The sequence below is a fragment of the Dunckerocampus dactyliophorus genome, chromosome 6 (genome assembly GCF_027744805.1).
Source record: "Dunckerocampus dactyliophorus isolate RoL2022-P2 chromosome 6, RoL_Ddac_1.1, whole genome shotgun sequence".
Taxonomy (NCBI): domain Eukaryota; kingdom Metazoa; phylum Chordata; class Actinopteri; order Syngnathiformes; family Syngnathidae; genus Dunckerocampus; species Dunckerocampus dactyliophorus.
In genome coordinates, this window is record NC_072824.1 from 11314339 (window position 1) to 11429682 (window position 115344).

At 41.5% G+C, this 115344-nt stretch overlaps 4 protein-coding genes and 19 non-coding genes across 25 annotated transcripts; 3 read left to right on the plus strand and 20 right to left on the minus strand.

The window, feature by feature from the left end:
• Nucleotides 1–494: 494 nt before the first annotated feature.
• On the minus strand, nt 495–8542 carry cbx6a (chromobox homolog 6a). Its single transcript, XM_054780296.1, has 5 exons — nt 8309–8542; nt 6967–7010; nt 6772–6837; nt 6569–6635; nt 495–5359 (listed from the first exon to the last, which is right to left on the minus strand). Exons 1-5 carry the CDS (start codon nt 8375–8377, stop codon nt 4265–4267), a joined length of 1341 nt encoding a protein of 446 aa, XP_054636271.1. The 5' UTR covers nt 8378–8542; the 3' UTR covers nt 495–4264.
• A 784-nt stretch (nt 8543–9326) lies between these two features.
• On the plus strand, nt 9327–22737 carry pla2g6 (phospholipase A2, group VI (cytosolic, calcium-independent)). The gene is made up of 18 exons (XM_054780330.1): nt 9327–9370; nt 9825–10045; nt 10315–10527; nt 10595–10775; nt 11831–12018; nt 13232–13328; nt 13409–13591; nt 14703–14811; nt 15862–15978; nt 16206–16290; nt 17282–17445; nt 17525–17675; nt 17953–18089; nt 18342–18496; nt 18564–18615; nt 18992–19107; nt 19187–19260; nt 20529–22737. Exons 2-18 carry the CDS (start codon nt 9831–9833, stop codon nt 20674–20676), a joined length of 2385 nt encoding a protein of 794 aa, XP_054636305.1. The 5' UTR covers nt 9327–9370; nt 9825–9830; the 3' UTR covers nt 20677–22737.
• Nucleotides 22738–23455: 718 nt separating this feature from the next.
• Nucleotides 23456–23527, minus strand: trnac-gca (transfer RNA cysteine (anticodon GCA)). The gene has a single exon. It is a non-coding gene; the product is annotated as a tRNA-Cys (tRNA).
• A 2828-nt stretch (nt 23528–26355) lies between these two features.
• trnac-gca (transfer RNA cysteine (anticodon GCA)) lies at nt 26356–26427 on the minus strand. The gene has a single exon. It is a non-coding gene; the product is annotated as a tRNA-Cys (tRNA).
• A 283-nt stretch (nt 26428–26710) lies between these two features.
• On the minus strand, nt 26711–26782 carry trnac-gca (transfer RNA cysteine (anticodon GCA)). The gene has a single exon. It is a non-coding gene; the product is annotated as a tRNA-Cys (tRNA).
• A 1044-nt stretch (nt 26783–27826) lies between these two features.
• trnac-gca (transfer RNA cysteine (anticodon GCA)) lies at nt 27827–27898 on the minus strand. Its single transcript has one exon. It is a non-coding gene; the product is annotated as a tRNA-Cys (tRNA).
• Nucleotides 27899–28730: 832 nt separating this feature from the next.
• Nucleotides 28731–28802, minus strand: trnac-gca (transfer RNA cysteine (anticodon GCA)). The gene has a single exon. It is a non-coding gene; the product is annotated as a tRNA-Cys (tRNA).
• Nucleotides 28803–29098: 296 nt separating this feature from the next.
• trnac-gca (transfer RNA cysteine (anticodon GCA)) lies at nt 29099–29170 on the minus strand. Its single transcript has one exon. It is a non-coding gene; the product is annotated as a tRNA-Cys (tRNA).
• A 282-nt stretch (nt 29171–29452) lies between these two features.
• trnac-gca (transfer RNA cysteine (anticodon GCA)) lies at nt 29453–29524 on the minus strand. The gene has a single exon. It is a non-coding gene; the product is annotated as a tRNA-Cys (tRNA).
• Nucleotides 29525–30738: 1214 nt separating this feature from the next.
• On the minus strand, nt 30739–30810 carry trnac-gca (transfer RNA cysteine (anticodon GCA)). Its single transcript has one exon. It is a non-coding gene; the product is annotated as a tRNA-Cys (tRNA).
• A 282-nt stretch (nt 30811–31092) lies between these two features.
• On the minus strand, nt 31093–31164 carry trnac-gca (transfer RNA cysteine (anticodon GCA)). Its single transcript has one exon. It is a non-coding gene; the product is annotated as a tRNA-Cys (tRNA).
• Nucleotides 31165–32175: 1011 nt separating this feature from the next.
• On the minus strand, nt 32176–32247 carry trnac-gca (transfer RNA cysteine (anticodon GCA)). Its single transcript has one exon. It is a non-coding gene; the product is annotated as a tRNA-Cys (tRNA).
• Nucleotides 32248–36102: 3855 nt separating this feature from the next.
• Nucleotides 36103–36174, minus strand: trnac-gca (transfer RNA cysteine (anticodon GCA)). Its single transcript has one exon. It is a non-coding gene; the product is annotated as a tRNA-Cys (tRNA).
• A 282-nt stretch (nt 36175–36456) lies between these two features.
• Nucleotides 36457–36528, minus strand: trnac-gca (transfer RNA cysteine (anticodon GCA)). The gene has a single exon. It is a non-coding gene; the product is annotated as a tRNA-Cys (tRNA).
• Nucleotides 36529–37005: 477 nt separating this feature from the next.
• On the minus strand, nt 37006–37077 carry trnac-gca (transfer RNA cysteine (anticodon GCA)). Its single transcript has one exon. It is a non-coding gene; the product is annotated as a tRNA-Cys (tRNA).
• A 654-nt stretch (nt 37078–37731) lies between these two features.
• On the minus strand, nt 37732–37803 carry trnac-gca (transfer RNA cysteine (anticodon GCA)). The gene has a single exon. It is a non-coding gene; the product is annotated as a tRNA-Cys (tRNA).
• Nucleotides 37804–38295: 492 nt separating this feature from the next.
• Nucleotides 38296–38367, minus strand: trnac-gca (transfer RNA cysteine (anticodon GCA)). The gene has a single exon. It is a non-coding gene; the product is annotated as a tRNA-Cys (tRNA).
• Nucleotides 38368–38859: 492 nt separating this feature from the next.
• On the minus strand, nt 38860–38931 carry trnac-gca (transfer RNA cysteine (anticodon GCA)). The gene has a single exon. It is a non-coding gene; the product is annotated as a tRNA-Cys (tRNA).
• A 270-nt stretch (nt 38932–39201) lies between these two features.
• Nucleotides 39202–39273, minus strand: trnac-gca (transfer RNA cysteine (anticodon GCA)). Its single transcript has one exon. It is a non-coding gene; the product is annotated as a tRNA-Cys (tRNA).
• Nucleotides 39274–39752: 479 nt separating this feature from the next.
• trnac-gca (transfer RNA cysteine (anticodon GCA)) lies at nt 39753–39824 on the minus strand. The gene has a single exon. It is a non-coding gene; the product is annotated as a tRNA-Cys (tRNA).
• Nucleotides 39825–40819: 995 nt separating this feature from the next.
• Nucleotides 40820–40891, minus strand: trnac-gca (transfer RNA cysteine (anticodon GCA)). The gene has a single exon. It is a non-coding gene; the product is annotated as a tRNA-Cys (tRNA).
• Nucleotides 40892–50629: 9738 nt separating this feature from the next.
• LOC129182710 (platelet-derived growth factor subunit A-like) lies at nt 50630–56898 on the plus strand. Its single transcript, XM_054779149.1, has 6 exons — nt 50630–51483; nt 51692–51788; nt 54934–55041; nt 55787–55980; nt 56043–56169; nt 56418–56898. Exons 1-6 carry the CDS (start codon nt 51421–51423, stop codon nt 56426–56428), a joined length of 600 nt encoding a protein of 199 aa, XP_054635124.1. The 5' UTR covers nt 50630–51420; the 3' UTR covers nt 56429–56898.
• A 14291-nt stretch (nt 56899–71189) lies between these two features.
• On the plus strand, nt 71190–77139 carry LOC129182690 (dnaJ homolog subfamily A member 3, mitochondrial-like). Of its 3 annotated transcripts, none has more exons than XM_054779104.1 (12): nt 71190–71344; nt 71715–71851; nt 71929–72012; nt 72098–72295; nt 73178–73330; nt 73411–73558; nt 73654–73718; nt 73800–73928; nt 74044–74159; nt 74543–74637; nt 75742–75877; nt 76219–77139. In XM_054779104.1, the coding sequence occupies exons 1-11, from the start codon at nt 71197–71199 to the stop codon at nt 75861–75863; spliced, it is 1395 nt and encodes a 464-aa protein (XP_054635079.1). In that variant the 5' UTR covers nt 71190–71196; the 3' UTR covers nt 75864–75877; nt 76219–77139. The 3 variants fall into 3 exon arrangements, with proteins under 3 accessions (XP_054635079.1, XP_054635078.1, XP_054635080.1); XM_054779103.1 differs by having other exon boundaries at nt 71190–71401; nt 76219–77137; XM_054779105.1 differs by lacking the exon at nt 75742–75877 and having other exon boundaries at nt 71190–71401.
• Nucleotides 77140–115344: the final 38205 nt, after the last annotated feature.

Genomic DNA, 115344 nt, shown 5'->3' on the forward strand with positions numbered 1-115344 from the left:
GCACAGAAGTGGGCCACTGCTACTATGGCACCACAGGGACTACTGTAATTCCGTCTGACCTTTGAACACAGGGCATATGGTGCCTGGGAGGGGCCACCACTGTTGAGTAGGCAGGGCGCCTCTGGTGTATTCTGTATTGAATTCAGCACAGCAGAAATAATGGTAAATGGAATACCTTGATGTTGATATATAAAAACACACCCAGGCTTCATGATCCCAGCATCCCTGAAATGCCACGTTCCGCCCCTTCTCAGCAGCTAAACAGTGCCACTCTGTGAAATATTTGAGAACTGCAGTGGTTAGCAGAGATAAGCGCTGATCCAAAACAAGCAAGTCATGCTTGAAAAGTTTAGCGCAAATAAAGAAACGCACCCCGAGTTGGATGATGTACCCCAGATAATATAAATTGTTATCCATGGGAAAAATGTAAAAAAGTAGAACCCACCTTCACGAAACTGTGTTCTCCACAGTTGCTGAATGAGACCGTTACCTGCTTCTTAACAGCTTTTTAATTTAAAGCCTTGTAAAATAAAACACAGACGTAAAGCAACAAGGAGCCTAACAAATAACACATGACAGTGAATATATAATCTGTACAATAAGGGTTTGTAAAACATGCTTCAGAAAGATACATTACAATGTCACCCTCCCTGGCACTAATACAATGTACATAATTCGTACAAGTAATAAAAACTGACTTCTAGTCATACTGAATTGCATCACATTAACACAATTATGCATATGTCCAAAATATTGTAATTCAATACATATAGGAGGAACAAAAAAGGATTAAAAAGCACAACTTTCAATGCATTAAACAAGGATCCTTCCTAGTGGTGCTAAATATAGCACTGGAAATTATACAACAATGTTTAAAAACATTGGAAAATGTGGCTAATAAAAAATAAAAAAAAATCACAAGCCCTATTTGGTCAAAGATAGGCCACTAAGTTGAGTTGTGCTAACCCTTTATGCGGAAAAAAAAGACAATAGCAGCCTAACACCACTTCTAGATACTTCTACCCACAACTTAGCAGAGATACAGTCCATTGGAAGAGTCTATTCCAAAGATCATTTCACTTCAAACAAGTGTAGTTTCTTCATGTGATATTTTGGGAATAAACTCCTTCAAGTGTAACCTGTGAGTATTGAAACAGTACTGACAACAAATAGAACCATCCAGTATGCAGAAGAGGAAACATTGTAACATTGTGTTCAAAACAGAAGGCATTCACATTTTATTACAGCTTGCTAATGATGCAGTCTTCATATTCATGCTTAAGTTGTGGCAGGCTCATGGAAGTGTGTTTATTTGGGAGTGCGGGGATAGGGGTGAACGGAGCAGCGGTAGGTAAGGCAACATATGCAGACGTTTTGTAATTCAGTTGTGTCAAGTTCTAAGAAGGTCAAGACATCGCAGAGTGTCACAAAGTTATATTTCTTCGAATAGCGGCCTCCATTCTAGTAGACATCATGCCTCACTTAAATGCACGGTCCAATTAGATGGCTCTGCTTGTGTAGACACAGAAGCTATTACTGTACATTTCCTCAAATAGTGGTCTCTACTCTAGTATACACCTGAATTACATGGTCCACTTAAAGCAGGGATGTCCAAACTTTTTCCACTGAGGGCTGCATACTGAAAATCAAAGGATGCAGTGGGCCACTTTGATATTTGTATGTATTTTTTGATATTGTAAAAAGGTTAAAAATTTTTTTCCATTTTTAGCAGGGGTTTTTGGTTTAATTTTATTTATCCAATGTGCCGCGGGCCAATAAAAAAACAAGCTGCAGGCTGCACTTTGGATACGCCTGACTTAATTTTAAATAGAGGCACAAACATCCGTATTTCCTCAAATAAAGCCCTTCTCTCTAATAGACATCATACCTTGACTTCATGTCCGCTTAATAAACATCTGACCCTAAATAGATGCAGAAACCACTATTTCTCCAACAGTCGCCTTATTGTAGTTATGCCATGCCTCAATTAATGGCTCTCAAAGGGACTCTACTCTATTAGATGCCATGTCTCAATTTCTGGGTGCATTCTGCACTTGGATAAAAGCCTCAAATTGATCTACAAATTATCATATTTCTTCAAATAGTGGTCTCTATTAGGCACCATACCTCAATTACATGGTCCACTTAAAGGGTTCATTTTAAATGGAGGCACAAACAACCGGATTCCCTCAAATAAAGGCCTACGCTCTATAAGACACCATACCTCGATTTCCTGTCTGCTTGATAAACATGACCTAAACAGACCTTAACAGATGCAAACAGATCCTCAATTAATTGCATTGACACTTAAATGGCTCTGCTTGTACAGACGCACAAGCTACAGTATTTCCTCATATAAGGGCCTCTACTCTATCAGATGCCATGTCTAAATTTCCGAGTACATTTGGCACTTGAATAAACGCCTCATATTAATCCACGAACAACCACACTTCTTCAAATAGTGGTCTCTGCTCTAGTAGACACCAGGCCTAGATCTCATGTCCGCTTTATGACAAACATCTAATCTTAAATAGATGGAGAAACTATATCTCCTCAAAAAGTCAACTCCATTCTAGTTGACGCCATTCCTCAACTAATTGCATGGTCCATTTAAGTGGCTCTGCTTGAATAGACACACAAGCTAACATATTTCTCAATTTAGGGTCTCTGCTCTAGTAGTTCCCAAATCTCCATTACATAGTCCACTTAAAGGTTTTAGCACAAACTACAGTATTTCCTCAAATAGTGGCCTCCGCTCGACTAGACGCCATGTCCACTTGAATAAGTATCTGACTTTAATCAGTTGCACAGTACATGTACAGTATATTCCCTCAAGCAGCAGCCTTTACTCTAGCAGACACCAAGCCTCAACTGATTTCAGGGTATACTGTCCACTTGAATAAACGACCCACATTAACTAGACGCCACCAGCCCAGGGAAAAAATAACCATTAGGTAGCTATAATTACTTCTATTATAGCCTTAATAGCGTGACATCATAGCAGAGAAACCACAATATCCAGGATGTAACAAAATCGCATAATCAAAACACCCAAATATGGGAAAATACATACCAGCATTGTTTCACAACTGTGCAGCAAGAGACAGATCGAATAATTACACTACAGCTACAATACTATAATGCTTGGCCTCGATACGTAAAGAACAATCAGCCTCCAAAACACCTGGTACTTTCTGTAGTTGAGTAAACTGTCTGCCACAATTTGAGGAAATAAAGTAGAGTTACATTAACGCTTTGAAGGATCATCATGAACCTTCCAGAACTTGACACACGAGTAGTGACCCACAGCACTAATGTGGCATACAGTGTGTACAGGTATATACTGTAGAAAAGAAAAGATCAACTTCAGGCCCAGTTTAAGAGTCTGGGCGTGACGTTGCAGATTCACGAAGAGTGTTGGAGTAAAACTGACAAGAGGCAAATGGCGACAAGGATAACTTACAAAGTCTACCGCGGCTCACAATGGTGTGCGTGCATATAAATACTAGCTTGTTGCGTGTGTGTATGTGTACATATACTGTACTGTACGTGTTCAAGGGAATAGAAATAGAAAGGCATTAATCAACTACATAGAATACTGTTTAGATGCAGTCAAGTGCAGTGATTATTTACCTCGCTGTAAATTGTTGCAATGTGAGAGTCCAAGTGCAAGAACATGTAAAATCATATATCGCAACAATGTTAATTCAAAATTGCTGTGGCAGCAAAAGCGTGATCTAAAGGGCATTCTTCTCTTTCACAAATTACGGTATAGCTTGTCCGAGCGTGCCTGAAGGCATCAGTGCTGTGCAAGTGGACAAGAAGGACCTACTAGCTGCCCAGTTTAAATGTATACACTTAAAAATACACCTTTTGTTACGATTCAGTGGCTGGGCGGAGTTGTTTTTATAGCTATGTACACTCACTGGCCTCTTTATTAGGTACACCTGCTGTATCGTAGTAGATAATGCTCACTTTCGTCAGCGAGGTAAAAATTCAACAATGTCATTCTTGTGATTGCAACACTACAGTACACTTTCAATGTTTCTATTTTATATTATATTAAACAAAATAGTAGAAAGAGCTCTCAGTGATGCAGCAACCACTATACTACATAAGACAGATTTTTTTGACTGTACAGGTGTACCTACTGCGGCCAGTGCGTACATGTGGACGCACCTTTAAGGAAAAGGTGGGAGGGGCCTCAAATGGCAAAAAGGGCACATTTTTTTTTTAAACACCAGTGGTGTTATGAAGCAATTTACTATGGCTTGGGCATGTTGGGCTCCTCAGGAGCACAGTTTTCTGCGCTGATGGAAGCCGGGGAGGCGGGGCCTGAGGCAGGAGAAGGGAACTCCTTGATGGTGACAGTGACGAGGTTGGTGGTGACGTCGGTGACCACCACATCTTTGCAGCTAGGTCCCATCTCTGGGTGCCAGTCGGGGTCCCCCTCAACGGGTACCCTCGCGGGTTGGGGTTGGCCTCCCGCATCTTGGGGCAGTGAGGGGTTTGGGATCTCTTCATCCCCTCCCACACAAGACGGGGAGGTTGCTGGGGTAGGTGAGACTGAAGGGGTGGCAGACGGCGGGGTATTCTGGGGTTCTGCAGGACCTTTACTGGCTTCTGGAGCCTCACTGGACTGGGAGACTTCAACTGCAGCAGCAGTGGGCAGAGATTTTCCTTCCGAGGCACTGGAGCTAGAAGGAGAAGCCTGATAGCGGGAGGGGGCTGGGCGCGTGTTCCTGGTGTTGTAGGACCCAGGCTGAGGTTGGAAGGCCAGAGGACCTCCGCACTGCAGCCCAAATGGCTTCCCATACATGGGGAAGCCAAGCATCTTCAGCGGGGGCTGGAAAGGTCTGTAGGGAGCCTCTCCTTTCTTCCCGATGATGCGATTACGGGAGGGGATGTTGTGGCGCCCCCCTGGAAGATTCCTGGCTCCACTGCTCGAGCCGCCGCGTCCCGGCTTGTCGATCACCTTCAAATTGAGGATGATACGACCCCTCTTCACCTCGCGAGGCTTGACCCTGCGGTTGAGGATCCGGACGGTCTCGGAGAAGGGGGAGACATGAGGGCGGGACGGGAAGCCGCCAGGGCTGGAGAAGGACATTGGGTCCATGCGGGGCAGAGGGCGGCGGGACATGCGGTGGCAACGATGGATGTCCTTCTTCAGCTTGTGGGTGGCGGCCAGTGAATTGAGCTTAGGGGAGGGGGCCACACTTGAGGAAGAGGATGGTGAAGGATGAGGCAAGGCAGAGGAGGAGGAAGGGGCCGTTCGACTGGGAGCAGAGGAAAAGGAGCGCAATGTCGTCTGGTGGGACTTTGTGGATCTGCTGCTTGGTTCTCCTTTCGCCGCCCGTGCCTGGGGGGAAATTTTTTTTAATGCTTTTTTCTACTCCATCATTTTTCTCATACAAGTACATATCCATAGGTATACATCTGTATATGAAGAGGTATGACATCTATTAGACGGGAGGCAACGATTTGAGGAAGTACGGTAATTAATGGCCCCTTTCACACAGACTATAAAAGGCTTTTTTTTTTTTTTTTAGGTGGTATCAATTTCAGGCAGCTTATTAGGGATGTCCGATATTATCGGCCACTGATCATCATCATCAGGCTGATACTGGCATAAAAACGTGATATCCAAAAGCTGATACAGAACTTTTGGCGCCAAGGTTGCAAACTTGCAACACTGCTGAACTTCCTGCATCATGAAGTCAACACTGTGCTGCTCACACATGAGAATAAGGTAACGCAAGCAGAGTAACAACAAAACTCACAATGAATTTACCAGCTCCTTAAAAATCTCAATGGGGTTACCATTCCACACACTAGTCTTACTCATGGTATTTTTTTTAAGAACGAGCTTAAAAAAAACATCACACAGCAACGTAATGGTTAAATAGACAAGACACTAACAGACAAGACACTAACCAACGAATAATGCAGAATAACCGACAACTATGTGAGCTCTAAACATGTAACTTAGCAGCGACAGTACAGCAAAGCATGCTGGGAAACAGGAAGCTCTGCTGTCAAAACCATATACGCAGACGCCGCTTCGCTGAGTAGTTTTAGTGCAATAAAATAGGAATATAAAATAAGAACATGAACGTTAACAATCAAAATAATGATCAGCAAATTCACGTATTTTAAACGATACCCCTTTAACTAAAAATAAATTAAATCTTTCCAAAAATAACAAATCAAAGAACCACAAATGTATTCTTATATAAAATATGTAAAGACATTAATTATCTACTCAGAGGTGGGTGGAGTAGCCAACTGTACTCATTTAAGAGTATTGTTACTATAGAACAGTTTTACTCAAGAAAAAGATATATGATGTTACACATATCGGTATCGGTTGATATCGCAATCGGAAATTGAGAGTTGTACAATATCGGCATATCGGTTTTCGGAAATAAAGCCAATACCGGACATCACTAGCGATTATATTTATTTATGTGGCACGGCAATTAATTGGGAACAGCGGAAGCCACTATTTAATGAAATACGGCAAATAATAGCCCCTTTCACGCTGAGGTTCAATAGCTCATCTTCAAACCTTTGTGGCGAGGTTTTTGGGTTTTGGCCCCCGTTTTTTCGGACCGCTACGCTCCCTCTCTCGTTCCCTGTAACGAGAGAAAACAGTAACATATTAGTTTATTTTGAAAAACAGAACAACCTAGACAAACAATCAGCTTTTTCAAATAATTATTATTTAGGCCAAACAACCCAGATGAACAGAAAATAAACACATTGTCTCACTTTTGCTCAAAGCCGAGGATGAGCCTGTCATCCAGAATATTCTCCTCTGGCTCCCAGGTGCTGTGCCTAAATGAGGATGGAAGAAAAAAAGATGACACATATTATTACCACATTAAAAAAAGAAGGGGGTTCTATTTTAAGACATTAAAACTAGCTTCACAGTGCATGTGTGACCATCAAAAAGCCATCACTTACTTCATTGCCCATCCCTTCCATTTCACCAGGTATTCAAGTCTTCCCTGCAATTATAAAAAAATCACTTTAGACTAAAAACATACATACATATGTATTTATTTATGTATTTATTTTATCTTGGTCTCATTTCCTCCTCCTCTTGTTTTATTGTCATTTCTTTCATCTCATCAGTGACTCTTTCAACAAGGTCTAGACAATTCCTAATCACCTGGCAGCCCATGGGCCAAATCTGGCCCTTAAATGACTTGATTCGGGAGTATCTAATCTCGTTGACTAGTGTTTTTTGCATTAGATCCTGAATTAAAAACAGCAGAGCACTCCTGTCCTATTGAGGACCTATGGCTACCATTTTTGCAGCAGATTACTTAAAATCTGCTGTCAGACAGAGGATCTTTGAACGACAAGCGTTTTTTGCAGTAAGTCCTTGAAAACAGCAAAGTGACCCTACTTCTGATCTTCTGATCTTTGACCTGTACTCTTGGAGTACAGTAGATATACAGTAAAACAGCAGTGTTGTGTCACATATAGGATCTTTGACTAGCATTTCTGCAGCAGATTCCAAAAAATGGTCGCTCACATGTTATAAAAATACAGAGATTATTTGTCGTACTTTATGACTTTATTCTGGAGCACTATTTTATTAGGTTTTGAAGATGTTTTTATTTATTTTAATCAAGCTGCCGAGAAAAGGTCTTCTGGTGTGCCTCGAACTTTAAAGTGTCCTATTGTAGCAGAAGCCGTTTTTTAAGACATGAAAGTAAAAGGACCGAGTTGAGGCCATTCAGGGGTCATGGGAGGCATTTGGTGTGAGTGTGTGTGTGGGGCGGGGGGCTACTGGTTCACTGCATGGACATGACACTTGACCTTTGCACCCCACCATTGTTTACAAGCTTTTGATTTATGCTAGTGACCTTATGGTAGTCCCAAAGTTTGAGGATCTAATAGAAATCCAGAGAGAACAACTGAAATTTTAAAAGTCCGTGTTTAGTACGTTTGAATCTTGTAAAAGAAAGCAAAAATGTGCGAGGCAATCTGCTGTATATACCCACAGTGCAAACGTGCAGCTTTCGTTAGCATTAGCCGCTAGATAAATAAGGCCCCAGCATTCGAGGATAGAACTCCCCTCACTCTTTAGCAGCCACACTCCTTTTGTGCCACTTCTACTGCCCTGAAAACGTCCCAAAGACCAGAAATTCGAACTTACAGCTCCGTAGGTTATCAAGTAACCTAGCCTAGCATAAGGCCTCCACCGCTCAGCACGACAGAGCTCCGCCAGAGCTGGTGTACTTCCCGCGACCAACATCTGTCAAAACACGCGGGTCGGGCGGCGGAGGAGACTCACCTTTCGGACGCGGCGCTTCAATATGGCTTCCGCGGCAAATACGCGGTCGCCCATGGCGGAGAGCTCCATCGTTTTTCGTCTCAGTTCTTTGATCTCCCAGGCGAGGAGTTTGTCTCTGCTCGGTTCGACCGCGGCCGAACTGTCCAAAAGAGAGAGAGAGAGACACACACACACACACCTACTGGGTTCTGCAGCGCGGCAAAGACAGCCTGTTGTGTGTCACATGGTCAAGGCCAGCCCCCTTGGTCGTCATGGCAACCAGGAAGAGAACGCACACATGAAGCGCGCGCTCCTTTTTAAGATGACGTCATCACGACCGAAAAGCAGAAAAAAGTGTGACAAAATGCTAAAGTTTCAAATTTATCTATCCATGCCCAACCAAAGTTTTTCTACAAAGATTCAAGAAATGTATTGATTTTGAATGTTCACATTCATATTTAGTTATGTTTTCATTACTATATACTAAAATAATGCTCCAAATGTGTATATATTGTAAAATCCAGGTTTTAAAAACTATATTTTTATTTTATTTGTATGATAAAACCATATTTATATTGCCCTAGTCGTTAGTTTATTCATCAGCATATTTGTATTTTATTTCTTTATATTATTTTATATCCTGTGCTTTATACCCCAATATATTTTGTTATATTTTATTTTTTATTCTTCTAATATTGTATTTGTGTTGTGGTATTTCTTAACGTTATTAACTTTTTATTTGCAAAAAGAATGCCCATGATTGATTTGTATATGCATAAAGAATTAATGTTAATTTGTTAATATTTGCATTTATGTAAAAAAATATGCCAATTTTAGTAAAATTTACATTTGTAAAATAATTTAAATAGTCAATATTTATGTGTCCATCCCGTATACGCCAATTTGTGTGTTAAAGTATGAATGAAATAGAAATTTGTGGCTTCCCTTTCGCGTCTTATGTCCCTCCTACTTTCTCTCTATCGATTGCGGTGATTGGTTCGCGCATGATTCCTACAAGCTTGGTTGCAGTGCGGCGGGGGTTGGTGTGTATCTACTGTCAGAAGTCAGACATCACAGCTCCCTGTAAGTAGATGCTAACCTCTTGCTTGTACGCCATTTAATGCGATTAGCTAGGCTTGTCAGGCAACTCTTTTCACTAAATATAACGGTAAATTATTCAGTTATTGTTTAGATGGCATGAACCGGCGTTAATGACATTTCACTGACTGTTCGCACCGCCTATCGGGAATGACGCTGTTCCTGATATGTAATTGAAGCCGGGTGACCAAAAACTTGCCAACAGAACGAATGGAGTCTCTTGTTTATCAGTAATGCTTAAATTACATTATTACTCCATTGCTTTTTAATAGGAAGTGTTAAGCATTATACGGAACAACAACACAGTTTTTATATGGAAAAACAAACGCTACATATCAGGAAAACTACTATACTCTGCATTTATTACATCACTGGTCTCTATCAAATGCACAGACATCACCTAATTGAGAGCTGCCACCGTTTCTGTGATTCATGCCAGGTTGCAATGCAGTTCCTGGGGCGTCTTTTGGACACGGTCTCCTCTGTATCAACTCTCTTCACCAACCCTTATCGGGTGAGGGATGTGCAGCTGTCTGACTACGGTGGAGGAGGAAAGGTCAAGCTGCAACAAGACGGACGTCTGGTTCTGTACAAGAATGGCCAATGTCAATCATGGGACTGTGTGCTTATGTGCCCCGACACACCTACGGTTGCTCTGAGGTCAGTTTGTTGCATTATTTGTGACATGATGGCTCAGAAATGTTGATTTAGTTGACTGTCCTTTAAATCCTCCCAGATTGATTTACAGTGATGATTTATTGACATTCAAGGTCCACTCACAAACGGAATCAACAGCTCATCAGTTTAACTTGAATGAATTGATTGGGACACTCATTGGTCCAATTGAGCCATGTGTCACAGCATTCCTTCTTGTGCTTTGCTTTGTATGAGTATATGGTATGTAAATATTGAGGAATTTTTGTCACCAGACTTTTTCAGGTGGCGTCAGAGGAGGATGCCATGAACTGGTTCCCACAGTACGCTCTGAAGCTCCCGCCCTTCTATGAGACACTCCCGCCAATGAAGGCTGAGACGGCGCAGATGATCGTGGACTGCCTCCGCAACCACCCGGATTGGAGCGCTGCTCACATCGCGGTGGATACGGGGCTCAGGGAGTGCCTCAAGCATAACTATGTCCAAAGGTGAGACAGGTTATTTATGGTTTTGATTTATGTGGACTTTTCTAAATGGGCCAATTTGTGTTTGCAGTCAGATCAACACTCGGGATGTGCAGGGTCAGACGCCGTTGCACCTGGCGTGCGAGCGAAGCGACTCGGCGTGTGTGAAGGAGCTGTTGGAGGAGAGCCAGGCTCGCACGGACATCAGAGACCACCATGGGGAGACGGCCATGCACTTTGCCGCCAAGCATGACTCCCCTGTCATCATCCAGGTAAACCTCTGGTTACATTCAGACAGTTTGAAAAGCAAGAAATCACTAAGTTCAAGGAGCCCTGTCCCGCTCATTTCAGAGGCTTTTAAAAATATATTATCCCATTGGGGCACTAATAAAATACTCCATAAATCTCAAGGTGTGCAGAGGGTCTGCAAATCTGCATTCTTCTCCTCTTGGCTGACACTCTTGTATTGTGGAGCTTCCTCCCCAGACCACGCCTACTTTGTTGTAATTGCTTAGGGGTCGACGGTTGACTCCAGCCCCCCACATCCCACCACCGTTCAGGGGTGCATAGCAACAAGCCACTTAGTATTAGTATGGTCTTATAGCCATGCTGCAAGAGCAAACCTGAAAAGACACTACTTTGCTAAAAGCCCTCAGGCTTTACTGTTTGAGTTCCAGTGTTCAGGAATGTGTATCAGTGTTAAGTGACATAAGGAAACAAATGGGGATAGATTAATTCAACCTCTAACGACACAACTTTTTTTTTTGGATAGGAACCAAAACTAAAAAGGACTAACTCCACCCTAATATAAGCATTTTTACAAAGAGAGGCCTCTTTAATGGATACCTCCTTCCAGTACATGCCTTCACTGTATGCAGAAATATGGTGTATTCTAAAGCTTCTTTAAACAATTAAACATGACTTGCCTTGTGTAAATGAGAAAAAACTTCCCAATCACCTGAATTATTTGCGAGCTGTTTTTTTTTTAACAACAGGGAACCTCATTCTATTTACTATCTACCAATCTGTTTCGTAGGTATATACTATACAGCAAACTTTGTTCTTGTTTTTAACTTCAAATTTGAGCCACTTTGAACTCTGCCCTCTTCATGTTTACTTCCCGTTTCAGTTTCTACTGTAGCAGATTTAGGCAGCAAACTAATTGCCTGAATTAATTGCTGCCACATAGTGAAATCCATTAGGATTAAGCATCTGCACAGTATAACCTCAGTCCATCTGATTCCACATCATTGACTAAAGAAATACTTTCCTTTGAAAAATCAATACATCAGTTTATGGCTCACAACACTTCTGCTCCTTCACTTAGGTCCTGTGCTCGCGGTTGTGCTCCGGCGTGGATGAGCTCAACAACAACGGGGAGACGCCGCTCCACGTGGCTTGCCGCCTGGGCAGGGTGGAGGCCATCAAAGCCCTCCTGGGGGGCGGGGCCAAGTGCAACATCCTGGGCGGAGTTGGCTACCCGATCCACACCGCCATGAAGTACAGCGAGAAGGGGTGAGACAAAGACTAAAGATGATTACGTTTATAAAACTCAGCAGCCAGTAAACTGTGAGGTCAAACACAATCCACTTCCACGTTCTCACGCCATCAGCCTTTACAGCCTTTAGTAACTCTACAAGCAATGTTTCAAGTCACAGTTTAACCTTTTCTTAATTGGCATTCAAGTGTAAAAATAAGTGAGCCACTGTATAGTAAACTCTAACTTGTGCACTCCTCATTAACTGTGGTGGTGAGTGATGGATGCCTTGTGTTTAGGGAAGTGGAACATTGCCATTTTTACCTTTCTGAACTGCTATGCAAGTGTAAAAAGAAGTAAATGCTGTATATTGCAGCTTAAAAATAATAAATGGTGTGCGACAGACACGTAGCAGGCTTCATGCATTGCACTTTTTAACATTTCCATCCATCCATCCATTTTCTATACCGCTTCATCCTCATTAGGGTCGCGGGGGCATGCTGGAGCCTATCCCAGCTGACTTCAGGCGACAGGCGGGGTACACCCTGGACTGGTCGCCAGCCAATCGCAGGGCACATATAGACAAACAACCATTCACACTTACATTCATACCTATGGACAATTTAGAGTCGCCAATTAACCTCACCTGCATGTTTTTGGGAATGTGGGAGGAAGCCGGAGTACCCGGAGAAAACCCACGCGCACACGGGGAGAACATGCAAACTCCACACAGAAATGCCCAGGGGAGAATCGAACCCAGGTCTTCCCGATCTCCAGGCTGTTCCTGTATTGGCCAATGTGCTAACCACTAGACCACCGTGCAGCCCCTTTTTAACATTTCATGTCATCCAAGTGTAAAAAGTTAACCACTGAATTTTAAAACTTGAAAAGAGTAAACTGTGCAGCCGATGCTTTGTAACATGCACGAGAACTTTGGACTGAGCAGCCAAGAGATGCATATGCTATATATACTGTTTCAAATTAATGTCCATTTCTGATTCTGTGGTTATAATTACATTTTTCGTTTCTTTTTTTTGCCATTGATGGCACGCTTCCATTTTGGCATCATAACAACGCCAACCAAAAAAGCACATACTTCAGATACCAGATATGCCGTTTGAATTACGGCATTTTTGTGCAATTTAAGAGGAATGTTTTCCAGACATTACTCAGAATTTTACAAATTCTGGGTTGACTAAATGCAATCGTTGTTTTAAGATGTATCTATCTTTGCATGTGTATCTCTGTCAGCTGTGCAGAGGAGGTCTTAAATGCGGACCCTGACCAGGTGCATGCTGAAGACTCGCTGTATGGAGGGACGCCCCTCCACTGGGCGAAAACAGCCGAGGTGAGGAACATCGCACCTTCAGTATGGTGGTTATCACCTAAACAGCTTGACTTTCATACACTTGATAAACTCTCTTACAGATGTGTCGTATGCTGCTGGAGAAGGACTGCGCCATCAACTACCTCAGCAAGACTGGCGAGACCGCCCTCCACATTTTGACCAAGAAGGGTCGCTTCGAAGCGGCCATGGTTCTGCTCACCCATGGCGCCAACGCCAACCTGAAGGGGCAGGATGGCAACACGGCGTTACACCTAGCCATGAAGGTATTTGTTTATCTGCTTGTCCCCAAATCCTAAGGTAAAACTAACAAGAACAGGGGCGGCAACGCGCAGCTCCGGAGCCGCATGCAGCTCTTCAGCCTCCTTGTTGCATCTCACTTCGCCAAGCTCTGTGATTTTTTTTTTTTTTTTACACCGAAGTCAAGGAAATGTGCATTTTCAAAAGAGTTTGTAATATCTGACTCACCGCAAGTGGGGGGGAGCAGTGCGTGCAGTGAGACACAAATAAGACGTCTTGTTTAGTCAAGTGTGCTACCCCTGTGGTAAGCTATCTACAACCATGAATACGTCCCTAAAAACAAAAATCTCAGAAGAAAATAGACTTTAATTGTTTGCATTTGCCTTCACTGCCAGTGATGCTGGCTCATCTGCTTAATATGTAGCGAGAAATTAGTAAACAACAAAAAAATATAACGTTGAAACGTATTTTCAAAACAAGCACTCAGCTTTTTCTGAAAAGTACCGAACTGCAGGTGGACGTAAGAGATTCCGGAACTATGCTGTACTACGGAAGGTTGAGCAGAGCAAACTCAACTACATCTGCTAGAGATCGTAAGGAGGAGGAAGTCTTTAACAGATGGCAAATGCATGAAATAATCGTTCATAAAAATATCAGAGCGTCTATTCTCCAAATTAAAAAATAAACAGGAATTTCAGAAAATGCAAGAAATGCCTCTCTCTGCAAAGACAGTCAAGAACAGGACCAATAGAATGGCAACAAACATCACATCAAATTGCCTGTGATGTAAACAATATTGATCAGATTGCAGTCATATGCAGATGTGTGAACTCTGATGGGCTTTTCTATGTTAAAGTTGGCTACGCTTTGTTTTAATTTTACGCAAACAGGGGAACGACTTAAAAAGGTCTACATAGTTCAGTGTTCAAATTATTTCAAAGTAGGCCTACACATGCACTCTGCACTTCTGTTCTGAATTATGTTGTTGTAACAGGTAAAATTTCGAAAAGATTGCACCTTTTAAAAGTTTTAAACGTTTTGCGGCTCCAGACTATTTTTCTTTACTGGACGAGCAAAATGGCTCTTTTGATGGTAAAGGTTGCTGACCTCTGAACTAGAATGTTCATGTTGGAATAGATGGATCACATGGAGTTGATCAAAGCTCTGATTGTGTTCGGGGCCGATGTGGAGATCCACAACGACTTGGGAGAGACGCCAGGACTGATCGCTGCTCGCACCAGCAAAGGTACAACCACTGAGTTATAAACAATTAGACGTACAGTCCATTCATAGTAACACATATACTGTGTACTAACAATCATGATTTTACCACATTGTCCTGTTTGGAAGCATGTTTTATTTATGAGAAAACTCAGAACAAGTTTATCAAACTGTCCGAAATCGCAGGAGGTCATTACTCAATATAACAGTCTGACTCAGGGTGTCATCTTAGATTGTAAGGCTAAAATTATCACACAGCAACTTAACACTCAAAAGGTAGCTAAAAATATACAAGACAAGTTTCAATATGACTTTAAAATAAAAAAACAACTATTTTAACTTTTTCCCATAATGCAGTTCTTCCCGGCAGAGCAGTTCATTGGCCATAGCTGTCTGGGCACTTGAATAATTCATTCAGCTGCCTGTGTCCACCAGAGGGAGCCCATGAGGTCAGCTCCACAGATAGCTCATGAAGGGAGCCAATGAATTGCTCTGCTGGGAAGAAATCCATTATGGGAAAAAGTTAAATAGTTGTTTTTTTTATTTTAAACTTGTATTGGTACTTGTCTTGTATATTTCTTCGCTACCTTTTTGTGAGTGTTAAGTGTGTTAAGCGTTAAGTGAGTGTTAAGTTGCTGTGTGATAGCCTTCGATCTAAGATGCCACCGTGAGTCAGGCTGTTATATTGAGCAATGACGTCCTGCGATTTCTGATGGGTTGATAAGCTTGTTCTGAGTTTTACTCATAGCTCATGATTGGCATATGTCATTTTATTGCAGACGTGTGCTTTAATAGACTGGTGTGCCTTATTTATGTGCAAGTCTGTTTTTCTCTCTAAGTTTAGTGGGTGCAGCTTAAACACCGGTGCATCTTATACACCGGAAATTACAGTATGTATGAGTTAATGTCATAACTTGAAGGCTTTAAAAGTATGTGGTTCCTTTCCGATGTGCCGATGCTGAAATGTAACTTACTTACTTTGCAGTGTTTCTGCAAAATGCATGATCTTTCTGTATTTCTGCTTTTTGTGGTCTGTGTGCATGTCTACCTATAACTGCATGCTACTTTAACAAAGGTCCCAATAGGAAGATACTGCTGGACATGCTGTGTAGTGTAGGTGTGCAACGCTGCCTGCCTCCCTCCCCTGGCAGCCTTCCCCCGCTCTCCAACAAGGCCGTAGCGCCAGGCATAGGTAACACCATCACCCCACTCAGTCTTCTTCTACCCCTTCATGACATCATTTCATTGTATTTGGCCATTGTATATTTCCTGGTGATAGCTTTTGGAATGTTAAATGAATCAACAAGTGCAAACCATTTTGGCTAAATCAAAAGGGGGATTGTGGTGTTACACTCCCTTTCCTATTTCCTGTCTTTGTTCCTTGGCACCCCACTAACATCTGCTCCGATTGGCTCACAGGCTTTGAGGACATTATGCACATGGGAGCTGCCATCACTGCAATGAGCGGAGGCACATCACAAGTGGACGGTAACAAGAAACGGAGGTGCGTGTTCCATTATTAAGTAATAACCAACATTAATAAGTACAGTGGAACCTCTAACAATGAACATTATACAGTATAGAGATTTATTTTTGTTCACAGGAAATAGAAATACACTAGGTCCCCAACTTACGAACACCCGACTAGCGAACACTCGCGGATACGAACACAAGCCGACTGGTCTATATTTTATTTTATTTTATCTTGCCTTGTAGTCAATCGCTCAATCAGTATTTATACTGCTACTGTACATGCTTGACCAGTAGAGGGCACTGTGACACTGCTAATGCAGCTTTAGAGCTAATGAGAGCAACAGAGTGTAAAGCTAAATGGAAAGCTAAATTGTACAACCCGGACAGAGCGTGTGATTAAAGTTTATGAAGAGTTAATACACCACCCATAGAACACTACCTCTTTTAGAAGAGTCCAACGACGACGACTTGTCCTTTTTTTCCAATATCTCTTCCTCCAACTCCTCCACAACGACATATGCTCGACCACTCCTCTTCAAAGGTAAATAACATTTATCATTACGTATTATTCTATCACTTTTATTATTGTTTTTTTTCATTAATTATCCTCGTTTAATATTACTACTGCATCCAAACTCATATTTACATACATACGCATATACTGTATATGTATACACGTACATGTAGTACCTATATCATTGGTAATATTACCTTTTCCCCTACTTAAGAACGATTCAACATAAGAACGGTCGTCTGGAACCAATTGTGTTCGTTAGTTGGGGACTTAGTGTAATCTGTTCCAGGGTCAAGCTGTAGCCATAATAAAAACCTTTATAACTGTACAGGGCAGTTTTAAGTAACTTAATACTGTATTTAAAATGTAAAAACAATAAAACATTCAATGAATTGACTTTTTTTCTATTATTGTCACACAAGTGTAAAAAGAAGTTCAACAGATTGTGGCTTCCTGTAAAAAGGCACACCTTTTCCTGTGAATATGAGCTCTCTCCTCTCCTTTACAGGATGGACAGACTGTTGTGTCTGGATGGAGGAGGCATCAAAGGCCTGGTTCTGATCCAGATGCTTATTGCCTTGGAGAAAGAAGCCGGCCAGCCCACAAGAGAACTCTTTGACTGGGTGGCTGGCACCAGTACCGGCGGAATCCTGGCCCTGGCTATAATCCATGGTTTGTGATTTCACTTTGTACCTCAATTTCTCTCATAATTAAACATGAAGATGATGACAACTGTGCTCCAAACGTGCAGGAAAGTCCATGGAGTATCTCCGCTGCTTGTACTTCAGGATGAAGGAGCAGGTGTTCAAAGGGTCTCGCCCCTACGAGTCTGCCCCGCTGGAGGACTTCCTGAAGAAAGAATTTGGGGAGAACACCAAAATGACAGATGTCCAGTATCCCAGGTATTCTTCCAGCAGAGTAGCATAGTGTTTATTGTCTTTATTACACAACATTAGTTTGAGGGAAGACCAGATGCTGGTATAGGTAATGAAGTGCTGGACAATATCAGATATCGGTAAGAGCCAATATCGAGCATCTCTACTCACGAGATTTACTGACCTCACACGTGGGAATGGTTTGAACTCCATGTTCTGTTTGACTTTTGAGGCATCCTTTTGCAAACAACTTTGACTTCAGAGTCCAGATGTTTGCATCGCTGCCCCTCTACTTCTTCCACAGGGTGATGGTGACCAGTGTTCTAGCAGACCGCCACCCGGGAGAGCTCCACATCTTCAGGAACTACGACCCGCCCTCCGTCCAAAGAGAACCCCCCTACGCCACCACGGCCACTTTCAAACCTCTCACCATCCCGCAAGGTAGGAAGCCTGCTCCCATGCTGCCCGTTCTACCTGTGTCTCGCACGTGCACGTGTGTGTGTGTGTGTGTGTTGTGTGCTAGCAGTGTTGTTGTTGCAGGATGGGAGAATGAGGATGTGTTGCTAGTAGGATACACAGTGAAGCCAGCAAGTAAGCGTAGGAAGGTGACGGATGAAGGTGTGTGTGTGTCTGCTTGACCGCCAAGCGCATGACAGACTATTATTGTGTTTTTCTGTTTTCTCTTTAAATAAGAGCAACTTGTGTGGCGAGCTGCCCGGTCCAGTGGTGCCGCCCCCACCTACTTCCGCCCAATGGGACGCTTCCTGGATGGTGGGCTGTTGGCCAACAACCCCACGCTAGATGCCATGTCAGAGATACATCAGTATTACAAAGTTCTAAAAGCAGAGGTGATGCACCTTTCTTTAAAAGCACATTTGAGTGTAGAGATACAATCTCACATCTCCTGCTTCTCAGGGCCACGGAGTTGAAATCAAGAAACTTGGTCTCGTTGTTTCCCTTGGCACTGGTAAGACCCTCACTTAAGATGCAATACAAGCGCTATCAAATATCAAGTATCAAATATGTATTTTACACAGATAACTAGAAATCCATGGGTGAAGATAACCTCATTGTATCCCTCCAGACATCTTCTGGGTATATGGTGCAACACGATACCTTCTGGGACGCTGATGAACCTCAAACGTTTTCCCTATAGGAATTAATGGAAATAGAAAAACACATGTCCCATCATAAAACCTTGTTTAACTGTACCAAAGCATTTTAAAGCATTTTTACCAATGCATAATTTGGACCACTCTTCTACTGGATTGCATTAGGTTAGGTAATGTTGTAACTGGTGAGTGTATTTCTCGCTAAAATAAATTTGTCCCCTATCTTGCTAGGTAAACCTCCCCAGGTGGCGGTGAGTTCCGTGGATGTTTTCCGACCCTCCAACCCTCTGGAGCTGGCCAAGAGCATCGTGGGAGCGAAGGAGCTGGGCAAGATGCTGGTGGACTGTGTGGGTATCAGGACTCAATCACAAGCGTAAACACTTAGTCTGTATCATCAACTACCATCATCTCTATCTGCTTGGACAGTGTACTGACTCAGATGGCTGTGCAGTGGACAGAGCCAAAGCCTGGTGTGAAATGATTGACACAGTCTACCACAGGTATGTTACACTCAGTCTACCCGGTCCAGGTAAGTCTCATTGACACATCAGTAACCACCATTTTTGCAGTCCATGTCAAGTTACGAGACTACAACCAGTCAGTCACATTCAAGTACTGTTCTTCAAGATGTCAGCTAATTTTGGTCAATTTATTTTTAAGAGTAGTGTCCTGAAAAAGGAGTGAATTCTAGGTTTATTGTAATAGTGAATTGTAATAGACACTATATACTGTGTATTGTTTTTATATTGAATCATTAATTATATGCCGCTAAATTATTTAAAATATATCCATCCATCCATTTTCTATGCCGCTTAGGGGGTATGCTGGAGCCTATCCCAGCTGACTTCGGGCGACAGGCGGGGTACACCCTGGACTGGTCGCCAGGGCACATACAATATAGACAAACAACCATTCACACTCACATTCATACCTATGGACAATTTAGAGTCGCCAATTAACCTAACATGCATGTTTTTGGAATGTGGGAGGAAACCGGAGTACCCGGAGAAAACCCACCCCCGGGAGACTCCACACAGAAATGCCCAAGGGCGAATCGACCCAGGGCTTCCCGATCTCCAGACTGTGACTGTGTGGCCAACATGCTAACCACTAGACCACCGTGCGGCCCATTTTAAAATATATATTTAAAATTATTAGAATAGCAATGTGTATAAATGCAATTTAAAAAATGGATAAATGAAGGCCACACCCCTGATAAGCATCTAACCCTGATTAGACACCTGCTGCTCTGTTAGGCTCGGCTAGTGCCGGAGACTGGATCCCATGATGCGTGAGCCGATGAGAGGTTAGGAAAGGTATTTATTCCAATCCAGTAAAGGCGGTGGCACAACACAGGATACAAGGAAGAAGGGCAAGAAAGAGGACAGTATCGCAGCACACAGCACACCACATGCTCTCTGCAGTTGAGTAAATAAACACCACCACCCACAGCCACTATTTGAAGACTACAGTATATGCATATATATACGTGTTCCCCTTTTATTATTAAGGATATTTAACCCAATGTATACTGTAAATTGTTAATAGCTGGGGTCAAGTACATACATTTTAACATTTGGTCCAACTTGCTTCTTCTAGCTGGGGCTTAAAGTTCATATTGTCAAGTTTTTTTTTTGCCACTACTAAGATGGCACATGGATCTCGCTATTTCCTCCACTGTGCCTGCAATCATAACAATGAATGCAATACAGGAGTTACCCCTGTATTTTTGTGAGGGATTTTGTGTTAATTATAACCTCTCCTGCAGACTGAGCCCGCAGCTTTCTCAGGAAGTGATGCTGGATGAAGTCAGTGACGTCGTTCTGGTGGACATGCTGTGGGAAACTCAGATGTACCTGTATGAGAAGAGGGACGTGCTGCAGTCCCTCGCCAAAGCGCTACTCTTGGAGAACTAAAAAAAAAACAAAAATGACGCAGACACACTCATGAGCTGATGCTTACAGCATGATGAAATTATGACAGGGATCACTGATAGATGACAGGAGTGTTCTGAAGGGCTTCACTCTGAAAGTTCAGCTTCTGCAGATACGTGACTGATTATACTGGCGTAGCACCAAACCTCTGAAGAACAAGCAAGCTTAACAACAGGTCACACGTTCCATTCTTGATAGTTTTGTGTGTGCATTTTTTTTATATTTAACTCATTGATATTACTCTTATCTCTTGTGATGCATTGTTGACAAAATGTGATGCTGCTTGCATGATGAGGAGGAGGACGAAGCAGCCTTTTTTTCCACATGATCTCCACACGTTATCATTTACCGACTTAAAGTTCAACCTCTTCATGACTTTTGTACCACTACGTACCTCATTTTACCTTACATGTTATCTGAAGGAAAATGTACATGACCTAGGTACACCTGCTCCTATGAGAGCCAGTGCAAGACCTTTATCACATTAGCAGGCAATGATCACGTTGATTGACTACATGTTTATTATTCTGGTTGTAGTTTACACTGCATCATACTGAGAGCTGCTTCAAACATTTTGGTGACCCTTAGTTACCGAGAGAAGAAAAAATGTTTAAACTAATTCTTGGTATCTTCAGTTTATTTGCAGAGTGTTAATACCTCACTGACGGTGTAAATCCAATCTGTAAAGACAGATGTTTTAATGTAGTTTTTGGTAATTGATTTCTTTAGATTTTATAGATGTACAAAAAAAGGATACTACAGTTACCAACTTACTTGAAATTCAAGCAGAAGATCAACTGGACACAAGCTACTTTATTGTCCCATTTTGTATACGTATATATTTAAAAAGCACATATTCATAGTCATTACATTTTAATGTTGAATATCCAATAAAAATATTTTTATGTCATACAGAAAATATGCGGTTTATTGATTATGGTCTGGCATTACCTGAGTAGGTGTTCACATTTCATGTTTTTGTTTACTACACACATTTTTGTTTAGTTGTAATCAAGCCATAGACAAGTAAAGGTATGTGTAGGTAACCAATGTAAAAAATGTTTTTAATGTGGTACTAACCTAATAATGTACTGCAAAATATCAAACTTGAATGGCAAAATGTGATTGTAATAAAAACAGAAAGAAATTGGGATACACTAAATACAGTAAGTATAATACTTTAAACAAAGCTTGCTTAAGTAAAAGCACTGTTACAGAATTTAGAGACCACATTAAAACGTGTCTCAGAATGTTTTGTGATGTCATACTTGGAGCAGAAAGTTTGTTGTCATGCTTTCTCCCCTGCAGATGGCACCCGTGATCAATGTTCTGAGTCCTGTCCAGAGTGAAAGAACACCTCGTGGACGTGTGCTACTGTGGATCTCTGTAGATCATTTGTCAGAAAAGGCTTGGAGGCATAACAGGTGCTGCATGTACTGAATGCGCGTGTGACATAAGATAGTGGTAGTCTTGATAAGTAGTCTTGCTCTACAGTCAAATTACCCCAAAATATCATACTTTTCTACAAGAGAGGAGAAATATGATCTTAGGGAAAAACTTAAAAAATCATATGCGACAACAACGCTAAAAACCCACAGCATTTCAGTATGTGGAATCAAATTATGGAACAGACTGAGGAAGGAACTCAAACAAAACACCAAGATCAGCGAATTCAAGAAACAATACAAGCAATTGACATTTGCAAAATACAAGGAAGAGTCTTGAAATTGTTTTGTTATGTTTGTCTCAATTCATTATTTATTTATTATTACACTGATTATTATATATGATTTCTACAGTATTGTGAAAAAATCTTAATTACATCATCATATTGACACATTACCTTCTCATTCTTCTATGTATTAAAAAATCACATGGAATACAGGAAGTTAAATAAATGTGCTGCAATAGATGTGGAACGGATGGGGGGTACGATAAAATAAGATTTGTGTCTTCCTACTCCTTTTGGGCACGTGGACCTGTGAATTGAGTGATGTGATGTATTCTATTGTAGCTTGTATTCATGTTCAAATAAAATTTAAAACACTACCATTACCAAATGCTGTACCACTGAGCGACACCCCATTTTTATATTTGTAGATTTATTGTACAAAACAATTTGGTGGTTTCGAATGTACCTCCAGAAAATTGTCAACATTGGACTAACCCCCAAATGGCAATACTGAAAAGATAGTACGCAGATTGGAATTGGGGACAAGGGATAAGGAAGTGGCTGGATTTGAAGTGGGGGCCTCTTGATCTGCAGTCAAACTCTCTGCCACTGAGCTACACCGCCATGGAAGATTCCAGGAAATGCACACACACGACTTACCTAAGAGACGCAGGTAGCCTCGTTTGAGTTCGGCTATCCTTTTAAAGGCATCAGAAGGGGGCACGCAGAGTTGAACTGGGGACCTCTTGATCTGCAGTCAAATGCTCTTCCACTGAGATATACCCCCACATCACATGGGTGGATTCATTCATTGTGCATTAATTGTATGGGGACTCACACATTCCTCCAGAGAATTTAAAAAATTTGATTATCCCTCAAAAAGTGAATTGGGACTACAGATAAGTGAGTTCCCAGACTTGAAGTGGGGTCCTCTCGATCTGCAGCCAAATTCTCTGCGACTGAGCTACCCTGCCATGCAAGATCTGAGGAAATGCACACACATTTCACCAAACGACTTACCTAAGAGCTACCAAAGGTAGCCTCGTTTGACTTCGATTATCCCTTATAAGTCACGTTACAAACGTCAAAAGGGGGCACCCAGAGTTGAACTGGGGACCTCTTGATCTGCAGTTAAATACTCTTCCACTGAGCTACACCCCCACATAATACATAGGGATTCGTTGTGCATAAATTATGTGCGTAATTTGAGGGAAATTACATTATCCCTCAAAAAGGGATCTGGAACAAGAGAAAAGGGAGTGCCCAGATTTAAAATCAGTGCCTCTTGATCTGCAGTCAAATTCTCTGCCACTGAGCTACACCGCCATGTAAGACTTCAGGAAATGCGCACACATTTCCCCAAACAACTTACCTAAGAGACGCAAGTAACCTCATTTAAGTTAGAATATCCTTGAAAGGCACAGCACAAAGGTCAGAAGGGGGCACCCAGAGTTGAACTGGGGACTTCTTGATATGCAGTAAAATGGTCTTTCACTGAGCTATACCCCCACATAATGAATAGGGATTCATTGCGCATAAATTGTGTGGGCACGCGAACATTCCGCCAGAAAATTTTAGAAATTAGATTATCCCTCAAAAAGGGATTTGGAACAAGAGAGAAGGGAGTACCCAGATTTGAAGTGGGGGACTCTTGATCTGCAGTCAAAATCTTTGCCACTGAGATACACCGCCATGTAAGAGTTGAGGATTCATTGTGCGAGAATTTTTTGTGCATTCAAACATTTCCCCAAAAGACATACCTCAAAGATCCAGGTAACCTCATTTGAGCTCGACTATCCCTTAAAAGACACTGGAGAAAACTAAGAAGGGGGCACCCAGAGTTGAACGGGGGACCTTTTGATGTGCAGTCAAATGCTCTTCCACTGAGCGATAACCCCCCATCACATGGGTGGATTCATTGTGCATTAATTGTGTGGGGACTCAACAACACGTGGACCTGTGAATTGAGTGATGTGATGTATTCTATTGTAGCTTGTATTCATGTTCAAATAAAATTTAAAACACTACCATTACCAAATGCTGTACCACTGAGCGACACCCCATTTTTATATTTGTAGATTTATTGTACAAAACAATTTGGTGGTTTCGAATGTACCTCCAGAAAATTGTCAACATTGGACTAACCCCCAAATGGCAATACTGAAAAGATAGTACGCAGATTGGAATTGGGGACAACAGATAAGTGAGTGCCCAGATTTGAAGTGGGGTCCTCTTGACCTGCAGTCAAATTTTCTGCTACTGAGCTACACCGCCATGTAAGATTTCAGGAAATGCACACACATTTCCCCAAACGACTTACCGAAGAGACGAAGGCAGCCTCATTTGAGTTCGACTATCCTTTAAAAGTCACAATACAAAGGTCAGAAGGGGGCACCCAGAGTTGAACTGGGGACCTCTTGATCTGCAGTCAAATGCTCTTCCACCGAGTCACTGTTTGTCTGACATGGTGCTCTGCAGCACAGGTGCCCCTCAGGGTACGGTGCTCTCCCCTTTCCTCTTCACCCTCTACACCTTGGACTTCACACACAACTCCACACAGTGTCACATCCAGAAGTTCTCCGATGACACAGCCATCGTTGGTTGTGTTTCAGAGGGGAATAATCTGGAATACAGGACGGTCATCAGGGACTTTGTCAGCTGGAGTGAGCTTAACCAGCTCCAACTCAACACCAGCAAGACAAAGGAGATGATCATTAACTTCCAGAGGAAAACGTCCCATTTCACACCGGTGAACATCCAGGGAGCAGACATTGAGTTGGTAGACAGCTACAAATTCCTGAGTGTTCACCTTAACAACAAACTGGACTGGTCCGTCAACACCCACGCCCTCTACAAGAAGGGCCAGAGTCGCCTCCACCTGCTGAGGAGACTGAGGTCCTTTGGTGTGTGCAGGACTCTCTTACGGACCTTTCATGACTCTGTGGTGGCCTCAGCCATCTTCTATGCTGTGGGCTGCTGGAGAGGAGGCAGCACGGACAGGGACAGGAGCAGGATCAATAGACTGATCAGGAGAGCGAGCTCTGTCCTGGACGGTCCTCTGGACTCCGTGGAGGAAGTGGGGGAGAGAAGGATGTTGGCTAAGCTGACATCCATCATGGACAACACCTCTCACCCGCTACATGACACTGTGGGTTCCCTTAGCAGCTCCTTCAGCAGCAGACTGTTACACCCACGGTGTAAGAAGGAGAGGTTCCGCAGGTCCTTCATACCGACCGCTGTCAGGCTCTACAACACCTGCACCACCTGAACCATGTTGTAGTCACTATGCATTCTTTACTTGCGTATCTTGCTTGCTGCTGTAACAAGTGAATTTCCCTGCTGTGGGATAAATAAAGTACAATACAATACAATACAATACAATACAATACAATACAATACAATACAATACAATACAATACAATACAATACAATACAATACAATACAATACAATACAATACAATACAATACAATACAATACAAAACAAAACAAAACGGGCCGCACGGTGGTCTAGTGGTTAGCATGTTGGCCATCACAGTAACAGCCTGGCGATCGGGAAGACCTCGGTTCGATTCTCCCTTGGGCATTTCTGTGTGGAGTTTGCATGTTCTCCCCGTGTGCGCGTGGGTTTTCTCTGGGTACTCTGGTTTCCTCCCACATTCCCAAAACATGCAGATGAGTTTAATTGGTGACTCTAAATTGCCCATAGGGTATGAATGTGAGTGTGAATGATTGTTTGTCTATATGCGCCCTGCGATTGGCTAGCAACCAGTCCAGGGTGTACCCCACCTGTTGCCCGAAGTCAGCTGGGATAGGCTCCAGCATGCCCCCGCGACCCAAATGAGGAGAAATGGTCTAGAAAATGATTGGATGGACAATACAATATACCACCACATAACATGGGTGGATTAATGGTGTGGAGACTCAAACATTCCTCCAGAGAATTTTATAATTAGATTATCCCGCAAAACGGATTTGGAACACAAGAGAAGGGGGCACCCAGAGTTGAACTGGGGACCTCTTGATCTGCAGTCAAATGCTCTTCCACTGAGCAATACCCCACCCATCACATGGGTGGATTCATTGTGCATTAATTGTGTGGGGACACACACATTCCTTCAGAGAATTTTAAAAATTTGATTATCCCTCAAAAAGGGATTTGGGACAACAGATAAGTGTGTGCCCAGACTTGAAGTGGGGTCCTCTCGATCTGCAGTCAAATTCTCTGCCACTGAGCTTCACCGCCATGTAAGATTTCAGGAAATGCACAAACATTTCCCCAAACGACGCAGCTCGCCTTGTTTGAGCTCGACTATCCCCTAAAAGGCACGTTACAAACATCAAAAGGGGGTACCCAGAGTTGAACTGGGGACCTCTTGATCTGCAGTCAAACGCTCTTCCGCTGAGCTATACCCCCACATAATATATATATGGATTCATTCTGCACAAATTGTGTGAGCACACCAACATTCCGTCAGAAAATTTTAGAAATTACATTATCCCTCAAAAAGTGATTTGGAACAAGAGAGAATGGAGTAGCCAGCTTTGAAGTGGGGGCCTCTTGATCTGCAGTCAAACTCTCTGCCAGTGAGCTATAACCCCATGTTACATGGGTAGATTGATTTAGCATTTATTGTGTGGGGACTCAATAGTTCCTCCAGAGAATTTTATAAATTAGATTATCCCTCAAAAAGGGATTTGGAACAAGATAGAAGGGGGCACCCAGAGTTGAACTGGGGACCTCTTGATCTGCAGTTAAATGCACTTCCACTGAGCTATACCCCCACATAATACATAGGGATTCATTGTGCATGAATTGTGTGCGCACGTGAACATTTCGCCAGAAAATTTTCGAAATTAGATTATCCCTCAAAAAGGGATTTGGAACAAGAGAGAAGGGAGTACCCAGATTTGAAGTGGGGGCCTCTTGATCTGCAGTCAAACTCTCAGCCACTGAGCTACACCACCATGTAAGATTTCAGCATTCACTGTGCATGAATTTGGCGTGCATTCAAACATTTCCCCAAAAGACAAAGATGCAGGTAGCCTTGTTTGAGCTCGACTATCCTTTAAAAGACACTGGAGAAAACAAAGAAGGGGTCACCCAGAGTTGAACTGGGGATTTCTTCATCTGCAGTAAATTGCTCTTCCACTAAGCTATACCCCCACATCACAGGGTGGATTCATTGTGCATTAATTGTGTGGGGACTCAAACATTCCTCCAGAGCATTTTATAAATTAGATTATCCCTCAAAAAGGGATTCGGAACAAGATAGAAGGGGGCACCCAGAGTTGAACTGGGGACCTCTTGATCTGCAGTCAAACTCTCTGCCACTGAGCTACACCGCCATGTAAAATTTCAAGAAAGGCACACACATTTCCCCAAACGACTTACCTAATAGACGCAGGTAGCCTCGTTTGAGTTCGACTATCCTTGAAAAGGCACGGTACAAACGTCAGAAGGGGGCACCCAGAGTTGAACTAGGGACCTCTTGATCTGCAGTCAAATGCTCTTCCACTGAGCTATACCCCCACATAATGAAGAGGGATTCATTCTGCATAAATTGTGTGGGCACGCGAACATTCTGTCAGAAAATTTTAGAAATTACATTATCTCTCAAAAAGGGATTTGGAACAAGAGAGAATAGAGTACCCAGATTTGAAGTGGGGGCCTGTTGATCTGCAGTCAAATTCTCTGCCACTGAGCTACACCGCCATGTAAGATTTCAGGAAACGCATAAACATTTCCCCAAACAACGCAGCCAGCCTCGTTTGAACTCGACTATCCCTTAAAAGGCTTGTTAGAAACATCAGAAGTGGGTACCCAGAGTTGAACTGGGGACCTCTTGAGCAGCAGTCAAATGCTCTTACGCTGAGCTATACCCCCCCTTAAGATGTATGGATTCATTCTGAACAAATTGTGTGAGCACACCAACATTCCGTCAGAAAATTTTAGAAATTACATTATCCCTCAAAAAGTGATTTGGAACAAGACAGAATGGAGTACCCAGATTTGAAGTGGAGTTCTCTTGATCTGCAGTCAAACTCTCTGCCACTGAGCTACACCGCCATGTAAAATTTCAGGAAAGGCACACACATTTCCCCAAACGACTTACCTAAGAGACGCAGGTAGCCTCGTTTGAGTTTGACTATCCTTGAAAAGGCACGATACAAACGTCAGAAGGAGGCACCCAAAATTGAACTGGGGACCTCTTGATCTGCAGTAAAATGGTCTTTCACTGTGCTATAACCCGACATCACATGGGTGGATTGATTTTGCATTAATTGTGTGGGGACTCAAAAGTTCCTCCAGAGAATTTTATAAATTAGATTATCCCTCAAAAAGGGATGTGGAACAACATAGAAGGGGGCACCCAGAGTTGAACTGGGGACCTCTTGATCTGCAGTCAAACGCTCTTCCGCTGAGCTATACCCCCACATAATATATATATGGATTCATTCTGCACAAATTGTGTGAGCACACCAACATTCCGTCAGAAAATTTTAGAAATTACATTATCCCTCAAAAAGTGATTTGGAACAGGAGAGAATGGAGTACCCAGATTTGAAGTGGGGGCCTCTTGATCTGCAGTCAAACTCTCTACCACTGAGCTATAACCCCACGTTACATGAGTGGATTGATTTTGCATTTATTGTCTGGGGACTCAATAGTTCCTCCAGAAAATTTTATAAATTAGATTATCCCTCAAAAAGGGATTTGGAACAAGATAGAAGGGGGCACCCAGAGTTGAAGTGGGGACCTCTTGATCTGCAGTCAAATGCTCTTCCACTGAGCTATACCCCCACATAATACATAGGGATTCATTGTGCATGAATTGTGTGCGCACGCGAACATTCCGCCAGAAAATTTCAGAAATTAGATTATCCCTCAAAAAGGGATTTGGAATCAGAGAGAAGGGAGTTCCCAGATTTGAAGTGGGGTCCTCTCAATCTGCAGTCAAATTCTCTGCCACTGAGCTACACCGCCATGTAAGATTTCAGGAAATGCATAAACATTTCCCCAAACAACGCAGCCAGCCTTGTTTGAACTCAACTATCCCTTAAAAGGCTTATTAGAAACATCAGAAGGGGGCACCCACAGTTGAACTAGGGACCTCTTGATCTGCAGTCAAATGCTCTTCCGCTGAGCTATACCCCCACCTAATATGTATGGATTCATTCTGCACAAATTGTGTGAGCACTACAACATTCCATCAGAAAATTTCAGAAATTAGATTATCCCTCAAAAAGGGATTTGGAATCAGAGAGAAGGGAGTTCCCAGATTTGAAGTGGGGTCCTCTCAATCTGCAGTCAAATTCTCTGCCACTGAGCTACACCGCCATGTAAGATTTCAGGATTCATTGTGCATGAATTTTTCGTGCATTCAAACATTTCCCCAAAAGACATAGATGCAGGTAGCCTCCTTTGAGCTCGACTATGCCTTAAAAGACACTGTGCAACCATCACAAGGGGGCACCCAGGATGGAAGTGGGGACTTCTTGATCTGCAGTCAAATGCTCTTTCACTGAGCTATACCCCCACATAATGAAGAGGGATTCATTCTGCATAAATTGTGTGGGCACGCGAACATTCTGTCAGAAAATTTTAGAAATTACATTATCTCTCAAAAAGGGATTTGGAACAAGAGAGAATAGAGTACCCAGATTTGAAGTGGGGGCCTGTTGATCTGCAGTCAAATTCTCTGCCACTGAGCTACACCGCCATGTAAGATTTCAGGAAACGCATAAACATTTCCCCAAACAACGCAGCCAGCCTCGTTTGAACTCGACTATCCCTTAAAAGGCTTGTTAGAAACATCAGAAGTGGGTACCCAGAGTTGAACTGGGGACCTCTTGAGCAGCAGTCAAACGCTCTTACGCTGAGCTATACCCCCCCTTAAGATGTATGGATTCATTCTGAACAAATTGTGTGAGCACACCAACATTCCGTCAGAAAATTTTAGAAATTACATTATCCCTCAAAAAGTGATTTGGAACAAGACAGAATGGAGTACCCAGATTTGAAGTGGAGTCCTCTTGATCTGCAGTCAAACTCTCTGCCACTGAGCTACACCGCCATGTAAAATTTCAGGAAAGGCACACACATTTCCCCAAACGACTTACCTAAGAGACGCAGGTAGCCTCGTTTGAGTTTGACTATCCTTGAAAAGGCACGATACAAACGTCAGAAGGGGGCACCCAAAATTGAACTGGGGACCTCTTGATCTGCAGTAAAATGGTCTTTCACTGTGCTATAACCCGACATCACATGGGTGGATTGATTTTGCATTTATTGTCTGGGGACTCAATAGTTCCTCCAGAGAATTTTATAAATTAGATTATCCCTCAAAAAGGGATGTGGAACAACATAGAAGGGGGCACCCAGAGTTGAACTGGGGACCTCTTGATCTGCAGTCAAATGCTCTTCCGCTGAGCTATACCCCCACCTAATATGCATGGATTCATTCTGCACAAATTGTGTGAGCACACCAACATTCCGTCAGAAAATTTTAGAAATTACATTATCCCTCAAAAAGTGATTTGGAACAGGAGAGAATGGAGTTCCCAGATTTGAAGTGGGGTCCTCTCAATCTGCAGTCAAATTCTCTGCCACTGAGCTACACCGCCATGTAAGATTTCAGGAAATGCATAAACATTTCCCCAAACAACGCAGCCAGCCTTGTTTGAACTCAACTATCCCTTAAAAGGCTTATTAGAAACATCAGAAGGGGGCACCCAGAGTTGAACTAGGGACCTCTTGATCTGCAGTCAAATGCTCTTCCGCTGAGCTATACCCCCACCTAATATGTATGGATTCATTCTGCACAAATTGTGTGAGCACTACAACATTCCATCAGAAAATTTCAGAAATTACATTATCCCTCAAAAAGGGATTTGGAGCAAGAGAGAATGGAGTACCTAGATTTGAAGTGGGGGCCTCCTTATCTGCAGTCAAACTCTGCCACTTAGCTACACCGCCATGTAAGATTTCAGGATTCATTGTGCATGAATTTTTCGTGCATTCAAACATTTCCCCAAAAGACATAGATGCAGGTAGCCTCCTTTGAGCTCGACTATGCCTTAAAAGACACTGTGCAACCATCACAAGGGGGCACCCAGGATGGAAGTGGGGACTTCTTGATCTGCAGTCAAATGCTCTTTCACTGAGGTATACCCCCACGTCACATGGGTGGATTCATTGTGCATTAATTGTATGGGGACTCACACATTCCTCCAGAGAATTTCAAAAATTTGATTATCCCTCAAAAAGGGATTTGGGACAACAGATAAGTGAGTGCCCAGACTTGAAGTGGGGTACTCTCAAATTATCTGCCCCTGAGCTCCACCGCCATGTAAGATTTCAGGAAATGCACAAACATTTCCCCAAACGACGCAGGTAGCCTCGTTTGAGCTCGACTATCCCTTAAAAGGCATGTTACAAACATCAGAAAGGGGTACCCAGAGTTGAACTGGGGACCTCTTGATCTGCCGTCAAATGCTCTTCCGCTATACCCCCATGTAATATGTATGGTTTCATTCTGCACAAATTGTGTTAGCACACCAACATTCCGTCAGAAAATTTTAGAAATTACATTATCCTTCAAAAAGTGATTTGGAACAAGAGAGAATGGAGTCCTCAGATTTGAAGTGGGGGCCTCTTGATCTGCAGTCAAACTCTATACCACTGAGCTATAACCCCACGTTACATGGGTGGATTGATTTAGCATTTATTGTCTGGGGACTCAATAATTCCTCCAGAGAATTTATAAATTAGATTATCCCTCAAAAAGGGATTTGGAACAAGATAGAAGGGGGCACCCAGAGTTGAACTGGGGACCTCTTGATCTGCAGTCAAATGCTCTTCCACTGAGCTATACCCCCACATAACACATAGGGATTCATTGTGCATAAATTGTGTGCGCATGCAAACATTCCGCCAGAAAATTTTAGAAATTAGATTATCCCTCAAAAAGGGATTTGGAACAAGATAGAAGGGGGCACCCAGAGTTGAACTGGGGACCTCATGATCTCCATTCAAATGCTCTTCCTCTGAGCTATACCCCACATAATACATAGGGATTCATTGTGCATAAATTGTGTGCGCATGCAAACATTCTGCCAGAAAATTTTATAAATTAGATTATCCCTCAAAAAGGGATTTGGAACAAGAGAGAAGGGAGTACCCAGATTTGAAGTGGGGGCCTCTTCATCTGCAGTCAAACTCTGCCACTGAGCTACACCACCATGTAAGATTTCAGGAGTCATTGTGCATAAATTTTCAAGATTTAAGAGATTCAAGAGAGTTTTATTGTCATGTGCATGGTAAAACAGCAGTTATACTATGCAATGAAAATCTTATTCTGTTCATTCTCCCAAGAAAAGAAAGAAAACACAAGAAAGAATAAGAACATAAGAAACATGAATACCAATAAATTAAGCAACAACAACAGAAGAGACATAAATACAAATAAATAAATAAATAAATAAAGTGCTATGAGTGTGTGCGTGTGTTGCGTGCGGCGTGTGTGAGTGCTTCGTTGAGAAGCCTGATGGCCTGTGGGTAAAAGCTGTTTGCCAGCCTTGTGGTCCTGACTTCAAACTCCTGTAGCGTCTGCCTGACGGTAGGAGTATGAATAATGAGTGTTGTGGATGTGTGCTGTCCTTGATGAGGTTGTGTGTTCTGCGTAGGACTCTAGTTTTATAAATGTCTTGCAGTGAGGGGAGGTCTGCCCCAACAATGTTCTGTGAGGTCTTGATCACCCGCTGGAGTGCCTTCCTATCACGTGTTGTACAGTTACCGTACCAAACAGTGATGGAGGCGGTAAGGACACTTAGTGCATCTGTACAAGCAACTCAGGATTGTGGTGGACATGCCAAATTTCCTCAGTCTTCTCAGGAAGTACAGTCTCCTTTGGGACTTCTTCATAATTTGTTGGGTGTTGTGAGACCAGGCGAGGTCCTCGCTGATGTGTGTGCCAAAGAACTTGAAGGTTTTCACCCTCTCCACCTCAGTCTCATCAATAAACAGGGGTCTATGCGGCTCCTTTTCCCTTGTTCTTGGGTCAATGATCATCTCTTTAGTCTTATCTGTATTGAGAAGGAGATTGTTATCACGACGCCAAGCTATGAGGTCTGCCACCTCTCTTCTGTATGATGTTTCAACACCACTAATGATCAGTCCGATGACTGTAGTGTCATCCGCAAATTTAATGATGCTGGTGTTGTTCTGGGAGGCCACGCAATCGTAGGTGAAGAGCGTGTAGAGGAGCGGACTCAGCACACACCCCTGTGGGGTCCCAGTGCTCACAATTCTTGAGCTGGATGTGCGATTGTGGACTCTGACTGACTGGGGCCTGCCTGTTAGAAAGTTAAACACCCAGTTACAGAGGGAGGGTGACAGGCCAAGTGTGAGGAGCTTATTTGTGAGTTTGTGGGGGCTGACTGTGTTAAAAGCAGAGCTATAGTCTATAAATAGCATTGTGACATATGTGTCCTGGCTCTGTAGGTGAGAAAGGGCTGTGTGGATGGCAGTGTTGACTGCAACATCCGTGGACCGGTTCTGGCGATATGCAAACTGTGGAGGGTCCACAGTTGCCGGGATGCTCTTTTTGATGTGGGTCATGACTATTCTTGCCCATGACAAATGCAGTCGAACAAGCACGTAGCTTAGCCCTTACATCACAATTCATCCACTGTTTTTGGTTAGGGTATTTTCTGTAATACTTGGTGGTGCTAACAGTCTCTATGCATGTGCTAATGTAGCCAGTAACAGCAGAAGCATATTCATCCAAATCAACAGTACAATCTTCCCTCCACGCTGCAGTTTTAAACACATCCCAGTTTGTGCAGCCAAAGCAGTCCTGAAGTACTTGATCAGTTTCTTCATTCCACACTTTAACTGCTATACTTACAGGGGGAGCTTGTTTAAGAAGTTGTCTGTATGTTGGATAAAGGAATACAGAGATGTGGTCGGCCTTTCCAAAGTGGGGTCTTGGAACAGCCTTCAAAGCACCTTTCATGTTGCTGTAGACTTGGTCCAGGATGTTATTTTCCCTTGTGGGAAAGCTCACATGCTGGTAATATTTGGGGAGGACAGTCCTGAGGTTACAGTGGTTGAAATCGCCAGATATAATGAATACAGCGTCTGGGTGTTTGGTCTCGTGTTTATCAATGATGTCATGCAGGAGGGCTCGTGCGTTAGCGGTGTTAGCTCGTGGTGGGATGTAAACAGCAGTTAAATACACAGCGCTGAACTCACGAGGCAAATAAAAAGGTCTGCATTTCACCATCAGCAGCTCAATGTCCTGCGAGCAGTGCTTTTCCATCGTCTGTACGTCTATGCACCACCGTTTGTTTACGTAAACACAGACGCCGCCACCTCTGTGTTTACCAGACGCTAAAGTCCGATCTCCCCGGTAAGCAGCAAATGTTTCCAACTGGATCGCAGAGTCCGGTATATCCTCCGTCAGCCAGGTTTCTGTGAAGGTGAGGACACAGCATTCCCTGATCTCACGATGAGCTGTAATCCTTGCTCTTAGTTCGTCCGTCTTGTTTTCGAGGGAGTGGACGTTGGCTAGCAGCAGGCTTGGTAGCGGTGGCCTAGTCGCTCTAGCTTTTAGCCTTGCATGCAGGCCGGCCCGCTTGCCTCGTTTACGCTTCGGATGCTCTGCTCGCCGGGTATTCAGCTCACCAGGCCCGCAGGCTGCTGCGTTCTCCCAGCGCAGAAGAAAGGCAAAGTCTGAGAGGCTAAATGAAAGTTCATGGTGAACCCTGCCGATGTTCAAAAGTGTCTCTCTGTTGTAATGTACTGCGTGAGTGTGTTGAATGTCCAAAATGAACAATAAAATAGCAAAAAATAGAAAAAAACGGGAGAGTGTCACAGAGACGTCTGCCACGGAGGGCACCATCTTTGATCTTTGATTTTTCGTGCATTCAAACATTTCCCCAAAAGACATAGATGCAGGTAGCCTCGTTTGAGCTCGACTATGCCTTAAAAGACACCGTGCAACCATCACAAGGGGGCACCCAGGATGGAAGTGGGGACTTCTTGATCTGCAGTCAAATGCTCTTCCACTGAGGTATACCCCCACGTCACATGGGTGGATTCATTGTGCATTAATTGTATGGGGACTCACACATTCCTCCAGAGAATTTCAAAAATTTGATTATCCCTCAAAAAGGGATTTGGGACAACAGATAAGTGAGTGCCCAGACTTGAAGTGGGGTCCTCTCAATCTGCAGTCAAATTCTCTGCCACTGAGCTCCACCGCCATGTAAGATTTCAGGAAATGCACAAACATTTCCCCAAACGACGCAGGTAGCCTCGTGTGAGCTCGACTATCCCTTAAAATGCATGTTACAAACATCAGAAGGGGGTAGCCAGCGTTGAACTGGGGACCTCTTGATCTGCAGTCAAATGCTCTTCCGCTGAACTATACCCCCACATAACATGCATGGATTCATTCTGCACAAATTGTGTGAGCACACCAACATTCCGTCAGAAAATTTTAGAAATTACATTATCCCTCAAAAAGTGATTTGGAACAAGAGAGAATAGAGTACCCAGATTTGAAGTAGGGGCCTCTTGAGCTGCAGTCAAACTCTCTACCACTGAGCTATAACCCCACGTTACATGGGTGGATTGATTTAGCATTTATTGGGTGGGGACTCAATAGTTCCTCCAGAGAATTTTATAAATTAGATTATCCCTCAAAAAGGGATTCGGAACAAGATAGAAGGGGGCACCCAGAGTTGAACTGGGGACCTCTTGATCTGCAGTCAAATGCTCTTCCACTGAGCTATACCCCCACATAATACATGGGGATTCATTCTGCATAAATTGTGTGGGCACGTGAACATTCTGTCAGAAAATTTTAAAAATTACATTATCCCTAAAAAAGGGATTTGGAACCAGAGAGAAGGGAGTTCCCAGATTTGAAGTGGGGTCCTCTCAATCTGCAGTCAAATTCTCTGCCACTGAGCTACACCGCCATGTAAGATTTCAGAAAATGCATAAACATTTCCCCAAACGACGCAGCCAGCCTCGTTTGAACTCGAGTATCCCTTAAAAGGCTTGTTAGAAACATCAGAAGGGGGCACCCAGAGTTGAACTAGGGACCTCTTGATCTGCAGTCAAATGCTCTTCCGCTGAGCTATACCCCCACCTAATATGTATGGATTCATTCTGCACAAATTGTGTGAGCACTACAACATTCCGTCAGAAAATTTTAGAAATTACATTATCCCTCAAAAAGGGATTTGGAACAAGAGAGAATGGAGTACACAGATTTGAAGTGGGGGGCCTCTTGATCTGCAGTCAAACTCTGCCACTGAGCTACATCGCCATGTCAAATTTCAGGAAAGGCACACACATTTCCCCAAACGACTTACATAAGAGACGCAGGTAGCCTCGTTTGAGTTCGACTATCCGTTAAAAGGCACGGTACAAACGTCAGAAGGGGGCACCCAAAATTGAACCGGGGACCTCTTGATATGCAGTAAAATGGTCTTTCACTGCGCTATAACCTCACATTACATGGGTGGATTGATTTTGCATTAATTGCGTGGGGACTCAAAGGTTCCTCCAGAGAATTTTATAAATTAGATTATCCCTCAAAAAGGGATGTGCAACAACATAGAAGGGGGCACCCAGAGTTGAACTGGGGACCTCTTGATCTGCAGTCAAATGCTCTTCCACTGAGCTATACCCCCACATAACACATAGGGATTCATTCTGCATAAATTGTGTGCGCATGCAAACATTCTGCCAGAAATTTTTAGAAATTAGATTATCCCTCAAAAAGGGATTTGGAACAAGAGAGAAGGGAGTACCCAGATTTGAAGTGGGGGGCCTCTTCATCTGCAGTCAAACTCTGCCACTGAGCTACACCGCCATGTAAGATTTCAGGATTCATTGTGCATGAATTTTTCGTGCATTCAAACATTTCCCCAAAAGACATAGATACAGGTAGCCTCGTTTGAGCTCGACTATGCCTTAAAAGACACCATGCAACCATCACAAGGGGGCACCCAGGATGGAGGTGGGGGCCTCTTGATCTGCAGTCAAACTTTCTACCACTGAGCTATAACCCCACGTTACATGGGTGGACCGATTTAGCATTTATTGTCTGGGGACTCAATAGTTCCTCCAGAGAATTTTATAAATTAGATTATCCCTCAAAAAGGGATTTGGAACAAGATAGAAGGGGGCACCCAGATCTGCAGTCAAATGCTCTTCCACTGAGCTATACCCCCACATAATACATAGGGATTCATTGTGCATAAATTGTGTGCGCATGCGAACATTCCGCCAGAAAATTTTAGAAATTAGATTATCCCTCAAAAAGGGATTTGGAACAAGATAGAAGGGGGCACCCAGAGTTGAACTGGGGACCTCTTGATCTGCAGTCAAATGCTCTTCCACTGAGCTATACCCCCACATAGTCTATACGGATTCATTGTGCATGAATTGTGTGCGCACGCGAACATTTCACCAGAAAAGTTTCGAAATTAGATTATCCCTCAAAAAGGGATTTGGAACAAGAGAGAAGAGAGTACCCAGATTTTAAGTGGGGGCCTCTAGATCTGCAGTCAAACTCTCTGCCACTGAGCTACACCACAATGTAAGATTTCAGCATTCACTGTGCATGAATTTTTCGTGCATTCAAACATTTCCCCAAAAGACAAAGATGCAGGTAGCCTCGTTTGAGCTCGACTATCCCTTAAAAGACAATGGAGAAAACAAAGAAGGGGGCACCCAGAGTTGAACTGGGGATTTCTTGATCTGCAGTAAAATGTTCTTCCACTGAGCTATACCCCCACATCACAGGGTGGTTTCATTGTGCATTAATTGTGTGGGGACTCAAACATTCCTCCAGAGAATTTTACAAATTAGATTATCCCTCAAAAAGGGATTTGGAACAAGATAGAAGGGGGCACCCAGAGTTGAACTGGGGACCTCTTGATCTGCAGTCAAATGCTCTTCCACTGAGCTATACCCCCACATAATACATAGGGATTCATTGTGCATGAATTGTGTGCGCACGCGAACATTTCGCCAGAAAAGTTTTGAAATTAGATTATCCCTCAAAAAGGGATTTGGAACAAGAGAGAAGAGAGTACCCAGATTTTAAGTGGGGGCCTCTTGATCTGCAGTCAAACTCTCTGCCACTGAGCTACACCACAATGTAAGATTTCAGCATTCACTGTGTATCAATTTTTCGTGCATTCAAACATTTCCCCAAAAGACAAAGATGCAGGTAGCCTCGTTTGAGCTCGACTATCCCTTAAAAGACAATGGAGAAAACAAAGAAGGGGGCACCCAGAGTTGAACTGGGGATTTCTTGATCTGCAATAAAATGTTCTTCCACTGAGCTATACCCCCACATCACAGGGTGGTTTCATTGTGCATTAACTGCGTGGGGACTCAAACATTCCTCCAGAGAATTTTATAAATTAGATTATCCCTCAAAAAGGGATTTGGAACAAGATAGAAGGGGGCACCCAGAGTTGAACTGGGGACCTCTTGATCTGCAGTCAAATGCTCTTCCGCTGAGCTATACCCCCACATAATACATAGGGATTCATTCTGCATAAATTGTGTGGGCACGCAAACATTCTGTCAGAAAATTTTAGAAATTACATTAGCCCTCAAAAAGGGATTTGGAACCAGAGAGAAGGGAGTTCCCAGATTTGAAGTGGGGTCCTCTTGATCTGCAGTCAAATTCTTTGCCAGATTTAGAAGATTTCAGGAAATGCATAAACATTTCACCAAATGACGCAGCCAGCCTTGTTTGAACTTGACTGTCCCTTAAAAGGCACAGTAGAAACATCAGAAGGGGGCACCCAGAGTTGAACTAGGGACCTCTTGATCTGCAGTCAAATGCTCTTCCACTGAGCTATACCCCCACCTAATATGTATGGATTCATTCTGCACAAATTGTGTGAGCACTACAACATTCCGTCAGAAAATTTTAGAAATTACATTATCCCTCAAAAAGGGATTTGGAACAAGAGAGAATGGAGTACCCAGATTTGAAGTGGGGGGCCTCTTGATCTGCAGTCAAACTCTCTGCCACTGAGCTACATCGCCATGTCAAATTTCAGGAAAGGCACACACATTTCCCCAAACGACTTACATAAGAGACGCAGGTAGCCTCGTTTGAGTTCGACTATCCGTTAAAAGGCACGGTACAAACGTCAGAAGGGGGCACCCAAAATTGAACCGGGGACCTCTTGATATGCAGTAAAATGGTCTTTCACTGCGCTATAACCTCACATTACATGGGTGGATTGATTTTGCATTAATTGCGTGGGGACTCAAAGGTTCCTCCAGAGAATTTTATAAATTAGATTATCCCTCAAAAAGGGATGTGCAACAACATAGAAGGGGGCACCCAGAGTTGAACTGGGGACCTCTTGATCTGCAGTCAAATGCTCTTCCACTGAGCTATACCCCCACATAACACATAGGGATTCATTCTGCATAAATTGTGTGCGCATGCAAACATTCTGCCAGAAATTTTTAGAAATTAGATTATCCCTCAAAAAGGGATTTGGAACAAGAGAGAAGGGAGTACCCAGATTTGAAGTGGGGGGCCTCTTCATCTGCAGTCAAACTCTGCCACTGAGCTACACCGCCATGTAAGATTTCAGGATTCATTGTGCATGAATTTTTCGTGCATTCAAACATTTCCCCAAAAGACATAGATACAGGTAGCCTCGTTTGAGCTCGACTATGCCTTAAAAGACACCATGCAACCATCACAAGGGGGCACCCAGGATGGAGGTGGGGGCCTCTTGATCTGCAGTCAAACTTTCTACCACTGAGCTATAACCCCACGTTACATGGGTGGACCGATTTAGCATTTATTGTCTGGGGACTCAATAGTTCCTCCAGAGAATTTTATAAATTAGATTATCCCTCAAAAAGGGATTTGGAACAAGATAGAAGGGGGCACCCAGATCTGCAGTCAAATGCTCTTCCACTGAGCTATACCCCCACATAATACATAGGGATTCATTGTGCATAAATTGTGTGCGCATGCGAACATTCCGCCAGAAAATTTTAGAAATTAGATTATCCCTCAAAAAGGGATTTGGAACAAGAGAGAAGAGAGTACCCAGATTTTAAGTGGGGGCCTCTTGATCTGCAGTCAAACTCTCTGCCACTGAGCTACACCACAATGTAAGATTTCAGCATTCACTGTGTATCAATTTTTCGTGCATTCAAACATTTCCCCAAAAGACAAGCTATACAAGCTATCCCTCAAAAAGGGATTTGGAACCAGAGAGAAGGGAGTTCCCAGATTTGAAGTGGGGTCCTCTTGATCTGCAGTCAAATTCTTTGCCAGATTTAGAAGATTTCAGGAAATGCATAAACATTTCACCAAATGACGCAGCCAGCCTCGTTTGAACTTGACTGTCCCTTAAAAGGCACAGTAGAAACATCAGAAGGGGGCACCCAGAGTTGAACTAGGGACCTCTTGATCTGCAGTCAAATGCTCTTCCACTGAGCTATACCTCTACATAATATGCATGGATTCATTCTGCACAAATTGTGTGAGCACTGCAACATTCCTCCAGAGAATTTCATAAATTTGATTATCCCTCAAAAAGGGATTTGGAGCAAGAGAAAAGGGAGTGCCCAGATTTTAAGTCAGGGCGTCTTGATCTGCAGTCAAATTCTCTGCCATTGAGCTACACCGCCATGTAAGATTTCAGGAAATACAGAAACATTTCCCCAAATGGAGCAGGTAGCCTCGTTTGAGCTTGACTGTCCCTTGAAACGCACTGGAGAAAACTCAGAAGGGGGCAACCAGAATTGAACTCTTCATCTGCAGTCACTCTTCCACTGAGCTACACCCCCACACAGCATGTGTGGATTAATTGTACATGAATTGTGTGGGGATGCGAACAGGACAATTGTAGAAATTAGATTTTCCAACAACAAAGAAGAAAGGGCCCAGATTTGAACTGCGGACTTTTTGATCTGCAGTCAAATGCCCTGAGCTACGCCGAGCTACTGTGGATTTAAACTTTCCTCCAAAATACTTAACCCAAAGACACAGGTAGCCTTGTTTGAGCTGGATTATCCGTTGACAGACAATGGAGAAAACTAAGAAAGGGGTACCCAGAGTAGAATACGGGACCTCTTCTTGATCTGCAGTCAAAGACTCTCCCTCTGAGTCAGACTCCCACATAGCATATGTGGATTCATTGCATGAATTGTGCGGAGACTCGAACATTCCTCTGGAAAATTTGGGGAATTAGATTATCCTTCGAAAAGGGATGTGGCACAACAGAGAAGAGAGTGCAGATTTGAACTGGGGACTTCTTGATCTGCAATCAAATGCTCTGCCACTGACCTACACCACCATGTAAGAATTTTTTGTCTGCCAAAAAGACTTAACCCAAAGATGCAGGTAGCCTTGTTTGAGTTGGACTATCCCTTAAAAGGCACCGGAGAAAACTAAAAAGGGCCACCGAGATTTAAATTGGAGATCTGAGCTTCATGGCCTTGTATGGTCCTTGCTGGTTGAATATGTCGATGTGTATCAAAGTGAGAGTGTGGAGCTAAACGGAAGCTTCCTCCCTCATCTGGAAACAAGTGTGGTCATCAACTCACTGAGTAAGTGTGTGAGTGTGTGTGAAAACACTGCTCCCCCTCCATTATGCTCCTTTTACAGAGAGCGTTGCATTGTTTCAGAGCCAAAAGCACCACATCGGCCCTCCCAACAACGCCCCAGTACATCCTCTTCTCCCAGTGCTGCCACAATGAGGCAGAAATCCTCCCTTTTGGATGAAGAGAGTCGAGGATTTTTCCCAGCGTGCTAATAATTGGCCTGAGAGCTTTACTAATTAGTCTCTTTTGAGCAGTGGACAATGAGATTGATAGGGGAAGACAGTTCTCAGTTTGCTCTTCTTCTTGTTAAATAGATATTTTATTGGTGTACAGTACAAGAAAAATTCACAAGAAATATGTTGAAGGTATTGTATTAGTATAAAAGTGAGTAAAAAAACCCAATGTATGTTAGCAGGCCACTTCCTTCCTGGTTTATGGTGGATCATGTAAGGCATTACTAATAAATGGGCAGCACCATACCATTTTAGAGCAGGGGCGGTTCCTCTGTGACTCAAACAGCAAAAATGACAAACAAAAAGTCGTAGCACACCTAGTACTCAGCTTGCCACCTCTCTACTTGGCAATGGCTCTTTTCCACTTGCAAAATCAGCAGGTATCATTCCCAGTCTGCTGGGGTTTGAAGAATGCCACGTTGATACCATATGGGTGATTTAAAACACTTTTGGTCTGTCATTGGTCGAGCATCTTTGTCGTAACATTTTTAACTTTGTAACATTTGAGAATACACTGTAAGAAATGGCAAAATAAACCCAGTACCCTGTTGCTGTGTCTTATCTATGGATGCTGTAGTGTCCTCTTGGATAAAATGTGTCTGTTTTACTTTACATGTGAAAATGTAAACACACAAGATACACCTTGTCCGCCGTTCTTTCTTTATGTTGTTCCGAGCAATGTAATGTTTTTTTGCGGTTTGAGTGCATCCTATAAATGACAAAATGAGAACAATACTAGTTCATATGAATTTGAACAAGTCGTCCACTTCTACCAGCACAGCATTGTCTCCTGACAAGGCCAAATAAAGTCCTGCTGCTAGTGGTCTCAAGCACGGGGGAGGCAAATTATCAGTAAATGACAACATATTTAAGATGGTAATCCAGGACAATTCCACACTTGGCCAGTAACCAGACATTCATGAATCACACAATAGCTTCTGGGTGGTGTCCATGAGGGGGGTTTAGTGGTCAAGTACTTTGACTTTGAAAAATAAGTTATCTTTCTTATGTTCTTTTTGTGATTCTACCCACCCTGCTCGTAAAGGTTTTTTATCCAACCTTATTCACATTGAATGAACTTTTACTGCCTTGACTGTCACTTTGACACACCCTTGCTTTTTTCTGTGGCTACTCCTAAAAATATTCCTGTCGTCTTAACCTATTGGTGCCAATCTCATCTTGATTGTATGCTGATCTGACTCATATCCCACGCCGTGTTTTTCTAATCCTTTCAAAATTATCTTATTAGAGATATTATATAGATATTATATCATACTTTTTTTCTAACGATTATTTTTAATAGTTATGACTGTTATTGTGACATAGTAGATACTGTTTTTTGTAATCTACAAATGAAAAACAAAAGAGGAAGTTAATGTTAATGTTATTTTATAAACAGTGTTACAACAGTCTTATTTATCCAAATAAATGATAAATTTATATTAATTTATTGGCATTCATGAATAAATGAACAATTTATTTGTTTAAAAAAAGAAGCACATTTCTGAGTGCTCTCTAATATATAGGGTGGGCCAAAAGTAGGGTTAGGGTAGGGTGTATTGTACCATAAAAATATATTACAAATGTATAACTATTCATTTGTTAAAATAATAATAATAATAATACAATTTTAAGAAATAACAGTACTAATGTATGATACAAATTAATTACACATTGTATTTATTACAAAAATAAGATTTTTTAAAGTATATTTTTGAGTGTTTTTGTAATATTTGTGTAAATTATTTCGAAATCCATCCATCTTCTATGCCACTTAACCACACTAGGGTCTCGGGTATGCTGGAGCCTATCCCAGCTGACATTAGGCAAGAGGCAGTGTACACCCTGGACTGGTCGCCAGCCAATCGCAGGGCACATTCACATTCACACTCACATTCATACCTAGTTGCTAAATAACCTAACACGCATGTTTTTGGAATGTGGAAAACCCACGCACGCACAGGGAGGACATGCAAACTCCACACAGAGAAGCCCAACACAGATTCAAACCTACAATATTGCACCATAAAACAAAGTTAGAATAATAGTTGTAAAGTGTGTTGAACTTTTTATTTCTTTATTTCGTAGACGACCGCAACGTACCCCGCTGTGCGTCCTCAATCAATTATTTGATACACTACATGTATCATAAGATTTATTTAGGAAAACCATCAGGTTCTGATAATGTTAGTTTCTAATAATGTTAGTTTAGGCTTTTGAATGACACTGAGTCGATGAGTGGGGGAAAAAATGACAGGCGAAACAGATACAATTTCTCGTTATGAACATACTAAATTTGAATATGGGCCAAGTAAAATTCTGACTATGATGAACAATGAACAAAGTGAGCCAAACACACACAAACAATGTACAGTATGTTGCATCATCTCGCTCTCTCTCTGTGTGTTGGTCACGCTTGATCCTCAGACAGCAGGAAGGTGACGGTCCAGAGAAGGACACAAGAACGACTGAGGTGCATCCTACAAACAGTGTGAAAACGCAGGAAGTGACAGCGCTGGTCAGCGTTGCCATTCAAGGTCTGAATTGCTTGTGACCCACTTGGCCTCACTCTTCTTTTCTCGTCCTTCCCTTTCTATCACAACATCAAGTCGGATTAACTATGTGTGTAATTGTGTCTGTGTGTGTGTCTATGACAAATTGAAGGAGACAAAGGGAGCCCAAATGTGTATGTGCATGTTTCAATGCTTGAGGCTGGATTTCCAGATTCCAGTGCTGCTTTCTTAAGCTTTACCCCTTTAAAGTCTGATTTAACAGTCCCTCAACTTTGTTCAATGCAAACGAAAACACTTTTTCTCCAGCTTTTGGATATTAGAAGACATTTTTGGAAAATTGTGATGCTTTGGTGAACATTAAAATGTAATATGGGTCCCCACGGCCTGTTTAAATATGAGAAAAATCTCCATCACTTGTTCACTCCACCTTTGAGAGAAGAGGCATTAAATGGTCGTTTTCATGACATGAAGGTAAAACCTCCTTCTTCGTGGACATGGTACCCCCTCTGACCCTCTGACTAGATGAGCCCCCCCTCGTGTATATGCCCACCACTTCACAGAGGACCGTTTTGTCAAGAAAAAAAACAGAGGCTTCACTACACATCTTAAAATAAAGTTCTACAAACTGGTCAGTCAACTACAGACATGAAAACTGCAAGTTTGATCATTTTGTTTTTCTTTAGCAAATAGGCTTATCTAGCAAGATGTTGCTCTTCAAATGTGAGTGCAACACTAGTACTAAACAGTGGTGTGAAAAAGTGTTTGTCCCTTTTCTTTTTTTTTTGCACGTTTTTCACACTTAAATCACTTAAAGATCATCAAACTACTTTAAATATTAGTCAATGACAACACAATTATCAAAGATGGTGCCCTCCGTGGCAGACGTCTCTGTGACACTCTCCCGTGTTTTTCTATTTTTTGCTATTTTATTGTTCATTTTGGACATTCAACACATTCACGCAGTACATTACAACAGAGAGACACTTTTGAACATCGGCAGGGTTCACTATGAACTTTCATTTAGCCTCTCAGACTTTGCCTTTCTTCTGCGCCGGGAGAACGCAGCAGCCTGCGGGTCCGGTGAGCTGAATACCCGGCGAGCAAAGCATCCTAGGCGTAAACGAGGCAAGCGAGCCGGCCTGCATGCTAGGCTAAAAGCTAGAGCGACTCGGCCACCGCTACCAAGCCTGCTGCTAGCCAACGTCCGCTCTCTTGAAAACAAGATGGACGAACTAAGAGCAAGGATTACAGCTCAACGTGAGATCAGGGAATGCTGTGTCCTCACCTTCACAGAAACCTGGCTGACGGAGGATATACCGGACTCGGCGATCCAGTTAGAATCATTTGCTGCTTACCGGGGAGATCAGACTTTAGCGTCTGGTAAACACAGAGGTGGCGGCGTCTGTGTTTACGTAAACAAACGGTGGTGCACAGACGTACAGACGATGGAAAAGCACTGCTCGCAGGACATTGAGCTGCTGATGGTGAAATGCAGACCTTTTTATTTACCTCGTGAGTTTAACGCTGTGTATTTAACTGCTGTTTACATCCCACCACAAGCTAACACTGCTAATGCACTAGGCCTCCTGCATGACATCATTGATAAACACGAGACCAAACACCCAGACGCTGTATTCATTATATCTGGCGATTTCAACCACTGTAACCTCAGGACTGTCCTCCCCAAATATTACCAGCATGTGAGCTTTCCCACAAGGGAAAATAACATCCTGGACCAAGTCTACAGCAACATGAAAGGTGCTTTGAAGGCTGTTCCAAGACCCCACTTTGGAAAGGCTGACCACATCTCTATATTCCTTTATCCAACATACAGACAACTTCTTAAAAAAGCTCCCCCTGTAAGTATAGCAGTTAAAGTGTGGAATGAAGAAACTGATCAAGTACTTCAGGACTGCTTTGGCTGCACAAACTGGGATGTGTTTAAAACTGCAGCGGGGAGGGAAGATTGTACTGTTGATTTGGATGAATATGCTTCTGCTGTTACTGGCTACATTAGCACATGCATAGAGACTGTTACCACCACCAAGTATTACAGAAAATACCCTAACCAAAAACAGTGGATGAACTGTGATGTAAGGGCTAAGCTACGTGCTCGTTCGACTGCATTTGTCATGGGCACCGCTGATGACTACAAAAAGGCCAGATATGACCTGAGGAGGTCCATACGGGAGGCCAAAAGACAGTACAGACAGAAGCTGGAGGGCCACTATTCCACCTCAGACCCTCGGCGCATGTGGGCGGGGCTCCAGCACATCACAGACTATCGACAGCAGAGTAGCGTAGCCACGTCCAGCCAAACCACACTTCCAGATGAGCTGAACGAGTTCTATGCCCGCTTTGACACCCAAACTCCTGATGAGCAGAGAGGGTGGCTGAACCTGGGGAGCACACAGGACTCACCTCTCATGGTGACATCAGCTGATGTGCGCAGGGTTCTAAACAAAACAAACCCACGAAAAGCAGCAGGCCCAGACAACATCTCAGGACGTGCACTTCGGGTTTGCTCATCAGAGCTAGCTGATGTGCTTGCTGACATATTTAACCTGTCGCTTGCACAAGCATCTGTACCGACCTGCTTTAAGTCACCATAGTGCCCGTACCCAAGAAGAGCAACGTGACCTGCTTGAATGACTATCGCCCTATAGCACTCACTCCTATTGTTATGAAGTGCTTTGAAAGAATAGTCATGACCCACATCAAAAAGAGCATCCCGGCGGCAACTGTGGACCCTCTACAGTTTGCATATCGCCAGAACCGGTCCACTGATGATACAGTCAACACTGCCATCCACACAGCCCTTTCTCACCTACAGGGCCAGGACACATACGTCAGAATGCTATTTATAGACTATAGCTCTGCTTTTAATACAGTCTGCCCCCACAAACTCACAAATAAGCTCCTCACACTTGGCCTGTCTCCCTCCCTCTGTAACTGGGTGTTTAACTTTCTAACAGGCAGGCCCCAGTCAGTCAGAGTCCACAATCGCACATCCAGCTCAAGAATTGTGAGCACTGGGACCCCACTGGGGTGTGTGCTGAGTCCGCTCCTCTACACGCTCTTCACCTACAATTGCGTGGCCTCCCAGAACAACACCAGCATCATTAAATTTGCGGACGACACTACAGTCATCGGACTGATCACTGGTGGTGTTGAAACATCATACAGAAGAGAGGTGGCGGACCTCATAGCTTGGTGTCATGATAACAATCTCCTTCTCAATACAGATAAGACTAAAGAGATGATCATCGACCCAAGAACAAGGGAAAAGGAGCCACATAGACCCCTGTTTATTGATGAGACTGAGGTGGAGAGGGTGAAAACCTTCAAGTTCCTTGTCACACACATCAGCGAGGACCTCACCTGGTCTCACAACACCCAACAAATTCTGAAGAAGTCCCAAAGGAGACTGTACTTCCTGAGAAGACTGAGGAAATTTGGCATGTCCACCACAATCCTGAGTTGCTTCTACAGATGCACTATCGAAAGTGTCCTTACCGCCTCCATCACTGTTTGGTACGGTAACTGTACAACACGAGATAGGAAGGCACTCCAGCGGGTGATCAAGACCTCACAGAACATTGTTGGGGCAGCCCTCCCCTCACTGCAAGACATTTATAAATCTAGAGTCCTACGCAGAACACACAACCTCATCAAGGACAGCACACATCCACAACACTCATTATTCACACTACTATCGTCAGGCAGACGCTACAGGAGTTTGAAGTCCAGGACCACAAGGCTGGCAAATAGCTTTTACCCACAGGCCATCAGGCTTCTCAACGAAGCACTCGCACTCGCCGCACGCAACACACGCACACACTCATAGCACTTTATTTATTTATTTATTTATTTATTTGTATTATTTACTTGTATTAATGTCTCTTCTGTTGTTGTTGCTTAATTTATTGGTATATATGTTTATGTGTTTATGTTTCTTATGTTCTTATTCTTTCTTGTGTTTTCTTCTTTTCTTGGGAGAATGAACAGAATAAGATTTTCATTGCATGGTATAACTGCTGTTTTACCATGCACATGACAATAAAACTCTCTTGAATCTTGAACTGAACAAAAAAATGCAGTTTTTAAATGCTTTTGTTATTATTAAGGGAGAAAAAAAACAGAAAAAGTGATTTCCCCCTATTAAAACATAACTGAGATTAATTGAGATCTATCAGTCTGGAAAAGTTTATAAAGCCATTTCTAAAGATTTGGGACTCCAGCAAACCACTGTGAGAGCCATTATCCACAAATGACAAAAACATGGAACAGTGGGAACAGGAGTGGCAGTGAGAGTGCAGCGACGACTCATCCAAGAGGTCACAAAAGACCCCACAACAACATCCAAAGAACTGCAGGCCTCACTTGCCTCAGTTAAGGTCAGTGTTCACAACTCCACTGTAAGAAAGACGCTGGGCAAAAAAGGCCTGCATGGCAGAGTTCCAAGACCAAAACCACTGCTGAATGAAAAGAACATTAAGGCTCATCTCAATTTTGCCAGAAAACATATTAATGATGCCCAAGACATTTGGGAAAATACTCATTACATTACATTTCAGAAAAAGAACATCATACCAACAGCAAAATAGTGTGACGTTCTGGGGCTCTTTTGCTTCTTCAGGACCTGGATGACTTGCTGTGATAAATGGAACCATGAATTCTGCTGTAAAAAATCCAGAAGGAGAATGTCCGGCCATCTGTTGGTGACCTTAAGCTGAAACCAACTTGGGTTCTGCAGCAGGACAATGATCCAAAACACACCAGCAAGTCCACCTCTGAATGGCTGAAGAAAAACAAAATGAAGACTTTGGAGTGGCCTGGTCAAAGTCCTGACCTGAATCCTATTGAGATGCTGTGGCATGACCTTAAAAAGGCGCTTCATGCTGGAAAACCCTCCAATGTTGCTGAATTACAACAATTCTGCAAAGATGAGTGGGGCAAAAATCCTCCACAGCTCTGTAAGAGACTCATTGCAAGTTATTGCAAACGCTTGATTGCAGTTGTTGCTGCTAAGGGTGGCCCAACCAGTTATTAGGTTTAGGGGGCAATCACTTTGTCACACAGGGACATGTAGGTTTGTTTTTTTTCTCCCTTAGTAATAAAAAGTTTCATTTAAAAACTGCATTTTGTGTTCAGTTTTGTTGACTAATATTTAAATTTGTTTGATGATCTGAAACATTTACTGTAAGTGTGACAAACATGCAAAAAAAATAAGAAATCAGGAAAAGGGCAAGCTCTTTTTCACACCACTGTATGATTGTGTTGCTAATGTTTGCATCCTCCTGTCCCTCTCCTTAATGTTAAGTTGTTGTATGTGATATATGGCATTTGTTACATTGGACAAGTGTGTTACAGTGTGTATCTAGTAAACGAAAAAAGAGAGACACACTCTGCCGAAGACAGGTATGGACAAACACAGCTCATTAGCATTAAAGCTACTTTTTTTTAGCCATGTTTTTTACGCTATGATTTTTTTTACATTATAATTCACTCATTCATTCTCTATACCAATTACCGGTAATCCTCAATAGGGTCACGGGGGTATACAGGAGCCTATCCCAGCTGACTTTGGGCAAGAGGCGGGGTACACCCTTGACTGGTCGCCAGCCAATCACATGGCACATATGTATAGACGAAAAACCATTCACACTCACATTCGTACCTATGGACAATTCAGAGTCACCAATTAACCTAACATGCATATTTTTGGAATGTTGGAGAAAACCCACACACGGGGGTAACGTGCGGCCACGTTATCATCATTATCATTATTATCTACAGTATTTGTTAAATATTTTATTAATTGTTTTGTTCAGCAAGATGCTTTCCTATATGACTGTAAGTTTCATTTCTGGTTCTATGGTTATTATCACACCTGTCGTCCTTGCTATCATTATACACTTATATGGCAGCAACACACAATGGAATGAACTCTGATGGTAGTTTTTACATTTCCATGATCACAGAAATAGTTGGAACCCAGTCACCTGAGTGTTGACACTCATTCACCACTTTTACCACTAAATTCAACACCAACACGAACAACTTTAGCGGGTTACAAATTAACGAACCTCGGCTTTACAAGCCATGATAATGTTTCCAACTTTCTGTCTTCTTGATTTAAATTATATAATGGTGCATGTGTTGTGTTTGGGAGGGGGTTTTAAGGTCAAATGCCACGCATGCAGCCTTCTTTAAACAGGGGGCGCGCTCCCGTCTATTTATGGCCACCGGGGCGCGCGCAGACAGTCACATCCTGGGACAGAGGCATCTAGATTCATTAAGCCCGGAAGACTGGAGATCAGGCAGGTATCACTGAGCTCTACATGGTGCTATTCAACTCGTTTTTTTGTTTATATAGCTCCAGCTACACTGGTAAACTTCATATGAAGGAATATTATGGATTTCATGGGAAAGACACGATGGATGCTGCAGGAGCTATAAATGCCATCGGTGTCGTATACTTCCCTCACACTGGACCATTTCTTTAAATTGATTTCATAACATTTGGATATTTCTTTGTGGGAGTATTGATTCTGCCGATTTCTACCTGGCTGATTCTCCTTGGAGGAGTGACCCGTTGTCCCGAGGGAGGGATGGTTCCACCCCGGCTCTGTCAGTGCACCCTCGGCCCGTCCTGGAGCTTTCACAGCGGACCTCAGAGGAGATGAGACCCGCGCTCTACCAGCTCCTCGCCAGCTGGCTCTGCCTTGTACGCGCCGCTGCTGAGGTAAACACAGCAAGCGGCTGGTTATTGAAAATGTATTGATTATCTTTAATTATTTATCTTGAATTAGAAAAGTTTGCTACTCACATGTAAATAAATTCTTACGATGACTTGTGCATGACGAATCTGCTGGTGAGAAACGTACGTGCGATAAGCGATAACGCCTCTACAGATAAACGACCGGGTTCTAACTCACTACTTTCCCCGTCAGGAGTCTCCTCTCCCCCGGGAGCTTTTAGAGCGACTCTCCCGCAGTGAGATCCAGAGCATCAGCGACCTCCAGCGGCTACTCGAGATAGACACCGTAGGTAAAAAAAAAAATCTTTCGTCAATGCTGGTCTACAATTTGCTAAAATAAATAAATAAAAATAAGCTAATTAGAAAACAAAAACGTTGTATTTTTTTTACCTCCGCCAAAGGAGGTTATGTTTTTACTTTAGGTTATCTGTTTGTTTGTGTTCGAAATAACTAGAAAAGTTCTGAATGGATTTGGATGATTTTTTCAGGAATTGTCGGAAATGGGTTATGGAAGAACTGACAAGTTTCCAACAGGTTCTACAAAATAATTAAAGACTAGTCCGTTTAATGGAATAATTCCGGATACTATGATCCAGAAAATGAAAAACCTTCGAAATTTTCCAATCATAGAACACGATGCTATAAACATACAACAAACAACATTATATATAGCCAAGACACTGGGGAATCTGCAGTGGGCCAATGGATCTTCAAAAGACATCCAGAAAAAAATGTGATTTTTCTGAATAACCACTGAACTAATATTGATATTATGAATCCGACTGCTAATGATATATTTTCATGGTCAAGAATTCTAAATATGTACATAAAATAAATGTAGGACTAATACTAATAATATAATACTTATAATACTGTAAATCACAATAGGACCAATAGGAGGTCTGCGCTCTCAGAGTGCTTATCTAGTTTTTATTACTTCCATGAGTAGCTGCTGACTTTCCCCCTCAAGTACTTATTATATATCTTGACTTTTCCCTGCTGTGTTTATTATATAATTAATACAGAGTGGTGATTTAATAACCATATCCTATTATCGTCATACTATAAGTAATTTAGTGTGTTTAATTTGTATGTTTCTGGCTTTGGCTGTGCTCCAGTCGACTCTCCCTGTCCTTTCTCTGCTGTGTCAGGCAGCGCCAAGATAGTGATTGTCAGTGGAATATGTCACATTTTTAATTGGGTACACAAATTATTGTGACTCACAAATTCTGCGCAGTAAAAAGGGGTTGTGCATCTTTTTTTTTGTTTGTTTCATATAATGACCCACAGCCATTAAAGTGTAAGACTTCGGGGGAGGCTCAGTAACTTGAGAAAATAAAGAAAAATATTCATTTATGTCAGAATCAAAATGAATCAGTTTTTATGGCAAGAGAGATAAAAGAGAGACAAAATAATGAGAAAATGTTTTTGTGGTGTAGGGGAGGACCCAGTTGTTTTTTTCTGAGGGGGGTTCACTGTGCCACTCTTTGAAAAGCCCTGATTAGACAATGTCTAGAAGAGTTTATCTAACCGATGTGTCACATAAAAACAGCACTGTATAAATGTCTAAAAAGGGGAGCCAGTGGTTACATCAAAGTCATGTTATGAAACTTTTACGTGTGCGAATAGAGCCTTGCAAGTTGAAAGTCTGAAGGCCGCCCCTCCCAGTCAGTAGTGTCATGAGAGTCAGACAAATTGAAGTATTAATCTGGTTCTGGTTGGGTTCTCAGAGGAAGGACAGTGGATGCTGTCCTCTCATCTCATTAGCACAAATGTTGCTAAGAGACCCGGTGGCCCCGTCTTGCTCTTTACACTCTCAGTGAACTCTTCAGACTTGTGAGCCGCTGCCAAACCAGACAAGAGATTTTGGGAAATGTTTTCTTAGAAAGGGACACGAGTTAGGATGGAGGATCTTTGTCGTGTCTAACAGGTTTGCTGACACCAATAGCATTAAAAAAGTGAATGCCAAAGCAACAGGTGGAGTCATAAGCCCTTGGCCATTTTAGCCAATCAGAAGCTAAACGTTATTTCAGGAAAAGGCACATTAAAAATGGCAGCAACAGTGAATAGGGCAATCATACATGTGAGTTGGTCCTGTGTTTTGACAGAAATAACCGATTTCCAAAAAGTAGGGTTACAGTGAATGCATGGAAAAACAAGGCCAGTCTTCACAGGAAAAATGCATGATTTTAAAAATACGTGTTCTTTTGTGGACGTGGCACTACAGTACATTGACAAAACTCTTTGGACCCGCTTCCTAATCAGTTAATTAAAAAGTCAGGGACCAGACTAGAACCTCTTGGAACATAATTTGTCATCTTACCAAGGCATTTAGGATAATTGCATGCGTCCGACTGGGGGGGAACAGTTTGGGGAAAAGCCTTTTCTGTTCCCAGTGCACAAACATTTACAAAGGCATGTTTGCGCGGAAGATATGACAGAAACGACTCTCAAATCCTGTAGAAAGGAGTGGAAGCTGGTTTAGCTGCACAGGAGGAAGTCCAGTACGTTTTACACAGGAAGTAGCTCGGTTCACTTTAACATGACTTCAGGTAAGGTTATTATGGTACATTATGGGAATTGTAGTAAGCCTCAGAACAAGACTATTTATTCCATAATTTCACGGCTGTATACCTTCACTGACTGAAGTGAATGTTAAGTTCTAGCAAAGACGCCAAAAGAAGTGCGACCTGTGAAGATAGCGGCCGTACAAAAGCAACAACATAACAACATTGCGACGACTCTGTAGATTCATTTTTCACATGCGGTGCCACCATTAATCCTGGCATCATTGACATGCAAATGCAGAGTGTGACGGCTCCCCGGGCTTGGCGGGGGTCAAGTGGCTCACTTCATTATGCTGTTGTCACGCCGGCCCATTATTTGCTCTGAGAGCAGGACCGGCTGGCTGGAAGGGCGCTTACGTTGCTATGTATAATTCATGCCCACATTCCTGACTGGCAGGGGTTAGACAGACAGAGTGTGCGTGTGTGTGCGTGTGTGTGTGTGTGTGTGTGTGTGAGTAGGAGGGAGGGAGATTTTTGGAGGACATCCTAGAGATCATCAGTCACTTAATTAGGTACACCAGAACCATCTAATGAGAGCTAATACAAGACATGTAACAACCTGAAAGTGACCTGCCATGTGTTTCCATGCCAGCATAACTGAGTTATCGTAATCTCGACAGAGCCTCTGATGTAAAGTATGAGAAACAGGTCACAAGTAAACATGCAGTGCAGCTCTGTTTAGGTCATGGTGAAGCTGTGGAAATCATTTCAGTGGAGCACGGATGTGATAAACCAGCTATGGACATCTGCTAGAAGCAGTCACGCCTTTAGCCTTCAAACAAAGTGTGTGTGTTGTTGACGCAAGGCACTGGGAAGTGTGAGATTGTGTGACATCCCCATGTGCACGTGTTGTTTTGTCTCTGTCCAGAAAACGAATTGATCGAGGGGGCCAAACACAACTACGACCAAGTCTTTTCTCACGGCTTCCCCGACCTGAAGCGAGCGCACACACATGGTCGCTACAAGAGGAGCACACGTGAGACACGCACAAACACGATGATACAGGTTCAACACTGCAGAAAATACATACGGTGGTGCAAATGGCAATGAGTGCTGCTGAGTCGCACATGCAATTATGCTGTTGAAGCAAATGTGCTGCAGCATGCATGCCACACACATTATAGGTTTGTCAAAGGTGAGACAAATGACACAGGTGTAGCGGTGGTGAGACACATTCAATACGGACGGACCACTGGTGAAACACACATGATACCGGTGAAGCACTGGTGAGATACATGACACAGGTGTTGCGCTGGTCAGACACATACAATACAGGCTTAGCGCTGGTGAGACAGCTGGTGATACAGGTGTAGAACTAGCGAGAGACACATATGATACAGGTGTAACACTAATAAGACACATGGTGATACAGGTGCAGACTAGTGAGAGGAACATCCAATACAGACTGAGCATGTACGACACACATGAAAACGGAGTAACTCTAATGTGACACATGTGCGGCACTAATGACACACACATGATACTTGTGTATCGCACGTTGCGACACAGGCGCAGATTTGAAATACACACAAATGATACTGGCGTACATAATAACACAAGCGCAGCATTGATGAGACACGCGCGTGGTACAGGCACATCATTGGTGAAACAGTCACAGGTGCAGCATGGGGCAGGCATATGCACAGCATGGAGACAAACAAGGTGATACAGCTGGCATACTGCACCAACCAGGGCTGAAAAGTGTCTCCTGTGCCCTGCAGTGGTGGAGGAGGCGTTGCCTGCAGGTTGCAAGGTGCGTACCACCATCTACGAGATCCCTCGCAGTCAGGTGGACCCCACCGCCGCCAACTTCATCATCTGGCCGACGTGCGTGGAGGTGAAGCGTTGCACGGGCTGCTGCAACACTAGCAACATGAGGTGCCATGCAGCCCGCAAGCACCACCGCATCGTCAGGGTAAATACGCACAATTATGTTCACGTTAGCCTGCATGTCATTGGCTGCTTCGTCACCCCAAGGTGGCAAAGGTGGAGTATGTGCGGCGGCGGCCTAAGCTTAGGGAGGTGCAGGTGAGACTGGAGGACCACCTGGAGTGCGCCTGTACCAACAAACGCCAAAGCGGCCCAAACTCTGACACAGACAATGGTGAGAGGACTAATGCACACAGAGCTAGGAGCTATTTATGATCCTTTTCCTGAGACATTTGTCACTGTTCTCCTCAAAACATTATTTTCCCATAGTAAATAAAGGAAATGGAAATAATCTGTTCCAACATGAAACTGTGATCATTGTAAAACCTTTATTAACTACACAGGAAATGTTGTAACATTTTAACATCCTTAAGGCCTTACTGTATTTCCTACGTTTAACCTCCATTTGAACTCTCTCAACAGGCATCAGGTGAACACTGATGGAATGGAGCAGAACAGTTAAGACGGCATTTAAACCACCCCCCAATAAAACCAAGAACAAGGCAAGTGCAAATGCACTTTTGGCTTTTTCTAGCATCATACTTGTGGAACCTTCATTTTTGACCGACCCTTAATGGATATTTTCATCCTACTGGCAACAACACAAAGACAGACCAACAGGCTGCTAGCATGCTAACTGTTAGCACGCCACCATTCCTCAATGGAGAAACCGTAAGATGGTGGGACTCCTCCCTGGTTCTATAAACCTCTCAGCGTCTTGGATTATAAACAATGGATCAATCCTCTCTAAAGACTTGGATTAGGATTTTTTTTTAAATACATTTCCAACATTTATCTTGCACAGTATACTCTTCTTTGTACAGTATAACCTGTCATTATCTCAAAGGGGTGTTACAACATCCTTGTGACATGTAGCCATTACTAATAAACTATTTATACTGTATATGCTAGCACAACAGGTTTGTAACACAAAAGGGACTATGTGTGTGTTATGTCTATGTGTGTCAAGGAGATTATGTGCAGAATCATTATTCTGAAGCTAAAACCTCTTGTGAGAACAGCACGCATGTAAAAGACCACAGAAGAACATCACTCCTCCCGCCAGTTATTAATGATAACCGCCACAAAATAAATCGAAAGACTTCAAATAATCCACAAAGTCAAAGCCTGCGGCACGCTCGCTCATACTTATAGACAGTGTGTAAAACATACATATAATTAATGCATCGCTCCTCCCGCCAGTCATTGATTAAAACAGACACCTGGGCTAATTGAAATAAACGGAAAGACTCAATATAACCCACCAAGTCACCAAGCCCACGGTACGCTTGTGTGCCATGCTGATGTGTCATACAATAAATGTACGCTCTCCCCACCACTTATTTATCCCGCCATATATTTATTAATTATACAGCAAATTTGTATAATATAAATAAACAAAAACATTGGAAACAATACACAAAGTCTAGTCTAGGTGTGTAAGGATGTGTGAGATCAATATTAATATTGATGTTAATGCGGCCGCTCCTCCCACCAGTTATTAACGATAGCTGCCACCATCCACCATCGAAATAAACAGAAAGACTCAAAATAATCCACAAAGCCAATGGCACGTTCATTCATGCATAGGTGCAATGTAGACAATTAATATGATTGCGCCTCCCAGCAGTCATTATTAAAAATTTTATCTTGCACAAAAGAAAAAAACAGAAAGACCCAAAATAATCCAAAAAGTCAAAGCCCATGGTATGTTCACTCATATGTAGGAGCTTGTGCATTGTAAACCTGTCATACAATTTAATTTAATGTAAGTTATTGTTATTATTATTATTAACCACTACCTTGCACAATAGAAAGAAATATAAAGATTCAAAATAATCCACAAAGTAAAACTCCATGCACCAGCACATGCGTACGTGCAAAATATCTGTGATATAATGAACGTGATTGCTCTCCCTGACAGTTGTTAACGATAACCACCGCCTGGCACGATCGAAATAAACAGAAAGACTAAAAATAATCCACAAAGTCAAAACACACAGAATGCTTGCTCCCACACAGGCACTACTACTTTCATATAATTAATGCGACCCTTTTTCCCGCCAGTTTACTAGCAATAACCACCACCTAGCATCACATCTCATCACCTGGTATTTCCGCATCTGTCTTTATATCGCTGACAAGAGGACTCCTTGTACATGCATGCTGCTAAGAGATGGGACAGATGGGGATAAGAGTGTGTAAGTGAAAGGTGAGAGGGAGGAAATGAAAGCAGAAGAATGTGTGTGTCTGTATGGAGAAAAACCTCCATCCCTGTAAAGCTCAGATAAGCAGATTAGCAGCATGCTCATGGCTAAAATGCAACCCGAAACAACCTGATGTGAGGAGTTGAACACGCCCTCCCCTTTTGACCACACATCTCATCATCACCTGACCTCAACCTCAATTGTGTAGATATTAAGAAGATGGAAGTATGACCATGAACCTTTCATTGTCTATTTAACAAGAAGAAGAAACGTCTCCTTATGTAAGCGGCAGTTACAGTTTACAGTCTTTTTAAAGAGGATGTCGGAGCAAGAGTTGACTATTGATTTTTGATGCGGGTTGAATGCAACAGTCGGTACAAGACACACTAATAAACAACAACAACGGAGGAGAACACTTCATGGTAAGGAGATGAGTGTTATCCAAGAGGAGACTAAGGGCACCAGGATTATGGCGCGCTGCAGTAAAGTGGAGACTGTGGAGTATAATACTGTAGCATCCAGAGCTAAGGCACAGCAACAGGGGTAAGCAATATTTTTGTAAATAGAGAATAGACAACCTGTTTACCACCTTCTAAATACAGTTTTTAACCATTGTTAGAGTTCTCTAGACATGAAACACACCTACAGTCATATTTACACTCATATTACCCAATATAGTAGACATAATAAAAGAAAATAAAATATATAAGGCATAAATAAGACATAATATAGACACACATGTTAGCATTGAGAGTTCCTTGTTTTTACTTCTGGTTTCTGTACAGCATTTACTGCGGTGGCGATTGTCTCATTAATGTAACATTGCTGACACTTGTTGACCAGTGTAGAATACTACATATCATTGCGTCTTTGAATGCATCTTCTGAATGCTTTCTATTTGTATTTTAGCTCATTTGGCTATTTTTATGCTTGAAAATTCTTAATTTAGGCAACAAAATAGTAACATTTGCTTATATTATATATGTATATGCATATTTTTTGACAAATGATAGGCTGTATTCAACCACAAAACAGCAGTGGTTTATTAATATATTTTTGAAAACCCATGATAGAGTGAAGCCACGACATTCCAAGCGTGAATTATTGTACAGTTAGTAGGGCTGTGTACCATGCAGTAATAAAAGGGGCACAAAGAACACAGCTAGCAACATGGCGGTCCCCTGAGGTGGATATATCTTAAAGATTACAAAAAGTAAAGAGTATATAATGATTTTAATATTGCATTTATACTAGTATACCGCTTACACAGTCAAAAAGTTACTCTCTGCTGTCAGTCCACAAAAAAAGTGACCAACTGCACCCCCCCAAGGGTCGGCCACTCCATCCCCTGCAGTTCACCCTTTTGTTTTTTCACCAAAAGCTTGTCGCCTGTTTGCAGACACACAAAAAGCTGCTGTGTGAAAAAAACAGTCCACTTCAGCTTGAGAGTGGTGGTGATTTAAATATTTTTTAATGCACTTGGGAGAGAAAGGCTTGTCAAAAGTATGCGTTCATTGACATGCTGATTGAGGGCCATCACAGTAAACCACATGAAAGTCACATGACCCCCTCGTACAACAATCGTCGAGAGCCATAAGCTATTTCGCAGCGGGTGAGATTAAAAAAGCCTTGCAGCTCTGAGTAAAGTCTGCCGATGGTTTTGATGTCATTCGAGCATGTTCCTCCCCAGTTTTAATCCCTCGTGCTGGCATTTACCACAAAGCCATTAAAAGCCATTGATGGCAAAGAGTAGGAGTCCATACACTCCTAACACCCTTTTTTAAGTGCATGATTCCTTTATATGTGCATGATTAACATTCATTTTAATTAATTTTAATGATTGATTTTCTACTTTTGTTTTGGGAAAAGGTGCTTAAATTACAAGCCTTCCCTTATTAAACACACCAGGGAGTTTAACATTTAATCCCTTGTGCAAAGTGACGTCGTGTTACTTTCAAAATGGTTTGTTAAAATTCATACTTGGCTCACGAAATCTGTGTAAGAAGAGGATTAGCTGCAGTTTGCATGCAGGGAAAGAGGTCACTTCATGAACCTGGTGAGGCTCAAGAGATTATGATCCGGGGAATTACGGGCAACAGTGGAAGATGCAAAGTTGACAGGAAGTTTTACAAAAAATAGAGAAAACGGAAGCAGTGGGCTCATGACAGTTGCCGTCCATATTTTTGAAATTATACACATGCACTAAATGTTTGCACCAACTATAATAAGAAAAATGTCACGATAGGCTGTCAGCCAAGTGTTGGAAACCAAAATGCAGACGGGAAATGCGCTGGGTGAAAAAATATACGTTTTATTACCATAGGTAATAAATATATATAAAAAATACAACAAAAGTACAAAAACACAACTAAGAAGCTCAGGGCTAAGGCCAAAAAGTTGTACAAAAAACACTGCAAGGCAGGAAGAAAAGACACACGCGATAAATAAGGAAGCTGTAGCAAAGACGGCATACAGAGCAGCAGGAATCACAATGGTAACAAGGCGAATAGTAGTAATAGTAATAAAGACCAGTTGGGAGCCAGGGAAGGAAGGTGCAGGAAGCAGGGCTGGCAAAGGAATAACTGGCAACTGGTTGTGGTCTGGCAGCAGCTGATAAAGGCCCAGGTAATTGGTCACAGGTGATTCACATGAGTAATTTGGGTATGGTATGCACTGCAACAGAAAACAGACAGGCGGCAGCAAAGCGATAACACTGAACATGACAAAAAATATTCTAACAATTTATTATTATTTTATAACTATATATTTTATTTGTATTTTCTTTTTGATTTATTGTTATTATATTACTTTATTTTGGTTTATTTTACTTTCTGCTTTAAAATGATATTCTTAGGCAATATTAATGAGCTATATTAAGAAGGGATGCCGTAGCTATTTACAGTATATGGCAAGGAACCATAATTAATAATTATCTGGTATACAAAACATAACAACACATATCAGTATGTTTTTTCTAAAATTATTATACACTTCTGATTCAAATTTTAAGACCAAGAATTTACATTTTGCACTGTTGGATCTTAAGGAGGTTCTGAGTAGAGCTTCAAAATGCGCAAAGAACAAATGGGAATGAGACAAAAAAAAATTTAATTAAGCAATTTATTGTAAACAAGCATTAAAGTGAAATAGGCTGTTCATCAGCTGATCAAAAATTTAAGACCATAGTCTTTAAAAGCCAAAGTCTTGGCAAAAACGTGGATTCAATGTCATTTTCTGTCAGGCATTCACACTGTGATGATCTCTTAATGGCAAAGACGAAAAAGCTTTCTCTGTTTGAACGTGGTCAGATTGTTGGGCTGCATAGGCAAGGCTTCTTTCTGCACGCGATTGCTGCTGAGGTTGGACGCAGTAAGACAGTCATTTGAAACTCCTTCAAAGATCCTGAGGGTTGTGGAACAAAAAAAGTCAAGTGGTAGACCAAAAAAAATGTCACCGGCCCTTAGCCAGAGAATCATGACAGAGTGTCCATCAAGACATGGGACGATCCTCGGCCCAAATGAAGGTTGTTACTGGTGCCGAATGCAGTCCAATAACCATCAGACGGCATCTGTGAGAGAAGGGTTTTAAGAACAAAAACGTCTCCGTCGTCATCTTCTTCAATGTCACAAAATTACCTGTTTGGAAATTGCATGAGAGCACCAAACATGGGACATTGAAAGGTGGAAGAACATTTTATTCTCTGGTGAGGTTAAAATATAATCTTGACGGTCCTGAGGGCTTCCAACGTTACTGGGACGACAAGGAGATCACACCTGGTATGTTTTCCACACAGCACAGTGGAGGAGCCGCCATCATGATCGGGGCTACTTGTTCCTTCATTGGAACAATGGAGTTTCAGGTTGTGCAGGGGCGTCATCCAGCGGATAGCTATGGAGAGATGCAAAGGGCATCCCTCATGACTGATCATTACCATCTGTTTGGTAATGACTGTGTTTTTCAACAGGACAACCACTGCCTGACTTCTTCCAGGGGCATAACAACACTCTTATGGACCATCCTCTGATCTAAATCCAATTGAGAACATTTGGGAATGGATGGCAAGGGAGGTTTACAAAAATGGACATCAGTTCCAGACAGTGGATGCCCTCTTTGAAGCCATCTTCACCACCTGGAGCAACATTCCCACTAGCCTCCTGGAAACACTGGCATCAAGCATGCCCAAACCAATTTTTGAGGTGATTAACAGGAATTGCACAGCTACTCATTGCTGAGTCCTTTTTTGAAAATGTTATTTCTAGTTTGGGCGGGTTTCATGTTTTCTTGAGTTATGGTCTTAAACTTTTGATCAGCTGATGAACAGCTGATAAGTCTGTATAATGTCTTTATAACAAGGTTTATAACAAGGTTATAAGGTTATAAAGACTAGAAGACATTCACCGGCTGAGAGGGAGCTCTTCTTAGAGGGCCAGTAGATGATAATAAATCTTGTTGGACGTTTTATTGAAGCAGCATTTAAGGAGCAGACACTTAAAGGTTTCCACAAGGAAGACACCCTGCTACTGCTGCTAATGCTGAGGATGATTTGCACACCGCTAACAAGCAAAGGTAATCATTAATCCCCTCACCATCAATAAAGTTTACAAAGCCAGGCGGGAGTTCGTGACGTTAATGGACTGTCCACAGGATGGGAGGAAGCGAAGCATCCTGCTTGCAGCTAGCATCATTCATGAGGTCGCCTGTTCCCACGTTCATTTAACAGGATTAGTGAATGATTAACCAAACTATTTCTGAACCATACAGTAAGCTCAATAACTGTTAATACCTGACCTCTAAGGAACAAACCTACAACAAAAAGAACTACACAACGACATGGCGTGCAAGGCCACTGCATCATCAATCAACCAAACTAAAGAAGAAGAAACATCTGCCGGTCAGTAAACACTAAGAGGGGACTCCTTCCATGACCTTTGGCTCAAAACCTCTTGACTTATGCTTTGTCCAGCCGTCAGGTGCCAGCTCGCTTTCCACGGCCACCAAGATTCCTTCAAGATACTCTCACCCGAGGGGTGGTGGGGGGTAGTTGGTGGGGGTCTTCTATTGTTCGTGCGGCACAAAGGAAGGAAGACCACCAAATGGCAGTACTGGGTCTTAATGTGATTTTTGTGCTGACAGATGATTTTTTTTTACTATTTACATTAGTATCTCACAAAAGAGAGTATATCCCTCACAATTCAATAACCTCTTTACTATATTTTCTTAGATTTTCTCAAGGGACAATACTATAGAAATGAAACTTGAATATTACTTAAGAGTAGCCGGTGTACAGCTTGTATAGCAGTATAGAATCTATGTTCTGAACGTAAGTCAACACACAGCCGTTGTTGTCGAAATTCTAAACAATCTCAACATGAGTACAATGTCAATTGTAACCCAAATCCTTTCCACACACCCAAAAATATTAATAAAAAATACATTTTATAGAGAATAATGATTACTTTTACATGCACAAAACAAAGCAAAATAATTGAAATAAAAAAACAAGTGGATGGAATTTATTGTTAAGGGTGTCCTGATAAGATTTTGATATTGCAGGCTTGTATATCGGCCGATACCAATATCAATCCAGTATCAGCACAAATCATACATGCTTTTATTAGATGTTTAATAGCGTGGAATGTCAGAAAAGGATTGATAAAGTGATATTACTCAAACAGAGAACAATAGTCAGCAACAGGCATAATGTAACAAGGCTCAAGTTGCTCAATGAAGCTTTTAAACCCGACATTACTCACCTTCGACAGGGGCTGGCTCTTTTCTGTTATAGCCAGTGACTTTTTGCCGTCCCGTTCGTCAAATGTGCAATGAGGTTGGTCGTAATAAATTTCCCCGTTTCTCTGCCACCACGATAAACTAGTCCTGCTCCTTGCTAAACACGCTAGCACAACCTGCTGTTGTGATCATGTGGGCACTGCATTCTGCATAGAGGTGCTGGTGTGGACCTGGACTGGACTGCTTGTATCGGAGTGCCAATGTCGGACAATGCAAGACGATATAATCCGATACTGTTCGTTTTTTTTGCTGATATCGGACTGCTCAATACCGCATCAATATTGGAACGGACACTCCTACTTACTGTTAATGCAGACTTCCTGTACATCCTGGCGACATGAAACTCAGTGATGTTTTGATAGCACTCGCAACATTCTTTGGCCCCATAGCAGGTTATTTATCAGTCACACTCAATAAAAAAAATGCACGGATAATGAGTCAGTAACATGTAGGGTGCTTTGTTTGAGCACTTGATTTCCCAGAAGGATACAATACAGGGCAAATGTACTAGTATGTTAAGTACCATGCTGTACGAAAACCAAGCCAGTGTACAAAAACTGAGGCAAAATTTTAGCAAAATGAAAAACAAATCGTATATAAAACAAGGTTTGACTCTACAAAATATTGCACCCTTCAGTTTGATCTGAACTGACGCTTCCCACCAAAAAAAGAGAAGTAACCTCAGCATTACTCCACATTGTTTGATCCCATCTATCCTCTAATATGATCTGTTTTATATACACAAATAATAAAGACCTGGTTCAAATCTGTCCTGCTGGCATTGCCCTAATGCTCATCCAAACTGGGCTACACTGGACCTATGTGACTTAAACCACTGTTAAGAAGACACTCCTGATTTCACGTCCCTCAACTGGCACGGCTTCTAGCGACGTCCATACAATACATCCAATCAGACAGATATGCTGAGGGATTTATTCCATGGGTATCACTCTCTCCCCCCTCTTGTCTTAGTAATATCTCCACTCTGTGAGATCAAAGTTCTCCATTCTTTCTTCTTTGAATCTCTTCCAAGCTTCCAAGCACGAACCAGCTTTGATATTACCGTCCTCTTCATTTCCTATCCTTGCTTTCCTTCTCTTATTGTGTCCTATAAAAACAGCATCAAAGCATAAATCCAGGAATTCGAGTCCAGTGATCCCAAAACTAAAAAAGATTTTAACTATTTTTGGCGAAAGGTATGGTGGTTCCTCTTTTCATATTGGGATATTGTTATTTTGATGCCCACAGTCTGTTTTTTCCCCCACCTTTAACCTCCTGCCAGCCAGAGGGAGATCGCATACGAGGGATCAGACAAGGAGGAAGATGGAAGTAAAGTAATGGGATACAGACTTCATTGTTTCAAAAGCCGTTAAGTCGCTGTGTTTTTAAAAATCAGGCGGGGTCAGTCCTTGCTTGTCACTGACACACTTGGTCAAACATCAGGAATTACATACAACTGCAACTTAAAATGAGCTTGAGTGAAATAACTCCAAACTTTCTTCTGCAGGAAAACATAGACAAGAACAAGTATGCGGTGCCACCTTCAGTTGTTAACTAAACATCTCAACGAAAGTCACATCCTGCCGAGTTCTGCGCTCGTCTTCCCTCCTTTGCTCACGCCCAAAGATAAAAAAGGAGCCAGGGACCAGGTGAAGAAAGACAAGCGCTCAACACCACATTGTATCTGTTCTTTTGTCCACTCATCCGACAAATCAGATCAAAAAGCGAGGTCTTCTCCAGTCAAGGGGAGCTGGTCACTGACCTATATTTTTGCTCATCGACCTATAGCTGGGAGCTGCACTCAGGTGGGCTTCTACCTCCATGGTTCAGCTGACACCTGATGCGAGGGGGGGTCAGAGGTCCAAGTGGCTGACGAAGACTCCTGTCACGGCATCGGTGGGAATACCCATCAAACATTTAAAGAGTCAAAGAGTAGATCTTTGACATGGATGTGGGGTCTCATTTCCATACTTCACAAATCAGAGAAGGTGCTACGTTAGTAAATTAGGGGCTAGACTCAACCTCGGAGTTCACCCTTGTGGACCATTTTACAATGGTAGTGGTGATGGTTTAATTTTATTTGAACATGCATACAAGTTACAGTGGAATACATCACATACTACAAGTCACAGTTCCAAAAGGAGTAGGAAGAAGCAAAGCTTATTTAATCCTACCCCCCATCTATTTCAAATCTGTTGCTGTACATTTATTCACTTCAGGTATTTCACATATGATTTTTTAATACATAGAAAAGTGATAAGATAATGTAACAATATGGCAATAAAATTGTCAAGGTTTTTCCACAACCATAATAAATAGAAATCATATATAATTGACAATATAATAATAATAATAATAATAATAATAATAATAATAATAATAATAATAATAATAATAATCCATCCATCCATTTTCTATACCGCTTCTTCCTCATTAGGGTCGCAGGGGCATGCTGGAGCCTATCCCAGCTGACTTTGGGAGACAGGCGAGGTACACCCTGGACTGGTTGCCAGCCAATCGCAGGGCACATATAGACAAACAACCATTCACACTCACATTCATACCTATGTACAATTTAGAGTCACCAATTAACCTAACATGCATGTTTTTGGAATGTGGGAGGAAACCGGAGTACCCGGAGAAAACCCACGCACACACGGGGAGAACATGCAAACTCCACACAGAAATGTCCAGGGGAGAATCGAACCCAGGTCTTCCCGATCGCCAAGCTATAATAATAATAATAATAAATACAAATAAACATAACATAACAAGTTCAAGACTTTTCTTCCTTATATTTTGCAAACATCAGGCGACTCTAAATTGTCAATTCACACTCACATTCATACCTATGGACAATTTAGAGTTGCTAATTAACCTACCATGCATGTTTTTGAAATGTGGGAGAAAACCGGAGTACCCGGAGAAAGCCCACGCACGCACGGGGAGAACATGTAAACGCCACACAAGCGGATATTCAAACCCAGGTTTTCTCGATCTCCTGACTGTGTGGCCCATATCACCACACAATAAGTTAAATATGTTAATACCAGAGAGCAGTAAAGAGTATGGCGTGATTTTTGATCAAGGACAAATTTTGCTTGGCACCCCCTACTGGACTAAATAGCCTTGTGAATTGCTGCACAGAAAAGGGTGAAGATTTATCAAAATGTAAATACTGCGTTGCCTGTGCTTTGCTACTTCTGACAAATACACCACATGGTGATTAAATGCCAAGGTTTGACCCTAAAAGTCAGATTAACTTGAAATTTCCCCCACACTTCAAAGTGCTCTACAAAACACAGACTGTAACTCGGTGTTCAGCCAAATCACCGCAAAATTTGTCACACGCCTTTAGGGGATTGATAAACTCTGTAAAATTTGAGCAAGATTGGTTGAAAAACATGGCCACCATCAAGCAGAGCTTCTTTGCAGGGACACAGGCGGGACTTAGCAACTAATTGCTCGTAAGTCATTGAGCATTTCCATTTCCAAAATCTTTGAGGATATCTGTAATGCATGTATGATAGCATGTCTTCCAAAGCATTTTGACCACAACCCATCGGGGGTGCCACAAATGTCACAAAATAGTGTGACATCATCACAGCAGCACAATAAATTAATGGAATGTTTCAGGTCAGATATTACAATGGTCACACTTATAATGGAAACTACCAAACATAGCCCTATAGTTGGAGAGCAACAACTGTTTTCGACACAGAAGTGCAGGAGACACCTATGTTCATACCCCGGTCAAGGTATTGTGCTGTGCTGCCTCTGTTGGGGTTGATACTACCTCCAAAGGTGTGAAAATTACGGGGTTGACATCTTCCATCCATTACATCAGGGTTGTTCAAAAGTTTTCCAGCGAGGGCCGCACACTGAAAAATGTGAGGATGCATCGGCCACTTTGATATTTTGTTACATATGCTAAGAAGTGCATGTCAGCTTTGTGATATAAGTGAAAAAGCATTTTATTAGTATCAACCTAGCTTTCATCTATTTTCCAAATATTGCAACTTTCTTCTCAAATAATCTTTGTAAATCTTCTCCTTGTAATCATATGACTTCATTCCCATAATACATTGACCTTATTTCCATATTATAACTTTTTCCGCAGCCTAATTTTCCTCCCACAAAATACAACTTTTATTTTTGTTTCTTATAATCTTATGACTTTAAAAAACTTATAATATGACTTCAAGTGACTTCAACTCTATGCTACTAAAGTGACTTGTAATACAGTGTTCCCTCGCTACAAAGTGGTTCACCTTTCGCGGATTTGCTGTTTCGCAGATTTGTGCAATTTTGCATATTCTTTTAACAGTGTCTGAACGCGTTCTGCGTCCTTGTGGTGTATTAGAGCGATCTATCGGTGCTCTGTTGTATGTGTCTGTTATTGTATTTACTACTGCTACCGCTAGAGGGTGTTGTATACTCATGTGAGAGAAGTCATGTGCAGCTGGAGTAAAGATGTCGTCCCTCCACCTAGTGCAGGGGTGTCAAACTCGTGCCATGGAGGGCCGAGACACTGCAGGTTTTCTTTCCAGCCGGTCACTAAAACAGGTGATTTTAATGATCAACACCTCAATTTGTGGGAAGGAGCTCATCAATTAAATCACCTGCTGGAGAAACTGGTTGAAGAGAAAACCTGCAGTGTCTCGGCCCTCCATGGCACGAGTTTGACACCCATGCCCTAGTGTAACCCGCCCTGGGGCTCGAACACAGGACCTTCGTAATGGGAGGCGAGGGCGCTGACCATACGACTAAAAGCCCGGACTGTTGGCCGCGTGTTCAGCGCAGCTCTTAAGGCAGAGGGAGTGAGGTTTACCAATGTACACTCGCACAGCCTCACTGGTTGGCATCCGTTACACTAGTCTCAGTATGTGTAGCCGGCTAAACATAGAGCCACAACAGTCCTGATTGGCTAAGGGAGAACCCGCCCATTGTGTTCTGTGTTCTGATTGGTTGTAGACCATTGTCAATCAATCTCCTTAGTGCAGCACTGTCGTGTTTCCTGTTGCTAGCGATCATACATGCTTCGGCACTTGCAGCACAATGAGGAGGAGTAAAATACTACTACAGGAGCAATATGTTTTAACAAGGAGACAAAAACCCTCAGAGGAGTCCCTTAATCATTTCTTGTGTCCAACCTCACAGGTTGATCATTAAAATTCAAGCAAAATTTGAACTTTGAGAGTGTGAGAAAATGTTAATGCCTGTCTGAGAAAAGTGTATAACGTGTATGGTGAGGGGTTATACAGCTTTAAAACATATACAATAATTGTAAAAAAAAAAAAAAAAAGCAGGCTACTTTGCAGATTTCACTTATTACAAGCTATTTCACGAACCTATTCCCCACAGGGAATGAGGGCACACTGTATTCTGAATTTATTCTTGTAATATTGCACCTTTGTTCTCTTTAAAATATGATTTTTTTCTCTTCATGTTTGGACATTCTTCTTGTAAAATTACAGCTGTTTTTTTCCTTTTTGGCAGTTTGTTTCTAAACTTCCAAATATTTCTATTTCTACTTTGTTCTTGTAAATTTTCTTCTCATATTTATGACTTTATCCCCATAATATTTTGCCCACTGTATGATGCAGGGGTCACCAAGGCGGTGCACCAGGTAGCCCCCCACATGAGGCGCCCGCAAGCCTGCTTTTCATTCAGGTTGTCATTTAATGATGTGAGAACACTAGAACGAAATGCATTCAGAAATACAAAATGTGAGTTGTGGATACCAGCATTTTGTTCATGTTCTGGTAAAACAAGCATATTCGCTTTGTCTGGGTGGAAATAAGCTAAAAATGAGTAGCTCTTGGCCATTTTCATTTTGTAAAAGTAGTTCTCTGCTGGAGACCACTGGTATGATGTAATCTGTCTGATACACATCGCCAGCCTTCAGGCAAGGTTAACAGCTGCCTGTGTTTGAGAAAGTGAAGTCACTTTGCGTCACGCTGCAAGCCAGCAAGAAGCCGAGTGGAAATGGACTGGTTACATGAATCGACAAGGAAGCCTTTGTGTGCACTCGCTGATGTTTTTCTGCTCCCCCCTGATGTTTATGTGTGACATTAAAATGTCACTGTGGTATCGCCAGCGGGCAAACCCATGATCATTTCCGCTTAAAACAAAGTACAAAACAGCATTGGTCAGCGATATTTTCAACCTTAATAACGTAGAAAACATATCTGATACACTTATAAAGTTACCAGGGTCTTTATCACTGGGGTTCCTCAAGGCTCACTTCGAGGGACATTGCTATTTTCTTTTTTACATTATTTCTTTGTATGGAACTCATTGAAATACTGTACAGACATAGTCAAAAGATGAAGAGGTTAGCAGTGGTACAGTGACTGAAAATGACATTTGTGGTGCCCACTTAATTTAATTTAATTTAGGCTGTGGTCAAAATACTTTAGAAGATTGACATACAGGAATTCTGGACCCCGTCCAAAAAAAAATAAAATCACATTGAGCCTGTGCTTTGGGGCTCAACTTCAGAATGAATTTCAATGTGTGTGCGCGCGTGCGTGTGTGTGTAGGGTGGAAAGTGCAGGAGCGTCTGGATGGCTGATACCCCTGACCCCACCTCCCACTGATATGATGACTTGACCACATAGCTGGAGATTAAAAGCAAAGAATGAGCTAAGAATAAGCCATAAAGACCAGCCTTAAAAGCATTTGTAGTACTATATGATTCCAGATTGTGGCATTTATGGCCGTTTTCCATGCAGTTACAAATAAAGGGGCCATTTTAAAAGTGTTCAGTCACATGTCAACCTCCTATGGTAATAAACATTCCACACTTATAGTTGGGAGGTTGGCTTGGAGATAGCTTGGAATGAGAACTTGAACTTTGCCTAAATAATGGTGTAAAAATTTGCCTCCCCTGTCAGCAAAAACAACAATATAAACGACTATATACATACAGAACTTGCTGTGTAAAAGTGAAACTTTGTTTTATGTGGTCACAGCTTGGGGGCGCCACCTGTTGTTTAGCGAAGGGATAACAATAGTGGCAACCTGTAAGTATTTAAACACGTTCAAAACATATTAGCGTTCATGTTAACAAACTTCATCATATCATAATGCCGTTTTTTGTTAATATGATGTCAAATAAGATAGTAAAATGCCAGCCATGAACAAATGCTTCTTTTGCACATGCGCAGAGTGTTTCTTCCCCGGAAGTGACGATTTTTAAAATGGCGTCCTCCACTAGCCGGCTGGCTACACACTGGTTTACATCCTTCGTTATTTCTCAAATAAACCATGCTCGTATACGGGTGGTGCCCGTCAGAAATGTGGCGCTTTCGGCGGCGGCCTCGCCTGCTTATGGAGGAAGGTTTGCAGGTAATTTGAGCTTGTGGAGGAGACACAGAAAAACGGTGACATTGAACAGACAGTCAGGTGAGTGAGCTGAAGTTTGTTAGCGTCACCAAAACATTCTTTACACCAAAGACAAATATGGTAAAATGTCGTCTCGTTTAGGTGTTATATGAAAGATGACAAACTAAACCTGAAACGAAAATTACCTCACGTATGTCTGATGTAATGTCTGTTTGATGACATGAGTTGTAGAGTGTGTTACACTAACCTTGCTGCAACTGAATCTGTCGAATGAACGTAATTATGTAGAATGACAGTAAGTAGGCAGGTAGTGTGTGATAGGATGTTTGGAAGGTGACAAATGGTGTTGACATATGTGTTGTCCTGTCTGCAGTGTCCAAGTGTCCCAATGTCACCGCTGACCGATGTTTACACTCCAGCAGCAGATGTGCAGATCAGCAAGACTTCTACGAGGTGCTGGGAGTTGCCCGCACAGCCTCACAGAAGGACATCAAGAAGGCATATTATCAGGTGACAAGCTACCCATTTTGCTACTTCTTTACATCGTGGAGACATGTCTTCTTGTCTAATCACCTTTATGTTTATAGTTGGCGAAGAAGTACCACCCAGACACCAACCCAGATGACCCTGAGGCCAAAGAGAAGTTTGCCAAGCTGGCTGAAGCCTATGATGTACAACAGAACACACACACACACACACACCAGCTCATGCTACACTTCTGCTGAGAGCTGTTTCTAATGTTTTGGTCTACTCTAGGTGCTGAGTGACGAGCTGAAGCGAAAGCAGTATGACACGTACGGCTCGGCGGGCTTTGACCCGAGCCGTGCAAGCCAGCAGCAGCAATACAGAGCGGGCAGTGCCACTTTAGACCCCGAGGAGCTCTTCAGGAAGATCTTTGGTGATTTCACTAGCGGCTTCAGAGACGTCAACAGCATGTTTGAGCAACGGCCTGAGGTAAAAAAAAAAACAACAACTAGGGAACTAAAACCACTACAGTCTCCTTCAGCATCACAATTGAATAGCCTCATAATTACTTTGTCACACACTTTGTTAATCTCTCTCTCTTTCGTTGTCTGTCGCTCTTTGTGTCACTTTTGTCTCGAGCCATTTAGCTTAATCTAAAGCGCTTCATCACACAGTAGTCCAGCCTTTCGAAACCCGTTGCTGATAGTGGACGGTTGGTCCGAGTAGTACAAACAGAAGCTATAATAATTCTACACTTGATCAGACTTATTTAAGATGTGTCAGAGATTGCTGCACAAGACTTCAAAAACGGGCTGCAGTACAGTTTGGTGCACTTGTTTTTAAAAAGAAAAGAATAAGAGTCATAAAGTATGTTTCTAAATATTTCACTATCTACCTATAACATAAGACAGGTCAAACATCTTAAACACTAGTTAGCTATCAGTTACCTAGCTACACTGAAAGTAATATTTTTTCTGTCAACCCGTTCTTAATGTTTGCATTTAATATTCAAATATACCGGTAGTTTTGTGGAACAATATGACATAACAAACTCGCTAGCACTAGCACTTAGAAATGAATGCATCCATTTAACAGATTTAGTGTGTTTGTCTTAATTTTTGCACCAAAACGTCTGCCTTTACAGCAGATAGTTCTGAATTGACCTGAATTAAAGACGACCCTGTATATAATATGATTTATTTTATTAGATCAAAGATAAATAAGACAACATGCATCTTTTTTTGTGTGCCACATGTATAAACTTCTAGACCCCTGAATATTTTGGCGGCTTATACTGGGGTCAGTACAGTAGTTGTGTGGTGTGCTAGCGCTCACACACTGAGGTGCTTCACCTGCCGTCCTATCAAATAGTTTGTGATGGAGCTGACGTTTGCCGAAGCGGCGAAAGGTGTCAACAAGCAGCTGTCTGTGAACATAGAAGACGACTGCCCGAGGTGCGATGGAAAGGGCAATGAACCTGGAACCAAAGTGTCGCACTGCCACTACTGCAACGGCACTGGCATGGTGGGTCGTGCTCACGCCACATAGAACCCTTGTGGTTATTTATAATCATATTTTGTCAACAATGTGCGCTCCCCCTATAGGAGTCGCTGCACACGGGCCCTTTCATGATGCGCACCACGTGTCGGCGCTGCAGTGGCAAGGGCACCATCATAATCACGCCCTGTGTTCTATGCCGGGGCGCGGGTCAGGCCAAGAAGAGGCAAACTGTTACGGTGCCAGTTCCTGCTGGTAGGTTACACTGGGATATAATATGAGAAAGATGGACATTGAGACAATCTCCCACATTTTCATGTGTGATTTGGCCTTGTGGTGTTTCTTTACAGGTGTGGACAACGGGCAGACTGTGCGCATGTCCGTTGGTAGCAAGGAAATCCTCATTACCTTTCGGGTAAGTTAAGTTATGAGTCTATCGTTTATGTAAAGTTAGAAATTTTGAGGTTTTTGTATCCAATACAATGGGACCTATTAGGTCCAGAGGAGCCCTGTGTTCAGGCGGAATGGAACCGATATTCACTCAGACGTGATGATCTCTGTGGCTCAAGCTATCCTGGGGGGCACGGCCACCACACAAGGGCTCTACGAAACCATCCGTATACTTGTGAGTAACAGCATCAAACTGAACATTGTGGCAAATGTCTAACTTCACAAATTAATGTTCCTCCTTTCTTTTTCCTTTTTAAATCCAATCCATGTGTTCTGACCACTGCTATCAGGTTCCCGCTGGCTGCCAAGCAGATCAGGTGATCCGGCTACAGGGGAAAGGCATTCGGAGGATGAACAGTTACAGCTATGGTGATCACTACGCTCACATCAAGATAAGAGTGCCCAAGTAAGAGACGCGCTCAACTCTGACCTCACGGCCATCAAACCAGCTCTGAAAGTGGGCAGGAAAATGTCGCTCTCTGTGACAACATTATCACTTATTAACACTTATATTGCACAACACACCAGCAACAGAACCATTGTTGTAGCGCAAACCAACAATGCAGTGCATGTGGAGGTAGATGAAGCAGATGACTGCTGACCACTCATGACTTCAACTCCAGTTAATTATACCACAGGATATCTACAGATGCAGCTATTAATGCTAATGTTTTTTTTTTTACCTGGCACTAATTAGAGACCCAGGTCATCCATTGGGGTTTTACTGTGTTGTCTTTTTGTACATGAAAACCAATCCTATCATTCAGTTTTGGTTGTTTGTGTCTACAGGAAGTTGACACGGAAGCAGCGCTCACTGATGCTAAGCTACGCCGAGGAAGAGACGGATGTTCCTGGTACTGTTACTGGTGTCAATCGCTCTACAGGTCAGTTTAACCTTTTTTTATTTATTTATTTTTTATGAAGCCATTAGGCACAGAGAGAGAGTAAAGATTAGTAAGGCAAGTTTATTTATAGAGCACAATTTGTACACAAGGTAATTCAAAGTGCAGAAGGGAAACAGAAAAGAAGGAAGATTTCATAAAAGTAATCATTCTAAAATCATTACAAGAAATGCCATAAAATTATTCTTTAAAACATATAAAACTAAAATAAGTTAAAAGTGAAGAGTGCAAATAAAATACTTTCAGTTGTTATATGCACAGCTGAATGTTTTCAGCCTGGATTTGAACATTGGCAATGTTGTGGGTTGTCTCCCATCGTCTGAGAGACTGTTCCAGATTTTGGCTGCATAAAACTGAAACACAGCCTCGCCGTCTTGAGTCTGCATCCGCAGGAGGCCACACCCTGAGCTTCTCAGAGCTCGAGATGGTTCATTTGACTATAACATGTCAGGGATGTACTTTGGCGCTAGACCATGGAAAGACTTGTACACAAGCAGAGCTTAAAGTCTATTCTCTTTGAGCGACAGGAGGCCAGTGCAGAGGCCTGAGCACTGCACTAATATGGTCATATTTCCTGGCTCTGGTCAGGACTCAAGCAGCAGCAGTCTGGATGTACTGCCGCTGTATTACAGCTCACTTAGAGAGCCCGGTGAGAAGGCTGTTACAATAGCCTAGCCTGCTGGAGACAAAGACATGGATTAGTGTCTAGTGAAGGGCATGATAAGTCTAATTCTAACTAACATTTGTATAAACAAGATTATGTTGTGCAATGGCAGCATTGAGTTTACAACTTGATGGCAACCAGCAGAGTGTGCAGTCAATCCAGGCCCCCTTTATATGCTGCCTAAATGGGCTGCCTTAGAGATCAAAACAGCAATGTATTGACACAGGCTTATGGATTTTATTTTTTTTTAGCTGGTAGATTGTAATGCAGATTTCACACATCGAGTCATGTTTCTTAATACGGATTGGTATGGTAGAACTACTTAATTGTTAAGATGGTTAACTTTCTCCACCATTGATCTTATGAATGAATGGTCCATAGCTGCAGCTATCCCGCTGACACTTACGTTTTGCGTCCAATAGGGGGAGACAGTGCATCAAGCTCTAGTGACAAGACGAGAAGCTCATCAGAGGGGGAGGACAAGAAGCAGCACAAACAAGAAGAGGAGGGCTTCTTTTCTAAATTAAAAAAAATGTTTACCTGAAGTTAATAACACAGGTGGGAATCTACTCGCACATTGCCAAATACAGACCTAATAATAATAATAATAATAATAATAATAATAATAATAATAATAGTAATAACAATAATAATAATATTACATGTACATGTACTGTACAAGATGTAGATTGGAAGGGGGTAGGATTAAATAAGCTTTGCTTCTTCCTACTCCTTTTGGACATGTAGAACTGTGAAAAAAAAATGATTCATGAGATGTATTCCATTGTAACCTTCATGTTCAAATAAACTAAACCAAACCAAACCAAACCAATAATAGTTGCCACATTTAGATTTAACAGTTTAACTTTGTATGCTTATTGTTCTATTTTTGTTTTCAGTCAAACAAACTCAACATGGCAAAAGAAGATGCTGAATCCAGGAGCGAGGGAGGCACATCGAGACAGTTCTTAAGCTTCGGTTGGCGAGCTCCCCAGGCAGATGCCACACGCAGCTACAGTGGAGTCCCACCTCAGTCAGGATGAGACAAGCACAGCAGCGCTCATCAGCGCTGTGCTTGAAGAGCAAAAAGTGACGGAAGGTTTGAAATATTGTAGGTTAAAAGTTGCAACAACCTCTTGTAACATCTAACCTATATATTTTGCTGTTGTACCAATACTATAATAAATGTTTGTAAATACAATTCAGGCATTTTTGCGTTTAAACTCATTTTGGCTATGCATATTTAAATACAGTCATCACTCCTATGGAGAGTTTTCAAGCTTTGCGGACTCAAAAGAGAGAGACAAAGATTGAAGTTAAATGCGGGCCATGCATGTGGTCTGGCTTTGTACCACAGAGAATGTTCTGTTCTTAGCATGTCTTGTGCGGTGTACATTAGACAAGCATCCCAATAAAAGCTAAGTATGTGGGCACACTACATGTATGCAGACAAACCAGTGCTGGATGCCACAACTCCTGTTTGCTGTGGCTACAACTAAATGTTTTTGTGTTCCATGGGGTTTCATTTTTTGGGAGCTCAGTGTAGGGTTTTGTTTTGTTTGGTGTTGTGGTCCAATCATTTCATTATTCCTTTATTTTTACATGTTGAGGACATTTCCTGTAAAAAGGGTTTACTTAAGTACTAATGAAACTGCAATTCGCCAACTTCCCCACTAGGGAGAGCTACTATGTTTTTTTGCATGTGTATGAGAAATTCTGTAAGTTTTGAAAATATGTACAGTGGTACCTCAGTTTGTGTTAATTTGCTCCAAAATGTTCAAGAAAATAGGTACGATAACTGATCATTTTTTCACAAAGCAAATAATCCAAATCCAATGAACTAAAATTATGAACAAAAACTGCATTTTATAGACAATAATTATAGTTTTACATGCAGAAAAAATGCTAAAAAGTTATTAATGATAAATGAGGTGGATAAATATAACATCTATTTTTATTGAAGACTTGTTGGCAAAGACAGTGAGCAGCAGAAAGAGAGGAGGGTAAGTGATGCCATCTTTTCAATTTGCGGTCACTTGCAACTTTCTTTGGCCCCATGGTAGGTTATTTATCAGTTGCTCAATTAGTTGTTCTTAGGTGCTTTGGGCACTTGATTCTGCGGTATGATACAGTACAGGGCAAAAGGACTAGTTTGTTATGCGTAATACTGTCCAAAAACAGACGGTGTACGAAAACACAAGGCAAAATATTGACTTTTTTTTTCTCCAAAACCAAGTCATACTGAAAAGTGTGGCATTCGAAAAGCATGTGTTTTGTATATGCAGCAAGGGAAGAAATTTACATGTAAAGGTTGGATGCTTTTTTTTCTCAACGCAACAAGCAAGATACAAAGGAGAAAGTCTTGTTCAACAAAACATCTTTTTCAGAATTCCCTTTTTAAAGCTTGAAAAAAAAATAAGTACTTTTACAGCACCCGTGGGAATGCTGAAAACTGTTTCTCCTCCTTTTTTCCTCTTCTCCTCTGGGCCTCAGCAGTGTCATAAATTGCCTCCATCTCCCGTCATTCTGTCCTTAAAACACTCATGTAATTATTATGTAGTGTTGGTTGTGTTGCGTCTGTGGACTCAAAACTGCTGCGTTTGCTGGCGGAAATGTTCCTGTGAACAGAAAATACTTTTTATGACGCACATACTATGTGTTAGCCCTGCGATATCATGTAATTATAATTGTATATTACGCACATACTATGTGTTAGCCCTGCAATATCATGTAATTATAATTGTATATTACGCACATACTATGTGTTAGCCCTGCAATATCATGTAATTATAATTGTATATTATTATTTTATTATTTAATCAGCCAATAATATGTTGCTGTACTGTATTTGCTACCTAAATGGATCAGCTTAATTAGGTGCATATGTAAATCTCATCTGTAGATGAGGCAACATGTATTGACCCAAATATAGGACGACCCCTCTTTTTCAAGACTGTTGATGACTGCTGCAGTCATCACCATTAATCACCTTTATTAAAATTAGCGTGATAACTTGTTTGATCGCTTGCCACCTTTTTGAGATTTTTTTGGGATTGGGTCTCTGCCACGGCTGCTTCTCTACAGTTCATTGGTGTGTCAGGAAGATCTGGCTTGTTGAGAAGGCGTTGGTTTGCAAACCTGTTAGTTTGCATGTACAAAACTGCCAACATAGAATATAAGGCGACTTGTCTTTTTCAGGTGTCTCAAACTTATTTTACCAGGTGGGGCCGCTGGAGGTAGAGTGTGTGTGTGTGTATGTGAGGCTGGTATTCCACAAAAAAAGGGAGTGTTTCCGGCTTCCCAGCATGCTTTGCGGCACTTGTTTTCTAAAAATTTAAGTGGCGGAGCTGAGGGGTGGCCGTGGCCAACCTTGGTCACTCTCTGGTCACCCCATAAAACCGTGTGTTGCATGAGCTGCAAACAATAGGTACGTTGCCATAATTACTTGAGTTGGTTCCGGTCAAGTTTTCTGACTATGTTGACTTTGACTTAAATTATGAAGCGTGATTCAGAACATAAATCTGTTAATAATGGAAGCTCTCTGTAGCAGCATGAGTGGGCATATAAACCAAGGAGTCTAGAGTTAAAACAGGAGTGCCGATCGGCATCCACTTCAGTATTATGCCATGCTCAGGTTTGGCCGCCATGATGGGGAGCAAAATCCATAAACTATGCTTTCAAAACATGTCCTCGGCACACTGCTCAGCTATTAATTGCTTTAATAGACGGTCCAAAGGCAGTGGCGCAGCTACGGGGTAGCCAGGGGTGCTCTCCGGCTACCCCACTGGCCATCTAGACAACTGACTGAGTTACGTTTAAAGTTAAAATACACTGCTCAAAAAAATTTGAGAAACACTTTCAAAACACATCAGATCTAAACTGGGGGAAAAATGATCTTGAATATCTTTTCTGATAATAATTGGGTGATGTATTAGTAACAAAATGATGCCACATAATTTGATAGAAATGAAAATGATCACCCTATAGAGGGGGGAAATCAAAGACACCCCAAAAATGAACGTGAAAAAATGATGCAGCAGACTAGTCCATTTTGCCAAAATGTCATTGTAGCAACTCAAAATGATTCTCAGTAGTTTGTGTGGCCCCCACGTGCTTGTACGCATGCCTGACAACGTCGGGGCATGCTCCTAATGAGACTACGGATGGTGTCCTGGGGGATCTCCTCCCAGATCTGGACCAGGGCATCACTGTGGTACCTGGATACATGGAGGAGATTCCAGGAGACAGGTAGTTACTCCAGCAGAGCTGGACAGGGCCGTAGAAGGTCCTTCAACCCTCAGCAGGATCGGTATCTGCTCCTTTGTGCAAGGAGGAACAGGATGAGCACTGCCAGAGCCCTTCAAAATGACCTCCAGCAGGCCACTGGTGTGAATGTTTCTGACCAAACAATCAGAAACAGGCTCCATGAGGGTGGCCTGAGGGCCCGACGTCCTGTAGTGAGCCCTGTGCTCACTGCCCAGCACCGTAGAGCTCGATTGGCATTTGCCATAGACCACCAGAATTGGCAACTACACCACTGGTGCCCTGTGCTCTTCACTGATGAGAGCAAGTTCAACCTGAGCACATGCGACAGACGTGAAAGGGTCTGGAGATGCCGTGGAGAACGTTATGCTGCCTGCAACATCATTCAGCATGACCGGTTTGGTGGTGGGTCAGTGATGGTCTGGGGAGGCATATCCCTGGAAGGACACACAGACCTCTACAGGTTAGATAACGGCACCCTGACTGCTATTAGGTATCGGGATGAAATCCTTGGACCCATTGTCAGAACCTACGCTGGTGCAGTGGGACCTGGGTTCCTCCTGGTCCACGACAATGCCCGACCTCATGTGGCTAGTGTATGCAGGTAGTTCCTGGAGGATGAAGGAATTGATACCATTGACTGGCCCCCACGTTCACCTGACCTAAACCCAATAGAACACCTCTGGGACATTATGTTTAGGTCCATCCGGCGCCGCCAGGTTGCTCCTCAGACTGCCCAGGAGCTCATTGATGCCCTGGTCCAGATCTGGGAGGAGATCCCCCAGGACACCATCCGTAGTCTCATTAGGAGCATGCCCCGACGTTGTCAGGCATGTGTACAAGCACGTGGGGGCCACACAAACTACTGAGAATCATTTTGAGTTGCTACAATGACATTTTAGCCAAATGGACCAGTGTGCTGCATCATTTTTTCACTTTCATTTTTGGGGTGTCTGATTTCCCCCCTCTATAGGGTGATCATTTTCATTTCTATCAAATTATGTGGCATCATTTTGTTACTAATACATCACCCACTTATTATCAGGAAAGATATTCAAGATCATTTTTCCCCCAGTTTAGATCTGATGTGTCTTTGAAGTGATCCTCTAATGTTTTTGAGCAGTATAGTTGTTTATTATTCTTCACTGGAGTAGTAGTTGGCCGCGGGTTTACACCTAAAATGAATGAATGAATGGAGCAGTCAACGTCCTGATTCAATTAAAATAGGTATTTAAACAATCCTCGCATCGCATTTTGACATGAGAGCAAGACCAAGACCGTGTAACTTTGTCACTTATAACCTTTTTGTAATTGTGTAGCTTGTAACTTTTCCTCATAAGCTTTTAATTTTTGGTTTACTTTTAGTGTCATTTTTAGAATTGCTGTATGCCGTGGGCCAAAAAACTGAGCTGTGGGCCAAAAATGGCTCTTGTGCTCCTACAAGACATTTTGTAGGTAGACGTACACACAAAAAAAAATCCTTTATCGTGATAATAATGCTCAGTTGTGATTGACAAGGTCATAGAGGTATTAATGACAATATGTTTATCATTGCATTCATATAACACTTTCTAAATGATCCGTGTAATCTTCTTTCTGCCTCGACTAATTAAAATGTTAACCTTGTTTCCTTTCAAGGAGTACAAACTGCTCCAAAACAAAATCAACCCAACTTCTTATTGCCATTCAAATGCATCATGTTAAACACAAAGTCAATGAAGACTAAACACTGACATCCTTAAAGACCTAGTATGCAACAAAAGAGCCAGACACTCCTTGTTAGGTCTGACAAACAGATGAAAGTGGCCATGTGTCAATCACCGTGACTGACAGCCGGTTGCCGGGAGTAACTGGGAAACACGGGAAGGAGTCTGGCATCCATAATTATATGGACGGCCTTTAGTGGTGGACAGCACAAAGACCCCTAAAGTGGCTAAGAGGCTAATTGGACTTTTAAAAATAATCATAATAGATGCTGAAACCAAAAAGTCAACAAGTATGAAAGTGTTAGTTCACATAATAGTGACAATGTGTTGAATCCATGCTGGATGGTCCTTATTTAACTGGTGGTCCACTGGGAAAATAGGTTTAAAAAGCTTGCTGCGATGTTCCCAGGGGTCTCAAACATCATCTTTAGTCAGGCCATTTGAAAAAATCAACTATACAGACACTCATTAGAGCGCAAACCTCCACCAAGAAGGAAAGATTATGCTCTACATCTCAGCGAGAAGGATTTCAAACAATCTGATGTATCAAAGTGCATTGACAGTCAAACCTTGATTTTCGTACGACCCAACTTTTGCATGGTCAGGTTTTTGAGGAAAATATTCACCCTATTTTTGCCTCTGCCTTGGTTTTCGTACAGTATTGCACGTAAGTCTGTTTGCACTTTACTGTATCGTTCTGCAAAAACAAAGCACACAAGGCGATAGACTCACTCTCTGTTTATTTTTTAACTGAGTCTGACTAAACAATCTGCCATGGTGCCAAAGAAAGTCGCGAGTGCCAGCAATTTGATAAAAAAGGTGAGCAACGCTATTGAATTCAATCTGGATGTACGGGAAGTCCGCATCAACAATAAGTTCTATCCAGTCGTCATTTATAATTATTTTGCATTGTATTCTGCATGTAAAACTAATTATTCTCCATAAAAAGCATTAATTGGATTTATATTATTTACTGTGGGAAAAATTGCTCTGGTTTTTGTATGTTTTGCGTTTAGTCGAGGCTGTATGGTGGCCACACAGTCAGGAGATCAGGGCGCTCTGGTTCGAATCTCCATTTGGGCATCTCTGTGTGGAGTTTGCATGTTCTCCCCGTGCGTGTGTGGGTTTTCTCCGGGTACTTCGGTTTCCTCCCACATTCGTTAATTGGCGACTCTAAATTGTCCATACTGTAGTGTGAGAATGGTTGTCTATATGTCCTCTGCCATTGGCTGGTGACCGGTCCAGGGTGTACCCAGTCAGCTGGGATAGGCTCCAGCATACCCCTGCGACCCTAGTCAGGATAAGCGGCTTAGAAAAAGGATGGACGGTTTTACTAAAAACTTTTGGAACGACTGAACAAAAGCCGTGGTATCACTGTATGAAGAAAAATGCGGGTACTGCTGTTAATCACATCATGGCACTGCAAATCTGTGACTTTCCTGACCTTTTGGGATATTTCCTATCTTAAGGTGGCTTATTAATAACAGGAGGGAGAACAATGATTGTATAACACCGACCAGGTTGGGAAAGTGGGTATTAAAAAGTTCTCCAGGTGGAACTGTACCGACTTCGGAGCTGGGGAGTGGGGTCAACGGCCACAGAGCGAACTTATAAAGTATCAGAATTGAAATATATCTTTACTTTTATACGTCTCCTCACCAAAATGCAATCCTAATGGTTTGTTCTTTGCTACAAGTAGCTTCACAGAATTAAGTGAAACACTATGTCCAAATATAAGACGACTTCTCTTTTTTCAAGGCCCTATTTTGGGAAAAACTAAAGACAAAAAAGATTAAATGCATCATGTTTTCAATGTCAGTGAAATGACAACTCGTAGATTGCCAGAAAAAAAAAAGTTTCTTTGCTGCTTGACATTTGTTTGACGACTTTTTGTTGTGGTTTGGTCTGTTGTTTGATCTGTTGATCTGTTCTGTTGTTTTATGACGCTTTCTTACTGTTAAACAATGTTTAATTATGTTAAACTATTTGATTTTGTCCAATTAAATACTTTTCCGAAAACGGGTCTTGAAAAAGAGGGAAGAAAAGCTCTGAATCACTTGGAGTCATTTGACGTCACCTGTTGGTTTGCATAAATTTCTAGACCCACAAATATAAGTCGGCTTGTCTTTATCAGAATTTTTTCTTGCCGTCTGTAGTAGGTGTCTCGCAAGGTTAAAACATTATATTTCTTGTTTAAGAGAAAAACTGTCTTGCGATAACAGGTTAGCCAGAAGCCAATCAGACTGAGCAATGGCATCGCTACTGTGAGTGATGATTCATATAATATGAAAGTGGCAGTGTGTGAAGCATAATTGGAACTGCACATTAAGTGGTTTGTGCACACTATAAAACTTGCAATACTACCTGCACTTGGTGTTCCCAGTATCACTTCTTTGCTTGGGTGGGTGGCTGCTTGGGTGGTATGCTGGAGCCTGTCCCAGCTGACTTCGAGCGAGAGGCAGGGTACACCCTGGACTGGTCGCCAGTCAATCGAAGGGCACATAAAGAGAGATACAGAGATGCCCAACAGAGATTCCTGACTGTGTGGCCAACATGCTAACCTCTAGGCCACCGTGCGGTCCCAACATGCTGCAATCTATTTTACATGTGTCTTTACATAACTACACATGAACAAAGTTCAGCAGTTAAAAGCATCATGATTAGGTCACGCATGCAACATTATGAAACACTACGAAATGTACCTGCATTGTTTTGTGACTCAGTTAAATACAAAAAGGCTGTTTGTGTAGTCCTATATTTTGTATTTTGTCATTATAGTTTTCTTTAAAGTAATGTTAAAATACCCTCTCATCTTGTCCTTGTGACCCCAGTATTGTGCATTGTCCCTTTTCGTGAGTTGAGTGTATTGTGACACCACTAGTCTGTAGCCATACAGATTAGTCAGTCATTCTGTGCGTAATTGCAGTTTACAAAGACACTTTTTTTAGGATGTGGCATGTAGCAGTTGTAATGACAGAGGGTAGATGTGTAGCAAGCACAATCTGAGATATTTTTACTGCTTGTGTGTGTGGGAGGCCAAACATTGGTTGCCGCCTGTTTCCCATTTTTCCTCAATGAGAGGAACTTATTTTCCACTTTCAGCCTGCTTGTCACTTCCGGCCCCCCCCCCAATCTCCATCCTCAATAATTGGCAAGCCAGATCATTGCCACATGCATCTGCTGTGTGTGTGTATGTATGTGTGCATTTTAAGTCTGTCTCAAGGGGTCAAGGAGACGTTCCTCCGAACCTAGATTGAGTATCAGATTACAAGATTGGTTGATGTTTTCCATATGGGCTTTTATATCCAAACTTTGGACCCCCCTCCTCCCACCGCCACCCCAGTCCACCACCACCCGCCTTACTGAGACACACTGTGACAAAACACACACACATGCTCTCATACATGGTTATGTTTTTGTACTGCTGATTAAGTAGCGTGTTTGCCCTCACCCCCGTGCCACTCTTTGGCCTCCAAATGTATATTTTTAGTTTGGATTTATGGATCTTATGTTATTATAGATATAGCCTCGAGGGCGAGTTCATAGACAAGTCAACAAATGGGACATTTTATCATTTTAGTTGGATCAATGCTGCACATGATTTTTTTAATTGTTATTTGAATTTATTTTCTTTTTTATTTTAAGTTTTGTTTGTGTTTTTTATACACTGAAAAGGAATAGGAAGGACCAGAGCTTATTTATCCTACCCCAGCATTTCTGAAAAAATACACAAGGAAGAGAGTCAGATGCAAAAGCAAAAAAAAAAAAAGCTAAATAAATCAATACAAAAATTAATAGACATTTCCTGTAAATTAATTTTGAGGCCTATCTTTTTTAGTAATAAATGACAGAAGATAATGCATGAACCCATACATGATTGGTACACTTTGGGGTCTGCATTTCCTTCCTGTGTTTGTTTACTATAATAGTTCAGAATGCTACTTAAAACATGGCTTGTACAGTTAATGAAGGTTTTATGATGGGTGCAATGTGACATTTGGAAAAGCCCGCTTCCCAGAACACATTGTTTTCTGTCTTGGAGGCTCCCCTCTATTATAAACTGCACTGCACTTTCTCATCATGAATTTTTGGAACATGTCCCCCTGCTGTGTGTATACAGCCCCACTCAATTCCTCCCCAGCCCCCCAACTGGGCCAACTCGGGTGATTTTGTTGGCCTCATGTCTAACAACCACCATTATAAATCACACAGCAGCGGCAGTTAGCGTCGTGATTAGCGAGCTGCCGACACACAGAATAGAGAATGATTACTGAGTGCAAACACACACCGGCGGCACATGGAAATGTGAGCATTGCTTAAACATGCAACGCTTGAAGTGATTTTGTAGGTAATACTTAAATGATGTGTCTTTTGGCAAAACATCCTCATTTTGCATGACACGTTGCGCTTAATCACTGTTGACCTTTAGGATGTCCGTCTGGTGCTACCGATCATGTGACATAAACAAACCACTGATACAGACCTCTGCAAGTCAAAGAATGTACACAATCAAGAGCAAAGTCGTCATTCGCTCCTGTGTTTGATTTATTGGCCTTTAATATGCCAGAAGTGTTCTGCTGCTCTGCTCTGTGTTGGCTCAGGAACGCAACCCAGCCCTGCATGATTGTTCCCATGATGCAGGAGTGGTTCTGGCTCATGCTTACTGATCTGTTTTTTTTTTGTTTTTATAATGATTGTTTGGTTTGATTATTCAACCAGGAAAGTCAATTAAGGCCTAATTATATATAATGATAGTGCGGTCACAGGCAAAATAGCTGAACAAGGAGGAAGTGCCAATAAATGATTGCAATGGATGATGTGATGGAACCAGATACAGACATTTCAACTAGAGATGTTTTATATGGAAAAAATAATTGTTGTCGCTAGGCAGAAATTGACTTTAAAAAATATAATTATTTTAATTATTACTCTAGAGGGTTTTTTTTTTTTTACTATGGTACCATCTACTGGATCTGGTGGGGCACCTTCCCACTTCCCCCTAATGCAGAATTGCCACTGTTTCAAACTAATACTGATCGTCTTCGGCTACAAACGCGTTCTACTAAATCAATTAAAAATGTCATTTTGATCTGTAAACACAAGACTCACTCGAAAATGAGTTCCAGCCCACATTGGTGGAAAAACACGCATGCTGCACAGCACAAGAATTAAGGCTTAAATACAGTGTGTGCATGCTCAGCCACACTGAGGAAGAATAACATCGCCTATTTGTTAACTTTTTACATGTCCTTTACATGTCCTTTTGTCTCCCAAGCGGAAGAAAAGGTAAGGCATCAACATGGAAGTGAAAATGAACATCAAAAAAAGCTCCAAGAGAGGAGAAACGCCCACAAACTCTTGCGACCATCATTTAAGAATAAGGACTATTGAGCGCTAGAGGTGTCATGGATACTGTGCACTGTTAGAAGGAAATCTAGGAGGAGAAGATAAGTTTACTCTTCCAGACTAGACTGGGGCAATATTTTAAGAAGGCTGGAAGGCTTGCAAGTCAACCACACGGATACAAGTATAGAGTTATGTCTTTTTTATTACTTTTGATTTGAGTAATTTTTGCATTTCATCTTTGTAATTTAGAATTTGAGTTAATTTAGCTATGAGGTCCAACTTAACCAAAACCTGACTTACATCGCAGGCTTGGAACGGACCTTGTTCGTAATCCGAGGACCACCTGTCCTGCCTCTATACTACATTCTTGCATCATGGGAACAACAAAAGCGGCACACAATCTTGAACTAATCTCTCCAAGTAACATTTGACCTTTGAGAGAGCGGGAGAACCTATTCTGAAAAGCTATTTTATTTTAAGCTATTTTATGCGTCTGTGTAGGCTCTCAGTCGTACAGGAGTTGTCCATCGAGGAAAAGGCTTCTTGAGACGTCATCTGTACTTCTGTGAAGAAGGTGTCGGACGTTTCGCTCCTCATCCGAAGAGCTTCGTCAGCGAACTAATAAGTGCTGGTAGCTTAGGCCTTAAATACAGTAAGAGTGGGCGGAATTGGTGTGCCAGCACCCTCCTTCTATTGGTTCCTTACACTAAGCCTGGGCGGAGTAGTGGTCTAATCCTCTCCTGCTATTAGCACCTCCGATAAAAGGGAAGTGTCGCTCCCTGAGTTGGGTATGAACAACTCTGATACTGGCTCGTTAGCATCTATTGTTCTGGCTCGGCCCTGGCTCCACCTCATTTGCAAGACTAAGAGCTGTGGGTTTTGGTCTCAGTTACCTGCTGAACACAGGGTCCAAATTAAACCTCAAACCACCATTCCGATTCAATGATGGGTTCTGTTGTTTGACAAAAATAGCTTCCTTTACTCCTCTTTCAAACCATCTGTTTTCTTTGGCCAAAATCTTTTTTGTCTCAGGGTATTTACTGGTTTGAAATAGGTAGGAATTTTGTGTTGCCATAAGATCCTCTGGAGTTTTTTCGGGGACCCCCGCTACATAAGGGACTACTACTCCTCTTCTTTTTGCTTCTGTGGGCTTTTGGGTTTCTTTCCCTACTCTCTTCTTTTGACATTTGTTAAAAGCCCACCGTGGGTACCCACAGGTTGAGAGCGCTCTCTGGACATGTTGTGTCTCCTTTTTCCTTGCCTCAGCACTAGTTGGTATTTGTTCCGCTCTATGTTGGAGGGTCCTAATAACCCCTAGTTTATGTTGTAGTGGATGGTTAGATTCAAAAAGCAGGTATTGGTCAGTGTGTGTGGCCTTTCTAAAGACCTCGGTAAGTAGCTGTCTGTCCTCTCCTATAATTACCTTGCAGTCTAAGAAGGCTAGTTGGTTCTCTTTAGTGTCCTCGCGAGTAAATTTGATATTGGTGTCCACCGCATTGATATGATCTGTGAAAGACTGAATTTCTGTTTTTTTGATTATGACAAAGGTGTCATCCACGTATCTAAACCAGTGCCTTGGTTTTGTCCCTGAGAAGGATGTGAGAGCCTGTTTCTCCATCTCTTCCATGTACAGATTCGCCACTATGGGTGAGACTGGTGAGCCCTCTAAACTGAAAATATGTAGTGTTAAGGCAAATTTCCAGTAATTGGCAGATGTGGTCAGCACTAAGTTTTGTTCTCCTATGCAGAGTTAAGCCCTTGAGCAGTCTCTTCCTCACCACCGAGACTGCTGCTGAGGTGGGGACAGATGTGAAAAGTGAAGTCACATCATAAGACACCAAAGTTTCCTCTGGCTCCAATCTGAGGTCTTTGATGCTCGCCACAAACCCTTTTGTGTTCTCTATATGATGATCAGTGTTGCCTACCAATGGGGATAAGACTGTTTTTACATATTTAGCTACATTGTATGTGGTAGAGTCAATGCTACAGACAATGGGTCTGAGGGGAAACCCTTCCTTGTGAATTTTTGGAAGGCCATAGATACATGGTGTAGCCTCCCCAGGGTATAACCTATGATACATCTGTCTGTCAATTAGTTCTTCCTTCTCTAACTTTTGGAGATAGTGTATGATTTCTTTCTTATACCTATTGGATGGGTCCCTTTTAAGTTGCTCATATGTGTTGGCATCACTAATTAGACTTGTTATTTTTTCTTCATAGTCCAATGTGTTGAGAACCACTGTGCATCTGCCCTTATCAGCTGGTAAGATGGTGATGCTCTCATCTTTCTGCAGAGCCGCTAATGCTTTCCTCTCACCTACCGTGATATTGGACGGTGGTGGTTTAGCACTACTGAGAAGGGCCGATATTCTCAGACGAAGGTCCCCTGCCTCTGTTCTAGAAAGGTTATTGTTCCTGATGGCCGATTCAGCTGCTGTGATATAGTCTACTGTGGGTATCGTTTTAGGAGTCACTGAGAAGTTGAGACCCTTGGTTAATACTGCCTTCTCTGTCTCTGAGAGGCTTCTGTCTGACAGATTTTTGATCCAATTTTCTTTAGTATTGGTCTGATTCCCCCCATCCTTAGTGTTTACGACAAGCTGTGGTCGATTTTCCAATAGAAGTTTCCGGAATTTTCCCTTATGCCTTTCTTTGGTTTTGCTATAGTGCTTCATATAACCCGATTTAGTAAATTCACAAACCTCCTGATAGGTTTCATGTGTAAGCTTGGTTTGCAATCTCTGATAGAAGGTTTCTACTTCAGACTGTTTATTTTTTATCTCTATGTTAAGTCTCCTAATTCTCAAATTCTGTATTTTTCTGATGTAGTTTAGTTGCATTTTCCTTGCCAAGTGTCCTTGGAATCGGAATGGTGGTTTGAGGTTTAATTTGGACCCTGTGTTCAGCAGGTTACTGAGACCAAAACCCACAGCTCTTAGTCTTGCTCTTAGTCTTGAGGATTAGACCACTACTCCGCCCAGGCTTAGTGTATGGAACCAATAGAAGAAGGGTGTTGGCACACCAATTCCGCCCACTCTTACTGTATTTAAGGCCTAGGCTACCAGCACTTATTAGTTCGCTGACGAAGCTCTTCGGATGAGGAGCGAAACGTCCGACACCTTCTTCACAGAAGTACAGATGACGTCTCAAGAAGCCCCTCGATTAAGCTATTTTAAGTAATATGCACTAAAATCTGAGAAATACTGTATTGACCCGAAGATAAGATCACCCTTGAAGATCTATCCATCCATGATCTATGCCACTTATCTCACTAGGGTCCTGGAGCCTATTCCAGCTGACATTGGGCGAGAGGCGGGGTACATCCTGGACTGGTCGGCCCTTCAAGATCCATTTTAGGAAAAATATTTTTTGTTTTTCAATATCCGTGATCACCATTATCTTAAAATATGCATTAGAACTCCTCTTCTGTTGTTTGCAAACAGTTGAGACACTTTTTTCCCATTGGCTTTCTGTGATGCATCCCTCCAGTGTGTGTGAGTGTGCAGTCGCTTAGGGAGAATATAAAGACCAGACCCCAAATTTATGACACAATGTCTTTTTCAGGCTTTTTTTCCTTGTGGAAAAATGCTGTCTTATATTTGGATCAGTACTGTATTACTGAAAATAAACATGTTCATGTACTGTAGGTATAAAAGAGATGAAGGCGTTGAAAGAGAAGAGAATGAAATGTGCTGCATGCAAGACACAGAGGGAGTTTATTTTCCTCTTTTGTTGTAACAGCTGCAGCCATGCAGAGAGAGAGAGAGAGAGCACTGGAACACACACACACACACACACATAGTGAGCTGTTAATATGCCGCACATTCCGCCAACTCCTCGCCACCAGCATGTTCATCAGTCAGCCAGGTCTACAGGACAAAGACACAACCACGTCTCCAAACAATACTAAAAGTCTGACAGGCTCTAAAGGTTTGTCATCAAGCACGTTCAGCTGTGTGGACTGCAGGGAGACAAAATTCAGGGAACTATGGTGATGTGGATTGGCACTCGTGCACATCATCAGGCAAGCTCGAGTCTTGTCTCGTGTTTACCAAGCAAGTGCACTTGCTTGCTCAAGCCCAATGAGCACTGGGTGTTATTACCCACCATGAAAGACACGACACTGCTCTCCCCCGTGTTTGCTGACGGCACTTTACGATTCCCCAAAGAGGACGTGGTTTACTGGGTCAACACGTGGTCACAAACACTAGTCTTCCCACGGGGAGTGGTTGTTGATGCGATACAACAGTAAACACCAGATTGATTTAGAGCAGGGATTATGCAGTTTTCAGATGATTTAGCAGGAACAATCACAAGAAATTTGAGTCTTCTTAGCTTGATTTAATCCTGACAATTTGACAGCTGTATAAAAACCTTGTCTTACAAATGATAATGTCAAAATAAAAGGTTTACAAGATACTGTAGTTGCATGGACATAAAGCCATTGGTTTAATGATCAGATAATTGTCTTTAATGATTGTGTAAGCATGGAAGAACACAAATCATGAAACTATCAACTGTCATACCAGAAATTATATTGCCACTTTTACGTTATTTAGCATTCTCAGTTCAGAGTATCAAATGCTAATCGTCTTTAGACTAAATCAAGCTTTGACAGTTGTTCATGACAATTGCTTGGATGTGTGTGTGTTGTAGGTGCAGGTTCCTGGGTTGTCTAGTAGGGAGCAGCACACTTAATGCTTGGTACTTTGGAGGATTTAAACAGATCCCGCTGATCATTGTGGATCTTCTTGCTCTCCTGCGCTGAGAACTTCCTCTGTGGCTTCGCGGAAGGTAATCCTTGCTGCTGCTGTAACGATTGACACGTAGAATGCCCAATGACTGCATTAACAACGACTACACATGTACTACTGTAAATGCGTAAGCTTGGAGGGTAATCTTTGCTTGCCCACAGTAGCATGATATTATGTGTATACACTGACCGATCAGTGGTGCTGCGTGTCGTGATAGACATGTAGGCTGCCCAGTGACTGCACAAAAAAGGATTGCAAATGTGCAACTGTAAACACATAAACTTGGAGGGTAATGTTTGCTTGCCTGTATTAGCATGTTAATGATTATGATCATGATCAGTGGTGCTGTGCGTAGTGATTGACATGTAGGCCGCCCAATGACTGCATGAACGGTTGTGCAAATGTGCAAACTGCAAATGAAAACCGAATATCCACTGTATTTATATAGATATATATATATATTAATTTTACTAAAAATCAACAAATTTGCGGGGACACGCAAATCAAACAAAACCATCAGAAAAGACTGACACTTACACTGAACTTGACCTACCATTGCTCAATATCATCCTCATAGTCCACCTGGATTAGGAAGACTGCTGGTTGTTTCTGTTCCAGCAGTGGGAAGACAACACTGGTGAGAACGGCAGCTTTGGCACGGACCACCCAGACCACCCACCACCAGCCCGGATCGGCCTGTCTAATACAAACAGGTATTTTTAGCGGCTTAAGGTTGATCTGGCTTGGATCTAACCTTGACGTGTCTATGATCTAGCTCCTCTTTCACACAATGACACCCACTTGTCTGTTCCATCTGCACACATCAGTAGAAATGAGTGAGAGATGAATCCTGGCTTGCTTTGAACACTTTGGAACACGTAGGACGTGGGTGAGATGTGGATTCAGATGTCAGCCCGCAGGAGGTTTACCGTCCCACGTGTGCAGCCAGCAAAGTTTTTTGATTATATCCAGCGTGTTGGAGACAGGTAGACATATTCAAATTGGCGAACACACACATACACACACACACACACACACACACACACGTTTCTCCAAGTTGCTGCTCTATCTTCTTTTCCAACAATAACAACCTTGACTCAGTCCTTCCAGTCAGTAACTTTCTTGCTGCTTCATCTCCACATTTTGGGACTTTCCCCCCTCCCTTGTTTGCCTTCCTTGGAGGGCTTTGCTAGTTTATTAAAATCCCTCCTCCCTTCTGGTGGACTTGTCTCTTATGTACCTCCACCCTAGCTTATCCTTCTCTCCATGTTGGATCAGTTGTTTCTGTACCCCTCAAAATATGTAGTTTTCCGTCTGCAAATGGGCTAAAACATGGCCCGAGACACTCACAGTGAAGCTCTGTGGAGATGAAGTCCTCCCATACAGCCCTGCTCCAGCCACTTACGGGAACTGCTGTAACTTCATACATGAAATGATCCGAAACCCTCAAACGCTGCAGCTCCAAAAGAGGCAGGAAAATAAGAAGAGGAAAAATGAAGTCACTTTCCAATAGTTTGGGCCTTCTGGCTCAGTCCTTAACCCAGCCTGACCGGGTAAACATCCAAGGCTACGTTGACACTGCAGGGTACGATGCCCAGTTCGGATTTTTGGTTGAAATACGATCTTTTATGTGGTCGTTCACATTAAGATAAATGCGACTTGTAAATGTGAATGCGATGCGTGTGGGAAGTGACGTGCATGCGCAAAACATGACATCACACTCATTGCCGTGTGTTAAACACACTACTTGACTCAGTCGACATTTTCAAATCGCAACTTCAAACACTTCAAAACTGCTTATTCCTCTTGACCTAGGATTTTTGGATTGAATCTCTGGCTCTTCTTCCTTTTTAATTATTTTTATTGTGAATGCGCTATTGTGATTATTTTATTGCGTATAAGGTGACCACGGGTGTTTTGAAAGGTGCCAACAAATAAAATGTATTATTATTACATTTGTCCTTCGCAATATTGCGGTTCGATTATCAGTCCCTCGCTCTGTTGCGGTTTTTCAAAAATGAACCCCTTCAGACCTGCATTTTTCCTGCTGGGCAAACAACTTCTACTGATTTTTACTCCATTCCCACACAATATTGATTATGTTATGTTTTTAAATGTTGCTGTTCATGTGCACACCGGTGAACGCCAGGATAATATGGCCATAACATGTCATATAAACTCACCAAGTTTGTATTTTTTTATGTCATTATTTTTTCATTTATTTTTTGTCTAAAATGAATACTCACGTTTGCCTCTCTCAATTCGATTCGTCATGTTTTCATGCAGTCTAGGGACGGATGTGAAATGTCAGTTCTTGAGTGTGATTGGTTCATTAGGAGCCAATCACTGACCAGAAGTGCTGACATCATCGAAATCCAGCATTTTTATTCATTCGGTGAGGCAAATATGTCATGTCCACGAACCACGACTAGAGGGGTGTTATTTCATGTCTACGGGGCTCTAATAATGGTAAATATTTTATTTAGAAAGTCATAAACAGATTTTATATTCTCACTACGAAAATATACCATTTATTAATAATGAATCCTACTTTGAGGAAATTCACTTATCGCAGTCGGGTCTGGAACCAATTACCCATGATAAACAATGGATGACTGCATTATTATTTACTGGGCTTTCTTCGACTAAGGATTTTCATAGTCGAGTCCGATTTCTTAGATTTTGCCCATAGTCTGTTAATAGTCCAATGTTAGCTTTTTTTTATTTTTACATTTTTTTTTTAACTCAGCGCTAATGGCGACCCCTAGAAATAAACACATCTCATTTGCACCTTTTTCCACCTCAAAGAAACAGGCTAAAACACTCAGATAAACAAATAAACATGATAGGTGTGCAACAACAGTACCTTCATTTATTTAGTGACACAGAAAACAAGAACAACAAAAACAAAACCAAAACGCGGTCTCTTTCGGCAAGTGTGCACAAAATAGGAACAGCGTGGCTTGAAAAAACACAAATTGCCAAAACTCTCAGTTAACTGTTGGGATATAAAATGAAGTTGGCGTAGCTTAGCTGTTTTAAATGATACGCCATGTGCAAGAAGCTGCTGCCACAAGTTGCACTTCACTTTCTGGAGGCATCTTTAACCTTTTCAAAATACCTCCACAATTTGGAGCATTTTTGAGCCATTATGAGCCAACAAGTCAATGTCAATGTCGACGGTCTTGCTCGCGTTCACCTCTGCTTCTTTGGACTGGGCCACTGAAAACTGGTTGATTTTATTCCTGCCTGGTAAGTGTAGGTCTTCTGTTAAACACACATGTTCTTTATTAACACAAATTAGTCTCTTTTTGAATAAAAATAGGCTATTTATAACAGAAAAAAAGACATTCTGTCAAAAAATTGATATTTATCAGCAGCCGTGGCCACCCCCCATGACATAATGGTACAATATTGATCACATGACATTTTTTTTATGAATCGACGGCGAGATTCATAGTCGAATCAGACTCCTCGAAATCGAACAGTTGACTATTCTAAGACACCCCTGTTATTTACCCCTTTTTTTTCAGCAGTCACATGTTAGGCATGTGTAATCTACGCCTTCCGTTGATCTTTTACCGCAGCAAGCAATATACGCCCCCCCCCCAACTCCCAAAAACTTTATTAAGATAGGAATTTGAGGAAGTATAACATAATTGATTATTTTGTTTCTTATATCATATGCAAGTGCAAGTGGACAATTTATAAGCCTTCTTTTCTTTGTGCCATAAATTTTTTTAAGTTTTTTTTGCCACTGAAAAAAATACACACAAATGCATTTGCTTGAAGATATGTTTGGATGGATGGTATTTCTCCGTTTAGGAAAAAAAACCTCTATCATTGCACTGTGCTTATGGTTGTTTACATTGAAATATCACAGCATTTTCTGTTTTATTCTATTTATTTATGTATGTTATACATAACCGGGTATGACGTTTATGCCTGCGCTACATGCATTGCGTAAGTTTTTATGTAGCTCAGGCTTGGTGGATGTCATAAGACGATAAACATCCGCACTTTGAAAATAACCTCCCAGTATATTACATATATGAAGTGTGGTTATTGACCATTTATGTTCATACATTTAAAAAATAATAACTACCACAGCACGTGACTTCGCAGAAGCACTGTCATAAAAATTTGCTAAAGGAGGAAGTGAAGTAGTCCTCGCGCACCAGGTACCCATTGCGTTCCGGGTGCCTATTGCGTAGTGACAGTGCTCTCCTTGCCTCGTTTGTGGCAATTTCAAGGATTTAACCGAACAAATGTCAACATTTTCTTTGCAGACTTTAGCACAACAATCCGAAGCTAAAGCCACTCCTGCTGGGTAAATCCTCTTTCACACAGGAATTCCTTAAGATAGTCATAACAGTAGATCGGAACCCAGCGAAGGGGGATAATTCCACAACTGTGTACGATATATACTTGTGACAATCGCTTTCAACACAACAGGACGGGACAAGAGATAAATGTCTCACTCGTGTTCCGGCACTGTGGAATAGTCTTTCACAGAGGTGGTGTCCCGCTTCTATTACAGCTCCGACACTACCTCCAAAGGTGGAAAATTGCTGGGTTGATTCATCCTCCCATTCAGTGTTGGTGCTGTTTGTAGAGAACAGCGACGGCTTTTACAAGCATTGTGAAAGGAATAATATAGTGTAATAAAATATAATAAAGAAATAATATAAAGTATACATAAAAATTAGGGCTGTCAAAAATAATGAGTAGCCGCAGTAACTCATTTATTTAATTAATTACGTTCAAATTTTTACTGTAAGTAAGGCATGCGCATTACAACAGTGAACAGGAACAAGTGTAGCGTCCCCACAGATGTTCACAGTCTGACACTTTTTTTTTTACTTCATTCCTAACTTAACACATCAACAGCAGTGCTCAATTCCAACACCTCATATGTATCTCCAATCCACAAACACGTCGCTCTGTTCGCCCTCAGAACACTACCTCATTCCTCAGTACACTACCTCGAGGTGCATTCATGGACACTCTGAACATGAAAACAACAAAAGCGCATCGTAGGAGACCACTGGATTTCAGTGAGTAACACCTACTGCTAAAGTTCAATCAAGCAATCTTCTCTTTTCCATACAAAATAGAACAATGACGGCTAAGACGGCCCAATTTAATTGTGTAGGATAAAAGTTTTGTATTTCTCAGTATTACTATGCTTAATATGCATTTAAAATTGCTATACTGTTCTAAATAACTGTAACTCCAGCCGATAGCCGAGTTCAGAGAAATTGCAGAGAGACATGCACGGTGTGTAATATGTTTTAGCTTGACTTAGGTTTTCAGTTAATTTGAAGCTTTTAATAAACATACAGTATCTTAAATACATAAAATTGAGTCCTGTTATTTAACTTTTGTAAAATCCAATGAAAATGGACATATTTCAGACATAGTTGCAAATGGTGATTAATCATGATTAATTTGTAAACTGTGATTAATCTGATTAAAATTGTTGATCAAATGACAGCACTAATAGATATAATAATTATAATAAAGCATTTAAGAAATGCATAGCAGTGACAAGTGCTGAGCGACACTTGTCTTCCTGGCTTCCCTCAGCCAGGTCGTGGGAAGATGCTCCTGCGTGAAAAAACAAATGCAAAGCAAAAATAAACACCCCACCCTTTCTGGTCACTTATTTCTATTTTTAGTGCTAGATGAAGACCATGACCCTCTTTCTCAGAGTGTGTGCATGTATGTGTAAAGTAGCTGGGTTTTCATTCTGTGGGGTCAACCATAAGGGGTGCCCAAAATGTGGCTCAGGAGCTGCTTGTGACCCGCACTTTTTTTTTTTTTTTTTTTTTATTGGCTCGTGGCACATTCTAAAAATGTGCGGCGTACCCCAGGGGTCAATGCTGGGACCAAATCTGATGGTTTGATAAAAACAGACTATCCCTGAACCTAAGTAAAACTAATATAATGCTCCTTGGAAATAGCAGAAAGGATACTTACTGTATAGGCAAATACAAACTGATGGAGTGGACATCAATAGGGTGAATGAAAAGACATTTCTGGGGGTCATTTTAGATGAAAAGATGAGCTGGAAATCTCACATTAAAAATATACAACGTAAAGTGGCAGGAAATACATCAATATTGAATAGAGCAAAATTCGTCCTTGATCAAAAATCACTCCATACTCTCTATTGCTTCCTGATATTACCATATCTAGCTTATTGTCTGGCGACATGGGGTAAAAACTATAAAAGTACACTTCACTCACTAACCATGCTACAAAAAGGTCAGCTAGGATAAACCACAATGCCATTTGTCAATGCTATGTCTAATCATTACCACACTTATCACTTACTCTTCCTTTTTTTTGAGTTCATTGTCATCACTATTATTATCAAGCTATGTTTTGTTATGTCTGTTTCATATTATTTATTAGGATTGTCAAATCAAGTAGTTACAGTGACAAGAAATTTCATTCAATTTGAAACTTGACTACAATTACTACAATTTGTTTCTACTATTTATCAGATTATTACATTATCGCATCAATTTTTAATGTATACAACTCAAAGAGAGTGTATTTGGAATACAGGCAGTGAACAAATGTATTGCAATTGATGTAAAACGGATGGGCCCAGAGGCCTCTGCGAAAACATTTTTTAACACCCCTGGTCCACCCAGTATGTGAGAATGTATGTCACTCACTAACTGAATACTAGTGCAATATTACATTTTTAAATTAAAGCAAAACTTGCATAAACAGTTCCTTTGTGCATGAAGCACAAATAGCAATTAGAGAAGTCAGTGACAAAAATACATTAAATTAAATTTAAATTAAATTAAATTTGTCCAATGAACTTGTATTTTCAGGAGTGAATAAAACACAATGCATTTAATTTTTCCCATATCGGACATATAATGCTTTCTTATCTGTCCCACTAATGTAAAAAAAAAAAAAAGAAGAAACTCAGAAGCTTTGTGTCTGTATGTAGCCCTACTTTTCCCAACAGACATGATGTAATGTAACTTTACACATGGAGCAAACAAAGAAAACCGACTGAACCCCACATGAAGCACTATGTTGACCGAGGCAAGGAAAAACTCCTTCTCAGAAAGACAACTCGGGGAAAAAAAATGGATATTTCGTGAAATTCAAAGGTTCCAATGTGCTAAAGCAAGTCAGATGTTTGAAGGTTTTTAGAAGAAATGAATGAAGATTTGCATTGAAGGCAATGAACGAACGATTCATTTATTTTAAGCAGAGAAGAAGGCATTTGAGAGGAAGTTTCTTCTCGAGTGGGTGTTGAGGTTTGAAGCGAGTGGGAAGGCTTGGTAGTCATGAGGCAGAAGAGAAGCAGGAAGATTACAGTCGTAATAATAAAGTATTAGACTGCGAGAGTGAAAAGTGGCTTTGTTAGTGTAAACACTCGCCTGTGCATGAACTATGTGTGTGTGTGTGTGTTATTATAATGAAAATCTCAATCTAGCTCCAAGCTCTAGAACTTAACACTATCTGGCTTTGTGCCCTTCATGCACAACACACACTCGCACCGCCAAAACGCCTCCTCAGCCGCATGCCGAGCCCACATGCGGCCAAGAATCCCAAACTCAAACCATCACCGACGTCCACACACACACACAGAGTTCATGACTGAGGATGAGGGGATTTCCAGCTTGATGCTTCACAGCTGCGAGTCAGCAGCCAGCACGCCACCTACCTGACGCCGCCGAGTGATGACCTCATCAGATAGGAGGGGCTGAAGACAATTTTTTTTTCCCTTTCAGCATTTCCCTGTCAGGGGTCGCCACAGCGAGTGATGATTTTAGGCTTAGTTTTTACACCGGATGCCCTTCCTGATACAATCACCCCATGAAAGGTGGAAGCGTTCAGCATTGCATCACCAGGAATAAGGGCTTAAAAAACATGCCATGTGCAAAAAAAAAAGAACAAAATAAAAAATTTGGCAGACGGATAAATATATATATAATGGCAATAGGAATAATCTGTCGTCATAATTAGACGCAAGTAACCAGCATTATGAAAGTGTAAAAAAAAAGCTAACCACTTAACATCGAATGAACAAAACAGTCTTATGTAATTTTAATGACCTCACCCGTCTGATTTGCTTACAGTCTGAGGCCCTGTCCACACGGGAACGTTCCTGGGATATTTTTTTTGGCGGGTTGAGAACCATTCGCGTCCACGCTGTGCTGAATTAGTAAATAGTTGCATGCAGAGGGGAACGGATCACTTGGTGAAAATGATGTAATACATAAAGCACACCCAGGTGGCGCTGTGAACAGACACGCAGACGAAACCACATGACACACCAAAATTTAGAAGAAGAACGCATGTTATTATTTATTATGAATGTTACATAAGTTATCAATATATCAGAATCCTTAATTCCTATTGTAACACATTGTGATACTGTATCCTTGTGAATATTCTCATTCGTCCAGGTCAGCTCTTTAGTGGTGTCAAATGACGATCGTTAAGAAACAATGGAGTGGGGCCTCTGCCTGGCAATGATGGTCGTTTGGGTGGTATCACCTTTGTTAGCATCCCATTCAGATGTAATGAAGGTCATGGACCCATCTGCCACTGAAGAGCCAACCATTTCTGTCTGGACCTGTCTCCTCCTTTAAAGCAGGGATGGCCAACCAGTCAGAGATCAATAGCCACATTTTTTACTGTGTTACTGCAAAGAGCCACATTATACACATGAGCATCATTCCCTCCTCACACACATACCTTTGCTCAGCCAGATTTATGTGACTGTGAAGTTCAGTCCATTTCGGAAATTCCAGGTCAATGTTTGCGTGGCGTGAGCTCAAGTTTCGCTGAAGATTAGACGCTCCAAAATACGATAAAGATGCCTGACACAAAAGGCAGAATGGCTTGAGCTTGAGCTCTCCCACTCTGGTAAAAACATCCCGTGTTCATCCATCCATTTTCATGTAAGTGTGCATTTTTGACCTGCCATTTTGAGAGCGAATTCGACAATTATTTTCTCGAAAGATTGCGATCCGACTGGGAGACTTTGAGCTATTTTCATTCAATGTGCATGCCAGCAAAAATACAGCAATAAACTCAAGCAAAGCGCGCACGCAAATACCGTCATGAACTAAACTTCAAGATGCTTTCATGCCTTCAAAGGAGCTGCATGAAAACGGGTAAAGAGCTCAAGGGCCGCACGTTCGCCACCCATGCTTTAGAGGATAAATACATCGGATCTTGCACCAGGCTCTCAGACTAGAGCTGTCCTATCTTGTCTGACTGGTGTGTGTGTCCCACCTAGTCTTTGATCATGAACAGATGAAGCCTGTTCGGATCAAATGAGAGACAACCTGAACTTCTAACACAACAACCTGAACAGTCCAGTTGTGATCGATTGAAGGCCGAGAGAAACAAATGGTGTACTCCAACAGAGTAAAAAAAACATACAACACAAAAGCAAAGTACAACGCAAAAATGCCGGGCAAAGTCACACACAAATGAGAACAAAAAGTGCTGCTGGGAACAGCCGAGCAGGTAATAAATACTAAAAACTAAACAGGAACAAAAAACGCTGCTGGAAAAAGGCCAAGCAGAGAATGCCCACATTTTTTGGGCTTCCGATCTGATGCGATTTTTTTTATAGTCTTGCCGATCTAATCCAATCCTTTTTTTTTAAAATAATAACCTTTTGTTACAAACATGAATTTGTGCAATTGAATATGGTTATGAACATATCTCTTCAAAGCATTAAAAATAATGCAACCAAAGTATTGCTGAATTTACTTTTTGATTACACAGCATGACCAACGATTGGCTTTTGTAACAAACCTCTGTGAGTCAGGTCCCTAATCCAAAAAAAGATCCAATAAAAGTCCATCCAATAAAAGATATTGGAAAAAATGGGCATGCAAAATACCTTTAGGGTAGGACTAATTTGACATAGTTATATATCAATTTGTGGTGTGATTTAGAATATATGACATTGTTTAACAAACTCTCTTCAACGCAAGAGTTATTTTTTGATGCTCCCTAGTATAAACAACCAGCGGTTACAGTGGCACTTCCCGTGTGAGCTCCCCGCACCATGACACAGCAGTCTGGGCACAGTGAGGGGGAACTCCCGCTGTAGCTACGGCTCCAAATATCCAGCGTCCAACGTGAAACTAACTTCACCACAGTACACCGCGGACATGTCTGCATGGTGGTGTTACATTTTCTTCTTTTTGCGGTTGGCGGGAGTCGAGTGGCAACCAGCTTTGAGGCACATTACCACTGTGGCTCAGAGTTACGGATGTTGTACGGCAACCGGATCGGCTCGATCTCGTGGCGGAAGCCGATACTGTCCAATCTTCAAAATACAGCGGATCAACAGCCGATCCCCATCCTGAAGATCGGATCGGGACATCCCTAAATATAAGTCATTGAGCATCGGAGCATGTCTTCTAAAGCATTTTAAGCACAACCGATAGGTGTCTCCATAAATGTCATGTTTTGAGAAGGAACAGGCTGTTTTTAAAATAAGCTTGGCAGTCCTTGCAAAAATCAAGGCAAAGTGCTTTTGACACCAATGATCACATCATTGTTATTATTACTATGCAATCTGAACTCAGCTTGTTCCTTGCCAGCGCGGTGATGTTGCAATTTTCTGTATTGTTTTTGCAGCAGTGCAGCACATGAGCTCAGGAGTCAGAATGATGTTTCAGTTTGTTTTCCTACAATAAAAATAGGACGCTGTTGGTTTTTTTGTTCTCCCCCCACCCCCGATCATTCTCAGTGTAGATAAAGTGACTTAATTGTGACCATTTGGTCCATAGCAGGAAAAGATGTTAAATATAAAGAATTTTTAAATAATGTTTAAGAAGGAGCGCAGTGAAAATAAGTGTTGATAGATGACGCTGTTGTGTGTCTGGTGCTTTGCGGTTGTGCATGTGGTCAAACTTGAAACATTCTCAGTCTGAGATGAGGCGTGACAGGACCCACAGCGGAGCAATTTATTAACCGGCACCAAATAGATTTAAAAGTTTATTTTTCTCCATCCTTGAGTTGACTAATAAAAATGTTAAAAATGATTAACTATTTTTACTAAAACTATTTTTATCAGGCTCAGAATAAAACAATTTTATATATAAAGAAGAAGATGCGTCAAATCAGTGCTCTGTTGACCCTCTCTCTAGCTTTATTTTATATTAGGGCTGCCAAGTGATTAAAATGTTTAATCAGATTAATCAAATTAATTAATCATGATTAATCACCATGTCACACTATGTCTGAAATATGCCCATTTTTACTGTATTAAAAGAAAGATAAATGAGAGGGCAGGATTATATATATTTGTATGTAATAACAGCGCCAAATTAACTGAGTTTAAATCTAGTTAAGAGATGGCACAATGTCTGAAAATCCATTTACCTATCACTGGTTTCTTTAATAATAACTGTGTTATTAGGAGCAATGAAGCGTTAATTTCAAAGACATGTTATTTAATTTGAATTCACATGTTTTGAGTGAATTTTCGGGGATTTCCGAGCATACTTAAATGCAGCAAAGTGTACTTCCACATTAAGAGTTACAAAGTGAGTGATAAGAATATCCACTTACTGTTTTTCTTTGCATTTCTGTTTCTTTAGACCACACATAAAGATGTTGTTGTGATGTTCGGAGTGTCCGTGAATGCATCTCGCTGTCTGTCTGGTGACAATGACTAAGTGTCATTACGATGACGAATGGATAGAGATTGAGAGTTGGAGATACATATATGGTGTTGGAATTGCACTGCTGTTGATGTGTGCAGGTCAGGACACTGTATGACTCTGTGAGGAGCTACACTGTGCCGCCGTCAGTCATCATAACAGAGGACCGTGACTTGATATGATGCGAATGCATTAATTACGCTAAAGAATTTAACGTAATTCATGAAATAAATAATTATTTTTGACAGCCCTAGTTTATATATTATTTTATTATTTTGTGTTTATTCTTTTTTTATGTTATTATATAGTTAATGTATTTTGGAATTGTATTTTATTTATTAATATCAATATAACTATACATTTGAATGTATTCTGTAGTTATTGTATTGCAATGGTTCTGAATTCTCTGTCACACCCCACCAGCGGACAAATTAGCTATTAAGAATATGTGATGTAATATGTATTATGTATATGTATTTTTTTTCTGTACAAACAACTGTATGAGTTGCTGGCGCCAGCATCGTTCAAGAATGAATGAATGAATTAAGATGCTAACAGTCCTGCCAGCCTTGAAGAAATTTTATGAGTATAGTCCCCCCCGCCTGTCACGCTCCCCTGGCACTTCACTGCACACCCCCCCATTCTGATAGGCGGCAGGGGCCGTGCTAAAAAGGAGCAAGACCATGTAATATGTAAAATGACATTATATTATATTAGTTATTTGATGTTATTGTATATCAGTTACCTTAAAAATGCATATGAATAGCTAAAAATATCACACATAAGAGTGACAAGGATGCTGCTTACATCTATTTGTACAGACGCTAGTTTGTAACAAACATTTTTATGTCAAACGATTGCAGGCCATTTCATTTTCTCATTTAACAGTTGGTTTTCTAATTTCAAGACGAGTGATTGCTTCCATGACACATGACACACGTTTTGTTGTCCATATGTGTCACCTCTATGCGAGAGGTCAAGGTGGGCAACTTTGAAGTGGGTGGCCCTGTGTTGGGGTCCTGTCGGGGGGGGGAGGTCAGGGTGCTGGAGGGAATGGGGTGGTGTTAAGCGGAAGGCTGCGCGTCACACTGCCTGACAGCGCGATTGAAGTTGTAAAGGCTATGTGACTTTTTGACCTTTCATTCGCAAGGTTGACCAATGCTAGACTATACAGGGAGGTGAGGCTGCGGTGTTGACTGCATTATGGCTGGAACTGAAATACCAAAAGAAACAAATTGCTTTTATGACAAAAGTCCACCCATCAACGTGCTTATTTTTTTCTATTTTTGTCAATTACTTGTCAATTTTGGACATGCATAACATGGTTACAGTGAAGTAGATTGTACGTCACATATTTACAGTTACACAATTCAACTTGTCTGAGAAGGTGTGGGAGGAAGCCAAACGCACTCAGAAAAATTGAAGTATTTGTGCATTAAAGATGCTAAAATAAAGGATATCCGATAATATCGGACAATATTGACATAAATGTGACTTATCTGTTTTTCTGCCGATTGTAAATATGCAATTCGCAATGACAATAAAGCGGTGGGGTGTAAATCGCTTTCCTTTTAACTCATCCAATACAAAAATCGTAGTTAGGCGCTTTTCTAAACCTGGACGCCCAATCCCAACAACAAATTTCTATGTGTTTTATGCATTTTTTTGTGTGCGAGGCTAATGGAGGTGATGATGCAACTCCTCACCATTAGGCTTGAAAGCAATTTTAATGTCAAATGAAATGAAAATGAAAAATGGCTGGGATTGAATGAGCTAATATTTGTAATTTGAATGAGCCCAGTTTATAATTTCACTGACTGCATTAGTCCACCACGCAACCCTAGTCAGGACAAGTGGCATCGAAAATGAATGGATGGAGTTTCATACTTTGCACTTTGTTCTTATACGGATGTTTGTGCCACATAGAAATGTGCAGCTTCCCAAACTGAAACGTTGCCAGGATTATTAAATGGGATTCTTATTTGGGACTTTATTAACACTAACCTGTTTTCCTTGTTGATACTAGAACATGTTATTTTAGTCTACTATTGGTTATGTGTTTTTAATGACTTGTTGAGACAAAATGTTTCTATAACTTGTATTGCATATTGCAATATTTGTCTTATTTTGCAACTGTTTAGTTGTGAAAAACATCTAGTGGCATCACAGTAAAGGAAGCATAATGTATTTATTCGTTACACCACATGACATTACTGTGACGGAAGAGCTGCTGCATATATTGGTATCGCTTGATATCAGTATTGGCAAGAAATAATGGCAAGAAAGCCAATAGTGAGCATCTCCAGCTAAAACCAATCTAATTTAGGTCAATACATACTGAGCTATCTACATGATGAATTTTTTGTGTGAAGAACACATTTTTTTAATTTCTGCAAAAGTTTTCAAGTAGATTATGCCCATGAGCACTCATGTAAATGTCTCGTGGTAAAACAAAACTTGTCCCTATGCATCCCATGAATTCCCCCCTTTCCAAACCTATATAAACAGAACCACAGCTGATCGGCTGCTGAAAGCTGCAGCAATCTCATGAGCTCAATGGAAAGTTAGAAACAGAAGAATAATGTCACTTTTAAAGGAGAGTTTGACGTCATCCTACAGGTATTTGGAGAAGTGACCCCCCTTAGCCAAAACCTTCCATTGTATGACATCCATAAGGGACTATTTCAATTTCAAACTGCAGTAGAAAGTCAAGAGCAAGTAGCGGTGGCATGGTTGTGATTAAACCTCATGAGGTACAGCATGGAGGATTGCCAGAGTGTTTCTACAGTCTTCACTGCGGCTGTCACTCAGCACTCGAGCTGCACTTGTTTTACACAAAAGACCCTGAATGGGAAAAACAGAACTGCTACAGGAACTATACTTACACAGCCTGTTGACCTCATCCCAACCACTAAAGGGGGGGTTTTCCAGCGTGTGATGACAGATTTTCAGGGTAGAAAAGGATAGAAATGTTCATATTGATTTGGTTCTCTGTCTGTGCAGGTGCTTTTTCAATCCTGGTTCTGCATACTTATCATTACAAGCAGGAGAAGAATGGGGAGTCTGTCATCCATGCAGGGAAGGAAGACCAACAGCACCGTGGGAAAAGGTTGGAAACCCCCCTTTTTATTACAGTTTATCTTCTCAAAGAACATTACTATAGAAAGTAAATGTGGATATAACTTAGAGTAGTCAGTGCCCAGCTTGTTCAGCAGTATAGATTCACTATCCTCTGAAAATGACAGCACACAGCCATTGTTCTCTAAAGAGCTGGAAGCACCAGCACCAAGATAACTGTGTCTTGCCTCCAATCAAGCATGATCTGGGGCTGCGTGAGTGCTGCCCGCACGAGGGACCTGCGGTTCAACATGAATTCCAACATGCACTATGTCATTGGACATGTTCACTGTGAGGTGTAGCTACTCGGTCGAACCTGTCAACAAATAAGGGAAACTTCTGCAAAATAAGGGAAAATGATATATTGATTTATGATTTATTTTGAAGGTCTGACTTTACTGGCTCCAGGATGAGTTATGGCGATGTTTAACAGATGCCAGCTGGTGCAGTTGGTAAAACCTCACTCGCTGGTACCTGCGATGGACATCGAGTTGACAACTCGGACTTTGAGCTGGATGCCTGCCGCTCCCGTTCGGTGGGGTGTGGATTGAGAGCCGGGTGTGCTCAGGGGCAGACCAGTCGGGTTACAGTTGCCCGTTTCCTGGGAAAAACGGGACTGTTGAAAAGTATGTGTGCTCACTTGTGTTTCCAATAAAGGCTTTTTGTTTCCCTATATTTGATGGAAACCACTTCCCGCTACTACAAGTTATTTCTATCACACTCAAAAGTAGAGTAATGCAACTTTTGAACGTGCAGAAGGACATAATTGTTCACATACATGCTGCTAAGAAGAAGAGTGATCCATGTTTGAGGAACCACTCATTGCCCATATTAGGTAAGAACACTGGCACCTGATCATGTTTGTGATGTTTTATGTGCCAAATGTTTCTCATTTCCTCTGGATAACCTTTGAAGTATTTGCGCACACACACATACACACACACACGCACATGCCAATATCTCATAACACCACTCAGCAGTGTCCACACACCCTGCTGTAAACTTGTAATATTCCTAAACAATCACTTTTTTAAAACCAAAAAAGTCAAAGGGTAGCATCTATACCCCCTAAGGGTGTACTTTAATGAAAATAAATTAAAAATATCATATGCCAAGTGTCCCTAATATGTCAGTGTTTATTTCTTAGGCAAAAACATACAAGTCCAAGTTAGCACTACATACATGTGTAATGCACACTACTGCCACCTGCTGGTATGGAGGCTCATTTTCGGGCCTTTAATTCTTAATACAGTATCTAAAGTGTCCAAAGTGCAGCCCAGAGGCCATTTTGTGGCCCATGGATGTTTTTTATTAGCCCATGTCACATTGTAAAAATATAATTTCACAAAAAAATAAAATAAAATGAACCCAACAACCGCAAAAATGGAAAAATCAGCAGTAACTTTACGATAATATTAAGAGAAAAAAGTTGTAATGTTACGAGACTGATGTTGTAATCTTATGAGGAAAGATCATTTTCGCAGCATAAAGTTGAAATATTAAAGAAAAAAGACATTAAGTCGTAATACTGTGAGAAACAAAACAGCAAATAAAGTTGTTTAACATTGGAAAATTAGTTTGGTGAAAAAGAAGAAAGTTGAAATAGTTGGAAAATTTTTAAAAAAGCAGAAATGGAGGAAACAGCTGTCATTTAACGAGAATAAAGTCACAATATTAAGAAAAAAGTTGTATTTTAAGAAGAATTTTATAAAAATAAAGTCGCAATATTATGAGGAGAAATGTCATTTTAGTAGCATAGATAAAATATGTCGCCCGCTACATTTCGGGAAATGTTAAGAATGTTTGACAGACAGTACCAATGGCCTGGGAGAACGTGCATGTACAACATGTTACAAACAGCAAGTGAAAGAAGACGTGTTGAAGGACATCAGAAACATCGCACTTTACTCTGCCACCACAGATATGTGGGCCAGCTCAAATACGACCCCCTGCATTAGTTTAACAATACACGACATAACTGCATGTGTGTGTTTGTTGGGGTGTTTTTTTTTTCTGAACAGAGACATTTTATATTCATTGAGGTTTTTTTTCTTTTTTTGTTGTCATTTTTTTTGTTTAAATTATTTAAACGCTCTTGTCATTCCAATTACAATGTTAAAGACCTCTTCAGAAGTTGAAACAATGTACTCTCATTATTATGCCATATAATTGAATGAAAAAAATGGTCTCAAAAAATGTTGTCAGTAATATTATCGACAATAATTTGTAGGACAATTAGCGACCAGCAAAATGTTATCGTTACAGGTCTAACCGTGGCGGATGTTAACCAAGGTACCGCTGTATTTTTTGACTGATAATAGGCTGTAGGCTGTCAACCATGAAACTCATTCATTCATTTTTGAGAAAAAACGCAACAGAGTGAGAGCGCCATGGTCGAACCGTGAAGTGGCAAGGGACGACTGTATCATGGGAATATTACAACAACAAAATGTACGAAAATGATGTGAGAAGAAAGTTCAAATATTTGGAAAATTTGAAAAACAACAGCAACAATAGGAAAAAAGAGCAAAGACTCATACGACTTTCTGCCTATGTCACAAAGCTGAGATGCATTTTTTATATATACTGTATATACTGTATATACTGTACTTTACAAAATATCAAAGTGGCCTTTGCAGCCTTACACTTTTCAGTAGGTGGCCTTCAGTGGAAAAAGTTTGGACACCCGTGCTCCATATTGTGTGTGTTTAGACCACAATGGTAGCATATTTGACCTTGTGTGTCTGGTCTCCCAGGAAAAAGCCTTTGTGAGCTTGCCACACCTGCTAAGCGGCTCCGTCCGAGCAGGAGCCTGGCGAAATTAAACATTTCATCACACACAGTCGGGTCAATACAGACGTACACAATGTCTTTTGTGTGAGCGGAGGAAAAGTCACATATTTGTTGGGAGGCTCTTGGGGATTTATCAGTGTGAAAGGAAATGATTGTCAGTCAACGAGTGACAGAGGGCCAGACGTCAAACAGAATGAAAATAGAATGAGTCCATCACCAGACAACAATGCTCCCAATGTTTTATTTACAATGCTTAACTTATTTTAACACTTATATGTAAGATTGGTTATGAAGTTGTTTATGATAAGGAACGCAATTATTGTAATTAATGTCAAATGAATCTTTTTTAAGTAAAGAATGTTTGTTATGCTAATTTTGTTCATTTTGTAAGTTGATTTCACTATACTGTCTAATAACAGCGGTTAACTTATTTTTACACTTATAATGTTGCTCATTCATTGGTTTCTGCTTTTTAATGATAACTTGGTTTTGCTAATTATTTCCATTTTCATAAAGTCATTGTACCATTTTATGTTAACAGCGGTTGACTTATTTCAATTTACACTTATATGTGTATATACATATATACATAACTTATGGTGTTGTTTATTATTGTTATTACCAAATCTGCAATTTTGGTTATCACATATTTATAAATTCCATTGTGGTAAGTACATTTTCATTGTGGTAAATTTTTAACAGTGGTTAACTTATTTTGAACCATGTAAATGTGCGTTAAGAATGTTGCTTGTTTAATTGTTTATGCTTTTTAATGACAAAATATGCTATACTGTATATTGCATATGCTCTAATAATGCATATACAGGGTCAGGCAAAATGATCTGACACATTTGTAGGTTAAATAAAAGGCAAATAAAGTAAAGAAACAAGAAAGTGTTTTTATTTTGGAAAAGTACATATAATGCCATTCTGTTTCATTGTGTTTTAAAAATTAAATCAGTCAAATGGGATCCATTATTGTCCACACACTCAATGCAGATCCAGTAGGTGTGAAGTTGGTAACCCATAACGAGATGGTGTTTCCAGCTGGTACGGGATCCTGTCTTCCAAGATTGAAGTGCAAACGGAACGCTCGTTGTGTTGCAGTTACAGATTCGCTTGTTTTGATAAACGTTTCCACAATGAAAGCGCGATGCTCACCGGTCCAATTCGTTCTGCAAGTTCAATTCATTTTGCATTATATGAAAAAAATGGCATTATATGTACTTTTCAAAAATAAAAACACTTTTTTGTTTCTTTACTTTATTTGCCTTTTATTTAACCTACAAATGTGTCAGATCATTTTGCCTGACCCTGTATTATTACTATATTAGTTCCATCATTTTGAGTCGATATGACTGGATATTCACACCTTCCATTTGGTTTACATATTTTTGCACTTGTATGGAGTTTAGGAATGTATTTATTTTATACTAATTAAATTCACACCATTATACCACTTAATCTTAACAGTGGTTCACATATTAGAAATGTTGGTTATTTAAGTACTGATCATTTTGAATGTTGGTTACTTCCTTGTTGTTGTATGTTTAGACCCAAATGTGACACACTTTTTGTAAAATCCACACACACACACACACACACACACACACCAAGAAAAGTGCCTGATGCACATGAAGGAAATCTATAAAAACACTGCTTATTTGATGCTGTGATCTAAATGATCTGACATCTCCCACTGCAATAATGCATAAGCGCTAGAAAGAAGTCTGCAGACGTGGTGGTAACATTCCTCCTTGTTCAAACCTGCTGGGTTGTGATATGCGATACCACTGATTTCGTTCCCGAAACAATACTGAGTAAAATTCAGGCCGGTACCAGCCATACCAATCCGATACCGATACGTTGGGTAAATTCACCTAATCTGTCTGGTAAATTTGAAAAAGTAGTGTATTTCATATCACAGCATAAACAATACAAGACATTTAATTACCGTACCTCCACCAAGCGCAGCGCAAAGCGCAAGCGTAGTGCGGTTATGTTTTTGCCGGTGTTTGTGTTCAAAATTTCGGAATAAATTTAGATGAAATTTTCAGGAATTGTCAGAAATGGGATATGGAAGAACTGATTACATTTTGGGGGTGAGACGAATCACCGTCTGGATCCACAAATTTTCTTAAAGGAGTCTTTAATGTTGTGAGATAGGTCCATTTTTTCCATTTGTGCATATAAGTCCACAAAAAGCAAAAATACAGGACAAGTTTCCAACAGGTTCTACAAAAGACTTCTATCAAAGACTTATCCAGTTGTTGGAATAATTAAGGATACTATTACTACGTTTACATGCAGTCAATATTCGGGTTAAGGTCAATATTCCGGTTTCTGAAACATTTGCATGCGTGACGTGAAAAATAACAAACCCGCACGGACATGTTTTTCCACGCACGGTAAACGTCATGACGCAATGTGCGTCATTTCTGCTTCTTCTTCCTGTAACCAAAAACAACACCCAACACCAGCACGGTGGATAATGAACGCTTTTGTTTGTGTTTTGGTGCTGGTACTGACCCACCACCAGTACTTGACACTATTCTGTCTCACTTTCTTCATTAAGGGAAGGCGAGAACATGAAGAAATAGGAAATGGAGCCGGAGCTGTGCCAGCCACATCCATGCTATATCCTTAGAGTCCCCCGGACACTTTTGAAGATGCGTTTGTAGGTTTCCTCCTCGCTCCAAAAGTGTGGGGTTTTGCGTGTCGTCATGTTTACAAGCAGTTCCTGCCAAAGACACAAGATTCCTTTCGAATAGAACATGCGCAGAACACAAATTAATGTTCCTTTTGATCGGTATATCCCGATAGGCGTATACATGACCCGATTTTTGGGTTAGAAAAGGAGTAACCCAGAGGTAATAATCGGGAATTAGAGCAGATTAATTTTTAAAAGGGTTATTGGTGTTTACATGGCCGTGCGCAACCGGGTTATTGCTAATATTACGGTTATGATCGGGTTATTTGACTGCATGTAAACATACTCACTGATCCAGAATATGGAAAAAAAATAGGGGACCTTTGGAATTTTCATTATAGGAAGACAACAAATGAAGCTATAAACATGCAAAAAACACCATTATACATATCCAAGACACTGTGGAAGCTGGAGTGTACCAACAGATTTGTTGTATCATCAAAAGCTATGAAGCTAGAACCAGAAGAAAACTGCCATTACGGAAAAATGCGATTTTTGTGAATAACTACTGAACTAATATTGATATCATTATGAATCAAATTGCTAATGGTATGTTTTCATGTCGATAAAATAAATGTAGGACTAATATTTATGGTGTAAATCACAAGATGGGGTAGACTATGGCACTATGGCGCTCTCCAAGTGCTTTTCTAGTTAATGTATGAATTAAATAAATGATCAATTTAAATAAATGACTAATTTTAATAAAATAATTTTAATCAAAATAATAATTAAAAAATTAATCTACGTAATTTATTTGTTTTAAACTCTGAAGTATATTGAGGTAGCGGGGTGATTTACAATATAGCCAAGCTAATATTGTATACAACAACAGAAAAAAAAACAGATAACAGAATCATATAAAGTATGTGAAAATGGTATTTTAAACAATCAAAAAATAAGTAAAATCATAAAACTATTTAAATAAATTATCAATTATTAAGAACTACTGTAGGAATAAAAACTTTATTCACAATTCACACATGGGTTCGTTACCATCAGTCATCCTTTCAACGATCCAGACAAACATTACCTCAAATGACTGAAGTATCGAAAGCAGTATCGATATTTTGATTTAAGAATGGATTTTAAAAGCATGAAGAACTGGTATCGTAAGTATCCTCACATCACTACTGTGGAGACACTATCACAAGCTGCCATTCAATGGTCATAGCGATTTGGTATCCATTGAATGGGGGGAGGGAAAAAGAGCCGAAAGGCTTGTCAGACATTTCCTGACAGGGAGGGATTCTGATCACAGTCAAAGACAAAAAGCTCATGACTTACTATTGAATTTTGTCAGTGCGTCTAATAAAAGCAAACTCATGAAAGAAGCAGAGCGAGTGATGGGGAGTCTTTAAAGATGACAAGGGGGAGCCGGGATGACTTACTGAAAATAGCACACTTGTCGTTTAAAGTGGCTCTTGAGACCATTGAGAGCCACCATTCCTGTCAGGGGTCAAAGGTCAAAGGGAACGAGCCCTGGGGTGGTTTTAAAAAACTTTATAAAACAACAAAATGGTCGTATAAACAACTCTGTATTGTTCTGGTTTTTTTTACTTCCTGTTATAATGCTTGTTTTATTGGCTTCACCTTTGTCTTCGCAAGCTAACTAGCCACACCCCTTGGCCTGCATTCGCCTGCTACATAGCATTAGCATAAACACAGACAAGATTGTTGCTCATTAAATACTCCTTCTGATCACAAATAACAGAAGTGTAGCATCATTTAACCAACTGAGGTTAACCATGAAACTTCATTTAACAAGACAAGTGCTGTAACTAGCTGGGTGGTTAGTGAACTAAGTTGTTGTGCACTTGCCATGCTAAGGGAGTGTTCCGCAAAAGTGGCTCAACCAATCCAGGCTTTGTCCTCAAGATGCAACTCAATAACACCTAAATTCCCCAAACAAAATTGAACGGTATTTCGATGCCAGTTATCAGTTTACTTTGTCAAGTCCGGTTTTCCGCTTTGTGCTAAGTGCGCGTTCACATGAAAGGGGGCGTTTCACGTCATATTATTCTACTTCCGCTCAAAAATGTAGCCATCCCGGCTGGTGTATTTGACAAAAAATGAGTAAGTAATTATGCAGCGTTATGAGGAGTTCCCAAAAGATTATGACTGCTAATGACCACCTATAGAGTTGTCAGCATGCAGCGTGTGAATGCGCAAGTTAACACTGATTATTATAAAAACTATACCCTACCAGTCTTTTCACTTATCAACGCTCAACATTGCACAACTTTGACACATTAACACTCATCCATTTAAAAAATAAATACATTGGAGCAACAACTTTCATGTTACAGTATATTTTCATGAACTATTTTAAACTGCATCTCATTGTTACCACTAGATGGCAGTTTTTTGCGTGTGACGTGTTTTGTTGCGACTTTTTACATTTATTCCTTTTTATAATCAAACAAGTGTTTTATTCCAGTTGATTGATGCCTCAGAGTGTTTATTCCTCTACAAATATTGTAATACTGTATAAGAAGACTAACGGGCTGAGTACTCATGCAAGGACTCCTGTGACATTTACATTAATTATTCATATTTCATATCTAGCGTATTCCCTTGGCTGAAAATCTGTCTCACTTATAAATGGATAATATTATCAAGAAATGGTCTTTTTTTTCATTCTTTTTTTCTCCATGTCCCCTAGGGAACCTCGTAGGTTATAAATAAATAGTGACGCCATCTCCGAATTAGTTAAACACTGAAACAGTGGCACTTTCATAGCACATTTTAAGATGAAAACCTGGACATAGTCGCATGGGTTTAGCCAAAGTTACCATGGCAATACAGCTGCTTTAAAAGAGAGCTACCTTTGCTGAACACGCAAGTCCGGCTTTCCACTCAACACAGCTCGCTAACCCACTAAACTCGCTTCTCAGAATACCCCCCAACACCCGAAGTTACTGGGCTAGCGTTAGCTCAGGTGCTGATAGAGCATAAAATAATTGTTTAGGTTGGACTTTTGGGTTTGGTTTTCATTTGTTCAGCTTCATTTCCTGTTTTGTGCTTTTATTTTGTATTTGTTTCCTGTTTTGCCACCATAAGCTTTACTTTTCTTCTGAGTGCTATTAGTGCAGCTGTGTCTGAAGTGTAATCAGCATTTGTATTTAGTTCAGCTGGTCCCTTTTCTACTTGCCGGTTCATTGTGTTTCTGCATGTATTCTTGGTGGCTCTATATACTTCTAGATACCAACCAAAGCCTTATGGTGGATCTTCATTCGTTTCCTGTGACCACCTGGTACTGTCGCTTACATGTATTCCTATACACAGGTCTGTCTTCTCTGTTGGTTTAGTCCTATTTGCTGTTCCTCGAGCTCCTTTGTGCTACTTAGCATCACTACCTGAGCACTATTGGTGCCTAACGTCATTAGTCCTTTACACCGCTCCCTTTGGTCATTTTTGTACATTGCTGCTCAGCCACCATGTCTCTACATGCTACAACACGTAATAGCAAAGCATGACAGTTTACAGTAGATCCCTGCTTTTCGGCCAAACCCAACTGCAAGCTTGACGTTGACGTCCAACTTTGCTTAGATTCAGCTCCAAAACCCTTCCCTCCCCTTCCCTCTCCAATTGCTGCTGTTCAAAATCGTGGCCTTTCTACCAATAGTAGGCTACATGTATGCAGTACATCTTACCTGTA

Bases quoted from the DNA above. Each gene is read 5' to 3' on its own strand.
- cbx6a (XM_054780296.1), bottom strand. From the start codon at position 8,377: ATGGAGCTCTCCGCCATGGGCGACCGCGTATTTGCCGCGGAAGCCATA. The intron at 6,838-6,966 runs GTAAGTGATGGC...ATCCTCATTTAG, and splicing joins TGGAAGGGATGGGCAATGAA to GCACAGCACCTGGGAGCCAG. The intron at 6,636-6,771 runs GTGAGACAATGT...CTCTCGTTACAG, and splicing joins ATCCTCGGCTTTGAGCAAAA to GGAACGAGAGAGGGAGCGTA.
- LOC129182690 (XM_054779103.1), top strand. From the start codon at position 71,197: ATGGCGTCCTCCACTAGCCGGCTGGCTACACACTGGTTTACATCCTTC. The intron at 71,852-71,928 runs GTGACAAGCTAC...TTATGTTTATAG, and splicing joins TCAAGAAGGCATATTATCAG to TTGGCGAAGAAGTACCACCC. The intron at 74,160-74,542 runs GTAAGAGACGCG...TTGTGTCTACAG, and splicing joins ATCAAGATAAGAGTGCCCAA to GAAGTTGACACGGAAGCAGC.
- LOC129182710 (XM_054779149.1), top strand. From the start codon at position 51,421: ATGAGACCCGCGCTCTACCAGCTCCTCGCCAGCTGGCTCTGCCTTGTA. The intron at 51,484-51,691 runs GTAAACACAGCA...TTTCCCCGTCAG, and splicing joins TTGTACGCGCCGCTGCTGAG to GAGTCTCCTCTCCCCCGGGA. The intron at 55,981-56,042 runs GTAAATACGCAC...CGTCACCCCAAG, and splicing joins AGCACCACCGCATCGTCAGG to GTGGCAAAGGTGGAGTATGT.
- pla2g6 (XM_054780330.1), top strand. From the start codon at position 9,831: ATGCAGTTCCTGGGGCGTCTTTTGGACACGGTCTCCTCTGTATCAACT. The intron at 19,108-19,186 runs GTGGGTATCAGG...CTGCTTGGACAG, and splicing joins GCAAGATGCTGGTGGACTGT to TGTACTGACTCAGATGGCTG. The intron at 19,261-20,528 runs GTATGTTACACT...CCTCTCCTGCAG, and splicing joins ATTGACACAGTCTACCACAG to ACTGAGCCCGCAGCTTTCTC.